Raw genomic sequence first — 144,179 nt, forward strand, 5'->3', positions numbered from 1 at the left:
TACAGTTTTACTATTTTTTATATCAATTTCGAATTTCATCTATTTTTCTACTATGATTGACATTTAGCTTCCCCCACCCCATCCTTTTAAAATAGACTTCACAGTCTGTAAAAAAAACTAAAAAAATTAAAAAATAGAAAACAATCAATTAAATAGCCAGTGTTTATTATGACCATATAAATATTTTTAAGGATGAGCCCAATAGTAATCCTTTATGAAATACTATCTTTGCATATCTTTTATTCTATCTGTTGTAACTCAATGAATTATGTTTTTATTTACTAATTTTTCTATATAAGTATTGGTAATTTTCTGAAGTTTTCTCAACAGATTTGTATAGTGCCTATTTATAAAATTTCCAAATGCTTTATTTTTGACAGACAAAATAATCACTTTCTGTATTTCCCTGGAGACCCTCCTATTGTCACTGTATTTTTTCCTGCTCCAGTACAAATAAGTGTCTCTGTAAGCCTAGTTTTTGCCTCTCACAGGGAACTTCCTCTGCCCAAATATTTCACAGAACTCTCGTTCTTGAACTCTTCACCTTTCCTTCTTCTAGATTAAAACTCCTTGTTTGATGAATCAAATCCTGAGAAAGGATACCAGGGAGGTAAAATTGTTGAAACTTAGTCATTTGATCAGTGGATTGGCTGAATAAAGAATTCTCATGTGAAATTGTTTCTCTTGGTTTTGAACACATTACTCAACAATCTCATAGTTTCTGTGATCATTGCTAAGATACCCCTGCAATTTTGATTTATGATTTGTATCCATGTGAGTTATTTTTCTTTTCAGAGCGTTTTTAGGATCTTTTTCTTGCTCTTGGCACTGTAAAGTTTCCTGGCTGTGTGACTTGACATGGACATGATTCATTTATGTACTGGACACTTTGGAGCCCTTTCTGCAGATAAAGGGGAAACTCTTGTATTAATATTTTTTGAGAATTGATTCTTCCAAAAGATCAACAAGATTAACAAACCTGCTTCCAAACTAACCAACGGAAAGAGAAGACCCAAATTAACAGTGTTAGAGAAGAAAAAGGAGATATCACCGTAGACACTTCTGAAATTCAGAGGATCCTTAGAAACTGTTTTGAAATTTTATACTCTGCTACTGCTGGACTTAGTGGTGCATTCCTGTAATCCCAGTGGCTTAGGAGGTTGAGACAGGAGAATTGCAAGTTTGAGGTCAGCCTCAGCAATTCAGCAAGGCCCTTAGGAACTTAGTAAGATCCTATCTCAAAATAAAAACTAAAAAAGAACTTGGTATGTAGCTCAGTTGTAAAGCACCCCCGGGTTAAATCCACAGAAAAAAAAAAAAAAAAAAAAAAAAAAAGAAAAAAAGAAAAAAGAACATTTTATACTCCAGCAAAATGGAAAATCTAGAAGATGTTAACACTTTCTAGATACTTATAACCTGCCCAAGTTGAATCAAGAAAATATAGAAAACATAAACAGACAACTATCAAGTAATGAAATTAAAACAGCAATTAAGGCCTTCCAATAAAGAAAACCCCAGGACCAGATGACTTTTTCAGCCATGTTCTAACAGATCTTTACAGAAGAACTAACACTAGTCTTTCTCGAATTATTCCAGGAAATTCAAAGAGAGGGAACACTCCCAAATACATTCTATAAGTCCAGTATTGCCCTGATACCAAAAACAAAGACACATCATAGAAAATAAGCTACAGACCAATATCCCTGATGAACATGGATGCAGAAATATTAGCAAACCACATTCAAAAGCATATCAAAAGGAGAAAAAATAGAAAAAAAAAATAGAAAAAATCAATTAAATAGCCAGTGTTTATTATGACCATATAAATATTTTTGAGGATGAGCCCAATAGTAATCCTTTATGAAATACTATCTTTGCATATCTTTTATTCTGTTGTAACTCAATGAATTATGTTTTTATTTACTAATTTTTCTACATAAGTATTGGTAATTATCAGTAATGATAATCATCATTATCAGGAGGGCGTCATCCAAGGAATGCAAGACAAGCTCAACAACCACAAATCAATAAATGTAATTCACTACATAAATAGAATTAAGGACAAGAATCATACTCAGAAAAGACCTTTGATATAAACCAGCACAAATTCATGTTCAAAACACTGGAGAAACTGGGGATAGAAGAAACTTTCCTGAACATTATAAAGGTTACATATGACAAACCCAACGCCAGCATCATCCTGAACCGAGAAAAACTGAAGGCATTTCCTCTAAAATCAGTAACAAAACAATTATATTCACTCTCACCATTGTTATTCTATGTAGTTCTTGAAATGAGCCAAAGCAACCAGAAAGTCAAAGGAAATTTAAAGAATACACATATGAAAAGAAGTCAAATTACATGTTTACCAATGACATGATCCTATATGCAGAAAACCTAAAACCTCCACAAGAAGTAACCTAGTGCTAATAAACAAATTCAGGAAAACAGGATATGAGACCAACATTTATAAATCAATATCTTTTCTCTATTCTAATAGTAATTCTGTTGAGAAAGGAATCAGGAAAATTTCTCAAAAGTATTTGGAAATTAATCTAACAAAGAAGTGAAAGACCTCTATAATGAAAACTATAAAATATTGAAGAAAATGAAGAAGACCTCTGCAATGGTTTGAATGTGAGGCGTCCCCAAAATACTCACATGTGAGACAATGCAAGAAAGTTCAGAGAAGAACTCATTGGGTTGTGAAGCCATAAACCAATCAGAGAATTAATCCCTTGATGGGATTAACTGAGGGTTAACTCAAGGGGGTGAGGATTTGGGGGTGTGACTTTTGGGTATATATTTATATATGGCAAGTGGAAACCTCTCTGTTTCCTGATCATCATGTGAGATGTTTCTCTGTCACACTCTTCCTCCTTGATGTCCTGCCTCACCTGGAGCCCCCAGGAATGGAACCTGCTGTCTATGAATTGTGACCTCTGAGTTGGTGAGCCCTAAATAAACCTTTCTTCCTCTACAGTTTTTCTGATCAGGTCTTTCAGTCACAGCAGCAAAAAAACTGACTAAAACAACCTTAGAAAATGGAAAGACTTCTCATGCTCTTGGATAGGCAGAATTAACTTTGTAAAAATTGTCATAGTACCAAAAAAGTACATACTACAAAAATATTCAAACTGTACTATAGTAATAAAAACAGCATAGTAGTGGCATCAAAATAGACATGAACAATAATGGAATAGAACAGAAGACATAGACACAAACCCACACAGTTCAAGTCATCCTATACTAGACAAAGTTGCTATATATATATACATATATGTATGTATATATATATATATATATATATGAGAAAACATGTTCTTTTTACCAAATGGTGCTGGGGAAACTGGATATTCATATATGGAAAAATGAAAACAGATCCCTATCTCTCACCCTCCGAAAAAAGTTAAATCAATGTAGATAAGAGAGTGAGGAATTAGACCAGAAACTTTGCAAGTGCTAGAAGAAAACTTAGGGTAACACACCATAATGTTGGCGAAGGCACTGACTTCCTTCATAAGATCCCTAAATCTCAAGAAATAAAATCAACAGTCAAAGTTGGATGCCATCAAATTAAAAAGTTTCTGAACAGCGAAGGAAAAGATTAAGAGAGAGAAGAAAGAGCCTACAGAATGGGAAAATCTCTGCCAGCTGCCCTTCTGCCAGGGGATTAATATCCAGAATATATAAAGCATTTATTCATTGTAAAACTAGAAATGGAATCAAGATATGGTTCAGATATTCTGCTCCTATGTATTTATTCCAAAGAACTAAAATCAGCATACTATAGTGATATAGCCACATCAATGTTTATAGCAGTGCAACTCACAATAGCCAAGTTATGAAACCAGTGTAGGTGCCCATAAATAGATGAATGGATTAAGAAAATGTGGCATATAGACATAAATGAACTTTATTCAACCATACATAGAATGAAATTATGCCTTTTGCTAGTAAAGGGGTAGAAATGCAAAACATTAGGCTAAGTGAGATAAGCCAGACTCAGTGAAACAAGAATTGAATGTTTTCTCTCATACATGGAAGTTAGAGCAAAGCAGGGAACAAAAAGAGGGTGGGGTTAGATATTAAAATATATAGGGAAGACCAGTGGAGCAGAACAAGGAGATTGAGGGGAAAGAAGGAGGGGTGGAAAAAGGGAGGAGATGCAAAATACATTTGACAAAATTACACTATATGCATGTATAAACATACACCACAGTGAATTCTATCTTTATTTCTGTAAAGCCCTAATTAAAATAAATTAAATAAATAAAACAAAGACCAGTAGAGTAGAAGAAGGGGTATAAGAGAGGGGAGGAGGTGAGAGATAGAGGAGGCACCAAGGACTGAAGCAGGGCAAATGATATTCCATTTACATATGATTAAGTCAGAAGGACACACTATTATGTGTAGTATAATGTGTTAATAAAAGCTTTAAAAAAGTAAAAATATTTTTTTTGATAATCTCTTCTGTGTCTTTTCTTTAACTTCTGTTAATTGGACAACAGGCATCTTGAATCAGTGCTCTGATTTTCTAAACATTTTCCTCTCAGTAGTAAATTTTATTCCTATTTATGGATGGTTTCTAAATTTTTATCTTCTAACACTTGATGAACTTTTATTTTTAGTATTAGCATTTTTATTTGTTCTTCTTAGGTATACAGTGGATATATAAATAGAGTGTGTTTTGACATATTATACATAGAGTATAGCTTATTTTAATTAGGATCCCATTCTTGTGGATATACATGATGTTGAGATTCACTGTGGCGTATTCATATATGAACATAGGAAAGTCATGTCTGATCCTTTCCACTGGATTTCCTATGCCTATCTTTCCTCCTTTCATTCTTTGTCTAATCCACTGCACTTCTATCCACCCCCACCCCATTTTGTGTTAGCATCCACATATCAAAGAGAGCATTCAACCTTTGGTTTTTTTGAGATTGGCTTATTTTACTTAGCATGATAGTTTTCAGATTCATCTATTTACCACCAAATATCATGAAGCCATTCTTTTTGTGATTGAGTAATATTCCATTGTGTATATACACCACATATTCTTTATCCATTCATCTGTTGAAGGGCACCTAGATGGGTTCCATAGCTTGGCCATTGTGAATGGAACTGTGTAACTGACGTATGCTTATTTTAAGTCCTTTGGGTATATAATCAGAAGTGGGATTACTGGGTCAAATGTTGGTTCTAGTCAAGTTTTCTGAGGACTCTCCATACTGCTTTTAGAGTGGTTGCATCCACTTTCATTCCCACCAGCATTATATGAGTTTTCTACCCCACCACACATTCTCTCCAACATTTATTGGTACTTGAATTCTTGATAATTGCCATTCTGATTGCATATTATATTAGGTTACTTATTTGGTGACTTTATTTTTTTTTAATAAACAAGCTCAATGCAATAAATTTTCCTCTTAAAATTGCATTCATAATATCCTAAGTGTCATATTCTCATTGACCTTTAAATATTTTTTATTTCATCTCAAATTTCTTCTGCTGTTGGTCATCAATAGCATATTGTTTAGTCTCCAGGTGTTAGAATAGCTTCTATTTTATTGTTTATTTTATTGTTATTTATAATTTCATTCCATTATGATCTGATAGAATGCAAGGTATTATCTCTGTTTTTTGTATTTACTAAGATTTGCTTTGTGGTCTAAAATGTGCACTATTTTAGAAAGTGATTCATGTGCTGCTGAGAAGAAAGTGTATTCTGTCATTGAGGGATGAAATATTATGCATATGTCTGTTAACTCTGAATTATTAATTATATTTTTTTTAGTTCTCTAGCTTCATCTTTTAAATTTTATTTTATTTTATTTTTAAAATTTGTTCTTTGTAGATATAAGTGACAGTAAAGTCCCTGAAACTCCATAGCTTATTTATTTAGTTTTTGTTTGGAAGATCTACTAATGATGAAGAAGAGGTATGTTAAAGTCACCCAGTATTACTGTGTTGTGGTCTATTTGATTTCTTTTTTTAACTGTTTCAAGGTTATTTTATTGAACATCTTCTGTTCAAGTTTTACTCTAACAAAACTATGAAGGGTCTACCAACATTAAGAACAAACACTATTTCTAAATTAATTCTATGTCATCATGCAACAAATCTGCATCAAATGCCTTCCATTTACTGGTTAAAAGATGATTCTAACAGTCTATGGTTTATAGATGCTGATATTAGCCCCAGAAAAGGAGTAAGAATGCTAAGAAGTCGGGGTGGAGCAACCATATGAAGCTATGGGTCTCAATGAACTCTATGAACATTTGTCCTCAAACAAGCAAACCAAAACCTGTGGTGAAGGTATCTGCAAGCTGGCACTTCAGGATGCAGGGCAGAAGTGGGTAAAGCCAAGGGGCTGGGTCATCCATGAGGTATTTGAGAAGTCTGGCTAAACCTAAGCATCAGCACCTGTGAGTTCACTCTGATCTTAGCTGGCTCCAAAGTTAAACGGTAGCTTTGCCTCTTCTCCTAGCTCTGGCACCTCCTGAAGTTAGTGCAGGGAGCTGGAGTCTATCCACCTTTCCCACAAAGGTGCAGATATTTGTGCAGATAAATATGTACAGTTGTTTGGGGGGAAACCCAAGGCTATCACCAATTGCTCCTCCATTATCTTCTCTTATTGGTTTAGGGTAGATATTTTCCTCCTGGAATGGAACTCCTTGGGCAGAGAGAGAGAACACCAATGTAGGAGACTTGACTCTGGACATCTTGTTTGGATACCTGCAGGTGTGGGAGAGGTGATGCCCATTCAGATTGTGCAGCAGCAAGTCTACACTTCAGTTGGTCAGCAGAGGCCTCTTTCAAGAGGACACTCCTTACCAAGGTACTGAAGTTAACATCAAAGACAAGGAAAGAGATGGACGTGTAACAAGGGAAGAGTAAGAAGGGAGGCAACCCTGAGGGCAGCCTGAATTCATAGAATCCGCCACCACCTCTTATCCCTCTTATCCTCCCGTTCCACGGGGGCACTTGGCAGAGGACCCAGGCTCAGATGAGGGTCAGCATGGAGGACTACCACCATGAAAAGGCAAGACAAAGACTGGAGCAGCACAGAAACAGAACTGCCAAAGGTAAGAAAGGGAGCCCTGACTAGGGCTGGCTCCCTCCCTGCTAAGTTATTAAAAATACATAAATGAAGCAAAGCAGCAAAACCTCCTCTTCCCACCTGCAGGGATTTGGCCTCAATGTCAAGGTCCACAGGCATTATACGTCCTATAGAAATGGATGAGTAAGTACGTCCATGTCAGGTTAACACGAAGTTTCTTATCAACTTCATAGCAGACACACTTCCGCAGCACTGACTCTTTTCCCTTCTGCTAAATGGAACAGTACTGCAGAGTCCGGGACCTAGTGCTGAGACCACTGCTTCTCAGCTGGATCCACAGCTGGCTGAGAGTTCTGCATTCTCTCCAAGTAGGTCTGAGACCCATGGTGGTTCCATCAGCCCCATTCTAGGTGCTCATGCAGTGGCGGGCACTGTTTCCGCCATGCTGCTTGACAAGGTCCCAGCTTGGGGAAGGGTTTGGCGAGGCCACCGTTCCAGGAAATTGCCGCTGTCATCTTTCCTAGGAATTGGGTGTTTTCTTTTAATTATCATACTTACAACTATGCAACAGCAAATCATATTCCCTGGATTGTTGTGATAAGAATTTAACCTCAATGAGTCTGAGGAGCTGAGGGGAGGATGAGGAATGCTTTTAAAAATGTACCAATGCCACACATAAGTCTGAAGGTACAGAGTCTGAAGAGTTCTTCAGAATACTACAGTTCCAGGAATTGCTTGATCCTATGCTGACCACACCTGCTCTAGTTAATGCTTTACCAGTAAATAGCTTGACAAACAGAACAGAGACTTGTTGTCCCCACAGTACTAGGACTGCCCTACTTACCTTACAAGATTGTGGGAGGTTTGTGATATCCACCTAGAGGGAAACAAGTGAATAAGTTTAAGGACCCACCTCCCACAGATCCACCTCTTCCCTAATGTACAATGAAAATGATGAATAAATAATTAATATTAATGGTAAATGGACAAATATCTAATATTTGTCCTTCCTTCAAAGGTTTGGATGTCAAGGGCCACCCTGAAAATGTATGACTAAAGAATAAAGAAACAGCATATGCAAACAACTAGAAAAATATTATCTTAAGACCAAATGCCCTCATTGCATGTTAACTGGTTTTGAATAGTTTACGCTGGCTTAGGTCTCACATATGTATTACAGTAGGTGGAGGATAAATCAATTAACATAAAGAATATTAGGATAAAAATTAAGCACTCACACTGATTGTTTCCCAGTAAATAACCTAACTTAGTCTTAACTGAGCTTGTTTAGGTAATAGAGTAGACCTTTAGGGATAAATCAAAAACATAATAATATGAGCTAAAGATTAAGTGCATGTTTTGCTTAGCAGTTCAGTAAAATTTTAAATTAAAACAAAATAGAGTTATTATGCTGACAATAGGTCTGACACCAAAGGATAAAAAAAGGCCAGTAGGATGAGAAGAGGAAAATATCTTTCCCTGTAATATGCTTATGTGAGTAACATTAAGTAAATATAGAGAGTTGACCTTAAGGTACCCACTGTGTTAGACACCTGCTGGAAAGTGTGGTTAATGACAAATCTTGTGGTAATTTCTCTATAACTTGTATCTTATTTAATCCTGCTCTACTTAATACTATAAAAGAAGAGCTAAAATAAGTCTGAGCAGCACTTGCTTCAAGTTGCTCCAGGGGTTGCTGCAGTTCCTCTGTACCGACTCCACCCATCCTTCAGGGAACCTACACATTGCTGGGGTTGGCTCCTGGCAATGCAGGTTCTGAAGAAGTCCACTCCTAGACCTGGGGTAAACAGGCCACCTCAGGGTCACAATCACATCACAGCCCCGAAAGCTCTGTCAGAGTCCTTGCCTGGGGTCCTCCTCGTCTGTGGGGGTCTGAGGCTAAGCTCACCTCTACAGCCCTGGTGGGAAGGTCCAGTGTTCATGCCAGGATGGGCATCATATAAACTCCTGCCTTCTTGTAAGCCCAAGGTGTAGTGGTTTGAAAACACTTCATGGTACATATTCCATTTTTTTAAAACAATCTTTTTTCTTTTCTTTTCCTTTTTTTTTTTTTTTAACTGTTAAAAGACACTTTGGTACAACAGAGACAGACATGAAGGGCAGCAGGAGGGCTGCATGCAGGGGCATGCATTGGCTGCTGCTGCTTTGTAACTTAATTGTTTTATTCCTCAATTGAACAGGACTGCTGCTGTTACTCAGCTCCTCCAGGGCCACTGATGGTGAAAGTTCAACTTCTAACTGGAATCTCCTAATGCTCCTGTGGCTGAAGCTCACTGCAGCACTGGCCCCTGAGCAGTGATAGTGGGCAGTGATATTGGACATTGAGTCACTTGCCATGGAGTTTCCAGACCTGGCTCTCTGACTGACTGGTGCAAGCAAACCCGTGATAAACTGGGTAAGATGGATGTAGGTGATACAAACTGTGTCCTCCACAATCACATGGACATGTGGGTTTAGGACGGTGGTATAGATAGGCTTGCTGTACTTGGGCAGGAGTTTGAAGTGAGGCCTGGGTCACAAATTTTCATGGTAGGCCTCAAAATCCCCATTGTTTGATGGCTTCCATCAGCTGTTCTGTGATCTTAATGATTTCCTGTTTTTGCACTTTGAGATCCTCCTCTTCTGTAGTGGTGTTACAGCTCCCTATGGAGCCCTTGATCATATCTGTAGCATTGTGCACCATGGTGATTTGTGGTTCCATGGCTGTCTGCTGGGGCATGGGTTCTTGGGTTGGACTTATGTGACTGTTTTTGTTGTTTCTCCACGGTTTGACACATATGTCCAACTTCTTGTTCAATAGGCTTTTGGCAACTGACAAGTTCCTGGAGATAAGCATGGTCATGAATATGAAACCCTTCAGTTTTCTCTGGGTTTTGAACCTGCACAAACACTCCATAGTCTCTTGGTGCATCTTAGAGGCTACCATGGATTGTTGGCAGACCCATGGGTGCTTCAGAGCCTGGTCAGGCATGATGCATTTTGCTGGGTTTATGGTCAGCATCTGGTTGATCAAGTTCTTGGCTTTAGGAGTCACTGTGTTCCATTCTGGTGATGAAAAACCAGGCACTTGTGGGACTTGTAAGGAGTAGGAATGCTTCTTTCTCACCATTACTGGAAGCCAAGGGCACTTAGCACAGAAAAGCCAAGGGCTGTGAAATAGGCTTACCATAGGTCCTGATATTCATAGATTTTCCATAGGGATATTTTCTCAAGACATCAGGGAACAAGTAACCTGGGGTGCCAGAAAGACCAAACCAAGCCTGCTTCTCTCCCTACACCTCAATGATGAGGCCAAAATTAGCAAGCTTGATGGAAGCACCCTTGCATTTACTTGCCAGCAGAAAGTTCTCAGGCTTCAGGTCCTTATGGACAATGTCATGCTGGTGGATGTGGTTAACATTCTCCAGAATCATATGCATATAGTAACTAGCATCTGCTTTACTGTAGTACTTTCTAGCCACTATGTCTTCAAACAGCGCCCCACCAGTGACCAGGTCAAACATGAAGTAGTAAAACTCTTCTTCAGAAATATTGTCATGGAAGGGCACAATATTTGCATGTTTCAGAAGTCATATCTCAGCCTCATGTTCTAGTTTCTGGTGATTTCAGGCAGAAAAATTCTTGTTGTTGATTTTTGCTGCATACTCCTGCATGGAGGTTTTCTTCACACACCTGTGGACCACAGAGAAAGCACCCTTGCTAAGTTCCTTGAAGAACTAGTAGTCATAGGTGTAGTGGATACAGGTGACATGGTGACCATGCTGGCAGCTGGTGGGCAGAGGTGGTGGGTGCAGACCTGCACCTATGTCAGTGAACAGTCACTGACATATAGCCATCTAGCTGAGGGAGGAGATAGGGCTTAGCCTGGCAGCACCTGGGAGACGACCAGGGAGCTATTTGAGTCTTGAAATTAAAAAGGGTTTATTTGGTATACTTAAATGCTCCATTGTTTGGGGCATAAATATTTATGATCGTTACATCTTGTTGATATATAGTTCCCTTAAGCAGTATGAAACATCCTTCTTTGTCCCTTCTGATTAACTTTTGTTTGAAGTCCACTTTATCTGATATAAGGATGGAAACCCCTGTTTGTTTATGAGATCCATGTGAATGATATGTTTTTTTCCCCATCCTTTTACCTTTAGTCTGTGGATCTTTTGCCTATGAGATGAGCCTCTTGGAGACAACATATTGTTGGGTCTTGTTTTTCAATCCAATCTGCCACTCTGTGACTTTTGATTGATGCGTTTAGGCCATTTACATTCAATGTTATTATTGAGAAATTATTTTTATTCTCTGTCATTTTGATTTATTTCTGGTTTTTAATTTGAATTGTTTTTCCTTTGACTATTCTTCTAATATAGTTTCTCCTTTTGCTGGTTTTAAATTTTATTTTTCCTTTCTTCTTCATGAAATATTTTATTGAGTATATTTTGAGGTACAGGTTTTCTAGTTGTGAATTCTTTTGACATTAGTTTATCATGGAAGGTTTTTATTTCACTATCAATTCTGAAGCTTAATTTTGCTGGGTATAATAGTCTTGGTTGGCATCCATTTTCTCTCAGAGCTTGGTATATATTATTCTAATACTTCCTAGCTTTAAGGGTCTGGGTTGAGAAATCAGCTAAGATACACATTGGTTTCCCTCCATATGTGCCTGTTTTTCTTCTGGCAGGCTTTACATTTCTATTCTTATTTTGTATGTTAGGTATTTTCATAATAATGTGCCTTTTTGTGGGTCCACTGTAATTAAGTGTGTTTGGGGTCCTGTAGGCCTTCTCTATTTTATTTTCAATTTCATCCTTATATTTTCTCTCTGATTTCACTCCTTACATTCTTCTTTACCTCAAAGTTTGGTTTAACTGTGAACTTTGTAAGCTCCTTCTCTGATATTCCTTCCACTGTTGTGTCAATGGATTCTATTACAGAAGAGTTTTGGCTTATGATTTATTCCATTACTTTTTCATGCTTTTATGTATCTACCCATCTAGCAGTAAGGATCTCAGGCAGTAGAGTTTCTGTCTTGTGGACTTATAGTGTCCCTGAATGTTTTCAGTACCTCACAGTTTAGAGGGAGTTAACATTATTTTTATTTTCAAGAGCCACCTTTTGCTCTTTGACAATTTGGGGGTTATCTTTTACTTGTTTTACGTATATTGTGTCTTATTTTATCTCTATGATGAAAGCAGATTTTTAAATTCTACACTAATTATCTACATTTCCTGTGACTTCAGTGTATTTTTGTTTTCCCCTTTATTTTTTCATTTTAATATCCAGTGATTTCAGTGTTAATGTACCTACTTAAGAATGAGAGAGTTGAAGGGTAATTAGAAAATTTCTCCATGTGGAGAGGTTTTGTGAGTGAGCTTCACAAACGTAGGGCCTGCACCAGAAGTCAACCTTTTCAGCCAGAGGTCCCCAGTTTTCCTTGGGGTGACTTAGGTTCCCAAAGCTCCTACCTAAAGGATATAATCTGGCTGCAGATGCTGTGGTATGAGGACACTGGAGGAAGTCCAGGTGCTGACTCCCAGTTAACCTGTTTTAGTCTAGTTCCTTAGCTCTGCTTGTTACTAATGTTTCCCTATTGAATGAATGTCACTGGGCAAGTTTCTCCAGACCATGAAACTCATTCTCCTTCTTTGTCTGGGTACTTATTTGATAGCTAACAAGGTCAGAAAGGAGTCCTGGGTATCTTGTTCTTAGGTTCTTGCCTTACCATGGGCCCTCACTAATAACTGGTGCCTTCTGAAACAGAAAGTTGACATCTTCCATCAGATGTTTCCTCCTCCCTGATTCTTTGTCTTCAGGGGTTTATACTTTGCTTTTCCTTTTATTTTCATTCCAGTGGGGTTTCTGGAGGGAGTAGAGAGACATTCACTCTTTAATGAGAGATGCAAGGGCAGGGCAACCTTTCTCTTTCTCAGGTTCCTCATCTGTGTGGCAGGAATTATAATGGTTCTGCCCTCTAGAAGTGTGAGAATTAAATGCAAGTGCTTAGGACAGTATTGCACATGGAAAGTTCTCAGTATTTACCAGTATTATTTATTAGAATGATTGTTCAGTGTGTCAAAAATTTCTTACTTGGCTCTGTATGTCAATTTATTTAAAAATTCAAAACATAAAAACCCAAATAAGACAACATACCTTGAATTGGAGCATTGGACAAGAAGTTACAACAATAAAGGGCACAGAGTAGGTTCTCAATAAATGTTTGCTGATTTTGAATCTCTGGTCTTATTTTCCTTCCCAATTAGTTCCCAAACCCCTCTGTACAACCCATGGATCTGATGAAAAGGTCATGCATACTTGCTGTGTCCTTAAGTATTTAGAATTGAATCAAAATGAATTTGTTTTGGAAGCTTTTCTGAGAAACAGAGATACATTACAAATCTTGCTTTAGATATCAATAAATCAAAATAAAAAATAGAATTTTTTGACCAAAATGTTAGTAATGCTGCTCCAAAATTAAAGTATTTTAGGGGATATTACTTTATTTCCACTCCGTGACTATTATAAAAGAATTCAGTTGATACAATGTTACATTGTGTATGCTGCAGTTCTTTGTATTTCATGCATTTCTTTGGATAGATTTGTTTCAGTGCTGGTTTCTCATCATAATGTTGAATTTTCTGACATTAATCTCTTTAGCAAATTCAAATCTGTGACGATGGTGAAATATTTACTTTTAAGCTTTCCTGATTTGGAGTATTATCATGATTTCTTCATTTGTTTAAAACCCAGATCCGTGCCCAAGAAGAATATTACTTTGTTATGATTGTTCAGCAGAGCAAATCTTGGAGATATGTACCTAGAAATCAGGACAGGTAGGTTGATGCATCTCAGGGTCAAGATGGATCCTACTTTGAAGATTCCCACTGGAAACTCTGTGATATAAGATCAGAAAACCTGTGAATATGGGCTTTGCAGTCTCAAGTTGCCACAATGGAAAAGAACCTATGACTATGTGCTGATGCACGTAGGGGTCTCCAGAGTGAAAACAGGAGAAGATCCTCAACTAACCTCTATTACTTTAACTGAACAACATGCTTGTATGCCTTCTGCTTCCTCTTCCTAATATATGCCAAACATTACCCAAGAAATAAAATTATATTCAGGTTCAAACATTTGGACAAGTTTGCAAACCTCTGCTCCCCATCCCATTTTCCTGTGGAACTATATTTGAAAGCTAATTTAAATTGCTTTTAGAAGTAATCCTCTTGTCTTGACTGCTTTTCATGACAAGTAAGGTTTAGGGCAGTTCAGCTGATGCTGCAGAGGTTTATATTTGGGAGTGAATTAAATAAGATTCATGAGGCTAAATTCTGCAATTTATTAAAACAGCCCAACCTAACCCTTTCCCCATGAGCATTTGAAAGTCTCACTAAACTATGTATGCCCTTTTCCACAGGGGATCTCTTTGTTTCTAGGATTAAACTTGTCTGGGCAAACTGTATGCAGGTAATTGAAGGCTATGATGTCCTAGAAACCTTTAGAATAACTATAACCTCATGTGAAGTTGCCTGTCTTCTACTTGAAGGGTATTTTTGGGGGGCTGAAGAAAATAAGCCTTGAAGTTATATATTTGGATCCTTTATTATGAGACTCTTTGATGGAACCAAGTCCATTTTGGTCTAATAAAACAACTTAGGCTGGTTTTCTGAAAGAGGAGCAAGATCCTTCCCATGAGTTCCTTGCTTTCACCTACTGTGAATAGTCAGACCCAGAAAACTTGTTTCCTTTTGAGTTTCAGGAACCAATCTGACTTCAGGACACGGTGATGGCATTGCAGAGTGCTGGAAAAGAGTGAGTGTGCTTGTGGTTTTCTGGATCTCTCCTTGTACTTGGTTGGCAGCTTGAAGAAGTACATGAAAAACTTGAGCACCAAGGCTAAAAGGATCTACTCACAAAGCTATAAATGTTGGTTTATAAGCATGGACAGTTAAGCAAAAACTTGGAACTTAGACTTGACTTACAACAGACATCAGATGTAAGGCCTAGGACTTCTCAAGCCAGCATTTCCATTAGACACTACCAACAGGGTCAAGATGGTGTAGGAGAAGAGATCTCTGGCTAGTATAATGTCAGCTGCACAAGTTGCTGAGCTTCTATGCTCAGCAAGAAGCTTGGCCTGCTTTTATTGTTGAGGTTAAAAAAAATTATGTTTGAATATAAATATTTAAAGGGACCTGAAGGAAGTGATGGACCTAGTCAGAGACAGAAAGTGACATCCTATAATTCCCATGAACAACGCAATCAAATATCCTTCATTTATTTTCTGACTTTACTCTCTCCAGAGATTAGATGTCTTCGAAATTATAAATTTCATTAATATTATTGGATATTCTTATATTTTCTTATGATCTAAAGGAATTGAACACTCTGTCTAGTACAAACTACTAAGAGCTGAGCAAGAAATATCAAAAAATACATCTAATGAAGCTTATCTATTGCTTTTCAGATTCAAATTGATGCCTCCACAATCAACTTAGAGGTCTGGAATGTTTCAGAATCCCTTTAAGTGCTAAGCAGTTTCTCAGTCTCTAGAATATTTGCAGTTTCATTTCTACCATATTTACAATAAGAAGTACTCCATTCTTCATGTTTCAAATGATCACTTATGGTTATGAAAAAAATACTTTCTATATAGATTCCTGTTGATGAGTTTATTCTGTAACTCAGGAAAAGTAAGCAACATCTTTCTTCCTTTGAAGAAATTTTTATCCTAAGATTCAAAAGTTATTCAGTGATTCCAACAGGTTCTCCAAGCACTAAAAGCATATGTGCATATACTCAATATCCCTAATCAATGTGACACTTGAATTAAGCTAATTTATTCTGTGCAAATATGACCTTGAATTATAGAGTAATATTTTAATGTTGTGCTAAAGAACTTTACCTACTAGGAAGAATTGTAATTAAAGTATTATGAGAAAAGGCGCTTAATTTGGGTCATTGACTTGTCATTGTTCAGAAAATAATTGGCACTCTTTGGAAGTCACATAGAGGGTTTCACATTAAAGAATCATTTGGACAAATGGATAAGCAGGTACACTTTGGAGTAGGAATAAGTGAGGGCTGAAGTCCCTAGTTCTCTTGCTCAACCATGGATGAAATTAAGTAATGCTGAAGATTTAAAAACACCCTCTCCTTGAAAATACATGTTTTGTAGAGATTTAAGATCTTTGTTTTTTTTTTTTAACTCTATCATCTTCCAGACATTCTTATGCAATAAACAACTATTTAAAAAGCAATCTGAGAGTTTGAGTTATTTTAGTCTCTTTATCAATGAAACAAATATTTATATAGGCCCCCCCAGAGTTTTATCTCGGTTTCAGTGTTTGTGGCACAGTGGTTAACAGCTGTATGTTTATCTCCCTTAAGTGATCATTCTACTGGGATAGACATAGAAACAAGTAAATAAGGTGTGTCACGCTTGGGGTAACAGGTAAGCCAGAGAGCTGTGATCATCTTAGCACATCCCAAATGGGGCAAAATTATCTATCCAAGGTCATAACAAGCATCTCATTAATTTTATCCTCTATAATTATAAACATTTGTTTTTATTATGAAATATAATGTAAATGTGAGAAATACCTTTGAGCAGTAGCATAAATGTAAATAACATATAAATTCAACTATCCATTTTAAACACCCTTTTTAGTCCTCAGACATTTTCTTTGATTTCCAGTCTAGAAGGAGGGGGAAAAAAACCCAAATGTTTTCAAAGGTCCTCATTTACAATATCATGGAAACCCTCCTTAAGACCTCTTGTTACTGAGACAATTTTACATTGGTCTGCAAGAGGCTATGATTAGCGTCAGTCCCCGACACTGTGTCATAAATGCTTAAGACAGGGACCTAGGCTCTTTTAAATTCACTTTTGCATGCAGAGTGGCTTATACAGTGCTTTTTGCACAGTAGATAATAAATATTTGTTGGATGAATAAAAGAAATTGAAAGTAGAGGTAGAAATTTCTCAGTTCCAGAAATCCAGGTTGTTTAGACTAACAGAATTAAAATCGGGTCTGCACAAAATAGGATGGATTTAAGAGACAAGAGAATATACAGGACTTAAATTTCGCTTAAATATGTGGAATGAGGGAGAAAAAGGCAACAAGGACAACGCTCAGATATCGGATCTGAGTAGCTTGAAGGTTGAGAGTGCCCTTGCTTGAGGCAGACTGATAATCTGTATCCTGCGACACCAAATGGACTTTCAGGTGTAATCCAAGAACAATGGTCAGTAACTAGTGAGGAGTGAGTGGATAATAAACTCAAAGAATCAGATATGTTCTAAAAGGTTCTGGAGAATTACTAGGAAATGTTGCCCCTTGATTTAGTGAGACACTTAGAAAATCCATTTGTATTTGCTTCCTGGGGCTGTTTCCAAAAATTATCATGCATTATGAACTTAAAAATAACAAATGTATTCTGCAGTTCTGGAGATTAGTGATGTAAAGCCAAGGTGTTGGCAGGGCCATGCTCACTCTGAAGACCTTCCCTCCCTCTTCCAGCTCCTGGTATTCCTTGGCTATGGCAGAATAATGCCAGTCCTGCCTTCATCTTTACATACATTCTTCTCCTCTGACTGTATCTTCATCTAACAAGGACATCGATTATCAGTTATTTAAAGGACTAATAAAATAGTTAAAATTCTGTCAAGATTGCTAAAAAGAAAAAAATGCAAAGATTTTAGAGTTCTGAAATTCACCAGAATTAGTATGAATATTTACAAAAATAGCTTGGAAATTTAGATGTGATTGATAATGTTGTAGAAACATTAGTATTTAAGTAGATTTAATGAAAATTGAAAGCCTAAATAGACAGCTGATAATTAAAGAAAATGAATACATTATCAAAATTTTCAGCCTTCTTCTTTTTAAATCCATAGTATCTGGATGGGATTTGGTTGATTTTCTCCAAATATCAAGTGAATATTTTTTTTCTCCAAGAAGATAGAAAAAAAATCAATTCTAACTTATTTACAAAGTAATAAAGTCACTAACAGTTTGATCGTCCTTCTGGGAATGTGGTAGGATTGTATTCCCTACCTTCTTGAAAGTAGGCTCGGGCATTAAATTTATTTTGGTCAATGGAAAGAGACTGGAAATAACAGGGTCTTCATTTAGACAGCATCTATTAAGAGATAATATTCATGAGTGAGAATTTATAAACCAACTGATTATTCTGAAAATTAAATTGGAATGTTAAAATGTAATTTTAATAAAACATGCAAAGGAATTAATTAACCTGAAACTAAATCAGCAAATATAGGAGAACAAATGTAAAAGTTTGAGAAAATGTTATAAGTCTTGCTAAAACAATTTAGATAGTAATTTGAGTATGGTGGCACATGCCTATAATTCCAGTGAACCAGGAGGCAGAGGCAGGAGGATTGCAAATTCAAAGCCAGTCTGGGCTATTTATGGAGACCTTGTTTCAACATAAAAATTAAAAAACAGCTGGGGGTGTAGTTCACCCCCAGGGTGGAACACTCCTGGGTTAAATGCTTAGTACTACAAATTAAAATAAAATAATTGAGTAAGACAGTGAGGTTTTTTTAAAGAAATTTATTTATTCTAATTAGTTGTGCATGATAATGGAATGCATTTATACTTTTTGATAAATCATACAAAAGTGGAGTATAATTTCTCATTTTTCTGATTGTACATATTGTAGGATCTCAATGGTCATGCAGTCATATATGTACATGAGGTAATGATGTAGGTTTCATTCTACTATCCTTCCTACCCCATACCCCTTCCCCTCCCTTCACTCCCCTCTACTTAAGATAAAGCAACTCTATTCTTCCCTAGTGCCACCTTCCCTTATTGTGAGACAGTGAGATTTTGATGCAAAAAGATAGAAGACTTTACTGAAATATATAACACAGAAAGAAATTCACCATAAATAAAAATTTGTTTTATGACATACCTCAACATTATAAACACTATGCATGACAAACCCAAAGCCAGTATCATACTGACCAGAGAAAAGCTGAAATCATTTTCTTTAACGTCAGAAATAGGACAATGACATCCACTCTTACCTCTCCTATGTAATATAGATCTTGAAATTCTAGTTAGAACAATTGAGCAAGAGAAGAAAATTAAAGGGACACAAATAGGAAAGAAGAAATCAAATTATCTGTTTGCTGATGACATGGGCTTATTTCTAGAAGACCCCAAAAACTCCACCAGAAGATTCTAGAGTGGATAAACTCAGCAAAGTAGCAGGACAAAAAGTCAACATATAAAAAACTAATAGCCACAGTCCCATTATGATTCTCATAAGAAAGAAATCAGGGAAACTATTCTATTCCCTGCACCCTCCCCCCCCCCCCAAAAAAAAAGCAAACAAATAAAAACACTTGGGAATAAATCCAGCCAAGGAAGTGAGGTGAAAGACTTCTACAATAAAAACTGAAGAAAGAATTGAAGAACGTGGAAGATGAAAACACTTCCATGTTTTTGGATAGACAATACTGTAAAAATGGTCATACTACCATAAGCAATCTACATGTTCAATGCAATTCCCATCAAAATATCCATGACATTCTTCACAGGACTAGAGAAAAACACTCCTAATATTTATTTGGATGAATAAATGACCTAGAATAGCCAAAAAAATACTTAGCAAGAGTGATGCTGAAACCAGATCCAATCACTATCTTTCACATTGCACAAAACCAACTCAAGTGAACCAAAGACCAAAATCCTAAGAATTAGACTAGAAACTTTGCAACTGCTACAAGAAAACATAGGGTTAACACTCCAACATGTTGGCACAGGCACCAACTTCCTTAACAAGATTCCTAAAGCTCAAGAAATAAAACCAAGATTCAGTTAAAGGGACCACATGGAGTTGAAAAGCTTTTCCACAGCAAAGGAAACAAGAGCATGAAGGGAAACCATACAGAATGGGAGAAGATGTTTTCTGTTTACTCCTCTAACAAAGAATTAACATTCAGAATATATAAAAAACTCAAAAATCTTACACACACACACACACACACACACACACACACCCTACAGATAACCCAAACAATAAATGGACAAAAGAACTGGACATTTCTCAAAAGAAGAAATAAAAATGTTCAACATTTCTAGCAATCAGGGAAATTCAAATCAGAACTACACTGTGATTTCATCTCATTCTAGTTAGAAGGACAATCGCCAAGAATACAAATAATAATATATGCTGGCAAGGATGTCGGGGAAAAGGTACACTCATACATTATTGGTGGGGCTGGAACCACTCTGAAAATTAGTATGGATAGTCCTCAAAAGATTATGAATGGGACAATCATATGACCCAGCTATCCCACTTCTTGGCATTTATCCAAAGGAACTGAAATCATTATAATATTATACTGTTGTGATACAGGCATATCAATTATCAATGTTATAGCAGTGCAGTTCACAATAGCCAAATTATAGAACCCATCCAGCTGTCTGAAAATGGATGGATAAAGAAAATGTGATATATGTATGTATATATAGACACACACACACACACACACACACACACACACACATATATAATGTTGTTTTACTTAGCCATTAAGACGAATGAAATAATGACTTTCATTGGTAAATGGATGGATCTAGAGAACATCATGCCAAGTGAAACAAGCCAGACTCAGAATGTCAAAGGTTGAATGTTTTCTCCCTTATGTGGACACTAGAGAGAAATAAGGAGATAAAGAGGATGAATTCCATGAAAATAGAAAGGTGATTCTTCCAGTAGAGGAATGAGATTGAGAAGAAGGGAGGAGAGATAGAGAAAAGGAGGACTGTGGAATAAAATTGATCTAATTATGCTATGTACTTATATAGATAGACCACAATGATTTTTGTCTTTATGTGTATTTCTAAAGTATCAATTAAAAATAAGTAAATAGAAGACCAGGATAGTGTGTGTGTGGGGAGGTGGCAAGGAGGGGAGTGAAGCTTAAGGAGGGGAGGATAATTGGATGTACTTGGAATTGTAATGGAGTAAATTGTATTCCATGCAGGTATGAGTATGTCAAAATGAACCCCACTACCATAATAATTATAGTGCACTAATTAAAAAATTTAAAATTGGGTGTATAACATAGTTTGCATTTAAAAAACAGTGGAAATAAAGTAGATGGCACAATAAATGGCCCTGGAAATATGGAAAGAAATAAACAAAATGGAGAGAAATAAAATTGGATTTCTACATCTTGCCTGTGTGTAAATGAATTCCAAATGAACTCTAAAGACATAACTGTAGAAGGTCAAACCTTAGTACTATTACTTATATAGGAAACTATGAATACAAGGAATACTTTCTTAATAAACAAATAGAACTATAAGTATATATATATGTTTATACATATATTTGTCATTTGGAAAATAAATGGACTATAACACTAAAATATTGATAAATCTGATAACGGTGGAGTTTGAATAAAGAAAATTAACCACAGATTTCAGAAGATATTTTTAATATGTGTAATCAAGTTTTTATATTTAGAATGTATGCACAATTCCTATGTGAAAGAATGCAAAATTACCAACAACCAAAAAGTGAATCAGGAAGAGGAAACACTGTTGTCTGATAAGTATATGGAAATTTAGTCTTATCAGTAACCATGGAAAGAAAAACAGTGAAGATATTTCATTGCTATTAAGCTTATAGACCAATACTAAAGGCTGAAATTACCAATTTGTACAAGTATATGGAGAAATGGGAGTTCTCATACTTTTCTGGTGGGAGTTTAAATATTTAGAACCACTTTTGAGAGTAATTTGGCAATAACTAGAAGTTAACAGAAGTGCATACTCTTCAACAAAGTAGTTCCTCTAGGACTACTTTTACATCAGAACCATCTGTGTATGTGTACATGAGCACTTGTATAAGGATATTTATTGCAGAATCATTTGTAGAAATAGAGTATTAGAAGCAGTTTAAGTGAATATTAGCACAAAAATGGAAAAACAAATTATGGTATCACTTATAAAAACTTGAGGAGATCACTGTGGAGCCACAGGTATGGGGCTTTAAGGGTAGATGTGAGAGATCTTCCTGAAGGGACCAGCAGGTGTTTGCAGACAAAGTACGTAAAGGGAGGGAGGAGAGGTCCCAATGATACTGGGATTTCAACGAATGAGTTAAAGGACAAGTTGCTCTTAACACATATAGAAAAGGGAGCATGAAAAGTTATTTTGGAGATAAAGATTGGTTAAGGATCTTTAACGATAATGGAAATGCTCCACATTTCCTTCCCACCCCATTCCAATCCAGCAGCGCAATAGAGTCCTAAGTCAACCTTTGCCAATGCTCTTTCTCTTCAAACAGAGCACATGATTTATGTCCAAAACACCTAGGTTTTAACCCTTGTCCTGCTATCATACTGCCAATCTCAGTTTACTCATCTGTCAAATGGGGATAAAATACTTAATTCACAGGGTTTTTGTGAAGATGAAGTGTGCTTTGTTCTAGGTTCATTATTCTGCCCAAAAATATGCACCAGCTTTAATCAGAAAGGAAGATGAATTGTTGCCAAAAACTCTAAAGTGAATGGGCTCCTAGTTGATTGCAGGTTTACAGAAAAATGATGAAAATTTCTGGCTTAGGCAGTAATGAAGAGGTTCAAAACAGCAATTCCTTTTTCACACAGAGTAGTAATTTAGTTTGAGCAAGTTAAAGCAGTGGTGAATAATTTATTACAAAATATGCAATATGATGTGCATAATTTAGTCAAATAAAAGTTCATAGAAATCAACTTCAGGAAGAGACATCTTAACTCAGACTATAGATGGTGTTTTTGCCTTAAAACATCCCTTGACACTTCCAAACAAAAGCAAACAGGAAACTTGCCAATCACCTATTTGAGGAAAAGAGTAAGTTTTGTGTGCTTTGAAAGTCTGTATCCTATAAAATTTAATACTCTAATATATTCTGTAAGTATTGACACAATATGTTCAAAATACTATATGTAGCAAGTACCTTATAGACAATAGGCCATATTTTTAAGTGTGTACATATATGTGTGTGCCTATATAGATAAAATGCTTACCTTATTGTAGAATTTAGTTGAAAACTATACAAGTAAAATCATTTTGTAGCTGGGCATGGTGGTGCACCCCTATAATCCCAGTGGTTCAGGAGGCTGAGACAGGAGGATTATAAGTTTAAAGCCAGACTCAGCAAAAGCAATGTGCTAAGAAACTTAGTAAGACCCTGTCTCTAAATAAAATGTAAAATAGGACTGGGGATGTTGCTCAGTGGTTGAGTGACCTTGAGTTCAATCCCTGGTACCAAAAAAAAAAAAAAAAAAAAAAAAAAGGATTTTGTACTAATGACCTTAAAATACTAGATCCCTCTGAACATTCATATCCTACGTACAGAAGATACCATACCTGCAAGAAAACAAATTAAAAAAAAGTAAAGAAGGTTCATATAGTAGAAAATTTTTAAAATGTCTCATATGAAAGAAGCAATGTACTTCTCTCCTTACTAATTTGTCAGGGTTAAAAATCTCCAGAGAAACCCACCTATGAACCATAAATATTCCATTTACACAGCCACATCAATGCTTACAACAGTTCAATTCACAAAAGCTAAGCTATGGAATCAATCTGGGTGCCCTTCAACAGATGAATGGATAAAGAAAATGTGGTATATTCACACAATGGAATATTACTCAGCCATAAAACATAAAATTATTTTATCTGCCGATAAATGGATGAAATTGGAGACTCTCGAGCTAAGTGAAATAAGCCAATCCCAAAAAAACCAAAGGCTGACAGTTCTCTCTGATATGTGGATGATAACCTATAACAAGGGAAGTTAGGGAGGGGAAGTATAGAAGTCATTGGATTAGACAAAGAGGAATGAAGGGAAGGGAGTGTGGTATGGGAATAGAAAAGACAGTGGAATGAATCAGACATAACTTTCCTGTGCTCATATATGAATATATGACCAGTTTAACTCCATATCATGTTCAACCACAAGAACGGGATCAAAATTGTAATGGGTTGCACCTCATGTATGTATAATATGTCAAAATACACCCTACTGTCATGTATACCTGAAAACAACAAATAAAAAAATGAGAAATTTTTACAATGTGAATCAATTCATACTAAAATCAAATCTTTATGTTTTCTAAAATATCTAAGCTCAGAACACAAGGTCTTCTCAGATTATTCAAAGGCATAAGTTATGCATGTTATAAAAATTCCTGGTTGTGCCAACATCCTTTAGGGATGACCTCATTTGTCCCTCGCCTAAACTCTGCTGCCTGGGCTCTAGATCCACGGTAAACACAGAGCTTGACTTTCCCATTGGTGGAAAGTGAATTGCAGAGCAGGGTTTTGCTGTTTCAGCTTTAATCTGAGAAACTGTGAATAAGAAGTCATTGAAAACCTGCCTGATGGATGAATATGCTGGCAGAGTAACATAGCTCTGAATAGCTGGAGCCTTCTGCCTGGGGTTTATACTGGTACACACGTGATAATATCTACTCTCTTTTCTAGACTTTAGATTGGTTTGGAAATCCAAATGATTTTGATTCTCATGAGTTCAAAGACAGTAACGATTGTCAGCAGTGACTTTCCCTATTTGTTTTTTTATTGACATTGGCTTAATGTCACTAACATTATTTATTTCAAATTGTTTCACTCCTCTGGAAACCTGGTTATTTGAATTTTCAGCACTCCAAATAGTGAATAATTATACATGTGTGTATTTGATAATTAGTAAGCACTTATTTCGCACAAGGCACAGTATTAGACATTGGGAATATGAAGATTAATACCATGAAGAAAGCATCTTCAAAAACAAAACAAAAAAAAATCACTTATGGAGAGGAAAGCAAATGCAGAACTAACCAGAATATTAATATGATGTCCATACTATTTATCTTGTAAGTAAAGAAACACTAAGGACCGTGAAGACCTGCCTGATGAACCCAAAGTATGGATAGAATTTTGATGAGTGAAGAAGGAGATTGGACATTCAAGGCAATCTACATAACCTATCCAGCAGGTTTGGGGTTGTATGACAACAGGCAAGGATAAATGGCAGAAGATGAGCCAGAAAGGGATGTAATAGATAGAAAACCTAGTGAATTTTTTCTGTGCATAGTGGTGAGACATGGATGACTTATGTGAAGGAGGATGACAGAAACAGGACTCTAGAGTCCCTGGTGCTGAGAGCATTCTGCCTCTCTAGGGCTGGACTGGACTTCAAAGACACCAAAAATTCAGGCAGACCTGCACAATTTCATCATTTGCATCAGTAGTTTCAAATAAGCAAAGCTATAGAAGGGTCTGCCTACAACCCTGACAGCTTCTATGAAACAGTGGACTCCTTGGAGGCTTGCAAAGTAATCACTTTGATGTTAATTGATGCCAAGTGGAGAGCATTTACAGTGATTTGAAAAATCAAAAGAAAGCACTTTAAATGTAATTTTCAAGATCAGATCACATGGCCCTTGTAAGGGGGGTAAAGAAGCCTGTGCCAGTGGACTCAGTACCAGTCACTCTCAGTTATTACTGCAGAGGTTTTCTGGCCACTGAGGTCATCTCCATCTGGGGACACTCAATCAGCAGGTCAATTCATCTCAACAGTCTGAGGGCACAGAGAATCCCAATGCCTGGAACCTCTTACAGGAAGTCAGAGGATCATAGAAGGCTAGTGCTAAAGAGCTCTCAGAACCCCCTTCCCCATCTGTCCCTGCTTTTGGCAGACAGGGGATCACTGCCACAGACTGCAAAGCAGAGAAGCTTTAGTCATGGAGCCCAGGTGCCAGTGATGCCAGCTGCCAGCTGCAAGGGACAGGCAATTTCAGCCAAGGGCTCTAAGCTCTGTCACCATATTTTCCAAATAAAAAAGCCAGGGTATGCACTCTGACAAAAAATGGATTCCAACTTGTGACTCATTTTCATGAAAAGACAAAGGAGAAAACATTTGCAGTGTGAACCATCCTGGAAAATTCACATGGAAAAAGATATAGGGAAAAACTGTAGGAGGACGGGAAACAGGTTGCAGCGGTTTGAGAGAAAGTTGTACCAAGTTGCAATTCCATGTTGAAGGACTAAAACTGCCAGCCACAGCAGAATGAGAGAGAGAGAGAGAGAGAGAGAGAGAGAGAGAGAGGCATAAAGAATGCATATCATAGAGTATGCACTCAATGAATATTTATTACTGAATAAGTGAATAAGTAATAGCAACAGACTGCACAAGGAAAATTGACAATATGAGGGGCAGATAAACAATGTTCCCACACTATAAAAAGAATTGCAGACATGTTCCCAGGCCTTCCCAGGCCTTCCCAGGCTTCCTGAGCATCACTGCACAGCAGCAATGGCATCGCCTGGAAGCTTGTTAAAATGCAGAAATGTGGGCCCTTGACCCTGACCCACTGAGTTAGACTCTGCATTTTAATAAGCTCTCCAGATGACCACATGATCTTTAAAGTCTAAGAAGCACTGCTCTGAGGGCTTGCCCAGTTACAGATAGTAAAATAAATGACAGATAGATTTGAACCCAGGGTGTTTGGCAGCCGTCAAGAGTATTGGTTTATGTGAGAGCTCAACAATCGTCATCTACAGGCTATGAGTACCGATGGTTAAAAATCACAGGTTTCCTGAGAGACAAACACACAGCATGAATAAGCGCAAACACACACAGGTTGAAAGTCACGATCATAGTAACAGGTTGTGTGAGGGACAAAACACATACATGAATGGATTAAATGAGAGCTGCCTAATGTAAGGGCATATATATAGCATATATATATTTATATATATGTGTGTATATACATATGAATTTTTAAATTTTTTCTGGTGTGGAAAAGAAATGAGAACTTTCTATCTTCCTTTCCTTTTAGTATTCCTTTGGAGAACTTGATATTTTTGACATTGTTGATGTTTTCCCTGTTTTTTTGAGATATATATATATACACACACACACACACACACATATTTTTTTTTAAGTTAAATAAACCTGATAATAGTTTTGCTCCCAGGGAAGTCTGTCCTGGGGGACTCAGGGAGTCCTGTCTTTGAAACACTAGCATCATAAAGGATGATTCCTTACCCCCATCTCTGTTGGAGATTAGCTAAGGCACCTGGCTCCAAGTTGTAACTATTTGTTTATTGCAAAATTAAAGATTTGTTTTTCCTTTGGATAAAGACAATCAACATGCATGTAATGGATCATATCTGCCTAGATAATCACTTTGGTGGATTGCCTATGATTCATTGCAGTGTGGTTTAATGCTTAATCAAACTCTTCTGTTCTTTTTCACATTTTGTGCAGATGATTCTTTTGGGTTGGCAGGAATTTTTATTTGTAATTATTTCCCCCTCATCAATAACAGGGTTGTGAAGGCCAATTGGTCAGTCTTTGCCACTGACTCTGTGCATAAAATGATACCCATTATGAATGAGGAAAAGGCAACAGAATGAAAGGTGGATTGTAATTTGATTTTATATGAGAGTTCATCATGCACGATAATGTGTTTTTCTACATACCTTAAAATGGAATTGAAACTTTGTGGCAGTGGAGAAATGGGTTACTTTATAGGTAGAACAGACAAAATTCTGAGTCTAAATCTCTTAGGATACTTTTCCTCAAGCTGGTAAGAACAATAGTCTGTCCAGTTCTAAAAGTCACAAAGGCAATGATGACAATGTGGGGTGTCAGTCTGAGCACTCTGTCCTTCCCATCACAGGAATCCTGCCTCAGAGGGCCTGGGTGGGGAGGCTCTGAGTCACTGATTTTGCATAGGAGGATTAAAGCCCAAAGCAGTGCAATTGTCTATGCAGTTGGAACATCTGTAGAAGACCTTCACAGTGTTGGTTGGTTTGCTTCATTCCTATGTTTACTCCCTCATTCCTTCAAAAAGTCGTTAAACATCCTAGGGTAACGGGCTCAGCACCAAGTGCTGAAGTCTAAGATGAATAAAACTCAGGTCTTACTCTCAAGTAGCTTATAGTTTTTGAGGAAGAAAAAACCTGTATGTGGTTACAGCAGAGGATGGTAAGTGCCGTCACGGGATCTGCACAACCACTGGTGAATATTCACAAGGGAACTCACAGCATGGGACAGGAGGAGGGAGTCTTCTGGAAGGTATTACAACTGAGCGCTGACTTGAAGCTGGGAGGCAAACTTCACCAGCTTTGTTTCCCCTCTTACCTTCCCTTTGGCCTGGCTAAATAATAAGACCTAGATTCTCCATCAAAACTATCCTTTATGAGAAAGGCTTCAATGGCCTTGTAAGGCCATTCATGCCCTCAAGTCCCTGCCTGCACCCTAGTACATGCAAGTTCCTTTAAGGTAAGGAAATTACCATATTCTCCTCTATATCTCCAGCACCTCGCATGGTGACAGGTACACAGGTAGTCCTTAATAAGTACTTAGGAAATGACTGTTAGGTGAAAAGCAGTTATTGTTGTGTGTGAGAGATGGGTTGGGAGGAGACAGAAGTTACTGCCACTCTCAATAGAGAGAACAGCATGAATATAGGAAGGTAAAAACCAGGTATTATGTGCAAGAAATGACAAATATTTTAGAGTTGCTAGAATATACATTGCAAGGGAGAGAGGGGCATGAGATAAAATTGGGAAACTACACAAAGACTGTGCTTCAGTTTCACAGTAAATGATCCATTGATCTGTTTCTCTTTGGCAGATTTTTGAGGATTGCCCATTGTTAAACAATGTGATCATGCTATAGACAATTCTGCCAAGATGTGATTCATAGAGATGAAATATTTTTATCAGTGAAATTCAGAAACAAATGTGATTCTTACTGCAGTCCATTATAAACCTCTAAAGGGCCTTCCCAGAAAGACAGTTATGCACCTCAGAGGATTCCTCATGCAAATTGGAATTGGGAATTGGGCACATCAGGTAACCAAACACATATTATTACACCTAATATGTTGCAGAGTGTTGGATAAGACCCTGCTTGACTTGTAGGAATTTTCAACATAAGTCCATTGTTGGGCTAGGTGTATGGTGGTGGAGAATACATGGGGGGGATTTATCCTAAGTTGCAAATCTATAACAATCTGACCTACTTTGAGACACAGTACAATGTAATCTTTACTCAGGCAAGTGCTGAGCTCGGAGATGATCTTGGGAGGAACTATGAAAATCAGACATATTGGCATATTGAAATAGATTTGGATAAATGTCAGAGAGCCCAAGTTCTGTTTCCTTTTCTGTCTCAAAGGTGTTTTGTGTTCACTGGCAGGTCATATACCTTCATGATCTACATTATCACAAAACAAGTTTTCACTGAGGTTTTTTTTTTTTTCCTGAGACTAATATGAGACTTGAAAGTAGAACTCTAAAATAATAAACATTGATAGCAACTGATTACTAATAAAAATCAATGCTGAAATCGATCAAGTAATCACTATGAGCACAGCCCAATAAAAGTTGGGGAAAAAGAGAAGCAAAACTTTCTATTCTATCTTCAAGGTTCTTTTTATTTTGACAGTACAGACAAAATCAACATGTATGCATACTAGAGAACACTTAAGCACTGACTTTTAATGCAATCCTAGTTCAGATAAGAGAGGAATCATTACGGGATGGTTGTTGAGGGAAGTTGCAAGCTGAATGGCACAGAAGGAGTTCTTTTTCTTTTTTCCTCTCCTTTTTAAAAATGTTTTACCTTTTCCTATTTCCATTTCCAGAAAAAAAAAAAAAAAACATGTAAGTCTCTATACCTATCACAAAAACTATCAGTAAACTAGGACTAGAGGAGTACTACTTTAATTTGTCAAACCTCATTTATGAAAAATCTAGCCAGTATCATGCTTAATGGTTAAATTCAAGGTTGTCTAATCTTATATGTGAATTTGACACTCTATTAGAGGTTCTAATAATGCAATGAGTCATGAAATTTAATAAATATTATTAAGTTTGGGGAAAAAGAATGACTGTCTCATTGCAAAAAACACGATTGTATTAAAAATGGTAAGTAGACTACAGAGCAACTAACTAATATAACTATTGAGTGATTTCATCAAAGTTTCAGAAGACAAGGTTAATATACAAAATTAAGTAGTTTTATAAACTAGCGGCAAACTTTAAAAAAATGAAATAAAAATATTTATACTGTCTTCAAAAGAGGAACATAGAACACTTCTGTATATATTTAACAAAATATGCTCCATACACTAAAAACTACTAAACATTGCCAAGAGAATTTAAGAGGATCTAACTAAAATCAAGACATAACCATGTTCAAAGATTGGAAGAATCAATAAACAATTATATTTAAATTACATAAAGCTTTCGAAACAACAACACTCTAGGAGTAGTAAATTGAGTAGGAATCAGCATAAGAAAATTTTCTGGAATTATGGAAATATTCTATGTATCAATAGGAATGTAAATCATGTAGGTACGTGTATTCATCAAAACTAATGAAATTTTGTATCTAAGAGTTTTATGTTGCATTGAATGTAAATTTTATCTAAGTAATATAAATCCTACAGAACTCTAGTTAGTAGGCTTGACTTTTACTGTGATGGCACAGAAATTCCAAAACTATTTTTTTGGTGCTATCAAGCTAGGGCAAATGAGTAAATGTGTTGAGGAATGAGGAACATGTTTCTCACTATTCTGAGCTATCTATCTACCTGTCTGTGTATGTTTCAAATACATATTCTAGATACGACCATTGAGAGGATCTAAGAGACATCACACGTCAGTAGCAATGAGCACACCATGAGCCCACACCTTGATTTTTAAGTATCATTTTCTATTAAAAAGAACCAAACTCTTTGAGGAAATGGATACCTCAGAAATGAGGCAGAGAAACTATGAGTTGATCCCCAAACATCTTACTGTGCCTCAAATGAAGGAATTATTCAAAGAATGATGAGAATATTATAGAGGGACACCAGATAGGTCCAAGCACCTCCCATTGGTCAGATTGGAAATAATTCAAGCATATTAAATAAATAAAGTATTTTAACCCATAAAATAAGAAGACTATATGAGTTTATTTCAATAAAAATGATTAATAAAAAATGAATAGGAGAAGAGGGAAAACTTTCAGTAGAACTGCAGGTAATGTACAGATAAGGAATGTTAGAGGTAGAAAAACAGCAGGTCTAAAGGTAGAAGCTCAATGTTTGATGTATAATAAGATATTCATGTAGTCTCAAATCATCTCCTCACACATTACCTGTTAGCCTATCAGTTACCAAGGAAAAACAGCACAGTTATATTGGAGAAATTTGATAAATGTTACCTAAATCCAGTAAAAAAGTATTAGTACAAACTGTGCCTCCTGTCAGGGAAATAACATCACTTTTCTAGTATGCCTTACAAAAAGCATAACTTAGTCCATCAGCAAACATGAGGTAAAATCAAATTAAGGAATATTTGATCAAATAATTTTTCTGTTCTCTTTAGAGCTCTCAAGGTTAAGAAAGGTAAAAATGATTCTAGATTAAAGGAGACTAGTGAAGAGACACAACACATAAATGTGCAATCCTGAATTGGATCCTGAAATGGGTGTGGCAGGCGGAACCCGGGGCCCAGGGTTACAGCACGTGCATCCGAAGATGGCAACTGGCAGAGAGCAAACGTCGGCGTTCTGCATATGCATGGGGAAAGTCAGAAGGCGTTTACAATTGACTGTATTATAATCAGTTCAGCTGCCTAGCACGTGGACAGATATACTTTACATGTATGCTCCAGCGAGTGATCACTTGACCTTTAACAGGATTGGATGGACGTATCTGGTTACAATTGCTTATGCATGAGACTGCTTATATATTGAGGGTGTTATTGGAATAAAGGGGAAGCTGCTTCATGAACTTCTAAAGAGTATGTGTCTTCTGTCCCGCTGGTCTGACGTAAGTGCGAGGAGCCGCGGTTTTCCGCAAACGGTTTTCGGTAAGCGAAAAGACGAAGAAGCCGTGGTTTCCCTTAAGAGAAGCTGCTGGGCGAGCCGCTTGAAGCAGCCCTGTGGACAAGCAGTGGCAGTTCAAGGTAATGGGTAAAAAAATCTTAAAGTATATTTCTGGGGCAGTTGATGACATTTAAAATGGATTGTAGATGAGAAAATCTGGCAATATTATATCTCTTGATTTTTAAAAAACCTATATGGGATTATGTAAGAATATCTTTGTTCTTAGGAAATATACATGGTTATTGTTTAAAAAAACACATTTAGAGGCAAATAAGAAAAAATCTCTCTGACTTATTTTCAAAAGGCTTATAAAGATACAGATAGACAAAACAAATGAGTAAAATGTAAATAAACAGTAAATCTGTGTAAAGGATACAGCAGACTTCCTTACACTATTCTTGCAATTTTTCTTCAAGTTTGAAATTATAACAAAATAAAAATGATCAAAATATTTTGCAGGATGATTAAAACAAAGATAAGCATAATGGTTTTATATTGAGCAAAAGATAAGGTAGGAAGATATTAGTGAGAGAGGGCACATAGAGACATACAGAAATATTTAAAGTACTTGGAAGTTTTATGTTTTTAATCTGGGTATTAAATACATGGTCTGGATTTAGAACTGCTTCTGTAGCTATGATTCATTTCAAAATATAACAATTAGAGATGCTGAAAGGATAGATTACTGTCCAAGATGATGCTACTTATTCTTGATGATGCCAGAGGTAAAGCCCCAATCTCTGGATTCCCAAAAGTCCATTTCTCTGCCAGGTGACAACATTGGGGATGATGATGAAGTTAATATATTGTTGGCTAGATAACTCAGAATCTTCAGCCATCCATCTCTATATTTGGACCTAAAGGGAAATTTGGACTAACAAAGCAAAATTTCATTATTGACTAAATCCTGCATGTTTAAATCCAATGTGATCTCTGGGGAGTAAGCTGGACCAAGAAGGGAACTTATATTTTCTAGGTGCAAATGACCAGGTCTGAGGAAGCGAATGATCTTCCCTGTCTTTTCTTCCTAAATATGCCTAAGTCTTGGATTGTAGCTATCCTTGATGATGACAAAAGTTATCATCTGAGCATCTCAGCTAGCAAAAGACCAAAAAGTATCTCTTTAAGTAGGCTTGTTCATATCCTGCTAAGTTTTGCCTTTTAAAAAAATAATAAAACCTACTTAATCAGGTCCTTGTGAATATATACTGGTCAAAAGGCAGCATTGTTTATTTTTTATTTATAGGCTATCCTGAGGGCTGACAATGAGACCCCCAAAGAAAGTATTTTACTGGAGACTCACAAGTCTTATGAATATATTAAAAACACATGGAGGAATTAGAGCCTGTGGCATCTTATGAACAAGACCAATCATAAGGTTTCTTTGTCTGCTTTCCTATTATGTGACTATAAAAAGCTGTCAACAATGCTCTTAAATTCTCCTGTAGAGAGGAAATATGCAGATTATAATGAACGTAAGAATATACTTATAACCATATGCTTGTTCACATAAAAAAAGTGCCAATATAAGAATCGTTCCATTTTGAAGTTTTGGGCACCATGTGGTGCTGGTGGGTTGAAACTTCCATGGTGGGTTCCTTTGGTTTTCTCCCCCTCATATTATATCTTTACATTTTTCAGTCTAAAGGTTTCTGTACTACCACCTCCTGTCTTACCTCCTTCTTGCTCCCCTACCTTGTTCCTTTGTATTAAGGTGAAGATTGAAAACACATTCTAAATAATCTCATATTCCATATACTTGGAGACAAAGAAAATGGTTGCTTAGTAACAAGGCCCTGGTAAAAAATTTGAGCATTCTTTTACTTTTACTTTCCATTTTTAGGGCAGTACTCAGGAAGGTGTTTTCAAAGAGATCCAGAACTAGGAGAAAAAAAATTTCAACAAGTTTATCTAAGACAGAAGGAGGAAAAATAGGAGGCAAAGGAATAGGAAGAGAAAGTGGTGGAAGAAGAAGGAGGAGGAACAGAAGGAGGAGTTAGATGAGATTCATTAAGGACTTGTCACAGTGCAAGTGATGTTCTCAATGCAGTGAGAATGGAGAGAAGAGATTGGAAAGACTCGACCTCAGGCGGGACAGAGAGCTTCATCTTTCCATTTTCCTGATGTTTTTCCTAGCTTCAGAACTTAACATGGGATTCCTATCAATTAGCTGAGAACTAAAGACATAAAGAAAAGGTGACCCATTACATCAATCTCTCAAAGCTTGCTTGCTTTGAGGGCAATAGGTACAGACTGGGAATGGCAGCAGTTGTCTATTACTAAGACTCCCTAAAATATTTCTCTGGACTAATGCTATATATTAATCCATTTTTTTTAAACTAGAAACATTTTTACATATTATTAAATATTTTATGAAAATATGATTGTTCAGAAGTTTATGATATCAGTATCACATGATTGATCATCCATCTCATATCATACATTTAGTTTATTCTGAGCAATTTGCTTATATTAATCTTTTCTATGAATTCATTATAAAATTTTTTATATCTCAGAAAATGTTCAAAGGATAAGCAGATAAAAGAATTAACAGTTCAGAACACCAGGGCCTGCCCTGAGGAGGAGGAGGAGGAGCGTGGCCGCTTGGATTTGGAGTGACTGCACCAGAGCTACAGGCGGTTGCCAGAGGAGAAGCTCCACAGCGAGCTGTTTGGACTCAGAACGACGCTTCTGAACCCCGGGACCTGCCCTGAGGACGAGGAGGAGGAAGAGGAGCGCGGCTGCTTGGATTCGGGGTGACTACACCAGAGCTACAGGCGATTGCCAGAGAAGGGGCTGCGTGGCGAGCTGTTTGGACTCAGACCACTTCTGAACACCGGGGCCTGCCCGGAGGAGTAGGAGGAGGAGGAGGAGGAGCGCGGCGGGTCCTTTGGACTCGCAGTGACTGCATTAGCACTCCAGGCGGCTGCTCAGAGGAGAAGGTGAGTGGTGAGTTGTTTGGACTTAAAGTGACAGCTCCTGAACACAGGGAGGCTGCCTGGAGGAGAAGCGTGGTGGGACACTTGGTCTTGAGTAGCCGCACCAGAGCTCCGGGCGGTTGACCAGAGGACCAGTGCTGCGGGTCACGTGGACTCAGAGCCACTCAGAGCGACCGCTCCTGAACACCCCGGGGGTTTTCTGGAGAAGGAGGAGGAACGGGGAGGGTCACTTCGACTCGGAGTGATTGATTGCCCAGGGCTACGGGTGGATGGTGGGAGGATGCACGAAGTGAGTTTCTTGGACTCCTAGTGACCCCACCGGAATACTGGGCGGCTGTCTGGAGGAAGAGGCCTGTGGCGGGTCTCTGGGACTCAGAGCGATTGTTCGGGGCCCCAGGTGGCTGCTCAGAGGAGGGGCCGCATAGCCAGGTGATTAGGTGCAGAGCAGGGTCCCAGGATCTAGGAGGCTTCTTGGTGGAAGAGACGCACAGAGACAGGCTTAGGGCGGAGCGAAGGTTCCACGCCTGCGGGCAGATTCTCTGAGGAGGGGCAGCCTAAGGAGATTCATCTGCGAAGGGTGAGGCTCCCAGGCCCAGGAGGTAGGGCCGGGCCCCTGGGAACTTTGCAGAGGAAGGCAGCCCAGCCCAGGCGGTAGCTGTAAATTGAGGGGAACCTCTAGGAGGGAACTGACCAGGGAGACCTCCCCACCGGGTGAGTCTTCCCTGCTGGGGGAGGTTTCCCCACAAGGATGGTAAAACCAGAGACTCAGGCCCAAACAGGCCTTGCCTCAGCCTGCAGCCTAGGTCCCCTTTGGATGACCATTGGAGGTGGAGGCACCTCTGCCCACTAGCAGGGATTATACCCCACCTGAAGGCCACCACTCCTAGAGAGGCAGCTTCCTTGTGGAACACCGCATTAACAACTTCCTCCAAGACTTCAGCCTACTGAAGGCTAAGGGGGGATATATATAGAAATCTTCAGGGACATTGTAAGTCAATAGAGGAAATCTGCAATATCTCAGCGGTCCACTGATACCTGAACAATATGAGAAAACAAGGAAAGAAAATGCTGCAAACAAATCTAGATGTTACATCAATAAAACCCAATGACAGCATGGCAGAAGAAATGACAGAAAAGGAGTTCAGAATGTACATAATTAAAATGATCAGAGAAGCAAACGATGAGATGAAAGAGCAAATGCAAGCATTGAATGATCGCACCAATCGACAGTTAAAAGAGCAAATACAGGAAGCAAAAGATCATTTCAATAAAGAGTTAGAGATATTGAAAAAAAACCAAACAGAAATCCTTGACATGAAGGAAACAATAAACCAAATTAAGAACTCCATAGAAAGCATATCCAATAGGATAGAACACCTGGAAGACAGAACCTCAGACACTGAAGACAAAATATTTAACCTTGAAAACAAAGTTGAACAAACAGAGAAGATGGTAAGAAATCATGAACAGAATCTACAAGAACTATGGGATATCATGAAAAGGCCAAATTTAAGAATTATTGGGATTGAGGAAGGCCTAGAGAAACAAGCCAAAGGAATGAACAACCTATTCAATGAAATAATATCAGAAAATTTCCCAAATCTGAAGAATGAAATGGAAAATCAAGTTCAAGAGGCTTATAGGACACCAAATACACAAAATTACAACAGACCCACACCAAGGCACATTATAATGAAAATACCGAACATACAAAATAAAGACAGAATTTTAAAGGCTGTGAGAGAAAAGAACCAAATTACATTCAGGGGGAAACCAATACGGATATCAGCAGATTTTTCAATCCAGACCCTAAAAGCTAGAAGGGCCTGGAACAACATTTTTCAAGCCCTGAAAGAAAATGGATGCCAACCAAGAATCTTATACCCAGCAAAACTTACCTTCAAATTTGACGATGAAATAAAATCCTTCCATGATAAACAAAAGCTAAAAGAATTTACAAAAAGAAAGCCAGCATTACAGAACATTCTCAGCAAAATATTCCATGAGGAAGAGATGAAAAACAAAGAAGCAAATCAGCAAAGGGAGGAATTATCCTAAAGGAATTGTCAAATAAAGGAGGAAACAAGTTGTGTCAAACAAATAAATAAATAAAATTTAAAAAATGAAGCAAATGACCGGGAAACCAGATCATATCTGTATAATAACCCTGAATGTTAATGGCCTGAATTCATCAATCAAAAGACATAGACTGGCAGATTGGATTAAAAAGAAAGATCCAACAATATGTTGCCTGCAAGAGACTCACCTCATAGAAAAAGATACCCATAGACTAAAGGTGAAAGGATGGGGAAAAACATACCATGCACATGGACTCAGCAAAAAAGCTGGAGTATCCATCCTCATTTCAGATAATGTGGACTTCAAGCCAAAGTTAGTCAGAAGGGATAAAGAAGGTCATTTCATACTGCCTAAGGGAAGCATAAATCAGCAAGATATAACAATCATAAACATCTATGCCCCAAACAGTGGCTCATCCATGTATGTCAAACAAATCCTTCTCAATTTCAGAAACCAAATAGACCATAACACAATAATACTAGGTGATTTTAACACGCCTCTCTCACCACTGGACAGATCTTCCAGACAAAAATTGAACAAAGAAACCATAGATCTCAATAACACAATCAATAATTTAGATTTAACGGACATTTATAGAATATACCATCCAACCAAGAGCGAATACACTTTCTTCTCAGCAGCACATGGATCCTTCTCTAAAATAGACCATATATTATGCCACAAAGCTAATGTTAGCAAATACAAGAAGATAGAGACACTACCATGTATTCTATCAGATCATAATGGATTGAAGTTAGAAATAAATGAAAGAGTAAAACACAGAAACTATTCCAACATCTGGAGATTAAACAATATGCTATTATATGATGAATGGATAACAGAAGATATTAGGAAGGAAATTAAAAAATTCTTAGAGGTAAATGAGAACAAAGAAACATCATATCAAAATCTCTGGGACACTATGAAAGCAGTACTTAGAGGGAAATTTATTTCATGGAGCGCATTTAATAAAAGAAGTAAAACTCAACAAATAAACGACCTAACACTACAGCTCAAAGCCCTAGAAAAAGAACAGACCACCACCAAAAGTAGTAGAAGACAGGAAATAGTTAAACTCAGAGCTGAAATCAATGAAATTGAAACAAAAGAAACAATACAAAAAATTGACAAAATAAATAGTTGGTTCTTCGAAAAAATAAACAAAATTGATAAACCTTTAGCTACACTAACAAAGAGAAGACGAGAGAAAACCCAAATCACTAAAATTCGGAATGAACAAGGAAATATCACAACAGACACGATTGAAATACAAAATATAATTAGAAGCTATTTTGAAAATCTATACTCCAACAAAATAGAAAATTTCGAAGACATCAACAGGTTTCTAGAAACATATGAATTGCCTAAACTCAATGAGGAGGACATACACAATTTATATAGACCAATTTCAAGTACTGAAATAGAAGAAGTCATCAAAAGCCTACCAACAAAGAAAAGTCCGGGACCAGATGGGTTCTCAGCCGAGTTCTACAAAACCTTTAAAGAAGAGCTCATTCAATACTTCTCAAAGTATTCCATAAAATAGAAGAAGAGGGAACCCTCCCAAACTCATCTATGAAGCCAATATCACACTCATACCTAAACCAGACAGAGACTCATCAAGGAAAGAAAATTTCAGACCAATATCCTTAATGAACATCGATGCAAAAATTCTCAACAAGATTTTAGCAAATTGCATACAAAAACATATTAAAAAGATAGTGCACCATGATCAAGTGGGCTTCATCCCAGGTATGCAAGGTTGGTTCAACATCAGGAAATCAATAAACGTAATTCACCATATCAATAGACTTAAAGTCAAGAATCACATGATTATTTCAATAGATGCAGAAAAAGCATTTGATAATATATAGCACGCCTTCATGCTCAAAACACTAGAAAAAATAGGGATAGTGGGAACATTCCTTAACATTGTAAAGGCCATTTATGCTAAGCCCATGGCTAATATCATTCTAAATGGTGAAAAACTGAAAGCATTCCCCCTAAAAACTGGAACAAGGCAGGGATGCCCTCTTTCACCACTTCTATTCAACATCGTTCTTGAGACTCTGGCCAGAGCAATTAGACAAACCAAAGAAATTAAAGGGATACGAATTGGAAAGGAAGAACTCAAACTATACCTGTTCACTGATGACATGATTATATATTTAGAGGAACCTGGAAATTCCACCAGAAACCTCTTAGAACTCATAGGAGAATTCAGTAAAGTAGCAGGTTACAAGATCAATGCCCATAAATCCAATGCATTTTTATATATAAGTGATGAATCTTCAGAAAGAGAAATTAGGAAAACTACCCCATTCAAAATAGCCTTGAAAAAAATAAAATACTTGGGAATCAATCTCACAAAAGAGGTGAAAGACCTCTACAATGAGAACTATACAACACTAAAGAAAGAAATTAAAGAACACCTTAGAAGATGGAAAGATCTTCCATGTTCTTGGATAGGAAGAATTAATATTGTCAAAATGGCCATACTACCTAAAGTGCTATACAAATTCAATGCAATTCCAATTAAAATCCCAATGACGTACCTTACAGAAATAGAGCAAGCAATTATGAAATTCATCTGGAAGAATAAGAAACCCAGAATAGCTAAAGCAGTCCTTAGCAGGAAGAGTGAAACAGGGGGTATTGCAATACCAGATCTTCAACTCTACTACAAAGCAATAGTAACAAAAACGGCATGGTATTGGTACCAAAATAGAAAGGTAGATCAATGGTACAGAATAGAGGACACAGACACAAACCCAAATAAATACAATTTTCTCATACTAGACAAAGGTGCCAAAAATATGCAATGGAGAAAAGATAGCCTCTTCAACAAATGGTGCTGGGAGAATTGGAAATCCATATGCAACAGAATGAAACTAAACTCATATCTCTCACCGTGCACGAAACTAAACTCAAAATGGATTAAGGACCTCGGAATCAGACCAGAGACCCTGCATCTTATAGAAGAAAAAGTAGGTCCAAATCTTCACCTTGTTGGTCTAGGATCAGACTTCCTTAACAGGACTCCCATAGCACAAGAAATAAAAGCTAGAATCAACCACTGGGATAGATTCAAACTAAAAAGCTTTCTCTCAGCAAAGGAAACTATCAGTAATGCGAAGAAAGAGCCTGCAGAATGGGAGAATATCTTTGCCAATCATACTTCAGATAGAGCACTAATCTCCAGAATCTATAAAGAACTCAAAAAACTCTACTCCAAGAATTCAAATAATCCAGTCGACAAATGGGCTAAGGAAATGAACAGACACTTCACAGAAGAAGATCTACAAGCAATCAACAAACATATGGAAAAATGCTCAACATCTCTAGTAATAAGAGAAATGCAAATCAAAAGCACCCTAAGATTCCAACTCACCCCAATTAGAATGACGATTATCAAGAATACAAGCAACAACAGGTGTTGGCGAGGATGTGGGGAGAAAGGTACACTCATACATTGCTGGTGGGGCTGCAAATTAGTGCAGCCACTCTGGAAAGCAGTGTGGAGATTCCTTAGAAAACTTGGAATGGATCCTCCATTTGACCCAGCTCTCCCACTCCTTGGCCTATACCCAAAGGACTTAAAATCAGCATACTACAGAGATACAGCCACGTCAATATTCATAGCTGCTCAATTCACAATAGCCAGACTGTGGAACCAACCTAGATGCCCTTCAATTGATGAGTGGATAAAGAAACTGTGGTATATATATACAATGGAATATTACTCAGCCATAAAGAATGATAAAATTATGGCATTTGCAGGCAAATGGATGAAATTGGAGAATATCATGCTAAGTGAGATAAGCCAATCTCAAAAAGCCAAAGGATGAATGATATCGCTAATAAGTGGAGGATGACACATAATGGAGGGGAGGGAAGGGTTAATGTTAGGGTTAGAGTTAGGGTTAGGGAGGGGGGAAAGTATGGAGGAAGGAAGTACTGTATAGAGGGTAAAGAGGGGTGGGAGGGGTGGGGGGAAGGGAAAAAATAACAGAATGAATCAAACAACATTACTCTATGTAAATTTATGATAACACAAATGGTATGCCTTTATGCCATGTACAAACAGAGAAACAACATGTATCCCATTTGTTTACAATAAAAAAAAAAGAATTAACAGTTCAAAATATCTTAAAATTTTGAAGTTTTAAAATATTATTGATATTCATAGAATAATTAGTTCCAGCAAACTTGCATTAATATACAAGCATATATTTTTCTGAGTTCATGAGTAATACATGATGATAATTTATAGCTATTATTTGGTTTCTAGTGAGGTTAGATTTTTTTTTTTTTACTATTGTCGTTATTGATAGTTCATTTCTAAGTGTCTCTTTCTGAAGTTCCTGTCATGCTATTGCCAATCAAGTGCTGTATTTTTTATTGATTTACAAGAGCTCTTTACAATCACACACATGCACTTACATACACATGTAACATTCTTTAAATAATAACAAATGAAAAAACATGGAGACACAAAAGGAATGACTAGTATAAAAAGTCTATATTTGTGGTTGTCTTGAAAAGATTTTTCCCAATTTATCATATGCATTTCACTTTATGAGTTTTATTCTATTTAATTTTTAATTTACAGGTTTTTTTTTTTTTTTTTAACTTTAGGAGCAGCCCAAAGAGCACAGTGATAAACAGAGGGTCTCATATCTGATTACCTGCAATTGACTCTTGCCCCTGACATCTCTAACATATGATTTTGTTAAAATTATTTTACCCTTTCTCTACCTTACTCCTCTTCTCTACACAGTAGACATTTAAATTACATCTAACTCCTTGGTGATGACATTTATTGGACTAATACATAAAGAGTATGGAGTGATGCTTGGCACTTACTAAGCTCTCAATAAGTCCAAGTAGCCAGTATTAGCAAATTTACTCTGTTGATACCATTCTTTTGTGATTTCTTCCTTGGATTTTAGGTGCAAAAAGTTTGCTCCATGGAAAAACTATGAAATATTCATTTATTTCTCATTTTATTTTCTTCATGATTTATTTATTCATTTAGGTAATTGGTTAAATTTCTTAATGTACCAGAATTTATTTTGGTATATGGGAAGAAGTGAGTTAACATAATTTTCTTCCCAAATGCAAAATGTTTTGTCAATTAACTTGCATCATTTCATTCATTTGTGTAATTCCTTAATCATTTAAAAGTTTTATATACACTTGTTTCTGTTTCTGGATTTTCTGTTCTATCCTGTTATTTTGTCTTTCATTTTTATCATAATACCATACTTAAAAATAAACATTATGAACTTAAATATATCTTAGGCAAATTTTGATATCATTTTCAAAGTTCTCTTAGCTATTTTTAACTGTAAAGTAGTCCAGGTAATTAATTGGACCATTTTAATATATTAAAAATACCATTGGGATTTTGACTAAGATTACATTGATCCTTAAATTGAATTAGGGAGAAGTGATGTTTTTAAAATATTTATTTTTTCTAAAAATCTCCTATAGACTTTCTTAGTGTTTTCATAAAGCATCTTATACATTTCTTGATATTATTAGCAGTTATTTTTATTTTCTATTTTTTTTTGCTAATTATAAAAATATTTTTGCCTCTCATATATTTAACTAGATGTAGGGGGGAACAAGTTATCATCCAAGTTCCTAACTCAAACTTTCTTCACTTACATGTCTTCATGTGTTCGTTTTGCAGGATGATTAGATTCTGACTCAGGGATTCCTTGCCAAACATAATTTAAACTTGAAACAGGGATACTCTGTTTCTAAAAAATTTTCTTTTACTAATTAAACACATTTTTATGTGTCCCATCAACATGTAAATCTGGCTGGTGGAGATAGAAATTGTACCTGCTACAGAGCTTACAGTAGAGATTGACTTAATGATAACTGTGAAATGACTTATGTAAAGACCATGGTATAATTTGAGGGCCAAACTTATACAGTGCCAGGGCAGAGAATCTCTAGAAAATGGCATTTGTGCTGAGGTGTGAGAATCAATAGGAATTAACTAGCAACTTTTGGATGTTTCCAAAAGAGGAGTGGGCCAGGACACTGGGTTCTCAAAGAGTTAAAACAGAGTCTATGTAGTTGTAATGCAGAAATGGGGGGGAGGAGAGATGTGGCACTAGGTGAAGTCAGTCATTGGGGGTAACATCATAGTAAGGTTCTTTATTTTTTATTTTAATATTAAAACTCATTTTTTAATTTGTTAGTTTAAAAGTTTTTAGTTGACCTGAAATAACTATAAATATCTATAGAGTACAGTGTGATAATATGTACATGTTTAGAGTATGTAATGATCATAGCCAGGTTTTTTATCCTTAAAGGGAAAACAAAAATTACCTTGAGAAAAGTAAAACAAGTCAGGCGTTATGATGCATGCCTATATAATTCCAGTGACTTGGGAGGCTGAGATGGGAGGATCCCAATTTTAGAGTCAGACTGGGTAACTTAGTGAGACCCCCATCTTAAAATAAAGTAATAAGAAGGGCAGTATGTGTAGCTCAGTGATAGAATGGCCCTGTGTTCCAGTATTGGAAAAGAGGAGTGGTAGAGGAGGGAGAAAAGTTAAAAATAGAAAAGCCACCAACATACCTAATACTACACACATATTTTTCCTGGAAAATTAGCGTAGTTCCCATGGTTATACTGCCGTAGTCCATGATGGAACAGTCTCATATTAGTTAATCTTCTTAAACCCACTGTGAGGAGGGGTTTAGAGCTCCCCAGAAATTACTTGATAGAATTTTTCACTGTAATCAAAGTCCATGAAGACCAGTATCTGCCTCAAGATAGGAAAGCATTGAAAGCATTATAGATGTTCCTTGACTTAGTGATGAGGTTACATCATAACGAACATATTGTAGTTTGAAAATGCATTTAATACCTAACCTAACATTACCAAATACTATAGCTTAGCCTCGCCTACCTCGGACAGGCTAAGAACACTTACATTAGCCTATGGTTAACAAAATCATCTAAGCCTAAGATCTTTCCATAATAAAGTATTGAATATGTCATGTACTTCATTGAATTATGGAGTAAAACACCACTGGCAACACAATGCGATGTAGAAACAGTTGCTTACTCTTGTTGTGGTATGATTGACTGGGAGTGTTGGCTTGCTGCTGCATCCAGCATAGCAAAAGATTATCATACCACATATGACCAACTTGGGAAAAGATCAAAAGTCAAACTGTGGTTTTTTACTGAATGCATATTGCTTTTGTGCCATTGCACAGTTAAAAAATTGCAAGCCAAATCATTGTGGGGTCTGCCTGCATTGGGTGGCAGTTCTGTTTTCTGTTCTTTTGTTAGTACTGTTGTGAGCAAATCACAGACAATTTCATAAAAGTAACTGTCTACAAATGGGCTAAGGAAATGAACAGACACTTCACAGAAGAAGATCTATAAGCAATCAACAGATATATGAAAAAATGTTCAACATCTCTAGTAATAAGAGAAATGTAAATCAAAACTACTCTAAGATTCCACCTCACCCCAATTAGGATGGCAATTATCAAGAACACAAGCAACAATAGTTGTTGGCGAGGATGTGGGGAAAAAGGTACACTCCTACATTGCTGGTGGGGTTGCAAATTAGTGCAGCCACTGTGAAAAGCAGTATGGAGATTCCTCAGAAAGCTTGGAATGGAACCACCATTTGACCCAGCTATCCCACTCCTTGGCCTATACCCAAAGGACTTAAAATCAGCATACTACAGAGATATAGCCACATCAATGTTCATAGGTGCTCAATTCACAATAGCCAGATTGTGGAAACAACCTAGATGTCCTTCAATTGATGAGTGGATAAGGAAACTGTGATATATATATATATATATATATATATATATATATATATATATATAATGGAATATTACTATATAATATATATATATATATCGTGGAATATTACTCAGCCATGAAGAAAGATAAAATTATGGCATTTGCAGGCAAATAGATGAAATTGGAGAATATCATGCTAAGTTAGATAAGCCAATGTCAAAAAAACCAAAGGACGAATGATCTTGCTGATAAGTGGATGATGACACATAATGGGAGGTGGGAGGGGGGCAAGAATGGAGGAAGGAAGGACTGTATAGAGGGAAAAGAGGGGTGGGAGGGGTGGGGGAAAGGGAAAAAATAACAGAATGAATCAAACCACATTATCCTGTATAAATTTATGATTACACAAATGGTATGCCTTTACTCCATGTACAGACAGAGAAACAACACGTATCCCATTTGTTTACAATAAAAAAAAAAAAACTGTCTATGAAAAAGATCACATAGTTCCCTCCATGAAATTCAAGGGTGATAAATGCCTTATGGACTGTTGAAATGCCTTGTGGAATGTCAAATCACTTTAGAACCTGAAGAACAACACATCTTCTAAGTGAAGCAAGAGTATTAGTTTCTTAACTTTGGTACCATGGACACTTTAGGCCAAATAATTTTTTATTGTGGAGGGTTGTCCTGTGCATTGTAGGATGTTTAACAACAACAGCCCTGGTCTTTATCCCCTAGATGCTAATAATGCCTAAGCTCAGTTAGGACAACCAAATGTCCTCTGGAGAGACCAAATCACCTCTGGCTGAGAAACACTGAGTTAAAGAGATTATGCTTTTTCTTTCTGATTAAAACTATTATATCCAGTTTTACTTTGCCATGAATTCACTGTCATAAGGTAATATTTAACAAATGAGATTTAAAATCATTAATAACTATTAACTCTTCTATAATGTATGGAGGTCACCATATACCTTTCATCTATTTATTTCAGGACTTATTTAGTACTTGCTTTATTATAGGCATTATACTTATTGCTAGAGCTACACTCAAATGAGAAAGCACTGCATATGGCCTAGACCCTGGGGGAAGATAAAAGTTGAGAGGTGAGAAGAGTAGTCAGAATTCCAGGTGAAGGATGCAGCTTCTAGGAAAAGAAAAGGAAACATGAGGCTCTGTAGAAACCTGAAGCATAGGCAATATTTTTCAGGCTGATAGATTCAAGGTGTGGTTGGTTGGGAAGCGTAAAGGCTTGCACAAATATTCTAGAATGTGCATTATGATCATTTCTGTTTCAATCATGAGAAAACTGAAGAGTTTACATTTAATTTAGGGTCACTTATTAGATGGTACAAAATGAACCAACCAATTTACTCCCTGAATTATTATTGTTCTTTGCCTTTTCCAATCAAATTTAGTAGAATTAGAGATACTTGGAATACTCTTGACATGAAAGAAAGAAAGAAAGAAAGAAAGAAAGAAAGAAAGAAAGAAAGAAAGAAAGAAAGAAAGAAAGAGAAAGAAGGAAAGAGAAAGTTTATACAACAATAAAAAATAATACTCCCTTATATTAGCATGTTTCACAGGTCACATTCACAGACCTTCTCTCTTGTGATTATTCCACCAACCCTCAGAGTTAGAGTATGCATTAGTCTCTGCTCCTTAAAGGGAGAGTAATCTCACAGAGTGTGTTTAAATATAGCGCTCACAAAGCATGCCTGTGCTCTCAGCATGGATATACAGTTCCCATAGGGCAAAGTAATGGTGCATTGTATTTTAGCTTGTCATTGTATTTTAGCACCAGGATGCTGCCATCATTTTGCTGTCCTTGAAAGCAGTTCAATTTCTGCACTTAGAGTTGAAATTATAGTGTCTCAAAGCTAAATTTAAAAGAGTAATTTACCGCTGTCCCCAGGCAGAAACAAAACCAATCAATGCAATAAAAAAATTTGGGATCATTCTGTACAGTTGCTATTGCAGTCGTGTGACTCACAGAGAGCAGAAAACTGCCTGTCATTATGGAATATTTAGAAAGCAGAACCATGCTTGGTCTGAGGTAGGTAGCTAAGAAATGTGTGTTAGATGGGTGGGTGGAAGAGTTAATGGAAGGATATGAAAGGTGGATGACAGGATGAGAAAGAGAGATGGTGATCTGTTTTTCCACATCATGATCCTACTTGTCTTCCTTCGTTTTCTGTTAAGAACAAGTTCTCTGTCACTGGTTTCAACTGGGATTTTAAATCCAGTACTTGTCTAAAAGACATAGAAGACAAGGTGAAAATTGTTGAAATCCACCTTTTAGTTTTGAAGTCTCCTTCCTAAGGGAGAGGGACTCAGGACTCACTATTTGTCACAAATACTATAATTATCAGACTCACACTTGACCCTCCTCCTTCCTTTCTATAAGAACTGTTAGTTGCTAAGTCCAATCTCACCTCACTAACATGTTCATTAAAGAGTATTTAGAAAGCAGAACCATGTTGGCCTGAGGTAGGTCATCAAGATATGTGCGTAAGATAGACAGATGGGTGGAGAAGTTAATGGTAGGATGGAAGCTGGATGGAAGGCTGGGTGCTCTTAAGAATGAGAGAAATTGTTCCTTGATTTTATCTCTATTTTTCTCACTTTTGCTCAGACTCCATCACCTTTTTTTTTGAGTTATTATACTACACTAGTGTCTCAACTGGTCTATTATCTTCATGATTTTCCATTATACCTTGAGCACAATATTCAAATTAAAATTCAAAAACTTATTTTGGTGCTTCTTCTGCCTCCCCAAACTTTCAATGGCTCTACATGATGTAGCACAGATTTCTTATTGTAGCCTGCAAGACCTCCCATAATTAGGCTGTTCATATTTATATGTGCATAAACCTTCTTGAACCTGAAAGGTAGTTTCATTTTACCCAGTATCTGTTTTACACACTATCTCATACCATTCATTCTTTTTTGTTTTTTGGTACTGGGGATTGAACTCAGGGGTACTTGGCCACTGAGTCACATCCTCAGCCCTATTTTGTATTTTATTTAGAGACAGTCTCACTGAGTTGCTTAGTGCCTCGATTTTTCTGAGACTGACTTTGAACTCACGATCCTCCTGTTTCAGCCTCTGGAGCCACTGAGATTACAGGTGTGCACCACTGCTCTGGGTTACACACTATTTATTCTTTTGTCCAATATTTACTGAGATCTTTCTGTATAGGCTGTATGCTAGACCATGAGTATCAGAAAAAAAATAAAATATGAAAAGATGAACTTCTGTCTTCAGGGAAGTGTTTCTAGGGATATGAAGACAAACTATTTTATCAGAGAGCAAATGTGCTGTAATAGGATAAAGACACTGGAGGGGCTCAACAGAGGGACAACCACCAGACTAAACTGTGTGCCTCTTTCCTTGGATCATCTGTTTAGCTCAATACTTCATATGTTATACTTTTTCATCTGCCCTGTTTTGCAAGTAGCCATTACCCCTGAAGTCAGAGATGGACTCTCTTTCATTTCTGGCTCTGGAAAGCCTACTTCAGTGTCAGATCAATCCTATCAATACATGCAGCACTGAGCAGTCACTGGTTGCTTGCTTAAGGAGAGGTGCCATCAAAGTGACTATAGTGATTTTCCCAGTTGATTTCCGCAATGGTGTCAGCATTATTAATGATGGGTAATATCTCTATTTTACATAGTGCTAGAAAATAACTTGACCAACAACTATTAAATGAAGTATCTAGGATTAGAACCTTGATCGACATGATGTCCAAACTCTTAATACTTCCTAAATATTAACATGCAAATAATTTAGTGATGAATGAATTAAAATTCCTCTTTCCATGTGGTTGTTTCCTCTACCCCTAGGACTTTATAAAGCCCTGAAAGAAATTAGACACATTCTAAAATTATTTTATTTTTCTTTAAAATGAAAGTCTTTCAAATTGAAATGATAAAAGTAGAATTAGTTATTCCAGAGAAACTACATTCCAGGCACACACAGGGAATCAGGACAGATACATGTGATGAGTACTGTACATAACGGCTGAAAGGACTGGCAACAGAGCACACAGTTATGCAGAGGGAATCACATTAGGTGTTCTGCTTTTTGTAACCTCTAAATACTGAGACCAGGGATGACAATCACAGGGAAAGGAGATGGCTGTTTTCTGAAGGGCTCCAACAAATTCCTTTCTTTCTTCCAGTCTATCAAGTTGCTTTGCTTTGTCCTCTGCCAAGAGAAGAGGTGAATTCTCCTTCTTCTCCAGATATAGGGCATCAAAGTGATGGAATTTTAAAAGAAAAAAAGCTTGCCTGTGCAGAGGGAAAAGGACCTGCACTGGGTTTGGCAGGATTTGGTAGCTGCTCTACGTTGGCCGCAGTGATAAGGTTAGAGTTACCAGGAGCTCTGGGAGAATTTGAAGCTCTTAGAGCCTCTTAAATCCTCTGATCATGCTGGCTTGGCTGAAGTAAGCCTTGAGCACACACTCTGGGTCAGAGTTGTTCAGAAGGAGGAACTAAAAGAGAGTGGAAAGAACATGGAATTTGACTACAGAAAAGTTCAAGTTCTGACTGCAGCTCGGCATCTTACCAGCTGTGTGAACGTTTTGAGGTTTGGCTTACTGTCTGAAAATGGAGATGAAGTACCTGCAAAAGGGTTTTAAGGATTAAGTACCATTTTACTTGTGAAAGAGTCTAAAACATGAAAGTGATTCCATGTTTTTTCTTGTCTCAATGCCCAAGGTGAAAGAATTCTTCTACCCTCACTCCCACCCAAGTTGATTTTAATAGAAACTGATCTTTGCAGACTGACAGAAATAGTTGATTAGGACAAACACTCAAAACCAAACAATTATGTAATAAGGGCCCTAATTATAAAAGTAAAAATTATCCCTAGTCTCCTTTCTTAAGTCCTAGGGAAATTATTGGCATTCCCTGCCCTTATGGGGTATGGTTAGTCAAATTCTCCTTTTTGGTCATAAGATCTCCTGGAATTAACCAAATAATTAATATTTTTTTTCTCTGTCTTTTGTAACTCTGTGACTGTTATCTATTATATTTATTTAATTTATTCTAAGAATTAAAATATTATCCAAAACTACTAAATGATGTATAGGTCATTAAGAGATGAGAATATGCAAAGATATTGAAATACTGTGAGAATTGTTGACCTTCTGTTTGAATAATGCAAGGGACATTTTCATAGAAGTTATCTCAAACCAGCCATGAGATTTGCCACCTTATTTTACCATTGTCCGTTATTTGTGTCCTAGAAGACAAAATCATACAAGACTGAACTAACCCAAAGGCATCTATGTACAGAGTACTCACTCTGGTAGAATGAGCTTAATGAGCAGAACATGGGCTTGATCTTTCTCAGGCCAATTCTTGTGTGAAACCTGGACCACTTTCCACTGACCCTGAAAGCTAAACAACTATTTTTGGTGGCTTTGATTAATCAGACTACAGTAACTTCTACCCCAGAAAACATTTGTCTGGTGGCATCTACAGGTTGAATGCAAATCCATATATATGTTCCTCAAATATCTGGTACATATGGGTCAAGGACTTCTACAATAATGAAGGAAAGCACTAATTGAAGTCTTAATAAAAATTTATTCAGTCCTATGATGTGCAACCATTGAAGTAAATTCTTTCAAAAATTGCTTCATTTGATCTCTAGTAAAACTGAATCCAGGAAGTTATCATTGTACTTATTGTATAGTGAAAAAATTGTGGCTCAGAGGTGGAATGAAATCACCCAGTAAACAAATATCAGAGACATATTTTGAATTGAAGTCTTCTGAATCCCCAGTTCTGCCCTCTCTTTATATTATTATGCTTCCTTAAAACATCCTAATTGTACGATATCAAATTCACTTTATTCTAAGATTCTCCTTGTGATACAAGTTGATAGGTAGATTATTACTCCAGGGTGAATGTATGGGAGATTAAGCCAATACCAAAGTCTATGAAGTGATTTTAATTTGTATGTCTTTTGAAATCATTTCTTGGTTGATTGTAAGTCACTAGTCAGTAAAGTAAACTGGTCAGAAAATATGAACATTGATCCATTTGGCCTACCAGCTTCTGTTAGGCAATGTACTCAAATAAGAAATCTATTCTCTTATTAGTTTAACCATTTGTTCTACACAAAATTATTTATTAAATATTTAAGTTGGCATCATTCAGAATTATGAAAGTAGGAAATGGGACTATAATAAAATATCTGTTTAAGTGGATAATATAATAATGGAAATAAGTATTATGATGCTCATGCTTTAAAGCTCTGCAAAATGATTTTCATTTCTAGAAGACCTCCAGGATTTTGCCAGGTACTCATCTTTTTCATTACCATGACACATCATGCTTTGTTAACATTTATCTGTACAATGTTGAATTAGTATTTTTTTAAATTTATTTGTTCTTATTGGTTATACATGACAGTAGAATGTATTTTGATGCATTATACATATATGGAGTATAACTTCTCATCCATAATGTAGAATTATACATAATGTATAATTACATAATGTAGAATTACTTTGATCATGTAATCATATATGCACAAAGGATAGTAACTCCTGATTCATTCTATCTTTCCTATTCTCATTCCTCCTCCTTTCCCTTCTTTCCACTTTGTTGAACCCCAAGTACTTCTATTCTTCCCTAATCCCTTCCCCCTTACTGTGAATTATTATTCGCATACCAGAGAAAACGTTCAGTCTTTGGTTTTTGGGAATTCAATTTGCAATAGTGAAACTATGGAACCAACCTGTGTGCCCTTCAATAGATGAATGAAGAAAGTAAATATGGTAGATATACATGATGGAATATTACTTAGCTACTGTGAATTGAATTGCAATAAACATTGATGTGGCTGTATCACTATAGTATGCTGATTTTAAGTCCTTTGGGTATAAACCTAGGAGTGGGATAACTGGGTCAAATGGTGGTTCCATTCAAGTTTTCTGAGGAATCTCCATACTGCTTTCCATAGTGGATGCACCATTTTGCAGTCCCACCAACATTGTATGCATGAACATTTTTCCCCACATCTTTGCCAATACTTACTATTACTTGTGTTCTTGATAATTGCCATTCTGAGTGGAGTGAGGTGAAATTTCAGGGTTGTTTGGATTTGCATTTCTCTAACTGCTAGAGATGCTGAACATTTTTTCATATACTTGTTGATCAGTTGTATTTCTTCTGTGAAGTGTCCGTTTAGTTCCTTATCCCTTTTATTGATTGGGATATTTATTTTTATAAAGTTAAGTTTTTAGAGTTCTTTATATATCCTGGAGATTAATGCTCTATCTGAGGTGCAGGTGGCAAAGATTTTCTCCCATTCTGTAGCTCTGTCTTCATGTTATTGATTGTTTCCTTCACTGAGAAGAAATTTTTAGTTTGATTCCATCCCATTTACTGATTCTTGATTTTACTTCTTGCACTTTAGGAGTCTTGTTAAAGAAATCAGTTTCTAAGCCCACATGGTAGAGATTTGGGCCTACTTTTTCTTCTATTTGGTGTAGGGTCTCTGTTCTAGTGCCTAACTCCTTAATCTACTTTGAGTTGAACATTGTGCCAGGTGAGAGATAGGGGTATTTTTAGTTTAATTTTTTCAAATTTGTTCTAATTAGTTATACATGACAGTAAAATGCATTTTGCATTTTGATAAATTATAATTAAATGGAGTATAATTTTTCATTTTTCTGATTGTGCATATTGTAGGATCACATCAGTCATGCAGTCATACATGTACATGAGGTAATAATGTCTGTTTCACTCTACTATCTTTCCTACCCCCATACCCCTAATTTTTTTTATTGATTTCTTAATTTTGAGGATTTCTGTTTGATTTCTTTTCAGAATCTCTATCTCTATATTGAAGTGGTCTTTCATCTCCTGAATTTTATCTCTGATTTCACTCCTTACACTGTCCTTTTCCTTGTGGATAAGTTTATGCACAGTTTAAACTCCTTCTCGGACATTTTTTTCCCTGTGGTGTTAATGGATTCTATTTTTGGTATATTTTGGTTTTTCTGGGATGAATTGTTCCCTGGTTTTTTCATGATGTTTGTATCTCTACCTATCTAGTAGTGTGGATCTGAGGCAGCACATTTTCCACTGTGTAGACATATAGTATCCTTGAAGGTACTAGTAACTTGTCATTAAGGGGGAGACAAACAATAACAGCAACCATTGCAAGTAATATACAGCCTTAGACCAAATAGCTCCTATTACTATGTCTACAGTTTTGACTCAATAAACAGAAAATGATGTGTTCGGTTATTGCCTACAGTAAAAAGAGTAAGTTAGCAAACGTGTTTACAATTTTGAAGGGTGGACAAAGAAAGAACAGAAGTGGTGTAGGATGTGATGTTTATGAGTAACGAGAAGAGAAGATGGAAATAAAAATTTTTAGAAAGGGCAAAAGAGGGAATAATAGAGGTTGGTGGTTAGCAGGAGAAAAGAGTGAAAGAGAATCAAGGGAAACAGATAAGTGAGAGGAAAAATAAAAATTAAAAAAACTAAAATAGAAAGAAACAATTAAAAATAAAAAACAAAACTGAAATATACATTTCAGACATCCCAGTCTTCAATAAACTGATGCATGAAAAGTAATTGGGTTCAAAAATGGTAGAAATATGAGGGAAAAAAGAAAAGAAAAAAATAATTTCAATGAAAAATTTAACAATTGTTTCCATTGCAGTTCAAAAGTTTCTCAGCTTCCCTTCTCAGCAATTAGGTGGGGTTGTCTCGAGTTTGGGACTTGCTCTCCCTCAGGGTGGGTGGGGTTGCTAGGGTGAGAGGATTGATCCTGGTGATAAAACTCCTGGAGATGGATTGTAGGATGTAGGCTAGTATTCTCCATCCTCTGTGCTGAAGGCCAATTGGTCAAGAGATTTTAAATCAATGCACCTCCAGGGCCCAGCATTTCCCAGTCCATGCAGGAAGACTGCACCCTAGGAATCTCCTTTGGGTTCAACTTCTGTGGTGTAGGAGCCATTTCTTAGTCCACTATGTTGCCTGTGGACTCCACAATTCCTGGTCTCTGATTCAGTCTCCAAACTCAATATCTCCCACTCCCCACCATTTCAAATTCCCAGTCAGGTGCTTCTCTTCCCACCCGTCTGGATCCCGGGAACTTAGGCCCACAAAAAAGCAAGTAATGGGCTGGGTTGGTAGCCACAGAGGAGTTGGGAAAATAGGGACTGAGGAGCTGGAGGACCCTGTTGGGTACTGGACTGATGCAGGACCTGGGGGACATAGGACTATTGGATGCCAGACTGGAGGGAGTGGGGACCAGGTTGGTGCTAGGATCTTGAGAGGGCAGGCCTGCATGGACTTCGGGGTGCATGGGTGCTGGATCAGCTGGCTGGGTGAGCTAAAGAGCAAAATGCCCTCACACCCTCTTCCAACTTTCTGACTGACCCAGTGTGGCCAGCCCCATCAGTCCCCATGAGCCTCAGGACTCACAGAGCTGGGGAGAACCTGGCTCTCTCCAGCTTCTCTAACCTGTGTTCCCCTGGGGGGAAATGCTCCCAGTTTCTGACTTTCCAGTTTTGCTAGGCTCAGACAGGCCCACACAGACCTAGTTGCAAACTCACAGATCTGGGTTTTTAGTTCTTGTAGGTTCTGCCACACTGTAGTCCCAAGATGGCTCCTGGATTGGCGCATAGGGGACAATGGATAAACTCTGGTGGAGAAGTTTTTTTAGAATATCAATAAAAATAAATAAACAAATAAATAAATAATTTTTAAAAATATTCAATTAATGAGTCAAACAGTCTCAGGTTCGGCAGTCTCAGGATTTTTTCACCCTGAGCCTCAGGGAGATGTGCTATTCTTGCTATTTGAGTTCTACATGATCAAGCTAAAATGCTGCCTCATGCTAATCCACCATCTTTGAGTCCTCTATTTTTTTTAGTCTACCAAATCGAAGGTGTGGCCCTCACAGGCAGGAACTTTCTCTTATTTTTATGCATTTCACACTTTACCCATGCCTGCCAGTATTTGTGACAATGGATATTTGGAAATTAGTTAGTATAATACTAAAACAAAATAGTGTGATGATTTTAATGGGAGAATATTGGGTTAAGATTTCCTTAAAGATCCGGAAAAAATTTTCAGGGGGTGGGAAAGGCTATTCAACAAATACTGTAAGGTAAAGTTGGAAAGAACTTTGAAGTAGGGAAAAAGGAGCTAGGACATGTTCTTAGAGTGCATAGCATGAAGGCTGTAGGTTAGATCTTAAATGCCCCTCAAAGTTGCATGTACTAAAGACTTAGTCCCCAGCTTGGTGTTATTGGAAAGTGGTAGAAACTAAAGAAGTGGGACCTAGTGGGAGGTCTTCAGGACATTGGGTATATTTTCAAGGGGGATAGAAGAACTGTGCCCCCTAGCTTTTCCTCCCCTTTTCTCTTCACAGCCATGAGGTGAATAATTTGCTCTGTCACATGCTTCACATCATGATATTCTCTACAGGCCCCAAAGCAATGGGTCTAACCAACCACTGGTTGGTTTGTGTGCCAAGACAAATCTTTTTCTTCATAAGTTGTTTATTTCAGGTATTTTGTTACAGTAACAGAGAGCTGACTAGAACAACTAGTAAAGACAACCATGGAGTCATCAATACTTATGGATATGCTAGTGATGATCTGAGAGTTAGGATTAAAGGGAAATTAAACTCCAACATAAAGGAGTTGATACTGTATATGTACATTGAAGACCTATAACTGTATAGTTTTTTTTTTAAATGAGGTTATATATACAATTAAAGTTTGAACCATATCATGTGGTAAATGAGGCACTATAGACGGTTTCTAGGAAGTGGACTGACAAGTAAGATAGGTATTTTTGAAAGATCACTTGGGTTCTAGTTAAATCCTTTAACATTAATTTTTCTTTACATTTTCTTAGAAGGATGCAGGAATGGCCCTAGGGAAGCTCACTTGCAAGGAGTATTCATTTTAGACATATTGAGAGATCACCATCTAGACTTATTCTTCTATTGCCTTAATTTATTTTGCAGATAATTATAAAAGAAAATCAGGCCTGATTATAAATATTGAGGGCAGGGTTTGAAACCCTATGTATCTCAATAATGTCTGCCAAAAAAGAAATCTATAGGTTTTTTAAATTATCAACATATTAGTTTATGGTTTTCTTTAAGAACTTCATGTAAACTCTGAGTTTTTAAGATAGCTGCTATGCTCCCCTAACTTCCCAAATAACTTTAGGAAAAATCATAATCAAATACAACTTATGAGTTTCATTTTCCTATAGGTTTGCTTGCTGTGTCTCATGTTGTCAAATCATTATAATTATTGGGTCATATCAAGTTCTTGGCATAATTGCATTATGAAAATAATGTGGGGTTAGCACATCCAAACAATATGCAGTTTTATAAAATCGGGCATATTTAACTGGAGTTAGCCATTGCCACCATGGGAACTTACCATTAGGTTCAGTAGGGTAGGGCAGCACAAGAAGTCTTAACTAAAATCAACAAGCTTTAACTAAAATCAGAGCTCCTGTGTTTGAGTTCCAGTGCTGTCAGTTCATCCATCAAATGGAAATTATGCTGTTTGTTTTTTATCTCTGTGTTTCTATGGTCATATGACCAGAAGAAAAGCTCTTTCAGATTGCAAGCAGAACATCAAGTTAGGCCTTAATGATTAAGTACATAGACATTGAACTTAAAAAAATGGGTTCCAATTCTGATTCTGGTACCTACTAAATGATCCCTGGTAAGTTCCTTAATGTTAGTGTGTATTACTTTTGATATCTGTCAAAATTATTCAACCCAGATCACAGAATTGTGGTGAGGATTCAATATAATAATTTATCATGGTTATAAAATGTGTCTGTGTGTTCTTTAACATACTCCTATTGAGATATAGGGTCCTTATTACCTTATCTTGAACCTGGATGGGTTAGGGGGTACAGAGAAAATGAAGCTAAGTGACTCATGAGGCCAGGTCATAAAAGTCCATGAAGCTTTCCCTTGACTCTCACATATTAGATTTAGGAAGATATTATCTGATATTTACCTTTATCAATAGATTAGTAAGAAAGAACATGATAAGATATTATCTGGTAATGGTTTTAAAATGGCATCATAAAAATTCTTCATAGAGCAATTAAGTACACATCTGAGACAAATTAAACTTGAAATTTGCTTAGAGTAAATCTTAAATATTCTTCACACATACACAAAGGTAACTACATGAAGTGACAGGAATGTTAATATATTAATTAACTTGAGTGTGATAAACATTTCACAATGTATACACATGTCAAAGCATTGTGCATGCAGCTTAAATATATGCAAATATTGTCAATTATACACCAATAAAGCTAAAAAAGGAAAAAGTAGAAAGTTTCAGTAAGGAAATAGAATATATAAAGACTAGCCAAATGGAAATTTTGGAACTGAAAAATATCTACACAGAAAATAATCTCAACAGCAGAATAGAGAAGGCAGAAGAAAATAGCAGTGGACTTAAACATAGAAATAGAAATTATCCACTTTAAAAAACAGACAATAAACTTAAAAAATATAAAATTTCAGAAAATTCAGGGGGTCATAATAATATTCTATTATTTAAATCTTCAGAATCACAAAAATAGAGAAAGATGATAAGGCTAAAATTGTCTTACAAACAATAATCACTGAAGAACCTGCAAATTTGGTTTAAGATACAAATTTAAAGATTTAAGAAGCTAATCTCTTAACAAGATTCAGAAATCTATGTCAAGGTACATCTTAATCAAACTCTAAAAGCTAAAAACAGAAAAATTATTGACAGCAATAAAAGTGAAATGACACTTATACTGAAAAATAATTCAAACTACAGCAGATTTCTTATCAGAAATAAAAGACTTGAAGGAAATGGCACAATGTTTATCCGGTGCTAAAAGAAACCAACTCTTAATCTAGAATTTTATATACAGCAAAAATATCCCTTAGAAATAAAGGAAAAAAAAAAAAAAAGAGATTCTCAGAAGAAGGAAACAATCTGTCACAAGTAGTCTTATTATAAGAGTGGCTTAAGGGAAGTTCTCCACATAGAGAAGAAATGATAAGAAAAGTAAGTTTAGACCATTAGAAAGGAAGAAAATACAATGGAAAGAGTGAAAATATATGGAAACGGTCTGTATTTGAAACAGACTTTTCTTATAGTTTCTAAAGTACAATTGAGAGTCAAAGCAAAAATCATAACACTGATGTGGTTATCAATATATTTAGAGACAAATATGTTAAGATGTTGAGGGTAATGTGGCATAAATGTAGGCAGTTTTGCTAGGTGCCATGGTGCACACCTATAATCCCAGTGACTCCAGAGGCTGAAGCAGGAAGATCCCAAGTTCCAGGCTAGCCTCAGCAATTCAGTGAGGCCCTAAGCAACTTAGCAAGAACCCTGTCTCAAAATAAAAACTAATCAGGGCTGGGTATGTGTCTCAGTGGTAAAGTGCTTCTGGGTTCACTCCCCAACGCACACACACACACACACACACACACAAAGGCAAGTTTTCCGTACTTCACTTGGGTTGATAAAATGTCAACATAGTACAGTGTGATAAATTATATGTGTATGAAGCCTAAAGTAACTACTAAAAGCTACATAAAGAGAGACACCCAAAAAATATGATAGATAAGTCTAAGGAGTCCTAGAAGATGTTATAATAACCTATAGAAAGGAGAAGAAAATAAATAGAAAATGAACAAGAAGAGTCAAATGGTTTAAATTATATAACATTCTTAAAATGACAAGTATTGAGAACAAATTAGTGGTTGCCAGGGTTTCAGGATGTGGGAGGGAGTAGCATGAGGGAAGTCTTGGTAATGAAGTAGTTCTAAACATTCACTTAAATGATAGATACATCATTTAAATAATGGTGCAGAACTAAACCCCACTGGAGGATATTCAATACATATTCCAAATAATATGTTTCAAATAAAAAGTTTAAAAATAGTAAATATTAGAACCCAAATAAGAAACTCAGACCAACTCCTCTTACAGTGTTACATAGCTGTTAAAACAGCCAATAGTAAAATGTTGATCATATGTGGGCAGCCATATACATCATAAATACTATTTTTAAAAAATATTTTTAGTTATAGATGGACACAATGCCTTTGTTTTATTTATTTTTATGTGGTACTGAGGATTGAACTCAGTGCATCACATGTGCTAGGGAAGTGCTCTACCACTGAGCCATGACCCCAGTCCTATGAATACTATTTTTTGATCACCTGATCTTTCTGTCAACACTCCTTTACCTGTTATATCTATAGTGTAACCAGAGCTTTTCTTGTTTCAATTTTTCTGTGACTGTTTTCCTGAGTCTATAGGCCCCACATGTACATTAATGACAGTGCCACGTAACATGATCATACACAGTTCAGTGCTTTTCACTGTATCATATTTGCTAGACTTAATCACCTAACCATTTTATAAGCTCCTTAAGGCCAGGTATAAGTGTTATTTTTTTTCTAGCTATACACCTGACTCAGAGATTTTGCCAAATCCCTTCCTTGTAAGTTGGAATGATGGTCAGGTGCATTCATTAGAAAGGCATTTACAAAATTTTGAAAAGTAAATCCTTTTCAATATTGACTTTAAGTCACTTCAGAGATACATTTCCCATGATATTCATATGATGACCTCAAGCAATATCTCTTTTCTACTGTGAAAATGTAAGCTGCTGGATTCAGCACAAATTTTATATTTCCAGAATAGAAAATTCAAATCTAATTGGATTAACCATTGACTAGAATTAACTGGTGGTGAATGTAGATAAGTAGGGTGTGGCTGGAGAAGAAGGGTGGTTATGGGAGTGCTTTTGGGATTTTTATTTTATTTTTGGTGAGGGGACCTTTTCTCTTTGCTGGTGTGATGTCCTGAGCTGCTTTCTTCCACTACAGTCTTTCATCATGATGTTCTGCCTCCAAGGCCCTAGAAATAGGGCTGGCTACTTACGTGCTGAAACCTCTAAAACTGTGAACTCCCCACAACCACCCAGGCAAACTTTTCCTCCTTTAAAAACAATCTAATTGGATTGAACAACAAAGGGGATTCCTTGATACATGTAACTAAAAGCTTATGGGACATTCAGTTACAGCTTGATCCAGGGACCAATGATATCAACAAGGATCAGACTTCCTGATCTCTGCAATGTTGGGTTCTGCCAACCAGTTCCATATGATCCCTGGTTGCTCCAGGCTGTCCCTTATTTATTGAAAAATATCTGCTTCAGTAGAGACTTGTACATTATAGATTCTGAAGGAAGAACATTTTCAAAGAAAAAAGAATTTTTTCTTTCTCAGCTTACCCAGCAAAATTTACTTTGCCTTTCTTTGACTCTTTCTGGTGCCTATGTTTATTACCAAAATCAGTTACTTAAGTCAGGAGGATTAAATACATAAGTCAGTTTTAACAAATCTTGATAAACTCTTAGATCTGATGGTGGGGATTAATAGCACCCAAATTAAGTAGCTGAAAACATGTGAGAATGATTCCCCCAGTGCAAACTTTGGACATTGCTGAGGGACAGAAAGCTGGAGAATATAATCAATAATGTCCTCTCAAAGGTTTTCGTGGAACTCAGAGACTACAACCTGGAAATACTACAAAATCCTTTTCCTTTGGAGCAGGGCCAAGAATTTACAGATGTGTTTTTCAGATCTGACTTTATCTTTTGTTAAATTGGTGAAATCAATTAATTTTCTGTTTTAGATTTTAAATTTTATTTAGATGTGGTTAATTCTACTTTAGTCAATGATAGGATCAAATAAAATAATGATTTAAGAAATGCTTTAAAGTCTGTATTTGGAGTTAAATAAAGATAAGATGATTTTGTATATCTTCCACATATATGTTTTGTTTGGAAACATATTTATAAATGTTTTTATTCAATAATTTGTTTTCTGTTTCTTAGAATTTGTTGTATTAAAATTCCTATCTAAGAAAAAAAAAACAAATAGTATTAGTGGAAAACCATTACAATTTTCTCTTCAGCTGTAAATTCAGAACAGTTTTAGTATTTGTCAGTTAAAAAAAAAAAAGGCGTTTGTAGGGAGGAGATACCTATGAGATGTTGTTATATGTGTTAGTTTGTTAAATTATCCTCCAAATCCCCTGAGGCATGTACTATTAACCCAACTGTACAGACCAGGAAATTTGAGTTTAATTCTCTTATAAGACAAATGGTAAACAGCAAATCTAGACTCAAGTCCAGGTTAGCCTGACACCAGGACTCTGCTCTTTCCACAACTGAATGTACTTTTTTATAAGAAAAACCTAAGTTCCCCCAGAGCTAAAGAATATTCAAGCTTTACAAATATCTCCTTGAAATACAAGGTTTCTAAAAGGGTACTTTCAGTGTCCGTAGTTGTTGGATAGATGTTCATATTTTAGTATTTAAGATTTCATAGTTTAGCCTAATCATCATGCCATCTGCTATGAAATGATGAGCCCATCTGTCATGATATTCAAGACAGTATCAAATTCCATTTTTTCTATGAGAAGACAATGACTTTTGAAATACCAAATTTGAATATGTCTGATTACAACATTGTGTTATGCTTAAGAAATTGTGAAGCTAGTTCCATATAGTTAAATGATAACTGAAGCCCTGGCATTGATTTGGAGATGACAAGGCAGCCAAATTGGAAAAATGCAGATCCCTAAAACTGATTTGGGACTTTGTCATATCTGGTGTGATGCCCCCTGTCTTAATGACTCTTTCATTATATTCAACCATACACATTTCTAGACGTTTTGGAAGTAATATTGTTATATTTACTTATATAGCATTTTATAAAGTGTTTTCAATTTTATTCCTCATATAATTCTCATTTAATGTAAGTATGCATTATTATTTTCATCCTTATTTTTTTCTCTTTATATTGGTCCATTTCACATATTTTATATTTATTTCTAGAAGTAAGCAAGCCATATTCTTAGTGTAGTTGACAGTCACATCCTTCTAAAAGGGAAATACATGAACTAAGGGAGTACCCTTTTTGGGGACCAAGCATGAGATTAAAGTGGATATCAGGTGATGCTGTTGCATTCTCTTTTTATCATTACTATAATCATTGTTGTTGTTGTTGTTATTATTATTATTATTATTTGGTCAAATGAGATTGAACAAAACGATCCTTCAGGTTTATTTTTCATTGTATGTATTTAATTTCTTGTACTTCAAGCTTTAGAGAGGGACTTTATTTGGGATTTAATATTTGGGCTTTCATTTCACTGAGAATTGAATAATTATAGGGAATTATGTGACATAACTTTGGGATAATCTTCATTGTTTTAGTTGGATTCATTGAATGACTTCTAGCAAGCTCTACTGGACCATGTGACTGGGCATGATTGGAGATGCAAAGTAGACTGATTCTTTGCTGTGTGGGAAAATTAACCCTGGAGGTAATAAATGTCCTTTTCTAACACAGAGAACTCTGGGGAAACAGCTGAGTGTCTCCAGAGACTCAGGAGAGGAAGTCTACAGTGATAGGTATCTGGAAGAGAGAGTGACCTCTTGTCCTGGACTGCCCAGGACTACAGAATTCCTGGGATATGAATTTTTCAGAGCTAAAATTGTGAAAGTCCCAGGCACATTTCAGGAAAATATGGCATTGTTCTACCCCAAGGCAGAAGCAGTTGGTTCTGATAGCTGACTGGGTTCCCCCCTGACTGGTGGTGAGCAGGAAGATGTGGAGGGAACAGCTCAGGCAATATCCTTCAGTTTTAACATGAGTTGATTCAGGAGTGTGTTTTAGGCAGGATTGGTAGACATTATCTTCCCTTCATGCAACCTGATTTTACTCAATCATGTAAGGTCATCTAGGTTTTAAAAATGTTTTACGATTCTCCAAACAACACTTCCTCAATTTTCAAGAAATATCCCATTCTCAACTAGGTATGAAACATTGCCTATCTGTCTCTTCCTCATTTCCCCTTTTTCTGCTCCATTTTAGCCTTGGGTTGTTCCATCATCTGTTTTATTTCTGCAGATACTGAATGGATATCCTACACTGCAACTGTTTCCTCTAAAGATCTAAGATTGTAAAGTACTTATACACACACTGTCCCAAACTTCCAGAGGACCAACAGCATGTACACACTTGTCACAGAGAAGCCCATATACACCTAATTTAAGAAATCACATTACTCTCAGAATCTTGGGAACAATCTAGGCACAAACTATTGTTACCAAGATAGACCCTTATTAAATCCATATATAGCAAAATGAAATTAAACCTCTATCTCTCATCCTGCACAAAAATCAACTCAAAGTGAATTAAAGACATAGGCACTAGAACAGAGACCCTGTGCTTATCAGAAGAAAAAGTGGGACAAAATCTCCACCATGTCAGTTTAGGAACTGACTTTCTTAACAAGACTCCTAAAGTGCAAGAAGTAAAATTGAGAATCAATAAATGGGATGGACTCAAAAAGCTTCTTCTCAGAAAGGGAAACAATCAATAACATGAAGGAAGAGAGTCTACAGAACAGGAGAAATCTTTAACATATACACTTCAGATACAGCACTAATCTCCAGGATACATAATGAACTCAAAAAACTTATCATCATAAAATCCCCAAATAATCCAATCAATAAATGGGCTAAGAAACTGAACAGACAATTCACAGAAGAAAAAATATAATTGATCAACAAACATATGAAAAATGTACATCTTTTCTAGCCATTAGAGAAATGCAAATCAAAACTACTCTAAGATTTCATCTCACTATAGTCAGAATGGCAATTATAAAGAATACAAGCAACAATTAGTGTTGGTGAGGATGTGGGGAAAAAGGTACATTCATAAATTGCTGGTGGGACTGAAAATTGTTACAACCACTCCAGAAAGTTCTTCAGAAAACTTGGAATGAAACCACCATTTGACAGTTATCCCACTCCTGGTTTATACTCAAAGGACTTAAAATCAGAATACTACAGTGACACAGCCACATCAATGTTTATACCAGCTCAGTTCATAATAGCTGAATTATGGAATCAACCTAGAAGTCCTCTAATAGATGGATGGATAAAGAAAATGTGGTATATATACACAATGGAATACTACTCAACCTTAAAAAAGAATGAAATTATGGCATTCACAGGTAAATGGATGGAGCTGGAGAATATCATGCTAAGTGAAATAAGCCAAACTCAAAAAAACAAAGGCCGAATGTTTTCTCTGGTAAGTGGATGCTGACCCATAATGCGGGGGAGGGAATTAAGGGACTTTGTGCAGAAGGGAGTGAGGGAAGGGGAGGAACTGTGGGGAAGGCAACAGCAGTAGAATGAGATGGACATTATTATCCTATATACATGTGTGATTACACTACTTGTGTGTCTGCATCATGTTCAGCCAGAGAAAGGAGAATTTGTGCTCCATTTGTGTACAATGTGTCTAAATGCATTCTAATGTCATGTATAACTAATTAGAACAAATTAAAAAATAAAAAAATTAATTAAAAACCATTTCAGTCTATTGAGTTCATGAATCAGGTACCTAAATTTCAAATGAAAGAAGTATCTTACAAGGGGTTACCTACACTGCTGCATATACATCTCTGTCCTTGATCTTGCAGGAGGCCAAGGTCATGCTGAATAAAGCCCATGATCTCACGACGTCACTGTTGGCACATTCTCTGGTGACTTTATGAGCCAGGTCTAAAAGACTGTTGGTTTAAAAGACTGTTGGACTCTTCTCTCTCTCTCTGGTCAATCTTTAGCAAAGAACAAGATTTAAATTTTATCATGTAGACACCTCCCCCTCACTTTTTAAAAAAAAACAACTTTTCTGAATCTCCTTTGTCCTTCCAGTGAAATGAGAAAACACTCTTGGCTGACACCTCTCATCCTTCAAATCTCAGAATACCAATCATCTTCTCTTTTTTTCTATCTCAGAATCTTCGTTGATTTCTTTCTAAAGTCATCAAGTAATTTTATTGAAATTATTTTACTCTTTAGATATCAGTGTCAAATATTTGTTGAATATGTCAAGTACAATTTCTTTCCAAGATTTCCCTAGCCTCTCTCTGAAGTCCTTACTAAACACCTAGTTGGAACCACCCCTCTGTTGCATACACAAACATGTAGCTTTTAATTGTTTTGACTGTTCCATCAGTTATTGAGATTCCTAAGTATAATTTCATGCATATTTATGCCTTAAAGGACTTGAAAAATACTAGGTTCTCAATAACTCTTGCTTTGAATAAAGTGAGTAAATGAATTCCACAAGTAAGTTTGATGTATATTGGAGGAATTTTGTATCTTGAGGCACCGAATATGTGTAAGTGTACAGGTTCTTGGTTGTAGTATTGGAACTTGGGCCAGTTACAGGGTTTAGTTTAACAAATATAGTTGTGTTATATTTACCTTTGTTATTCTTCTTTTTTTAAAAAAATGTTATTAACATGTATTAATTGTACTTATTGATGAGCGTCAGTGTGTTAGTTAAATATATGCATACAATGTGTAATGATCACATCCAGCTTCTCTTTATCTACCCTCTTGCCCTTTTTCCAATCTCTAGTAATCACTATTATACATTTAGGTCAATTTTTTAAAGTAACTTCCACATATGAGAGAAAAGATGTAGCTATGTTTACCCCTCTTCCACTCCCATCCCCAATTCTGCAAAAATTCTTTGGTCCAAGAAGCCCTCTTTCTTAGACTTCAGGTGCTGAGGGAAAATGTCCTTCTGAAAAACACCAAGCAGATTCACCATCATCCATAAGCCGAGGCAGACACTAGCATCCTGTGCTGTAGGCTTTAGACTTCCTCTTTCCTGTGTACTGTCTGAGTTTGGGTTATGGCAGGCCTTTCTTCTCTCTCTGGTATTTTAGTCAGTTATTGTTAAAGAAATAAACCTAATCTAAAGGTCTGCATTTGTATCAGGTGACCTCTATCTGTGGTAGAAATTATTGGATCTAAAGTAGAGACTGATTCAAGCAGAGCCAAATAGACTTACATCTACCTCCATTCTTCCTCCTCTTCCTCTTCTCTTTCTCATTTAAAATAATAGTATAAATTATTCCCTCACAGTTTTGGATACTAAGAAATAAATTATATTAGAGTCCAGGTGGTGAAAGGAGGAGAAAGTCTGAATTTAACACTTTTACCCTTGGAGGGAAGTACAGTCAGTCCTAGGGAGGCAAGTTTGTAGTAAGAACTTCTGGTTTCTGACAACTTTCTGAAGGCAGAATTCAGTATCCTGGACATGAGCTGTACCACTTTTAAACCCAGAGAATTGGGCTTCCTGTCCCCTGTTGACTTTTCCCTATTCTCTTTCATCTGTACTCAAGATGAATTGGGAAATGCTGAGGATTGAAAACAAATTACAATCAGCAAAACTGGTAGTGATGGTGGTGTTAGGGTATCAGGGGTTAGGTTGTGAGTTTGGAATCCTTCTAAAAGAAAATTTTATTCCACAGGACATCTTGTAGCAGAGAAGAAAAAAGCATAGACAAGAGAAGATGCCACTGTAAGAAGGAAGCAGCCCAAGTACTAGGTGCAAGGGACCTGGGTTCAGCACCCAGCACAAACCAGGGCTTGAGATCCTGTCCTCACCTGTTCAGCACCTGCTATTACAGTTGGCCCAGTGCTCTGCTTGGGGATCCTAGTTTGAGTCTGTGTATTGTGTCATCTTGGACAGAGTTTCTTGAGTTCTTGAATTTTCAGTTTCATTTCCTTTTAGATTCAGGTCATGTCTTTTTCATGACCAAACGATATCAATAGAAACAATGAAAGGAAATAACATTTCTTAGTTGGTAGAGCAATATAAACATCCACATTATCATTCTTAAGAAGGAAAACAGTCAACTAAGTGACAAAGGGGCTCTATATGAGGCTGAGTTCTAAAGAAACTTCTGTACCTGAGAACACAGGGAAGACTGACAGGTGAAAAGGTTAAACACACTCCCATGCTTTGCACCCTGAAACCTGGCAGAGGAGGTTAAGTCCCAGGAGTGATGACACTAAAATCCGGAGGCCCTGCTTCCTTCCTTACTGTCTAGAACTAGTTCCTCTTCTTGTTGCTCAGTCAAAAAGAAAGACCTGAGTAACAAAAAATATTATTTTATCTGAGTGAATTTATAGTAAATTAAAGTCTTTGGTTTTTTTATGCTTATATTTCTGATCCTTTTTGATGATGGTTCCTATTCAAAGAGAAAAAGTAAGAGGAAAAAGAGAGATAAAGATAGAAAGAAAGAAACCACCTAGTCTTATCTAAAATCTTAAATCTCCCTTATTCCGACAGTACCAGGTTCAAAGGGAGGCATTATTTTTTAAAGTTTAATGTCCTAAATTCTTTTCCTTTGAGTTCAAGTACTTTTTCACTGAATCACTTTCTAAAGGAGATGAACACTACTTCTGGATCTGATTTTAAAAACTAAGATTGCATTTTGGATTTTCTCAAATTTCATATTAAGGATAAGAATCTTGCCAACTGCACACAATTACATCCTTTTGTATTTCACAGTAAAAGAGCAATGTAGTTTGAAAAACTGTATGACTCATTTCTTTTTCTTTTTCTTTTTTTTTTTTTTTGTAACACTGGAGTTTGGAAAAAACTTTCTTCACTAATAAATTCTTCCTGTTAACCACATGCACTTCCAGCATCCAGATGATTTCACATCAGAACCGTACATTTATAGGGGATGTACCATGTGACACAAGTCTATGAAATATGACCCAATGTAAGCCTAAGGAAAACTTATGTTGTAGATATTTTCTCTATTTTATAGATGAGGCATCTAGAGATCTAGTTCAGAATTACACTGAAAATCTTAGGTACCAAATGACAGATTTAGAATTCAAGCCAAGGTATTTCTTCCTTTAAATCTCTTTATACTATAATATTTTTCCTTTACCTGATAATGAAAATAATAATCATATATATTCTAAGTGGAGACAAAGCTGGAAAAGAAAGTGCTGGGAGTCCAACGATATATACTTTACATTCTTTCCCTTTCCTTAGGCATTTATCATCTAGTAGTGGAGATAGAGGCAGATGTAGTCTGATTGCAAAATTCTGTGACAAAACAAGAATATCATGTAATACTTACTGAGTGTGTTCTGTTTGCAGAGCACTGTTATATGTACTTGTGGTGTCTGTTCCATTAAATGATAGGGGAATTCAAGAAGGGCGTAGTGAACACGGAAAGGGAAGCAGTCTTATTAGAGGGACTCATTATAAGAAGATGATACAGTGAAGCAAGCATCAAAAGGATAGGTAAGACTCCCCTGTAGGTTTGTTTGGGTGAGAATATTGTAAGCAAAGTGAACAAAATGTGCAAAGGCAAATATGTGTGGAAAAGCTTGGACATTCAATTTTGCCCAAGTAGAAGGGAGGATGTAGGAGGGTGGGATAGGTCAATATGGATAGATGGGCAGGACTTAGCTCCAGAAAGCCCATGAATGCCATGTTGTATTTTGATTTCATCCTGTTGGCAGTGGAAGGGTGGATGATATGGACATCAGCCCCCTGATCACAGTAAAGATGGACATTTCTTTTAACCATAAATGCTGGGGTCATGAGATAGAGTTAGAGCTATTGTTCCTTCCAGGTAATAGTACTGTAGCTATCATACTTGGCCTCCAATCCTCGGTCCTTGATTGTACCACTGCAGAGTTTGGTGCTTCCCTAGTCATATAGTTTAAAGGGCCCAACAACTAATGGTTATGGTCGATCTTCTAGAGGCTGATGATAGACCTGCTTGATCCCTGGGTGACCCAAAATGGTATGGGTCGCATAAAATCTGCACATTTAAAAAATCACCTATCTTCCAAATTTCCCCTAATAAATGGGAATAAAAGCTTGATATTCACTCTTGTTTGCCAGTTATACAAAAATTTGCACAAATACAGCTCTAGAAATATTGGTATTACTCCTCTGCTGCAAATTATGCATGACCTCACTTCTACTCATGATGGCCTAGGTGTTATTCCTTTTGAAGATAAGGGACCAAAAAAAAGACTTTTGATATTGCCTTCAGATCCTGTTTCGACAACAGGTCTCTCTCTATTCTGAGGACACTCATCACTTAATTCAAGGCAAAATTGTTTATCTGGCTCCAAATTACTCTTAACCATTTTTCCAATTTCAATCAGCAGTCTCTTCAGAGCTTGCAGGCTCAGGCAGATGTGAGATCCTGGTGTCACGCATAGAAGTAGCTTGATTATAATCACGTTCCTCTAATGATCTCATTCTAACTAGGCAGCAGCTTGATGCCCTTATTCCCTTCACAGATTTGCCTTGGGAGCTCAGTTCTACCTCCCTGACTAGATGTCTCTCCTTCTATTTCTGCTTCCTTGCTATTCAATAAAACTAATGTTTCCTAGTAATTTGGCATCCATTACTTGTGAAGCTCCTAACCCTTCAAGGGAGAAAGTGAGTCCATTTCTTTCTTCTAGGAGATATTAGTAAGTTAGTTGTTCTTGCTTCTGTATCAACTTGTTACCATGTTCTCTAGGGTCTAGCCCCTCTTATAAGGCCCCTTTTTTTGCTCCTTGTACCAATGACATTGAAAACCTGCCACCTTCATTTCTTCTGAAGCCCATCTTGTCTTATTATTCCTCCAACTTCATTTTCCAAGGCAATTATGATCCCATTATCTCTACTAACTTGCTATCTTATACACATGTAGATTGTTTATGATGAAGAGATTATGATCCTAATATTTAATTGCTTTTTATAATGCAGTATTTGTTTGGAAATGAAACTCTGATGGGGTAGCATTTCTCTATTATATACCATTCAATGGAAGTCAATTTAACTACAAAACAAAGCAAAGCAAAATCATAGTTGTGATTTCCAGAAGAAACGGTAATTTTGTCTAAACCCAGATTATGAATACTCAGCTGTTTAACATAAGGAGTAGAATAGGAACTCCTTAAAGAGAACCACTACCTCAGAAAACAGTCATCTTAGGAGTATTTAGTGGAATTGATGGGAAACCTCATTCTTCACCAGCACAGACATTCCAGATAGGTGGCTCAGAATTATACATTCAGGCCATTGATTGATCATCATTTATTCCATTCAAACGTAAATTGATTTACTTGTACAGTTTTCCTATTCAAATATATATTGAGCATCAATCTCATGCCAAGCACTGAAAGTTCAGGTTAAATGAAAGATAGCCAACCAAAACTTTCAGGGATCTCACATTGTAATAAAAGTGGCAGAAAAATGCAAAGGTGGCACTTCAGGAGAGGATATCCAAATTTGAGGAGGCCTGTGATCAGAGGAAGCTATGAACAGGTTGAATATTGAAGAACTAGCTGAAGCATATGAGATAAAGTGGAAGGGAATAGAGATACTACTAATGGATAAAGCGGCATGTACAGAAACATAGTCAAAGGTTACAGTCTGCCTGCAGTTGGAATGGTTCTTCAGAACAGCTCTGTTTAGTTCCAGTGTAGTGTTTTAAAACTGAAATTAAATGAACTTAAATGACATGCATAATTTTACTATTCCCTGCTACTACACATACAGTGTTATGTATGCTTATACTTGACTTCTAAATGTATTTGAGCTTTTGTACATTGGCATAGAGACAGCAAACGGAATGAGGCATTAGAGAAGCTTCAAGTAGCTCAGTATGGGCAGAAGAAGTTTGAATGCATAGAAAGGAAAGAAAGGAATCTGCAGAAGTGTATGATAATCTACACCTGAAGAGGCTTGCATGCAGTGATAAAGAATATGAATTTCATCCAGAAAATTAAAGGAAACAATTAAAGCAGCTCAAGCAGAAAACACCAGGGGAAGATTTGTCTTATAGAAAGATCAGGAGGCAGCATTGTACAGGGTCGATTGGAAGAGATAAAAAATAGCAACAAAGATAAATGTTAAAAGGTATTGAATTAAACCAGGATGAATATTATAAAGGCCCATCAGCAACCACCAAAATAAAGGGATGGAATATAACTCTCTCTGAGATTTAAAGAGTATGAAAAATAAAACTTGGCAAATGATTGAGTGTGGGATGACTTAGAGGAAAATGCAGAGGTTGAAATATATTTATATATGAATTTAAAATGCTTTGCCTTTGTCCTCACCTGTCATACCCTCATCTAGAGAAGAGTGTTCTGCTTAGGGCTATGTTCCCATACTTTCCAATATGGTATGAAGGAGACAGATCATGGTGTGTCAAAGAGTGTTAGACTTGCAATCAGAAGACTGGACATAGTGTTTACACTAAGTCTCAAGCATCTCACCTATAAAATGAAGATACCAAAATGTTTCTTCTTAACACAAGTCTTGTTTGAAGATAAAAACTGTGCTGAAAGAAGCAGATGCACTTTTGAGAAGTCCAAAGTGTAAAGAAACGTCTAAGTGGTTTATTAAGTCTCTTGGCACATTCGTGTCAGGCAAGTCAGCATTTACCCAGAGGACACCATAAGGGTAGATTAAAAAGCAATGAAAGAGTTCAATTCACAATAGCTAAACTATGGAACCAACCTAGGTTAGGTGCCCTTCAACAAATGAATGGATAAAAAAGTGTGATATATATATATATATATATATATATATATATACACACACACAAATGATGGAATATTACTCAGCCCAAAGAAGAATGAAACAGAATATCAGACATTATTATCTCATGTACATATATAACTATACGACCAGTGGTATTCTACATCATGTATAACCAGAAGAAAGAAAAATTACACTCCATTACATATGGTGTATCAAAGTGCATTCTACTGTCATGTATAACTAACTAAAACAAATGCAAAAAATTAAAAAGCAATGAGGGACATAACAAGACTGCTGTGGCAAAACCAGGAGCAAATGAAAGAAAATAAGCAAAATGTAAACCAGTGAGATGGAATGAAACTCTTAAAGTCTGGCCAGACTGACAGGGAAATAATCTCTGGGGTGTCAGGGAGGATGTCTTTGAGGAAGAAAGCCAACTGGCATTACGGCTCTTCCTCTGGACACAGAGGCTGAAGGTTCATGCTGCAGGTCTAGCTATGGGGTTCAAAATTCTTCCATATCCAGGATGTGCTATTTATGAGGAAGCTTGTGAGCCACACATGGTAATTCTGAACTGCCCTGGGTAATTCTCAGAGATGCTACCTTATATGGGTCTGGAAGTTCATTTGTGGGTGCTGAGGGTCTAATGTGGCAGTGGTCCCTACATTAGATTTTTCCACAACCCTCTTCTCAAGCAGATGTTAGTAGATTCCCAAATCAGGGTCCTTCAGAGGTTACCAAAAATAGGGTAGTTATATTATTTAGGGTACAGATTAGATGGCTATAACAAAAAGACTTCCCAAATCCAGCAGCATAAACAGGATAGAAGTTCATAATGATTTTCCCTCTAGAAGTTTCAGTAGGTAATCCAGGGCTGTGTTGGTGGCTAGACAGGATGAGAACTCAAGCTTCCTTTATCTTTAGGCTCCATCATTGTGCATATTTGAAATTGGCTGATGGTCACATTTTCTGAGCATACATTTTGGCCAGCAGAAAATGAAAAAGGGGAGGAGAAGGCACACCCTCACACCTTAAGGATAGAACCTAAAAGTTGTACATATTATTTATTTTAATTAGGCAGAACTTTATTATATATTCACATCTAGCTTTGAGAAAAGCTGAGGAGTGTGATCTTTAGCTGGTGATCCATGTGCCCATCTCGACATAAATGTTGCAGAAGCAAAACAAAGGATTAGGTACTGGTGGATAATTTGTTTTGTGCTGAAGTGATGAAAGCAGTTGGGACTGGGATTTTAGCCATAAAAATCATGTTCAAATTGGTTTTCATGGACATCTTTAAAACTAATTTTCAATATAAAGTGATAAAATGAAATACTAGTCTGATGAAAAATCTAATTATAGCTCCTGCTGTGCATTATTTAGCAAAGTATAATTTATATACAGTGTAATGCACAAATCTCAACTAAAAGAATTTTGACAAATAAATATACCAATCCAACCTACACCCTATGAAGAGAGTGAACATTTTCCTTATCCCAGGACATTTCTTCATGTCCCTTCTCAGTTAATTTCCCAACCCCAGGAAATCTTCAATCTGAGTACTTAGAAAAACCATAGAATAGTTTGCCATTGCAGAGGTGTAGGGAATGGACTTAGAGAGTATACACTACCTTGCTTATTTCACTCAAAAAAATTAGTTTTGAGATTCATTTCTGTTTTATTATTGCATTATGTAAGTGTTCCACAACTGTTTGTCCACTCTCCTACTGATAAATATTTGAGGTTGTTTTAAAGTATTAACTGCTATGAATAAAGTGACTATGAATGTACACGTTTGTATTTTTCTGGACTTTTTTTTTTTTTTTTTTTTTTTTTTCACTTCTTGAGAATAAACACCTAGGAGTGGAATTACTGGGTGGTGGATTGACATGTTCAAAAGGAATTGCAAGTTCTTCTACTGGCAATTTATGAGAGTTCCAGTTGTTTTAAATCCTCACCAATATATGCTATTGGCAAAGCTTTAAATGGGAACTGTTCTAATGGGCCTATTGGGTTTTGAAATGGCAAAGTAAAATTTGATCCTTGGCTCATATATTATGTTTTTAATAATTTCCCTTCATAGGGCAGTAAGTAAATACAGAAAATACGTATTGATGTATTTTGAAATACATCAATTTATTTTATACAGAAAAAAAATGATACTGTGACAAAATTTTAAATAAGAATTGCTCTGCAAGACCTTATAGTGTAATGGAATGCTTGGAGTTGGAAAAGCTGACTCTGGCCCTAACTTTTTCATCTACAAAGAGGAGATAGCAATAGTCTTTTCAAGGATTTTTGTGAGATTTAAATAAGGTAATGTACCTAACTCTAGCATGGTGCCTGACCAAGTAAAGGCACAGTATGTTTCGATAGAATCTAAGATGAGGTGATCATTCAAATAATCTTGACCACCATCATTATCACCACTATCATTATAGTCATCATCATCATCAATAAAATTTAATTGAAATCATGCTACACACCAGGAAGCACTGAGCACTTCTATATTCTAATTAAATTCTCAAAATAAGTGTCAACTTTAGCTTTGATATTTAAATTTTTCATGCAACCACTGACCTTTAGATTGAAGTTCTGGCTTGTACAAAATGATTATTACTGCTCCATGCTCTTTGCCTGATTGTGGAGCCACTGTTGTACCAAAAGCATGGGCAATCAGAGAAGCGCAACATACAGCAGACTAAAAAACATGGATAGAATATCAGCATGACATAGGTGCTCCATTTCCTTGGCACCTGCGGAGAAGGGACCCTTTCCTAGTTCACAGTTCCATGATGTGAGCTGTGGCTCATACCAAGTATGCTCTCTGCAGTATTCTAAGGGAATTTGGGGCTTGTGCATCTGTTCACTCTTCTGGCTACAAATTCTATCCTGTTCCAAAGAATACCCTAAGCATTTGTTTAAACACATTGCATGCACCATATAATAGATGATGAGTCTGACTCAGAAAGGGTACATGATTTGCTCAAGGTTGTAAAGTTAGCAAGCTGAAAAACAAAATTCAAATCCAGGCAGTGAAAAAAAGTCTTTATTCTCAAATGCTACAATAGATGGACTCTTAATTGAGTTTTATTTATCATTTAGTTTTAAACCCAATCATGTTTCTTTTTAGTTTACAATACAAAGCTTTTTCCATGTTATGTGCCCAAGGAGGTCAATGAAGAAATCAAAATCAGTCTGCCTATGCAGTGGCATGACAGCAGAAAATGACATGAATCCAATCATGGCCCTTGGGTATCTAAGTCATTTCAAGGAAAAACATCTCTAGAGCATCATTTTCTCTCAGAGATTGGAGAGAACACACATCTAAGTCAGAATTACAGTTCTTTCACTTGCTGGTCATATAACTTGAGACACCTTACATGATCTTTTAAGACTCAGTTTCTTTATGTGTGAAATAACAATACTGAGTCCAGAAGAAATTTAAATGATCTATTCTACAGCATAGTGACTACAGTTAATAGCAGTGTATTCTATCCTTTAAACTTACCAAGAAAATAAATTTTAAGAGTTCTCACATACATATAAAAAGTTAAATATCCATCATACTCATATGCATGAGAGAATTAGTTCATTAATTTGCTTCATGGAGGCATTCCACAATGTATTCTTTTCAAAATGAAATATTATACATGATATATATATATATATATATATATCACTCTCATTTGTCAAATAAAAAATGATATTATAACTTCCTCATAGGGTGATATAAAGATTAAACATAACTTAGCTGTCATATTTTGTTGATTCTAAGAAATTATTGATTATAAGCAGTATAGATTATTTTATTCTCAAGCCAAGAAAATTATCAATTAATTATAAGTTGTTTTTATAAGACACCAGAATTTCAAAATTGCTAAATGTGGAAAATGTATCTTAAACATTAGTAAAATCTGACTACTACATAAAATCCCACTAAATAATATTTGTAATTAGAACTGTTGCTATTATCACTATTATCATCACCATGAAAACTCATAAAGCTAGCACAGAGAAATGGTCCTGGAATAAAATGCCTCAAAATAGGGTAAGAAAATGATTCCTTGATGCTTTTTGGTACTTGTAATTCTATTCATTGTTATCTCAATCTCTACAATACCAGGACCTCATACATCAGTCATCTATCATTCCTGTTTTATTTTATTTTCATTTTTAACTATGCAAGCATTAAACCATGATTGATGAAAGAGTTTTCCAGAGGGAATTCTGAAAAGGACAGGAGAGGACATCTACCATTGTTAGAAACAAAACTGAGTGCCTTCCATATCTTGGTACATATGAATGTCATATTTGAAGTTGTTATATTTCTCCATTATCATAGATATAGATGGAGCAAAAATATATGGTACAAAAATATTCACTTTAAAAAAGTAGGGTATTGATGATGTTAGAGAGATCTTTTATATAAGCTTGCTTGTGTTCAAATTTGGAGATTTAGTATTTTAAATGTGTGATCTTGGGCAAGTCACTCATCTTCTCTGGGCCTCAGTGCTTTTAGCTGTGAAATGGCATAATACCAGTTGTGTGATTGAATTGTTTAAATAGCGTTCCCACATGCAACTTATTCTGTTCCTTGTCTTCCTGTTTTCCTTGTGGTAATCTCCAGTTACACTTCACTCCTTTGTTCAAGTGTCTCCTTCAGAGGAATTATAGAGAAGCCATGAGTAGTTCTCTGTTTAGGAACTCATGATTTTAATTTTAAAAATTGCTTTACAAAAATATGCTTAATGTTTTCTCCACCACTAGATAATGGGCTCTGTGATGTTAGAAACCATATGTACCTTTATTGTGTTCCAACTCTCCATGATAGCATGCATATTAGAATGGGCATGTCACCATTTCTCCAAATTGAATGAATGAATAAATTGGTGGATGAACAAATGAAGTAAAATTCTTAGTTTAACAAGACGCAAATGGTAACTACAGTAATTTCTCCAACAACTAAAGGCTATTTTTATGAAAATCTTTGGAAATTCTACTTCATCTTCTTGCTATATTGCTGTGCTGCAATGATTTCAGTTGTGTTAAGCTTGTCTGCTTGGGACTTAGCTCTGACTTCAGGGTTCTTTTGGACCCATATGGCTTAAGAAAGATTTCTGAACATATTTGTCACTGTGAGCTGGACTGCCACAATCTATATCTATTTGATTGAACTTTGGCAAAGATTTTTTTTTAAATTAAGGTATATCCTCCTGCTGTGACTGAGAGTAAGTCAATAGCTGCTGTAGAAATTCCAGCACCTACAGATACCTTCCAATTATCCATGAAGCCCAGGTGACAGGAAAGAGCAAGAGTCTTTGCTTGAGGATTTGCCTGGGGAAATGCACAACCATTTTCAAGTGCACTGAACAAGTGGCTTTGCAAGAAATAAATGAGAGTATCTTAATGGAACCACAGTCAGGCAGAGCACTTTCATCATGGTAATCTCTGCCAAGTCCAGTCATTAGTCTCAGGGTGCAAAGAGGCCTGTTTACACATGGCACAATATGTGTAGAATGAGCTGGGAAAACATTGCTAGATATTTCTAAGAAATAATGCATCCTGTTTCTCTGAATATGGAATGAACATGCAGAGACTCTTTTTTTATGTTTTTTTTTAATTTTTAAATTTATTTATTTATTTTTATTTTTTATTGTAAATAAATGGGGTACAACTTGTTTCTCTGTTTGTACATGAAGTAGAGGCATACCATTTGTGTAATCATACATTTACATAGGGTAATGGTGTTTGATTCATTCTGTTCTTTTTTCCTCCCCCCCAACCCTCCCATCCCTCTTTTCCCTTTATGCAGTCCCTCCTTCCTCCATTCTTGCCCCCCTCCCACTCCCCATTATGTATCATCATCTGCTTATCAGAGAGATCATTTGTCCTTTGGTTTTTTGAGATTGACTTATCTCACTTAGCATGATATTCTCCATTGTCATCCATTTGCCTGCAAATGCCATGATTTCATTATTCTTTATGGCTGAGTAATATTTCATTGTAATTATATACCACAGTTTCTTTATCCATTCTTCAATTGAGGGGCATCTAGGTTGGTTCCATAATCTGGCTATTGTGAATTGAGCAGCTATGAACATTGATGTGGCTGCATCACTATAGTATGCTGATTTTAAGTCCTTTGGGTATAGGCTGAGAAGTTGGATAGCTGGGTCAATGGTTGTTCCATTCCTAGTTTTCTAAGGAATCTCCACAATGCAGAGACTCTTGATCAAGGCTTTGATACCAATCTGGTCTGACATGGTGCTTTTAATACCTAGCTTGGATTATAAAGTCAAACTATGGGTTTAAATATCTGTTCCATCACTATTAGATGTGTCCAATGCTAGGTGCAATACCCATGTTATGAGTGCTTCTTATAACCATGTAGTGTAAGCCTACTTTATTTAGAGATTCCACAGGTAGCAATGCTCACAATGGAATTTTAAGTGAGGTATATCTGATTTGAAAGCCCATATTCATGTTCTGTCCACTATCCAACGATATTCTGTCAAACAGCACTATTAACTAAAGCACTTAAGTGTCATACATTACAAGCAAAATGGAAGAGAGATTTGTGACAGAGCTTTTACCGTCTAAATCCACAGTGTTTGGATTTTTAAAATAAGTGATCGAGTGCTCTAGGGACTGGAATCAGAGGCTAAGCCCTAATAAATAACCTTTATTTCTCCAGTGCCTATCTCCATGTGTGGTAGATCATGAGGATTGAGTATATGCTGTTAAAATGTTGTTGTTAGTGAAGGAAATGAGAAATTAGAAAGAAGAAGGAACTGGATGGGAAAATGGCCACCGGTCTTGATATCTTTTTCTGTTGTTATATTTGTGTATTTTCCAAGTCACTAGATATTTTGCTTGTCACTCTTCATGTGCACTGTTTTCTCAACATCACAGATGTGAACACACTTTCCAGGTGTTACATGCTAACTGACACATGATTGATGCTGCATGTAAAAGGATTCTGCTAGGTCATTATACTTTTCTTTTTTATTATTATTTTTATTTAGTTTTTAATTTTTTACAGACTGCATTTTGATTCATTGTACACAAATGGGGTACATAATTTCATTTCTATAGTTGTACACAATGCAGATTCATACCATTCGTGTAATCATACATGTACATAGGGCAATGATGTCTGTCTCATTCCACCATTTTTCATACCCCCCTCCCTCTCATTTTCTCCTACATATGCTAAAGTTCCCTCATTATTCTCTCATTCCCCACCCCCAACCCCATTATATATCATCCTCCACTTATCCGGGAAAACAGCCTTTGGTTTTTGGGCTTGGTTTATTTCACTTAGCATGGTTTCTCCAATTCCATCAATTTATTTGCAAATGCCTTAATATTATTCTTCTTTATGGCCAAAAAGTATTCCATTGTGTATATATACCAGAGTTTCTTTATCCATTCATCTGTCAAAGGGCATCTAGGTTGGTTCCACAATCTAGCTATTGTGAACTGAGCTGCTATGATACTTGTCTTAATTCAATATAAGACTGGTTTTTTGACAGCTGTCGTCATGTTTACCAGGTCAACTTTAAACTTATTGTTAACTGAAACCTGAGAATGTTTTCACTGAAACTCCAACATCCTACACAAGTAGAACTGATTTCTTTTAATTAAAACTCAGAATGTGACAGCTAGATTCTGTTGAGCTATTCAAAGATAGATGGTTTCTCAAAAATGGTTGAATTTTAAGAATTGTTTAGTTGATGATAGTGGGAGTTTGAACTTAAATGCAGAAAGAAAGTTCTTGTCTGGCAGAGAGTACCTCCTGGGATGGACAAAGAGTTCTGTAAGTAGCTTTAGGTCCAGAGGAAGGCAGGTTGCTTGCTGGAACACCCTGCAAGAGAAGTGGAAGGTCTTAGAGAAAATAAGTGCTGCTGTGAAAAATAGCTTTAAGGCCTGGTGAAGGCTGAGAAGAAATGAACTTTGGAGGAACTTGGAGTCTCTACATTATCCTATCTCCTTGAATTCCATTAGGGAGTATTTCCTATACTGTACCCAGAAACACCATACAGAGCCTACAGCAAGAGCTTTTCTGTGTCCAGTAAATTGGAATATCTGCCTCCACCAGTTAAAATAAGGATAAACTACCTTGAACAATGCAGGCATGATTCAAAGGCAGCATTTCTTCTATAAGTCCCATATATTGAGAATGTTTCATAATTACAGTGGACGCTAGAAATAGGAATCCCATTGTGGTACTACAGAGTATTTGAACATTCAATTATTGCCTTTTACATACTATGCCTAGTAAGTCTCAGCAGTTAATAGCTAACATAAAAAGCATAAAACCACTTGTCATATTTTTAAAATATTCCATTTCTTTCTGACTGCTTTGTAGTTTTCTACTCTAAAAGCCAAGATTTACCCTCGCCATCCTTTCATTCCCCTTCTTTTCATCCATTCTAAAGAACTAATTTTCTTAGTGCCCTGAATCATTCATCCTGACTTTCTTTCTGGAGGGAGTTTAACAAAGTATTTGTTTCATAGCCTTGAGATTTGGGTAGAGACACTGTGATAAGTGGATTAAAAGTAGGAGCCCAACTTAAAATGTGTTTAAAAGGAATGATTATTAAGCCCATCTGGCTGCAGTTATCACAAGTTGAAGCTGTTCTTGCTTTCAACTGCTTGGAATATTATTACTGAAAAAATTATAATAAAAACAAAGTATTTAGTGATTTCAGAAAGATTAAAGGAAATAGGGTTCCTACCATGCTGCCATTAACAGGTCTTCTGAGAATAAAATACTTTTATTAAAGCTGCCCTAGGAAACACAAAGGATTAAGGGATTTGGACCTGTTGGTCTCTGGAACAGGACAAGGGGAGTAGGATACTGATGCACTCACAAACTGCGACCCTGCAGGGGCTGCACAGAGCTTGCATTGACTGATTATAGTGCTGCCCTTAGGGTTATAGACTTTCCCCTCTGCTTCAAGGAGTCTACAATTCTCATCCCCAAGATAAGCAAAATATCTAGGGATACATATCGGAAACCATCCATAACTTACTCTTTTAACAACAGCAACAACAACAACAAAAGTGTGTGTATTGCTTTCTTCTTTCATGGTTCTATGCTTTTCCAGGACCCCTGTGCAACCACAGCAACCTTCTGGAATCATGTGTCACCGAGTGGGTTTTCAACTCTGCTTTCCCTTAAATAGATTTCTGGAACTAAGATCTCAGGAAGCTGAAAACTGGCCCAGATAAATCACTTGGTGGGTCTTTATCTGTGATGGAGAAAGTAGATTTAAACCTTATCATTGCCTCATTCAAGAGTATGACTGGACAACTGTAACATCAAGAGGACCTTGAGGCTGAATCCTGGGGTAACTGCACTATTCCAGCTAGAACCCTGTAGCTACAATTGAGCAACTGCTGGAAGGAGTAAGGTGTGGGGAAGAAGGCTGGTCCTCATCTGGTAATTGGAGAGGGCCTGTTTCTTGGTCCAGTTGGGAGGTTGTTCTCAGATGGAAGGACCTCCTGAGAATATTCAAAGGACAGGAGAAGAGCAGTGATGTTATACTTATACATGAGCTGTTCTTTCTGTATCTATGAGATTTTGAACATTGATGTCTACATCCGAGCATACATTTTTCACTACTAAAACCATAACTATAGAAGAGAAAGTTAAAAAGAGTAAGCTCCATAAATTACAAAGAATGAATGCTACATACAAATAAGGGAAAACTTTTCTCTACTATATCTCAGATTAGATCCAAAAGGAATAAATTTGCAAGTACACAAAGAAGTTTGGGTTAGATTTGGGAAATCAAGTGTCTTTTCTGGAATGATTACATGAAAAAAAATGTCAGGGGTTGTGGAATCTCTGGTAAAATGCCTATTCCTTGCCATTTATACTCCTGATTCTTCCCCTTGAACTTTCTTTGAAGGCAGTTTGAGCTAAAAAGGTAACTTGTTTTTTTGAAACTAAAGAATTAGACTTTGGTCAAGAAGAAAGAATTCCAGTTGGTTTATTCTTGAATTTACAGGTGATTAGAGAAAGCCATTTTATTTCTGCACTTTTTAAAACTCTTTTGTGATCTCTTTGCACATACTGCCTCTGCCTAAACAGGTGAATAAGGTAAAACTGCCATCAGGTCCACATTCTGTGGGAACTTCCCTTTTACTCATTAATTGAGGATTCATCAGTGGCTTTAGTGACATGCTAGCAGCAGGTCACACGTGAGATTGAGTGGCAAGATTGTAAAGATGAAGATGAGGACCTGACTGTCAAAGGGATCATGATTTTTTAAAACTTAATTAAAAACTTTTAGGGGAAGGGACAATGCTCAAATCAAGGAAGAGTGATTTCACTTTCATGGTGAAGGAAGAGGGGATATCAATAATTTTAGGGTCCAGTTCTAGAAATAAGATCTTACTACCAATCACTTCAAGGACACCTAGTAAGAGGTGCTTTATAACCAAGTACTTCATTATTGTGTTATCCTATTTTTAAGTGAGAATAAAATGTTAAGAAACAAACAAGGGAAACTTCCTGGTATCCTTGAGGATATGACTGTATGCTGAAACTATTTTAGTTTAATTAAATTTAATTTGGTCACATTCTTCATTCACATTCTCAACTTACACATGAATACTAGAAATGAGACAATTTAGCATTCTTTATATTCTTAAAATTTTTAATTTTAAGCTTATTTTTTAAAAAGTCTTCTTATATCCTGCTCCCTTTTTCTGTGAGAGAACTTCATTGTTAGGGAGAGCTGCTTACACAAATTTAAGAGTCACAAATCAGGATGACAACTTAGAAAGGTATTAATTTTCTCTTTATTTGGCAGAATTTCATTAGGTCAAATGCACAGGTAACACCTCCTCTTAGTTTATGTCCTAAGGTTGTATATGGGAGATGTTGTGTCAGTCTGACCTGATTCATTTAAGCAACTCGCAGGAACAATTTCTTGAGGTGTTGGCTTCATGCCTGATTCCCAAAGGGCTTGTGGAATCAGTATGCTCTAAAGTTGTTATGAAGGAGAGGTGCCGGCCTGCATTCCTTGTTTCTAGGTTGTAGGCCTTCGTGCTCATTCCCTCACTCACTCTCTTACTTCCTTTCCTTCCTTCTTTCTTCTCAAAGAAATGCAGATAATTGGATACTCACTAAATAAGAAAATATAGAATGAGTTCAGTATTGCTCATCTTCTATCTCCTGGGAACTACTGGAATGGAATAAGAGGAAACCAAACAGAGATTGACTCCCCTTCCTGTCCATCTTTCAGTCCAGATACACCAATCTTTTCAAGTCAGTCCATATCTGATACCTTTTCCAAACCTGCATATAGAAAATGTAGAGAAAATCTAGTTCTCAAACCTTCAATTCCACATTAAATTTTATCCTGTGACTCATGCCCATTATCCATTATTAGAACAATTGATTTCACCCTGAGGACCAATCTGAGGGCACATTTAAGGTGTTGCCAAGTACAGACAATCTTACATTAAAGCACTCATTGCAAGAGGCTGCATTCTTTCTATTAAATTTCTCTCCTTCCTTGCATATCATGGACTACTTGATGGAAGGGGACATGCCTTATGCATATTTATATGTGAAGTCACTAACAGAGTATCTAAACATGTAAACATGGTGGGTTCTTGTTACTTCCAAATAGATATTAAATGTATGGACAATTGCATGGACTGATGGATGGAAGGACAGATGGATGGATGGACAGATGGAAGGAAGGGCAGGAAGGGTGTGTGTCTGACTTCTCACTGCCCCAAACCTTAATATTTCAGAGAGAGAGAGAGAGAGAGAGAGAGAGAGAGAGAGAGAGAGAGAGAGAGAGAAAGGGGGAGGGGAGAAGGTGAGAAGGTATAGAAAGTATTCTGGGGGCTCTATGTCTCATTGGTTAGAGTTCATGCTCTAAAACATGCCTCAAGATTCTGGATTTTAATTTTTTTTTTCCCAGTCAGGATTCTCTATCCATACTGCCTAAAATAACTGGGGTTGGAAATCATCTTTGCTTTGTATCTTTCTATTTTTCCTTGGTTTTGCTCTTTTGTCTGTTTGGACTCCATCTAATTAAGTCACACTTCAGTTTCTCCCAGTCCCTATCCCAAAAAAGTCAGAAAATACCATCATCCTAGGAAATGCTGTAGTAGACCACATTATTGATTCATTGTCTTTCAAAGTCTCCAATGTGAGTAATGCTTTTATTTATCCATCTATTTATCTACTTATTCATCTTTTTCCATGTCTTTTTAAGTGAATGTTATATTCTAGATGCACCATGTATATTTGTGTGCTTAGGATACAAATATCATATATAAACTAAGTGCCTGATGTTAATATAAGTTTAGTATCTACTAGAAGTAGGCATGTAAATCAGTAAGTGTAATAATGTATTACAATTTGGATATTAAGATGGAAGTCTGTACAGAGCATGCAGGAAGAGGAGAAGAAAGAATAGTTAATACTGCCTAATGGGAAGGCAGGGAAGCTTTCACTGAGCTAATGAGGAACTGCAAGAGAAACATTATGATTGGAGACTAGAATTCTGGGGAAAGGAAATGAGCTGAGTCTGCTACTAGGTCCACATCACAGCTTGATCTTTCTTCAGTCCTCTCCTGCTTTTTTCTCCTTCTTTTAATCAGTGTTGACCTCAAAGGCTTTTCCTAATAAATATTTTGGATGCTCAACTCCATCACAGAGTCTGTTTCACTGAGAAGACAACTCCCACCTAGGGAGGCTTTCTGTAGGCAATAATGATAAACAAAACTGGAGAGTAACATGATGACAACTGTGCACTAGGAAGATCAATTTAGTAATAATTTGGAGGTGATCTTTAATAGATCAGTTATTAGGTTATTGCCATAGTCTCTGTAAGAGTTGATAAGTGCCTGAAGTTAGAAAAAATAAATGGAGAGAAAGGGAAAGAAGGAGGTACGATAGGGAGAGACAGATCATAGATCAAGGAGGGAAAAGACATTGGAAAAAAAGTTAGGGTCACTGAGATAGAGACCTCACAAAAAGTGAAATCTAGATGGACCATGTTGGGAGTGAATGTAGGATGTCTGTATGAAAATGGCCAGCACACACAGGTAGGTCTGGATCTCAGCAGGGCAGTCTGGGCTGGGAAAGGAAACATGGCCTTCCTCATCCTATGTGTGGAGGGAAATGGAGAGAAAGAGGAGAGCCCATTCAGGGAGATTATTTAGTGAGAAGAAAAGACAGCTGTGGACACTGGCAGAAGAGAAGTCAATAAAAGGGATTGAGGAGGAATTCTCAGAAGTATAGGAGAAGAACAACAGAAATTTGCAGAATGGTGTTAGTGACCAAATAAGAAAAGGACAGAAAGGTACTTATATTTGACATAGGTAATTAACCATTTATTCATCATTTATTTTTTCAAGGTAAAGAATATTTAAGACAGAATAATGCTAGTTGCTACTTCACAACAACTGCAGTCTGCTAAGGGGAAAATACACATAAACAGACACTTTCTATGCAGTCTGATAAGAGCTTTGATGAAAGTGCTCACACAATGCTAAGGGAAATCTGGGTTAGGAATGGGGGTTGGGGGTACTGCTGAACCAACCTAGTTTTCTTAGAATGAACTAGTAGATGAAAAAGACCTTGGGAGATGAATAGGCTTTTACCAGGAGAAAAGATAAGAAGCATTCAGGGAAGTATCAGAGTTAGGAAAAGGCCTAATTCAAAATCAATGGCTCATTATTTCCTTTGAAAGAATGGCATTGAGTATTTAAAGCACATTCTAAAGTTTCAGCAAACTAGACAACTTTCTGCAGCTTCTGTTCACTCTTCACTGCAGGATAACCTTCAGTACCATTTTCTCTAAACTCAAATCACACACGTCATGTCTCATCCAGAAAGGTCCAAGGAGTAAAGGAGTCTTCAGAGTTCATTGACTGAAGTTGCTACTTGCTCTAGGGCCTAAATAAAAAAAAAATCTGTTTCTAACAAATGTAGCCTTTATTTTTCTACAGCCCAGGAACTAAAAATTTGAGCTTAGAAAATAGTGCTTCTTCCCAAATCATATTTTTAATGCTACTTGCTCACCTTCTTCAAAAAAGAAACAGCATTTTATTTCTAAGTTTGTAGTCATGCCTTTTGCTTTCATATATGATTTTACTATCATATATAATCATATATATAGGGAAGATATTATGGCATAAATATAGGGAAAAAAATTAAAAAAACACCTGAACCCAGAACCAGAACCCAGAAATTAGTAATTTTAACAATTTGAAGATTTTTTTCATTATATATTTTAAGGGTATATTCCGTCATAGTGAATAAACAAGGATAGTTAATAGGTCCCAATTAAGGCTTTTCAAATGTAAAGATCACTCCATGAAAATGAAAATGTAAACAGTCCGGTGAAGCTTTGGTCTCAGAGCAGAGGGAAAATGGAAATGGGGGAAGACACAAATGGAGATTACAGGAAAGTTCAAACTCAAAAGGTAAAGGGGCACAGCCAGTTAGAAGGCCTCAGGTCCAGCCAGTAGCCTGGGTACTTTTCTACTACCTGTTTAACATGGATTTTTGACCAAGAGCCTTGTTACTTTTTCAATACCCATTTAACATGGACTTTGACAAATAGGCTTGGCACTTTTTTGGCTATAATACTTGTGTAGTACAAATTTTGATCCATGCCCCTACTCAGAAGCTATATAAGCCCCTAGACCAGTACATTTAAGTGGGAAACTGCTATCGGGTCCCTTCTCAGCTGCTGAGAGCTCTACTTCTTTTTATCACTTCAAATAAAACATCTCCTTTCCCTCTTGCCTGCCATTGCTGTCTGTGGATTTCATTCTTTGAATTAGCAAGATAAGAACCTGGAAAAAAATGACTATGAGCTGCCAGGATCTGGACACTGGAGGGTATAGTCTGCCATTAAGTGCTGAAACAGGGGCCCCTCAGCCCCCCCCCCACACACTTCAGACAGACAACAAGGACACCGCACCCATCCTTGCTGGGGCTCCCCAGCTTCTTTGGAGGCTGGTGCAGGCATTTTGAATTATTCCTGAGGGTGTGGCCACCATCATTGGAAGGGCAGCTCCCTTCCTGAGACACCTACAGGAGACTGGAGGCCCTTTGACAGGTACCTCTATTTACTCACTTACATAGTACACCCTTCCCCATCCTCTTCGTTCACCACCAGAAATTCTGTAAATAATAATTGAACTCATCCTGTTTATTAAAATAATGTTAAAGTCTTTATAGGGCTATCTGGTTCAGGGATTCATTTTCTTTGTATTGGGTGCTGCTAATGTTGATCTCCCCTTCAGAGGAGAGGTACTGGAAAACTGCAGGGTCACAATAAACTTGCAGAGGGGAAACTTCAGTACCTCAGATCTTAACTGCTAGAGGGGAATATACAGAAACAATATGAAAAAACAGGGAAAGAAAGTTTCCCTAACAAACCAAGATGCTATTTTGATAGAATCCAATAACAGCATGGCAGTAGAAATGATAGACAAAGAGTTTAGAGTCTGCATAATTAAAATGATCCATGAAGCAAAAGATGAGGTAGGAGAGCAAATGCAGCAATGCATGTTCATTCCAATAAATAGTTAAAAGAGCAAATGCAGGAAAAAAAGAACACTTCAATAAAGAGATTCTGAAAAGAAATAAAAAAACAGAAATACTTGAAATGAAAGAAACAATAAACCAAATTAAAAACTCAATAGAAAGCATTACTAACAGAATAGATCTCATGGAAGACAGAATCTCAGACAATGAAGACAAAATATTTAATCTTGAAAATAAAGTTGTACAAACTGAGAAGATGTTAAGAAATCATGACTGGAACCTCCAAGAATTATGGGATATCATGAAAAGACCAAATTTAAGGATTATTGGGATTGAGGAAGACACAGAGATACAAACCAATGGAATGAACAACATATGAACCAAAGATATAATATCAGAAAATTTCCCAAACCTGAAAAGTAAAATGGAAAATCAAATACAAAAGGCTTACAGAATACCAAATGCACAAAATTGAAACAGATCCACAACAAGGCACATTATAATGAAAATGCCTCACATACAACAAAAAGATAAGGTTTTTAAAGGCTGCAAGAGAAAAGTGTCAGATTACATATAAGGGGAAAACAATACGGATATCAGCAGATTTCTCAGACCAGACCCTAAAAGCAAGAAGGGCCTGGAAACAATATATTTCAAACTCTGAAAGAACATGGATGCCAACCACAAATCCTATATTCAGCAAAACTAACCTCCAGATTTGATGGTGAAATAAAATCTTTCCATGATAAACAAAAGTTAAAAGAATTTACAAATAGAAAACCTACACTACAGAACATTCTCAGCAAAATGTTTCATGAGGAGGAAGTGAAAAACAATACAAGTCAGCAAAGGGAGGAACTACTCTAAAGGAAAAACCAATCAAAGTAGAAACCAAATCAAGTTAAAAAACAAAAATAAGCCAAAATGGCCAGGCAGGAATACAAATCATATCACAATAATAACCATGAATGTTAACAGCCTAAACTCAATAATCAAAAGACAGACTGGCAGATTGAATTAAAAAGAAAGACAATATGCTGCCTTCAAGAGACTCATCTCATAGAAAAAGACATCCACAGACTAAAGGTGAAAGGATGGGAAAAAACATACCATGTACACGGACCAGTAAAAAAGCAGGGATCTCCATTCTCATATCAAATAAAGTGGACTTCAAACCTGAGTTAGAAGCAATAAAGAAGGACATTTCATACTGCTTCAGGGAAGCTTAAATCAGCAAGACATAACAATTTTAGATATTTATGCCCCAAACAAAGGAATATTTGTTTTGTACATCAAACAAACCCTTCTCAAATTTAAGAATCAAATAGACCAAAACACAATAATAGTAGGGAATTTTAACACACCACTCTCATCACTGGATAGATCTCCAAACAAAACTTAACAAAAAGAATCTATTGAACTGAATAATACAATCAATGATATAGACTTACTGGACATTTACAGAGTATTTCATCCATCATTGAGTGAATATACTTTCTTCTGAGCAGCTCATGGATCTTTTCCAAAATAGACCATATGCTATGTAACAAAGAAGCCATTAGTAAATTCAAAAAAATAGAGATACTACCTTGTATCCTATCAGACCATAATGGAATACAATTAGAAATCAATGATAAAATAAAAACAAAAACTACTCCTACACTTGGAGACTAAATAATATGCTATTGAATGATGCAATGATAACAAAAGACATCAGGGAAGAAATTAAAAACTTCTTAGAGGTAAATGAGAGAAATGACAAAACATATCAAAATCTCTGGGGCACTCTGAAAGCAGTACTGAGAGGAAAGTTCATTGCATTGAGCTCATACATTAAAAAAATAAAAAGTCGACAAGTAAATGACCTAACATTACATCTCAAAGCCCTAGAAAAAGAACAGTTCAACACCCCAAATAGTAGAAGATAGCAAATACTTGAAATCAGAGCTGAAATCAATGAAATTGAAACAAGAGAAACAATTCAAAAAATTGACCAAACAAAAAGAGCTGAAACATGCCACACCTTTGTAGTGGAGAAGAACCTGGCCTAGCCAGCTGCAACCCTTGGAACTGATACTGGCAGGTGTCTAATGCTGTGATTAGCTGCTAACACATAAAGGGGATTTCTGGGCTGCAGAGGCCTGCAACCTATTCAGACCTCACGCTCCAGCAGAAGCAGAGAATCTAGTTTCATCTCAAACTCTGGTTTCAATATTGAAATTGTACGTACAGTTTGTATTTTACTTTTTTCTTTATAGAAATGTTCTCCTATGATATGATCTTCTCATTTCTGAATGATCAACTTTATTTTTCCATTAAGTGATACCCCTCCATGTCAGTATTCATCTTTTACCTTTCCTTACAAAATTTTTATAAAAGCCCATCCTTCCCAGTATGATTGAAGTTTGTGATCTTGTGCCCTTCTCTATATTTTTCACTGGTTCTTTCCATAGACCCTAGAGATAGAACATATGTTTGTTGGTTAGGTGGTCTTGGACAAGCTCCATGTCTTTTTCATTTTTCTCCCCCATAAATTAGCCTGACAAATGCTGGACTTGTATTATTTACCTGTTGACTTAATAATGACTCTAGTGACATAAACTATATCATCCTTTATAAGCCTAAGTGGCAGGTCTTGTTCCAGGATTTTTACCCATTTTACTGGTTTTAAACCTCACAGTCTTCAGTTTTGTAGCTAAGCATTATTATCCCTTTTTTCAGATGAGGAACCCAATGTTTAATTTAGACTCTAAGTTATAGACATTTTTAATTAAGGAGAGTTACCTCAACAGGTGATTAACTTCGGTGAGACCAAAAACTTACTTTCCTCACATAATTAGAAGGTCAATGCCAGTTTCCACGGGAGCTATAAAACTGAACAAAATATGAAGATTGTGTTCAAAAAGTGAGCAACAGGACAGGTGAAAAAGGCCTAACTGTACAATGACGATTAAGAAGGCAGAAAAGGGAATTTTCTCCTGTGTGGGGAGGTCAATTTTATCACTGACATCATTCAAAATTACTAGAATATAGTAATAATAAAAAAAGTAGATAGTCTTTAGTTGGTTTGTTAGCTTTAAATTATCTGCAGGTAATACATCTAATAATTGTGTGTACCTGTGCAGATGGCTCTGATTCCTTAGTATGCTCCACATACATCAAAATATCATTGATGATAGTCATATTTGGCAACTATCAAGAAAGTACAGTGAGAGTGAATAACATCTCATATTTTAATCAAACATCACAATTTACATCTTTTGTTCCACTGTTTGAACATTTTATCTTTGGGCCAAAGATAATGAGAAGAGGCTGGTTCTGCAAAGAGGGCACAGCAGTAGGTAATTCTAGGATTAATTTAGGATAGTGACTTTTACAATCAGATAACCGGAAATATGCACACATCCTGGGGCAGTGTCCTGATTATCTCTCAGCTGCGCCCTCTTATAGGCATTCAGGGCCCTCCAATAACATGTCATTATATATTTGAATTTTGTCCTCAAATACCCTGACCATATTTAATCCAGAAGAATAATAGATACAATTTATTAACTATTCACTGTAAGATAGACATTAATTTGTGTAGATTATCTGACTTATACTAAAAGAAAACCTCTGGGAAATTAAAATAATTTCTACATAATAACTACTAAGTAGCAGGCAAACCCATTTACTGCTCAAATCTTTGTATCTGAACTTTAGGGATTTAATGCCCACATCTTTGCTCTTTCCTTTTTGCCAGGCCTCTTCTTACTCCTGAAATCTTGCTTGGGGTGAGCATTAGTCTTGTTAAGCATCTATTATCATTTATTCAACTAAAAGCAACTGATTTTTCTACCCAGTAACTGTATCTTTACCATTAGATACATTTACAGTGAGTCTGTCAATCAAAATTCATCATATCCCACACCCTGTCCCCATTTTGATATAGAGGTGGTCAAAATGAGGTCAATCAATAGCTCTCAATTTAGATTTTGTAAACTTTGAGAATAATAGTACGGGATCTAGTCACTGACAGAATTTATTAATCTCTGTAATGAAGCCCTAAGGAGGCTTTTCTTTAGTTTCTGCAATCTAAATCTCTGAGTTGTCTTTCTTCTGGTCTTTTCCGAACCTTGTGTTTCAGATTTTTATTGAACCTCAGTGACCTTTGCGAAGATTTCTAATAAATTAATTTTTGGCATAAATTAACCAGAGTTGATTGTTGGATATCTGTTGCCTGTAATCAAAACATATGAACAATATGTTCAGTGGTAGAAACCTTGAATAGAATATGAGGCCTTGCGTTCAATTCCTAGCACAAAAAAAAAAAAAAAACCCTAAAAAACGAACAACAACAAAAACAAAACAAAAATGGTAACCAACATGGTCATGTTCTATGTTTTGTTTATTTAAAGCAAAATAAATACAACTAAACATCATAAAAGCAATATATGACAAATCCAAGTCAACATCATACTAAGTGGAGGAAAACTAAAAGTTTTTCTTCTAAAATCAGGAATAAGTCAAGAATGTTCACTCTCATCATTCTTATGCAAAGTACAGTTCTTGAAAGTCTAGTCAGAGCAATCAGGTAAGAAAGGGAAATTAAAGGCATGTAAATAGGAAAAAAAAATCAAATTATCTCTGCTGATGACATGACTCTTCACTTAGAAGACCCAGAAAACTCTACCGGAAGACTTCTAGAGCTGATGAACAAATTCAGGAAAGTAGCATGATATAAGATCAAAATACAAAATTTAGACGCTTTCCTATACATTGAAAATGAATTTGCTGGGATAGAAATTAGGTAAAAAATCTATTTATAACAGTCTCAAAAAAAAAAAAAAGAGAAGAAGAAAGTTGTAAATGAATGTAACCAAGGAGGTGAATGATCTCTACAATGAAAACTATAGAATATTGAAAAAAGAAATTGAAGAAGACTTTAGAAGATGAAAAGACCTCTCATGTTTTTGGAAAGGAATAATTAATATTGTCAAAAAGGCCATATTACCAACAGTAATCTACAGATTTAATGTTATCGCCATCAAAATACCAACAATATTCACAAAAATGGATGAAAAAGTCCTAAAATCCATATGGAAAAATAAAAGACCCGGAATAGCCAAAGCAATCTGAGCAAGAAGAATGACAGTAGAGCCTGTCCTGCTACCTCTGCGCATCACTTCCACCCTTCCACCCCCCAAGCTGACCTCCCATGGTCCACAGGGAACATGAATGTGGGGCTCTCCTGGGAAACTGCAGCCAGGGCCATAGCCCCTTCAAAGTGGTAGCCTCCACTGTGGGACACCAGACAGGACCTGGAGGCAGCAATCTACCATAACACTGCCTACCACAGTGCTGTGACCCTGAACAGACTGCCCAACACCACCACACGATCTGCTCTTAATGCCCCATCTTCGAAAGTGACTGCCTTCATTTTGGGTTACCTCCACTGCAACCATCATCATCTTTAGTTGGGGCAGTTTCCATCTCGGGACATTGGCCGGGGCCTGGAAGTCCAACACCAAAGTACCTACAGATTTGCTGCTGCCACTGCCACTGCTGCCACTCACCAGGGATGCACCTGCTTCCATTTTGGGGCAAAAGCCAGGACCTGGAAGACCATCACCAAGGTCTCTGCTGGCTTGGTTACACCTGAGGTCTCCTTGCTAGGTGTGCTAATAACCACCACCTTGCCGCACAGGGAGGATAAAGCCTTGCACGGGCTTGGTAGTTTGGAAGAAGGTGTGAGGGCATCTTGAAATTGGCTCACCCAGCCAATCAACCCAGCATCTGCCAATTCCCAGGTTCCCAGGGCCAATTTGGGTGGCACTTGCTATGACCCAGCACCAGCCTAGTCCCTGACTCCCTCCCTAATCTCTGATGCACTGACAACCTGGTTGCATAGGTTTGGCAATCAATAGGGCCCTCTAGCTTCCTGATCCAGTGTCCCAACACCAACCAGGCCCAGGGCTTGCAACTACGTGACCAACCTGGAGCTCTCAATGTCTCGTCCTGATCTGCCCAATATAGAACAGCTTTCCATGACAGGCACACAGGTCCCAGAATCCAGCCCTCAGGACTTCTGGGGAGAGAGGTTCCTGATAGGGAAGTTGAAAAGGTGGGAACCAGAGAGATAACAGTTTAAAGACTAAAATAGATACCTGGAATTGAGGGGTCCACCAGCTATGTAAGGGGCTAAGATCAGGTTCCTACATCACATGAATGGACTCCAAAAGAGATTACTGTGGTGCAGTCTTCCACTGGGACTGGCAATTGCTGTACCCCACCTCCATGAGTTCTGCCTCCCAGACTAAACCTCCCTCTCTAGTAGTAACCTTTACCATCCTGAGGGTGGAAATACCAGCAAACTCCAGACAACCCCACCTATCAGATGAGAAGGAAATCAGAAAAGATATTGAATTCCAACAGAAACAATTGTTCAATTTTCCTTTGAGATTTCTTTTCTTTCTTTTCCCACATTCATATCTCCAGCATTTTTGAAACAAAGTACTTTTCATGCATCAGGCTACTGAGGACTATGGTGTCTGAATAGTATATTTCAGTTTTGTTGTATATTCTTTATTTTTACATTTATTTGTCTCTTTCTTTTTATTTTTAATTTAATTTTTTTATTCTCTATAGTTTCCTCTCACATATCTGTTTTCCCAGAGTCTCTTTCTCTTTTATCCTGCTAACAGCCAACTTCTTTTGATTCCTCTTTCACTCTTCCTATGATTTAATACCTCTATATTTTCATCTTTTATCTTACAAATATCACATCCTACCCCATCCCCAGTTGTCTTTTTGTCCACCATTGGAAATTGTAGACCCTTTGCAAACCTACTGTTTATACTATAGATAATAATTTCTGTTTATTGCAACAAAACTGTAAATGTCTCTGTAGGAGCTATTTGGTTTAAGAACTCATATTGTTTGCACTGGATGCTGTTAATATCGATCTCCTCTTGAAGGCAAGAGATTGGAAACCTGTAGGGACTATAAGTCTATAGGGTAGAAGATATAACATCTCAGATCTGCACTGCTAGAGGGGAAGACACATGAACAACATGAAAATACAAGGGAAGAAAGCATCCCAAACAAAACAAGATGCAACAATAATAGAATCCATTGACAGCACAGTAAAAGAAATGACAGAGAAATTCAGAATGTACGTACTTAAAATGATCTGTGAGGTAAAGGATGATATAAGAAAGCAAATGCAGGCAGCAAAAGATCACTTCAATAAAGAAATACAGATTCTGAAAAAAAAAAAAAAAGCCAACAGAAATCCTTGAAATGAAGGAAACAATAAGCCAAATTAAAAATTCAATAGAAAGCATCCCCAACAGAGAAATCACTTGGAAGACAGGACCTCAGGCAATAAAGACAAAATATATAATCTTGAAATAAAAAAGTTGACCACATAGTGAAAATGGTAGGAAACCATGAATTCTGAGAAAATGTGAAAAGGCCAAATTTAAGATTTATCAGGGTAGAGGAAGGCACAGAGATATAAACCAAAGGAATTCACAAACTTTTCAATGAAATAACATCAGAAAATTTCCCATACCTGAAGAATGAAATGCAAAATCAAATATAAAACGCTTCCAGGATGTCAAATGTAAAAAATTACAACAGATCCATACCAAGGCACATTATAATGAAAATGCCTAGCATACAAAATAAAGATAGAATTTTAAAGGCAGCAAGAGAAATGTATCAGATTACATATAGGGATACCAATTTGGATCTCAGCAGATTTCTCAACCCAGACTATCAAAGCTGGGAGGTCCTGGAACAGCAAATACCAAGAAGCTCTGAAAGAAAAAGGATGCCAACCAAGAATCACATTCAGAAAAACTAAGCTTCAGATTTGATGACAAAATTAAAACCTTCCCTCATAAGCAAAAGTTAAATGAATTACAACTAGAAAGGCTGTACTATAGAATATTCTCAGCAAAATATTCCATAAGGAGGAAATGAAAAACAGTAATGAAAGCTAGCAAAGGGAGGAACTACACTAAATGAAAACCCAATCAAAAGAGAAACCAAGTAAAGTTTAAAGTCAAAAATAAACCAAAATGACTAGGAATACAAATCATATCTCAGTAATAACCCTGAATGTTAATGCCCTAAACTTATCAATCAAAAGACATAGACTGGCAGATTGGATTTAAAAAATAGACCCAACTATATGCTGACTTTAAGAGACTGGTCTTATAGGAAAGACATCCACAGAAGGTGAAAGGATGGGGAAAAACATATCAATCACATGGACTGCATAAACAGGCAGGTTTTCCATCCTCATATTAGATAAGGTGGACTTCAAACCAGTTAGTCAGCAGGGTTAAAGAAGGATATTTCATACTGCTTAAGGGAATCAAATATCAACAAGACAGAACAATCATAAATATTTGTGCCCCAAACAATGAAGCATTTATATATGTCAAACAAACTCTCTCAATTTTAAGAATCAAATAGACCACAACACAACTGGGAGACATTAACACCCCTCTCTCACTACTGGATAGAGCTTCCAAACAAAACAAAGAAACTACAGAACGCAATAATACAATCAATAATTTAGACTTAACAGACGTATATGGAATATTTCCTCCATCAATGAGTGAGTACACTTTTTTCTCAGCAGCACATGAATCCTTCTCTAAAATAGACCATATATTATGCCACAAAGCAACTCTTAGCAAATACAAAAAGAAAAAATAGGGCTACTACTCTGCATTCTATCAGATCATAATGGAATGAAATTAGAAATCAATCATGAAATAAAAAAAATAGAAATTACTCCAACACCTTGAGACTAAATAATATGCTATTAAATGATGAATGGATAGCAGAAGACATCAGGGAGGATATAAAAAAAAATTCTTAGAGGTAAATGAGAACACCAATACAACATATCAGAAACTCTGGGAAACTATGAAGCAGTGCTAAGAGGAAAGTTTATTGCATGGAGCTCATTCATTAAAAGAACAGAAAGTCAACAAATAAATGACCTAACATTACACCTCAAAGTCCTAGAAAAAGAAGAACAAATCAATACCAAAAGTAGTAGAAGACAGGAAATGATTAAAATCAGAGCTAAAATCAATGAAATCAAAACAAAAGAAACTTCAAAAAATTGACAAAACAAAAATTTGGTTCTTTGAAAAAAAAAATTAATAGACCCTTGGCCACACTAACAAAGAGAAGAGAGAAAACACAAATTACTAAAATTTATGATGAAAAAGAAAATATCATGACTGACACTATTGAAATACAGAAGATAATTAGACTATTTTGAAAATTTATACTCCAATAAAATAGAAAATCTTAAAGACATTGACAAATTTCTAGAGTCATAAGATCTACCCAACCTGAATCAGAAAGTCATACACAATTTAAACACATCAATTTCAAGCAATGAAATAGAAGATGCCATCAAAAGTCTACCAAACAAGTAAAGCTCAGGATTAGATGGAGTCTTAGCTGAGTTCTACAAGATCTTCCAAGAAGAATTAACACCAATACTCTTCAAATTATTCAATGAAATACAAAAGAAGGAAACCCTTCCAAACACATTCTATGAGACTAATATCATCCTGATACCAAAACCACACAAAGACACATCAAGGATTGAAAACTTCAGACCAATATTGATGATGAACATAGATGCAAAAGTTCTCGAATAAAATTCTGGAAAATTGCATACAAAAAATAAAAAAGATAGTGCACCATGATCAAGTGGGGTTCATCCCAGGGATGCAAAGTTGGTTCAATATACAAAAATCAATAAACGTAATTCCTCATATCAATAGACTCTAGGATCATCTCAATAAATGCAGAAAGAAAGCATTTGATAAAATACTGAATGCCTTCATCTTCAAAACACTAGAAAAAATAGGGAGAGTGGGAACATACTTCAACATTGTAAAGGCTATTTATGCTAAGCCCATGGCCAACATTATTCCATAGGAAAAAAAATTGAAAGCATTCCCTCTAAAAACTGGAACAAGACAAGGGACGCCCTCTTTCACCACTTCTATTCAACATAGTCCTGGAAACTTTATACAGAGGAATTAGACAGATGAAAGAAATTAAAGGGATATGAATAAGAAAAGAACAACTCAAACTATGGCTATTTGCTGATGACATGATTTTATGTTTAGAGGAGACAAAAATTCCTCCAGAAAACTTCTAGAACTAACAAATGAATTCAGCAAAGTATCAGGTTATAAAATCAATACCCATAAATCAAATGCATTTCTATACATCGGTGATGAATCCTCTGAAAGAGAAGTTAGGAAACTACCCCATTCACAATAGACTCAACAAAAATAAACTACTTGGGAATAATCTACAAAAGAGTCAAAAGACCTCTACAATGAAAACTACTGAACACTAAAGAAAGAAATTAAAGAAGACATTAGAAGATGGAAAGATCTCCCATGTTCTTGGATAGGCAGAATTAATATTGTCAAAATGGCCATATTGTCAAAAACATTACACACATTTAATGTGATTCCCATTAAAATCCAATGGCATTCTTCATAGAATGAGAAAAAGCAATCTTGAAATTCACTTGGAAAAATAAGAGGTCCAGAATAGCCAAAACAATCCTCAGCAAGAAGAGTGAAGCAGGAGGAATCACAATACCAGACTTAAACTATACCACAGAGCAGTAGTAACAAAAATGGCATGGTAATGACACCAAATTAGACACGTATACCAATGGTACAGAACAGAAGACACAGAGATAAACTAACAAATTCAGTTATTGCATACTAGACAAAGGTGTCAAAAACACATATTGGAGAAAAGATAGCCTGTGCAACAAATGATGCTGGGAAAACTGGAAATCCATATGCAGCAAAATAAAATTAAACCTGTATCTCTCACCCTGCAATCAACTCAAAGTGGATCAAGGACATAGGTTTTAAACCAGACATTCTGTGCCTAATAGAAGAAAATGTAGGCCCAAATCTTCATCATGTTGGTTTAGGACCTGATTTCCTTAACAAGACTCCTAAAGCACAATAAATAAAATCAAGAATCAATAAATGGAATGAAGTCAAACTAAAAATCTTCTTCTTAGCAAAGGAAACCACAATGTGAAGAGAGCCTACAGAGTGGCAGAAAATGTTTACCACATACACATCAGATAGAGCACCAATCTCCAGGATAAATAAAGAACTCAAAAAGTTTAAAAGCAAAAAAACCTCCAAAAACCCAATCAATAAATGGGCTAAGGAATTGATTAAACAATTCAGAGAAGAAGATATACAAGCAATCAACAAATACATGAAAAAATGTTCAATATCTCTAGCCATTAGAGAAATGCAAATCAAAACTACTCTAAGATTTCATCTCACTCCACTCAGAATGGCAAACATCAAGAATACAAGCAATAGTAAGTGTTGGTGAGGATGTGGGGGAAAAGGTACACTCATATATTGCTGGTGGGACTGCAAATGTTGCAACCACTCTGGAAAGCAGTACAGAGATTCCTTAGAAAACTTTGAATGGAACCACCATTTGACCCAGCTATCCCACTCCTTGGTCTATACCCAAAGAACTTAAAATTAGTATACTATAGTGATGCAGCCACATCAATGTTCATAACTGCTCAATTCACAATAGTTGAACTGTGGAACCAATCTAAATAGATGAATGGATAAATAAAATGTGGTATATATACAAAATGGAATATTACTCAGCCTTAAAGAATGAAATTATGGCATTTGCACATAAATGAATGGTTTTGGAGGCTATCATGCTAAGTGAAATAAGTCAATCCCCTAAAACCAAAGGTCAAACGTTTTCTCTGATATGTGGATGCTGACCCATCCACATATGGGGTCAAGGAAAGAATGGAGGAACTCTGGATTGGGCAGAGGGGAATAAGGGGAAGAGAGGGGAAATTGGGGTGGAAAAGATGGTGGAATGAGAAGTGCATTATTACCCTACATATGTGTATGATTGCACTAACAGTGTGACTCTGCATCATGTACAGTCAGAGAAATGAGAATCTGTGCTCCAATTGTGTACAATAAGTCAAAATGCATTCCTCTGTCATGTATAACTAATTATAATGAATTTAAAAATTAAACAAATAAGAAATAAAGCTAGAGGTGTCACAATACCTGATTTCAATTTATACTACAGAGCTATACTAACAAAAACAGTATGGTACTGGCATCAAATCAGACATGAAGTTCAATGTAATAGAATAGAAGATGCAGAGACAAACCCATGTAGTTACAGTCATCTGATACTATAATGTGCCAAAAATGTACAGTGGAAAAAGGAGAGCCTTTTTAAAAATGATACTGTGGAAATTGGATATCTATATGTAGAAGAATGAAGCTAGATTTCTCTCACCCTGTATAAAACTCAACTCAAAGAAGATCAACAACCTAGGAATTAGACCAAAAACTTTGTGACTATTTTTTAAATATATATTTTACTTGTAGATAGACACAATGCCTTTATTTTATTTATTTATTTTTTTATGTGGTGCTGAGGATCGAACCCAGCACCTCACATGTACTAGGCAAGAGCTCCACCACTGAACCACAACCCTGGCCCCTTTGTAACTATTATAGGAAACCATGGTCAACACTCCAACATATTGGCACAGGATTTGATTTCCTTAACAAGACCCTTAAAGTTCAATAAATAAAATTGAGAATGAACAAATGGGATGACATGAAATTAAAAAGCTTCTCCATAGCAAAGAAAACAAGAGAACGAACACAGAGACTACAGAATGGGAGAAAATATTTGCCAACTCTCTTCTGACAGTGAATTAATATCCAGAATTTATAAAGAACTCAAAAAAAACCTTACACACACACACACACACACACACACACAGTACAAATAGCCCAGTCAATAATGGGCAAAGGATCTAAGCAAACATTTCTCAAAATAAGAAATATAAATGACCAACAAATATTTTTTAAAAGTTCAATATTCTTAGCAATCATGGAAATGCATATTGAAAGTACACTGAGATTTCATCTCACTCCATTTCTCATGGCAATCGTCAAGCATACAAATAACACAATTGCTGTTTAGGATATAGGGAAAATGGTACACTTATACATTACTGGTAAGACTGAAAATTAGCAAAAACACTTTGGAAGACAGTATGGAGATTCATCAAAAGGCTATCAATGAACAACCATATGACCCAGCTCCTTGTTATTTATCCCAAAGAAATGAAATCTTCATACTATAGTGTTTACATACATACCAGTGTTTACAGCAGTGCAATTCAAAATAGTCCATTTGTGGAATTACCCTAGTGTCCAACAACAGATGGATGGCTAAAGAAAACATGCTATGTATATACAATGGAGTTTTACCTAGCTATAAAGAAGAATAAAATGATGCCATTTTCTGCTAAATGGATCGACCTGGAGAAAGGCATGCTAAGCCAGTATCAGAAAGTCAAGGATTGAATGTTTTCTCTGATACATGACATGAAAACTAGAGTAGGGGATGGGGTAAGGGAATTAAATAAAGGGTGAAGGAACCTTATAAAAATAGAAGGGAGATCAATGGAATAGAGGAGGGAACTTGAGGGGGAGGGGGAAGGTATGGGAAAGCACTGGGGAGTGAAATCTACCAAATTACTCTATATCCATGTACAATTATACAAATCCTCCTTTTATATGTAATTTTAATGCACCAATTAAAATATTAACAGTCAAAATAGAAGGGAGATCAGTAAAGTAGAGCAAGTAGATCAGAGGGAAGAAAGAAGGGAAGGAAAGGGAATATACAGAGGAATGTTATCAAGTAGGTATAGGCATATACAAATAGGACCTAATGAATTTCATTATTGTGTGAAATCATAATACACCTATAAAAACACTGAAAAAAAACATAGAAAAAAAGTACCTAATTCTTATAGAAACACTTATTTTGTTTTATGCTGTACCCTTGTTCTGATCTCTTCTTGTCTTGGAACAAATCTCTGGTGAGGCTTGGGGGCTTCGTGGCTACCATGATATTAAGAGGACAAAGGGTCCAGAGGACTCTGAGGTATATTGCAGGTTTACAGAAGCCCATTGTATAGATGGGCTAGGAAACTAACGAGAAAAAAGGATGCTGTCAGTCTTTCAGGGTGAGTTAATTGTCAACTTTGAACCGTCTGCCAACCACTGTGATACATATGTATGCTTTGACCACATAACTGCATCACTTTAAATGTCTCTTTAGAATATGAAGAATTCCAATTTTTAACCAAAGTTTGCTTTTCTTCTCCCAGCAACTTATTTTCCACAAAATGAGATTGATCAAGTTATGTTATATGCATATATCAATCTAGCATAATGAATAATTGTGTGTAATTATAATGCACCAATAATTTCTTTTAAAAAATCTTGTTTAAAAATCAATTCATAAAACCAGTATGGTAGACTTTTGTTGTTTTAGGAACTAAATGGACTTCTTTGGTTGTGAAATTACAGAACATAGAGGGCTGGGCTAGGAGGGGTTCTCTATTTGAAGATACCATGAGCATTAAATGACCTATATGCCTGGTGCTAAGGATCAACTAGGATTCTAATCCATGTGCTAAAGGTGATTTTACCTTTGACCAGAGTCCCAAAATTTGTTATCAATCTATTATATTGGGAGTATTTTACTTACTACTTTATAGAAATAAATTAAAAATAAAACATGACAGAGAACAAATAATAATTCATTTGTGTTCACTCATTATTACATGTGTATATTCATTCATTCAGGACATAACTATTGAGTGTTTTGAAAGATGTGTGAAAGATGAGAAAAATAAATGACATTTATCCTTCGCCTCGAGGAGCCATCATCAAGGGAACACCATGAAATCATTCATTTCCTAAAGTGGTATATGCTGCCTGCAGTTAAAAAAGATAAAAATCCCTACCTTGGACAATATAGCTCCACCTATGTATCCTGACCTATTATATTTAATGTACTCTCTACCATTTGGAATTATACATTATGCCTATTTAATTATCATCTTTTTATATGAGTTACACTAAATTGTAAGATAAATGAGGGCAAGAACTTTGTCTGGCTTATCCGTATTCCCAGCAGCAAAAACCCTGCTTGGCACAAGGATGGTACTTAATAAAAAGAATGAGCAATGGATCTTATCTAGAAACTATTGAGGTTTCAAGACAAAGAGGTGATTGAACTGCATCTTAAAACATAGGTTTAAATTTAAGAGTAATATGGGTAGGAGTAGAAGGACATTCCAGACAGCAGCATATTTCGGAGAACACCGTAGTAGAAGCATGACCAGGGAGTTGGGGAGAGACAGAGACAGAGACAGAATAAGGGAGAGAGAAGAAGGGAGGGAGAGAATGCAAATAGTTGAAGAAACACTGAATAAGTTCATGTTAGCAGAAACTTGTAGTATGTAGAGTTGAATAACAGCTAATGAGACATGAAAAGTTTCTTGGGACTGATTAATGAAATTTCTATTTTAATTTATTAAAACCAGGAAATCCATGAAAGGTTTTATGAAAAGAAAGTGACAGGATTGGATGCTACTACAATAGCATGGGCAGGAGATCATGAAGATTTGGCTCATGGCCCTACTGAAAGTGAGGAAGAGAAAATGGAAATTAACAACTCTGCTTTCAGTGGAGCTTAGTTTACATGGGCCACCTCATATGCAGCACTTTATCCACTGAAGGCATTAAATGCTACTAGGCACACCTGCTTCTTAACTTGAGCATCACTCGAGTATAGAACTCAAGCCAAGTAAAATGCAATTTTCTCGGTATGGAACTTCAGGTAAAAACAAGTGAGCACAGCAGTTCCTAATTGCTAGACTGGTGACTTTTTACCAAGGTGGGGAGATCAATTTGAAATAACAACAACAAAATAGGATGTATTCTGTGGCAGACATCTCTCCAAAGGCAATGTGACTAAGGGGAGGTCTGAAAAATCCAAACTGGCTGTAAATAGGAAGCTGCTTTAAAAAAATTAAAGCAAAACAACAACAACAACACTTCCACGTCCTTAGGAACAGAACAAGAACTCACCATGTAAATGACCTTGCATTTCTAATTTAAAAATGTATAATTAGAAAAATGAGAAATTACACTCCATTTATGTATGATCTATCAAAATTTATAAATGCATTCTACTATCATGTACAATTATTTAAAGAAAAAAATGTAAAATAATTTCCAATTTTGGAATGGGATGAAGGGGTAATTGCTGCCTTTTACCATAACCCACAAGGATATACTGACCATGTGACTCTATTACTAGAGACAATTCTCAATCATAAACCCCACAGAGAGAGAGTTCAGCTGTGATGTTGGGATATAAGTTTGGGAGATGAGCAACAGGAAGAGATGCCAAAGTTATGCCTAGAATAAGACCACGCCACACAGTGGCATCACCACGCTGTCTTCATGGTAAAGGAAGGGGCCAGAGTGCCTTGTCATTGGGGTTTTGTATCCTCCTCACTATGCTCCTGAGAAGAAGGTGTAACGTGATGACTGCTGTTCAAAATAAAGGTTAACGGTCGCTGATAAAAAGAAGATACCCCTTTAACGATATTCAAAATTTTCAGCACCTGGCCCAACTTTGCCTTCCTTCTCCACCATCACTCTGGTCTTAATCCCAATTTTCAGATGGCATTTGCCATTCCTGGAACACTGCATTCTTGTCCTTTTTCTTCTTTCTGTAATGTCTTCCCTCTTCCTCTCCCCTCCCGTGTCTCCAAAGTACTTTCTGACTCAGCATCTGGCAGCAATACTGCATGCTCATACACCTCTAATCACAACACCTACCTTGGTTTTCAATATTTACAAGGTATCTCCCTAGAAAGACTGCCAGCCCCCAGGGCAACCATTGTAAATACTCCTGACACACAGCAGTGCTCCATCAATGTTTGGGGAATGTTTAGTAAACACTGAAGAAGTCACACCAGGAAGTATTACATTTGGGATAATTTGCTATGTCAAACACCTAATGAAAATCTGAAAACATCTATTCTGTCATGTTTCTTTCTTCTGCTAGAAAGATAATTACCTCACATCTATCTTATATTGAGTAAATATTTATTAAATATTTCCAAGGCTAAATTTTTTGATGTCTTGATCAAAGGTTAATGAAACATTGTCCTTATCCTCAAGTTGCTCACAAGATAATGAGACATGCTCTTAACCTTTGCTTACTGCAGAATAGACATGTGTGTACATAACTACAAATAAAAATGAATTGAAGCACGATTACAATATATTAGGCTGGGTTAAAAGGGGGGCATGGGTCAACACTGTGCTCATAGAGCCGAGCTGAGGAAAGTAGAAATTAATTCTGATACTAATTAGAATTGGAGATTGAGACTGGGGTTTTCGAATTCAGGTAGAGAGTGACTTAAATTCACTTTTTTGAGTCATAGCCTATTATGGAATTCAAAGAACCCTGGCTGAGTTCTATAAGAAAGAGAAAACGGAAGTCCTTGATCCTGCAGACAGCCTTCTCTGCCCTTTCCAATTAAGTTGAAACACTTGACAGCCCAGCCACTAGGAGACTGCTTGCAGGGCTGCATGTTCTCATCCTGAGTCTAAAGCTCAATATTTGGGATGTAATCAGCAGTAGAAGATGGGCTCTTAAGTAAGTGAATGAACATTGTCTAATAATGACTCTGTGGAAGTGGAATGCATTATGGAAAGAAGGGAAAATAAATGGCACTAAGAAGAGCATCACTGAGAGTGCCAAAGCCTTGGTATGAGATGCTCGTCCTAATTGAAGCTAGTTTCCAGACGTCCTAACCTGGGTGGCAAAGGGAGATTTGTGTCTGGTGATGGCACAACAAGAGATCCGATTTCTAAATGTTGGCTTGCAACACAGGCAGAAAATGTGAGTATATTAATCAGGAGATTTCAAATATACAGACTTCTGAGGGATTTTTTTTAGCCTTGGTCAACCTCAGAAGACTTACATGAATTCAACATGAAAGTCTTCTAGAACAATGGAAAAAGCATTGACTTTGGAGTCTGAACACTGGGTTGGTTTCTAATTATACCATGATGTTCCTTTGGACAAGTCACTTAACTTCCCTGAAGCTCAATTTTCCCATCTAGAAGATGAATATAATAGTAATCTGCCATGATTTTGTATGAATATTACTTATCCTAAACATAATAAATTATGATTAGTGTTATTAATATCTGAAAATTGGGATTAAGTCCAAGCTCTGAACAGATGTGTTCAGGCCCAAATATCAGTCTCTATCATTTAAAAGATTTTTAATTTTGTAGAAGTTATTTAACCTCTTTGTGGCTCAATTTCTTAATTTGAAAATCAAAGTGTGATAATAATTATAAGAATACCAGTCTTACAGGTTTTTGTTGACAATTAAATGAGATGATAGTCTTAACTATCTCAGTGTAATGCTTGCTACTTGGTAACTTTAATAAAGGTCAGCTATTATCACCACCACCACCATCATCATCACCACCATCATTACCATCATCATCACCACCATCATCACCATCACCATCACCACCATCATCACCATCATCACCATCTTGAACTCCAGTTCTTGTACGTTGATGGTTGTCATAATCCATGAAGCCTAGGTTCCTTTCTATTCAGGATGTCATTTAGTTATATTGACCTTCCAAAGGTTATTGACCTACCGAGCACTGCCATTTGTGTGTCAGATTAACCTGTCTTTTTCCCCAAGTCTAACACTACATATAACCAATACCACCATATTCCCTGAGTGACATCTTGTACGGATAAAGTTCTTTCACAAAAATCATGGTAAATTGTTGACTCTAAATCTCTAAGTTTCTGTATTACTTAGTGTAGCGAGGGAGTTAACTCAGGCATAGATCAAGTTCATGTATCAGCAGGCTCACCCTAATGACTGTCATCATTTAGAAACCAGTATCTATGTGCAAGGTACTGTGTACTAAATATGATACTTTTAATCTGCACTCTTGTGCAGGAATGAAAGAAGCTGAAAAAATGGCACTGAGTTCTGGAAATTGAAGAAAGTCTTGATCTTGTTCTTAGAATATACCCTGATTATTCTCAGTTCTATGGTTTAGTAAAAGGTTTCTTCTCTAAGGAATTCCTTCTTTACCTGGAAATCTCCCACCGTGCTTCAAAACCCCATTGAAGAGCACCTTATCCATGTTATGGGTCTATAACCACACTCAGTGAATTAGCTATCAGTTCCCTGCACTCCCCAGCACCTACTCCTGACATAGTCCTGACATAGTCATAGAAATTATCCACCTGTATTAAATTGTTCATTCAGTTACTTACCTCTCCCATGAGCCATATGTTTATGAGGGGGAAGAATATCTTATTCACCTTTGTATCCCTATATCCAGCACAGTTTTGGCATAAAAGTAAATGCAAAGCATAAGCTAATTTTTGAAGTAGACAAGTTTTCCTTTGAAATACTTTTGCCAACTATGTCGGTGTTCTTTCCCCTTTCTGCAGAAATGCGTGAGTATCTCCTTGTACCTCTTGCTTGAGTCCCACTTGCAAGGAGTTAATTAATTAATTAATTTATTTATTTATTTATTTATTTCATACTGGGAATTGAATCCAGGGACACTTCACCATTGAGCCACATTCCCAGACCTTTCTACTTTTTATTTTGAGAAAAGGTTTCACTAAGTTGCTTAGGGTCTTGCTAACTTGCTGGGGCAACCTCGTGATCCTCCTGCCCTGACCTTTCAAATTGCTGGGATTACAGGCATGTGCCTCCGCACTCAGTTTCAAAATTTTATGCTGCAAAATTTCTTCCTTTGCATGTAAACAAATGGTAAGAACTGCTGAAGTTCATAAAATAGCACATTATTGAAATATTATTTAAATAATAATAGGACATGTAATGAATGGACTTGATCTGTGAATGAGAATGAAGCCTGGTGCCTTGTGATCCTCTTATCCAAAAATGTTTTCTATGTGAAGCCAAACTCATCTCAGTGCCCCTTAGATTCAAATGCCCAGCTAGAGAAAACCAGCACAGATTTCTCCTGAGGAGATGCCTTTGGGGGCTGGAGAAAAGTTCATTTTTCTCATAATAAACTGACAGTTTCTTCACCCTTCTCTTTTTTCTGGTGCCTTTCTCAAATCTGGCTGTTCCCTGTTTGACTAGGTCTAAGTTGGTAATGTCAGGAAAAGGAACTGGGAAGAAGATCAAAAAGGCATCTCAATTCCAAGATACCCTCCTTGCTGTGGCCTTCCTTTCCCCATATGGTCAAAAGAAACCAAACAGAATTACATCTAAATGAAGGGTTCCACTGCAAACAGAGGTGCATTCTACCTCCTGAGCATTGCAGTAGGACAGAAGAGGCAAGGAATGAGCGGAATCCTGAAGGCTGCTCCTTTAGGCTGTCACCTTCAGAAAATCTTCCAAATGCTACAGGGAGCTCAGCAAGACCTGCTGTACAATCCCAGGCATTTAGAGCTTATCATCAGGCAACAAGACAGCCAGAGGGCTTTGGTTTATTAAGCAATTACTACATGAGTGTTTATAATTCTTTATCTCATTAATCCTGACAACTCAGGGAGATAAGCACCGTCATAACGGCTTCACACATGTGTATAGAATTATGCCTGTCTCTTACATGGCCTAGTCTTGAGTTCCCCAGGCTCTGCAACCTCACAGAGCAGCAAAATCTTACAACAAAATTTGAGGATATTAATTTTAATAAAAATCAATTTTTAAAAATTCAGTAATTATGATCTATAAAAGCAGTATCATTTACATTAAAAAATCACTTGTCATCAAAAAGAATACCAGCTAAGAATAAAATGGAGTCCTTTAAGTGACTCTGTTTATCTACATGGAAAACTTGTAAGCTCTACTGAAAGCAGACTCTACCATCCAGCAATTCTACCTCCAGGTTTTTATTTGAGAATTGGCTTTTATTCATGTACATCAGGGGATGTATACGAAAGTGTTCACAGCACCCCTGTTCATATTAGAACTGGAACACAATCCAAATGGCCATCTACTAGAAAAGATGTAAATATATGAATGTTACATTATGAAATAATATTTAGCAGTTAGGATGAGTAAATGATATTGAACATGAATATGAATCTTAAAGATTGGTAAAATTTTGGAAATTGTTATGCACAACAAAATACAACATTCACCAAATTAAAACTTTATGATATGTCTTTTAGGAAAATCTATATGATATCTATGTATATATGAGTATGTGTGTGTAGAACTTTTTAAAAGATGAGAATAACACAAAATTTAGGATAAGAAATATCTCAAATGTGGAAAATGTTAGAATAAGATGAAGAGGGAAGTATATACACACACACAGAAGGTGTGATTTAAATTATGGTCAATACTTAAGTTTCTGTGTTCAGAAGGATACGTACCTCTATTTTTGCATTCTATTATTTCCAACAAACAAGAGTCATGCATGGGCTGAGGATGAAACTCTACCATGATCTAAAAATCATTATTAATTCTTTTTTTTTTTAATTTAAGATCCAAATGCAAACAAGAAATAACAAAACAAGTAAACAAATTCCTAAACATATTTTCCCCTCTATTTTCTCAAGAATCAGTTTTAAATTCTATTATGAATAGCACCAGGCAATGTGTGGATCCATGGTTTAAAGCAGTAATTGAGACCAAAGAGCTCATTTTTCCATCAGGTTAAGAATTGTAAAACCAGCCTTAGAACTTAGGATGGTTCTAAAACCTCTTCTAATTAATTTGGAAAAAAGAGAAAGAAAATATCAGCTAAATGATCAAAGGATATGGAGCCAATAATTGGGTTGAAAAAGGTAGTTGAGTGTATAGAAGTCAACCAGAGACACTAGATAGGAAATAGAACCATTTATGTAAAATGCTGTAACTAGAATTGCTTATTAATTCACATCTCCTTGTCTGAAATAAGAGGAAATTTACTCTGATGTAGAAGAGAGACTTAAGGGGGAGCTATAGCTATCATGGATTTCTCTTTCGCTCTATGGTATGGAAAGAATCCTTTTGTTCTGCTGACTAGCAGGATTGTATGGAAAGATCTAAAGTAGTTATAATCCAGTTTACAAAATGGTACAGTGACTAACCTAACTCAACAGACTGTTCAATGTCTAATCTCTACCCCTGTGTCACTTCCCATAGATTTTTAAGACAAAGTTTAAGCTTCTTACAGGACATCCTATGACTCAGTCTTGCCAGTCTGTTCACACATCAAGCACACCTTTCTCACAGACTTCCTGATTTGGTTGCTATTTCTTGACTGTGTCATGCACTCTCCACCTTCACAGGTTGCTCTGTCTGGCAATCCATTTTCTCTTTCATAATATTAAGTAATCTCTTTCAATCCTTCAGTACTCATCTTAGGCATCCTATCTTCCCTGATTAACCAGGTATATATAGGTTCTCCCTTTGTGCACCTGTATCATGACACTATTATAATTACTAGTTCACATTTGGTTCTCTATTCCATATTGAGAGTGCTTTGAAGGAGAGGGTTATATTGTTCAGTTCTATAGGGTTCAAATACTTTATGGAATGAGGCAAAGCACATATGAGCATATGGTCATTTTTATATCCCCATTAATAGGAGCCAATGTGCATAGTGTTCAATAAATATTTCTGAATAGATTCAACGTCATAGGTAATACTACAAGAAAAAGTAATGCTCAAGAAGTAAAGAAGGTTCATTTAACTCTGAACAGTAGCAGAATCAGTCAGCAGATGGGTTCAGAGAAAGCCTCACTATTTGTCTGTCAGGGAGGCTGTGGAAGGAATTCAAGCATAGTATTTAATGGAGGGTTGTATTTTGCCATGTGCTCTGTAACTATCTTATGATTCATAGTTTCTAGGACCTTTCAGCCATAGTTTCTATTACTCAGCTCTGAGCCACATTGGCAAAGTGTTCAAAACATGTACTTGGACCCTGGAGCACAATACATCCACTGAAGCTCAGTTTCTGAAGTCACTGAGCCAGCTTGCCAAAATTTCATTCCACTTGAATCTTTCAGGTGCAAAGGGACTCATCATCAGATAAGTGATATGTTTTTAATATATAGCAGTTTTAAGCATCCTCTTTGAGTTTCTTCTGGAACAGTTGCAACAGTGCCTTTAAAATGCCAGTGACTCATCTCTCTAAGTAGAGCCTAAAATTATATGATGAAACCATCTGTATGGCACTGGGAAAATATCACATGGCATAATTAATTCATTGGATATGATGATTACATTGAATAATAGAAATACAATATTGAAAGGGCTCTCATGAGGCCTCGTTGAAAATTCCCAGACTCCTCCATGGACTGTACTTAAACTCACCTGTAACATAATTACTCCACTGTTTGGATTACCTCATGACAGCTTAAATATTTGCTACCAATGAGTTTGTGAAATTGGACAAGTAGTTTAATCTCATCTGGCTTTGATGTTCATATTTTTAAGCCCAGGGGCCTGAAATACATGATATTTTTCAATCTCTAGCTCTGTGGTTATTGAGATCTATACAGAGCCACTTCAGGATTCCTAGGAAATTGAGGGGTGCCTAGAGTAGATGGCATTCCATTCCTATATTTTTTTTTAAATAAAGCAATCTGCCCACTTTCAAATGTTTCCCGCCTCTGATTTTACAAGAAAGAAAAATTTGAAATTAAACAAAAGGTCATGATTTCTAGACAGTGTCCAGTTTACCTACTTACTTTACCAATTAATGAATTTACCAGCTTCATTGAGAAGTGATCCAGTGAAGAGAATTCGGGATTGTGAGTCAGAAGATATTAAGATGATGGCTCAGACCATCACCACCTATGAGACTCCTGGATAATCACTGGATTATTGAGCATCTGACTGCAGATCTAATGGCAGCTTTCTCACTGAGCACTCAACCTGAGCTCCCCAGAAAACAGCCTGAAACAGAAGCTTAGTAGGATCGCTTTACAGGGGAGTGTGATTCTAGCAGGAGTCACAAGAAACAAGGGAATGAAACATGAAAGGAGTGAGAACCACGCAGAAATGAATTATTGGTTTGTTGGGTGATTCAAAAACATTGTCTGAGAAGAGTATAATATGTCTCAGTACTAGCAGGGGGACAAAGGAGGAAGTGTTTGTCTTTTGGCTTCTGTTTCCCATAGGTCCACTCTGCATGTGTAGATTAACTGCTTCCTGTTTCTGATTTGTGCCCCTATAGGCATCAGGTGACTCCCAAGTGACTATATCCTGGCTTCAAAAGAGAAATCATAAGAGACAAGAGTTGAGCAGACCAAGCCTGACAGTTCCTGCACAAAGTAGGTTGGAACCTGTGCCAAACTGGTTGAGGCAACCATAGCTGGCATAAGAAGCGCAGCTGAGAAAAATCTCTCACAGTGCCCATGAGACGTTTGCTGTACTTCATCGCTCACAGCACTCTGTTGACTTGTACTCTCATTAAGGTCCAATCAGTTATAGAGGGCCCTCCTGGGTGATAGACAGCCACAGTCTCTGCAAAGACAATCTGAGAAGATTACAGAAAATAAAGTAAGCTCTAATCCCCATGACTGCGACAGCTTGATAACTACAACTGGTATTCATCACTCCTTCCTCTATCACCATTCTGAATATTATTCACCTTTAGTCAGCACTTCAGTTGGTCTTGGTTGGCCTAGATCTGTATTCCCCAGTGGTCTGAGCCCTTCATTGCTTTGCCTTTGTCAGGACTTGTTTGCAACAACTGCTCATTTATCACTGGACGAAGAAAATAAATAGGCATCTTATAACCTCCTTGGACTCCAGACATACTTAGTTCTACCCCCTTTCCATTTCATGACAACAGCTCCAGCTAATCATAGTAATTAGTGCCCGTTATCCTTAACGTACGTACTTTCTTTGTGTGCTGGTTCATGGATGTTAAATCAGTGTGGCCGAATTGTAGTCATAGCTCAAAATTCAAAGCAATCCATTCTAGAAGCAATCACCTAATGCCTCTAAGGTAGTAAACCTAAGATGTGGGTGACAAAAAACAAAATTCTGCAAGGGGATCTCTTGGAGTTATGGCGAAGTCAATACCACTTTTATCTTTTGATTCCTGTAAACATGCATCTTGGCTCTTGGGGACAAAAACACCATGGCCATGGGTTTATTGTATGTGCTACATCCTATTGTTTGATCTCTAACCCTGTTTTGACACTTTAACAGAATTAATCAGGTACTTTCACTCTTCTGTTAGGCTGCCTGTTTGTTGGTTAGTCTACATGATAAAATGAATGGATGCTATGGTCCTATACCAATTGTCTCGCCTTCTTTACTGACCATGATAGCAAGTGAAATTCTCCTGGTAATTATGAGTTATTGTGGGCAAGAAAAGAAAATACATATCCAGAGATCTCCATATTAAGGATAAATCACTTACAAGGTTTCACATATACTCAATCTCCCATTTGACTTTCTGGGCCCCCTCAATACTTTCTTCATAACGAAGGCTTAGTCTTAGCCTCTACCTGGAAAGTTTATCATTTCCTAGTGTCAGTAGTGGCAGTAGCTAAGTAAGTCTTCTCCCTAGTGATAGTGATTCAGGAATACATTTGTCAGATGAACAGCCACAGTGAGTTAGAACTGTGCAAGAATTCCAGCTGATCAAATCACTGCTGTCACAGAACTTCTTGGATTTCCAGAATTTCTATATGTTACTCTCCCTACATACCTGACTCTGTCAACTAGAAAAGCTGGGAGACTGATAACTTCCTGGATCAAATAGTCTGAAATTAAATGTATGATTCTACCTATTCTGCATATCATCTGCCTACATCTTAAAAATGTCTTTAGGAATTAATGAACACTTGTTTTTAGATGCCTACCCACGAAGAGTAATATTTACTCACATTTTTTTACATTAACCATTAACATATATGATTCTCATTTAAGTAATAAATTAATATAATAAACTTCTAATTTAGTATTTATTTCCTCTTCAATATCTGTCTTAGAGTGTTAGAAGGAGAAACTAATGATCTGGAGCTTTTTGACAACTGTTATAGTTTGCGCTGCAGTTGATAGACGCACAAATGGTCTTTAAAACTAAAAATCACAATCATATGATAGGAGGAAAAAATTATTTTCCTCACTCATTGCTGGATTCGTGACTGAGGCACCTTTAATTAAAGACAGAGTAACAAGAGGAAAGCATACAGATTCACTTTACATAAATTCTTATGACACAGGATCCTTTGGAAATGAAGACCCAAAGAAATATAAAAACATGTTCATTTTATGCTCTTATTTGATGAGGAATGAACAATTGTGGAGAAGTTATGATTGGACAAAGGGGATTTGACTTAGAGGTAATAAACTAAGAGAAGTTAGCAAGGCCTGTTTGTTCAGATTATTGCTGGCCTTTCTGTGTCTGTAACCACTTTCCCCTGGTACAGGCAGGGAACATCTCAGATGAGAGTCATTACCTACTAATGGGGAAGGTCAGAAAACCCTTTGATTTTGGGGGAAAGGAGAAAGAGGAAGGTAAGAGTGACCTTCCTGCTTCTGCTGCTTTCTAAAGTGCCAAAGTATCACATTTTGGGGCAGTGTGTCCTGAAACTCAGTAAGCTGGCTATGGTTGTTGAGTATAGGTCTTGGGTAATCAAAGGATTTCTGGCCTTGGGACAATCACCCCATTCTAAGTGTTTCTTTACCTTTCCCTATATAATCACCATAATAATTGCCATTTACATAGCAAATTATAACTAACAAAAAGCTTATATGCCTTATCACATTGATCTTCTCTACAAAACTGCTATGAAGATTGTTGGCATTCAAAACTGCTATGAAGATTGTTGATATTCAAAGCTGGTACTTCTCCTCTGCTCACAAAGCCATTTAGGGCCATCTGACAAACCTATATCTCCCTCCTCCATCTCCAACTGTTCTTATGCCTTCCCATACCATCTGTCTTGAACTCTTATGGTGGAGGAACAGTAGTATAACAAATAAGAATAACATCAAGAGTCAGGAAAGTCACTTAACTGCATGGAGTTTCTGTGAGAAACAATTGAGAAAATGTCTGGGTTTTTAATTTTTCTATTGAAGTGGTATTAAATAGTCAAGTGAAGGTGGCTATGAAGGTGAAGATGGACTATTTGAATTAATATTAATGATATTTCTAGTTTGTAATTCCAAGTTCCTAGCATCATGAAATAGTCAAGATGACATACAGATACCATATTAAATCTGTTTTAGCATTTAAAAATATTTATGAAATGAATATATAAATGATTTCATTTTTCTATAATGTTAGAAATTTCCAACTTCAAATTATATTTAGCTGACATTAAGAAATACAACTCTCTCAAACTAATTTCATAAATGCTTATTAAATATTATTTATGTACCTGACATTATGGTGAAGAAAAAAGCTTATGAATACTGTCTTTATGAATCTAACTGTTCAATAATAAAGACAATTATCGAATCATCATAAGGCAAATATAAATTTCCAACTATAGAAATGCTATGAAAAATATATACATGGTGATATTAGGATTTAAAATAAAACTTCAACCTAATCATTGAGTCAAATAGAGCATTAAAAAATTAAAAACCAGGGCTGGGGATATCACTCAGATCATAGAGTGTGCACGCACAAAGCCCTGGGTTCACTTCCCAGCACTGTAACAACAAGAACAACAAAAAAATCAAAGACCAGAAGACTTTATATGTGAAGGATAGAACTGGGCCTACCTAAATGAAGAAGGAATAGCCTTCTCTAGGGCCAACAGAGGATCATTGCAGGTGTCCTTTTGCAGAATTCAGCATTGTAAGAATGAAAGGCTGAAAGATAGATGATTAATTCAAGGTGAGTGTAAGAGAATTAAAATTTGAAAAGGATGCCACAGGTGGTATTGTTCATATCTTACCAGGTCTCATCGTAGATGGCAAGTAAATGAGTTTTGCTTTTACTGAGGACAATAGCTGATAAATGGAGTTTTTTAAGGAGGGTAGGGAATAAATTGATTGAATTTTTGTTTTAATCAGATTAATTTGGCTACAATTTTGATGGACCAGATAAGAGCAGATTTGGGTAGTTCAATGAGAGATGAGGCAAATGAGGCTGGTAGCAGGGATGGAGAGGAGTGAGACAAAACTGAGAGGAGTAAGCAGAACTCTATCTTGCATCAGAAGTTCACGTCATTCACCAAAGGAGGGAACTCTCCAAGAAGACCATGTTTTGCAGGGAAGATCATTAATGTGACTTTGAAAGTATTGTTCAGAGTGAATATACTTGATCCTTAAGATCACAGGGGAGAGCTGTGATAAACATACAAATTTCAAAATCCTCTTCACAAAAACAACAATTGGAATCTTACACTAAATTGCTTATGAAGAGTATATATGTAATGTGAGGGGAGAGGATCTTGAACTGAACCTTAGAAAATTCAAATATTTAATCACAAAGAGAAGGGATTATGCTGTGAAGAACACTGACAAAAGCAGATTGAGTGCAAAATGATTGGAAAAGAGACTTAACTGTGGAGCCTTAAATTCCAAAAAAATGGGAATGATAGAATTGAAAAGAGAAATAGATAATGCAACGTAGTTGCCACAGTCAATACCCTAATCTGTATAATTGATAAAATAGCTAGTTATAAAATCAGCAAAGGCATAGAAGACTTGGAAAGCCCTAAGAACTGACTATATATAATTGATCATTTAATGAACAACTCATTCAAGAAAGAAAGCAGAATATGCATTCTTTTTAAGAACAGGGGGAACATTTTCCAGTGCAGCTCATATAGTAGGAGGCCATTGATAAGCCCCAATAAGTTTTAGAAGACTGAAAACATATGATGTTGGAACAGATTAAAATTAGACTTAACAAATGAGAAATTTGAAAACTCTCCAAATATTTGGAAATTAATCAATGCATAAAGCCTCATGAGTCAAAAAAAATGACAAGGGAAATTAGAAAATAGTTTGAACTGAAGGAACAAAAATACAAATATCAAAATTCATGGTATGTTATTATTATAGGAAAATGTATAGCTTTAAATATGCATATTAGAAAAGAAAAAATGTCTTAAAACAATAATGTAATCTTATGCATGAAGAAACTAGAAAAAAAAATCAAATTAAAACGAGGTAGGCAAAAGTCAGGATATAATAAAGACTAGACTTGTAATGAATAAATTAGAAAATTTTTAAAAACAAAATTGACAAACTGTTAGCTAGAATGGCAAAAATAGATAAGACAAGTTAATAAATAAATGAAAGAAGAAAATCACTATTAAAAGTAAAGAAGTTAAAAGGATTATAAGGGAATAATATGAGCAACTTTAAGCCAACAAACTGGATAATTTAGACAAAGTACAAATATTCTTAGAAAGATATACATTAGCAAAACTTACTCGAGAATAAACAGTAAATTTGAGTATATTAACAATAGGAAATTGAATTTACTTAAAAATCTTCTTACAAAGAAAAACCCAGGCTTAAGTGACTTTTCTTGTGAAATCTATCATATATTTAAAGAATATACAATGTAAATAACTTACAAACTCTGTGAGAAGATAAAGGTGGAAGGAATATTTCCCAGCTCAATCTAGGATGTCAGTGTACTTCGATTCTAAAACTATAAAAATATATTTTTAAAAGTGAATTCAGCAACATATAAAGATTATTATGCACCATGACCTAGTGGGATTATCTCAGGAGGATATGATTGGCTTCATTCTTCAAAATTATTTAATGTAATTTAGCATATTAAGAAAAAATAAACCTCACCATGGCATTTTTTCAATAGATGTGGAAAGCATTAAAAAATTCAACATCAATTTGTAATATCAATTATCAATGGACCAAAATAGAAAGAACTTCAAACTAATAAAGGGCATTTATGAGAAACTTAGAGCTATATATGTAATAAGGAAATAGTGCTTTCTTACTCTAGTCAGGGAGACTTCCAGTCAACATCATGCTCTATATTCCATCTGATAAGTCTTTTCCCAATGAAAATGAGGAAGGAAGGAAAGAGGAAAAATGAATGATGGAAGGAAAGATGAAAATAAGGAGAGTGGGAGAGAAAGAGGAAGCAATGGTTGTTTGCTAGGAAAATGAAGAATGTAGATGTACTCTACTGAACACAGCTAATTCCATTTCTGGTGGAATGAAGAATTGAATGCAGAAAGAAAAAAAAATTCCCGCTCTAAACCAAAACCAAACAACCAAACAAAAAAGCATGAAACCACAAAAATGGAAGGAATTTGGGTGAAAATTTGTGTCATGATGGAGAGGAGAGAATTTGAAGACTGAAATAGGGAAAGATTTCTTAAAGGAAAAAGTGAAATAAAGTTCTCTAGTTAACAATAAAAGCTATTATTTAAAAATTCTAAATAAATATAAAAAGTAAGAGGCTACTCACTTTCTTTCTCCTCCTTGCTTTTCACACTCTTTCTTGCATGCGCCCTTTCTCTTTCCCTTTCTTTTCCTCTCATTTTCTCTCTTACCCAGCAGGGAGACACTCTGTTTGCTTAATAAACCCTCTTATGTGAAAAAAAAAAAAAAAGTAAGAAGCTAATAAAATATTTGCTAAAAAAATGAGAGATAAAAGCTTGCTATGAGCACCTAAAATCAACTGGAATATAGCCCAGAACCTGCCACTCCAACAAAAAGGAAAATATATGAACAAACAGCAGCACAAGAAATATTAAACAAACAATCCAAGATGAGTAAAAACAGTAATCAATGCAATGCTAATTCAAATTTAATTTGTTTTTTATTGTGAAATTGGCTGAAATTCAGGTTCTCTTAATGATAAAATATTGAGATTGTCCAAAAAGAAGTTAAAAAAAAAAAAACAAACTAATATTATTTGAGAAACAATTTGGCAACACTTGAAAAAAGCTTTAAAAAAGGTTTGCATTTTTAAGCAGATATTCTTTTCATGAATACTGTATAAAGGAAAGATACATGTACCAAATTTCACGCCACTCCTCTTGGCCAAAGGACCATAATCTCTTTTTAATAAAAATTCTTCCTTCCTGACTCCTGAGACCCCCAATCTCTTGTTCATTTCACAGTTCTAGTGATGTTTCTACATTGCTAATTTCATCATGCCATTCCCCATCTTAAAACCCTTTTATGGCCTATTCACATAGTCCACATATCTACTGTTGCTGTGTAACAGATTACCTAAAAATTTAGTTGCCTAGAACAAAAATATTTTACTGAATTTCACCATTTTGTGGACTAGGAATTTAGGCAGAGTTTGCCTGGACATTTCCATAGTGTCCAGGGACATCAATGGCATCACTAGAGGTGACTCACTGGTATTTTGCTAGGAAATGATCAGGTCTGGAAACCCCATGATATCTCCTCCTTATGTCTGGTATCTTGGCTGGAATGCCTGGAAACCTGGGCTCAGCTGTCAATTGGAGCACCCACTTGAGGCTTCTGAAGCATGGTTAGAACCACCTCAATGCAAAGCATTGACAGAAGCAGGCATTTCTAACAGAAAGGGAGAAGCAGGGCTAGGAGGAACTTTGTGTGAAATAGGGCATGTGTGTGGGTGATGGTGTGACATAATTGTGATAGTTTAATAAGCAGTTTTATTTTCTTTTTCTCCGTCATCAGCTGATGCTTAGAAAGAGCCTTTGGAGAAGATTTTCAGTGCCTTTAGTGGTCTGCTTAAGCCTAGAAATGAACCAAAGTTTGGAGTTTGTGGAAGGATAAGAAGACTATCATTTGGTTAAGCAAATCAGTAATGAAAAAAGAAAGTCAATCATCTTACACTATGCAAAAATTAACTCAAAAAGGATTATTGTTCTGATATTAAAATCTAAAACTATAATACTTCAGAAGAAAATATAATAGAAAATCTGAGTTACAGTGGAGTAAGCAAGCTTCTTTAGGACAAAGCATGGCTCATGAAAGAAAAAAGAAAGGAAAAGATAAATGCAATTCACCAAGACTTACAACTAACTGGTTCTTTGAAAGACACAGTGAAAAAATTAAAACAAGCCACAATATTTTTATATACAAAACACACATACATACACATACAATCATAGAAACATATATAAATATCACATGAAATGACATTTTAAACATTTCTTTGTTCTTCATCATTTTCATGTTAGAAGTTAATATCTATTTCATCTTGTCAAAGTGGTTAAATACTCAGATATCTTGATAGATACCATGCATTAATTTATTTGAAGAAGTATTTATTGAACTCTCTCAACATTCAGAATTGCATCAGTGATTAGAGAAGAAAGATACGCACGCACACACACCCTTTAAGAGATTTATTTACACAAGGGATAGGCTAGTCTGAAACCTGAAAAGTAGGCAGATAGGCTGGGAGACCCAGGGAAGAATTAATTTTTGCAGCTCAAGTCCAAACTCATTCTGGAGACAGAATCCCTTCTTCCTTGGGATTCTCAGACTTTTTTTCTTAAAACTTTCATATGATTGGATGGGGCCTACCCACATAATAAAGGGTAATTTGCTTTACCCAAAATCTATTGATTTATCACTTACCAGTTTGTACTTTGCTCTTTTTTACCTTTTTAATTCTTTCTACTTGGTTAATAACTCTTTACATTGAATTTTCTCTGTTAAAAGAATTAGTAAGATTTATATCTTGACTGGCTCCTGACTGATACAGAACTACCTTTGCCCATGGAATATTTGCAGATCCAGTGGAGATAGCTAGATAGAAGTGTTGTGCTTTTGCAGTCATTCAGAACGAAAGCGTAGTTCTTTTAAAGTTTAGAAGCCTGGTTAAATAAACCCTCAGAGCTGGAACTTATGAGTGTCCTATAAATAAATCACTCTTTGTAGTGGTCATGTGTGTGGTTTGGGAAATTTCGAAACTTCATCTTTGTTTGAGGTGGTTCTGGACTTCTAGCTTCTAATACAGATGGCAGAGGAAAATTTGAACTTTCTCCAGAGAGACAATCACATCCTACATGTCAAATTATTCCTACATTTTTTCCAAATAAATATACAGTACACAGTTGAAGATAGACATACAAAAGGAGACAAAATTTCTTAAGTGTCAACAGAAACAATAGACAATAGAAAGGGACCTAGAGGTACTTCTAGTATTTGAGTTGTCACTCCTAGTGTGCAAAACATCTCTACTTACATGTTCAAGGAGATAAAAACTGATTGTGAAATTTTAGCAGGGGATTAACAATCATTCAAAGTAATGTAACTTTCAAAACTAGCAAAACTTTCAAGACTATTGAAAGTAATGCAAGCTTTAGTTATTCTTTAACTAAAAAGAATATAGTAGAATTGTAGAACTGAAATACATATAAATATGTATGTAAATACCTATACATAATAAGCTAAATTAAGAATTCAATGAATGAGTTTTAGTAGAATAAATCAGTAATAGAGAAGTTTAATGAATTACAAAATAGTTAACGGAATGAGTTAAGCATGAGGTAAGAAGAAAAATGCACAGAAAATACGTGACAAAAATCCAACATACATTTTAGTAAATCCTCAGAAAGACATAAGAGAAAAAATGGAATAGAGGCAATGTTTGATCAGATATTGGTAGAGAATATTTTAAAACTGATAAGCAAACAAGCAGGCCCAAATCCCATCAATCCAGAGGTCCTAGAGTCCAAAGGATCCAAAGTACAATAAATCAAAGAAATACATAGTTTGAAAACCCAAAAACAAAAAAGAAAATTCTTTAAATCTGTCAGACAAATTACCTTTGGATGGGCTTCACCTAAACTGAGCTCTGACTTCTCAAATGTAACATAAAATAGAAAGTAGTGTAAAACTGCCTTCAGTATATTTAAAGGAAGTAAATGTCGACCTACAAACTTATACCCAAAGCACGTATCTTTCAGTAATGAAGGTGCATGTGCACAAATACACACATATGCATTTTAACTTAACAAAACATGAGGGAGTTCATCTTTTGGTAGATTAATCTAAAAATTTCAAAATATATAGATGAGTAGTAAGAAAATTATATTAGGAGGGAGCCAGAAATATAAGAAAGAAAATAAACAGAGAAACATTGAAATGGTAGATAAATGCAAATAAAAATGAGTATAGCATATTGATAATTTTATGGAATATGTATCTACATACATAAGTAAGTATTCTAAACATGCATCTTTAACATATTCTTTGTTCCACACATAAATAATTAAAATACATGACAACAGGGAGAGGGGTGGAACAAGATGATAAGTAGGAGACTCTGTTCACAGTCTTCTATAGAAATATCAATTTGAACAACTATTCATGCATGAAAATATCTTAATAAGAGCTCAGGGAACTATGTAGGAGATCACAGTACCTGGACATCACATAGAAATAAGAAAAAACATTTTGAAGAGGACAGGAAGGACAGTTTTGCATTATCTTCATCAGTCTCCTTGTAACCCCAGACTCCCCGCCCCCCCCCCAAAAAAGTGGAAATTGTTAGAATGGGCTATTATCAAAAAAGATAAAAGATAAAAAGTATTAGTAAAAATGTATAGAACATTACACACTGATGGTAGGAATTTAGATTAGTACAGCCTTTGTAAGAAACAATATGGAGTTTTCTCATAAAATTAGAAATAGAATTACCATATGATCCAGCAATTCAACTACTGGGAATATATCCAAAGAAATGGAGACAGTATGTTAAAGAGATATCTGTACTCCCATGCTTACTGGAGCATTAGTCACATTAACCAAGAAATGTAATTAATCTAAATGTCCATAACAGAACAATGAATAAATAAATGTGATACATGATACAATGGAATATTATTCAGCTAGAAAAAGAAAGAAACCTGACATTTGAAACAACATGGATGCTTGGAGGGCATTAAGTGAAATAAGTCAGGAACAAAGGCAAATATCACATAATCTTACTCCAATGTGGAAAAAAGTGGAGCTCATAGATATATCACAGAACCATAGTTATCAGGGGCCAGGAAAGTGATAGGAAAAGAATTGGGAGATGATGGTCAAAGGTTACAAAATTTCAATTCTACAGAATCAATCAGTACAAGAGATCTATTGTATAACATGTGATTATAATTAATAGCAATATATTGTATTCTTGAAAATGCTATGAGCATAGATTTTAACAGATAACAGCATAGATTTTAATCTCATCACTATATCTAATGAGATTAATTTTTACTTGATTTAACTTTGTTTAACCATTCCACAATGTGTATACATTTCAAAATGTCACAAAGTACATGATAAATATATGCAATATTATAAATCAATTTAAAATATAAAACATAAGGTAAAATCCATTGCATACATCATTATATATAAATATATTACATATAATGTATGTATCAAAAGGAATAGTAAATCATAGTGTTCCATGTTCTTCATATGGAGGAAAAAAACAAAGATATCAATCACTATTATATTTTAATAAGTTAAAGATGCAAGTTAAAAGATAATCATGAAAATAATAGAAAAAACATGCTGTCTCTAAACTGATGTAGAGGAAAGAATTGAAATTGTCAAGAGTAATCAGTTCAATATAAAGCAAGAGAAAAAAAAAAAAGGAATAGAGAATTGACCTGACAGACAGCACATGAGATAATAGGTTTAAACTCACATATAAAAGTATGTTCATTTAATATAAATGAAGTAAATTATCTCATTTAAAGAGAACCTCAGTCCTATGTTATTCACCAAAGCCACATATAAGGATACAGAATAAGTAAGGATGTAAAAGCTTTGCCAAGAAATTCTGAGAAAATATGGCACCACTACTGTTTTGTTCAGACTGCAAAAGAATCTACACACTCAATTTTGGGTGTAAAAGAGTTTCAGATGTGATAGACACTAAGCATTTCCTTGATCCTGGGCCAGCGTTGCAGTCTGGGGTTCTGCCAAGTCGTGCTTCCAGCAACACAGGACAAGTCATGGTCTCTGACTCCTGCTTACCACCACTTTGTGAAAACTGAGGAAGAATTGGGACAAACTTGGATTTAGGCTAAATTAAGTCATCCACTCACATGAGAACAACAGAAAAATCTCAAGTCATCCTGGGCAACCCTTCCATTTTCAGAAGTTCAAAGACTATAGTTTTGTTTTTAAATGAATAATCAGAGGAAGCAAAAATTACCTATAATGAAGGTTCTGGGGGAAAGAAAAAGTTTCAAGAAGGTAAATGGTTTATTTCCAAAACTAGTTTTGCTTTCCTGTCTTTTTATCCTCAATTTTCATGTTTTCCACTTAACAATTCTGAGGACTTAGAGTTTAGAAAGTAAAATGACTTTGATTATACTGTTGATAGTTTCGTTCTCTGAAGCTCTTTCTTACTTTATAACCCTGATACACATTAGATTTCTCCAATTTACACATCTTTTTTGTATTTAAAAGTAATAAAATAAACTCAGATGTTAATTGGAATTGCCATCCGAATAAGCTACTTTTAAAATTTTATCTTTCAATTTTTTATCAACTTCTCAGTTTCAAACACATAAGAAAATAGTTTTTCATCAATACTTCAAACTTTCTGAAAAATTGAGATTGTCCATTATTGTCTATTGTAATTTGGAAATATCCCAAGGTATTTCCTACTGTATTTTCTACTATTATAAATTAGTTTCCATTTTCTAGAATTTTTATTTAATAAAATTATACAGTATGCACTATCTTTGACTTTTTGTACTCAACATAACAATTTTGAGTTTCACATTGTGTACAAGAATAATCCCTATTATTTTATATTACTCAAAATATTACATAAATGGTGTCATATAGCAAAAAGAAAGAAAGAAAATAGACTTTATATTTTAAGTAGTTAGCAATCAGAAAACTGAAGAAAATGTGGTCCTGACAGTCAGGATTTTTTTTTTCAATAATTGTGTAAAAGCAAATTCTTTTCACTGCAGTAAGGGTAAAGTTCTATTAGCACGTATGGAAATGCTAAGTAAAGTCTATTCACTAATCTCCTATGTAAATAGAAGATGGATGCAGTGGCGCCTGCCTATAATCCCAATGCCTCAGGAGGCTATAGTAGGATTGTGAATTCCAGGACAGCCTGGGGCAGCTTAGTCAGACACTGTCTCAAAATAAAATTTAAAAAAGATCCAGGGATATAGCTTAGTGTAGAGTGCATGCTAAGCATGTGCCAGGCCCTGGGTTTATTCCCCACTAGAGGGGTAGGAGGGAGAGAAAAAAGAAATCTAAGTAGAATCATATACCTACCTGCTTAAAAATTTCAAAAGTACAGCATTGAATAGAGAAAGAAGGCCAAATCTATGAATATAATATACTTGAACATTTGGTCTCTTCTCACATGGTCTTCCATCCTTTCTATGTCTATTTTCAAGAGCCCCATTATATGTATTTCTTTACAGTGCAAAGTCCTCATTTTGGAATGCTACCTCATTTCCCACTTTTCTATAGAATCTTTTAGGGGCTGCTGGTCTCACTTCCACTGTGAAAAATTGTTTTTTCTATTCTCTGTTTCTTAATATAGTAATTTCCTTATTTTGGCTTCCTTAATCAAGCCTATATTTTACTATTTTTATTGCTTTTTAAATTTCAGCGGAAGAGAAAAGGCACCAAGGTCATATTTATCAATTTATTTAAAGAATTCGAACACATTCTCTAAATAAATATTACTTTAATTTTACACCTAAGTAGTTAAGAGTCATAAAGATGTAAGAAATTTGGTCTCTCATGTGTGAGACTAGATAGAATTTTAGGAGAAATTGAAATGTGTACGATTTCAAAGAATAGCTTCTTCAGGTAGCAATTATAATGGGCCATCTGAGTTCCTGTTATTTATTTCACTTACAAAATGAATACATTCTGTATCTTTGTAGAAATTCAGATCAAACTGGGTTCAATGTTCCTTGTTAGAGATCATACTATGAGCCTGAAGGTTGTTAAAGAATTTCAAGTTATTTAAGATACTGTTCACAACAAAAAGGAAAACTCAGCCTTTAGAAGTTAAAATCTCAACTTTACCACCACTAAACTTGAGCAAACAACTTCATCTCTCATTCGTAAAATGAAGAGGGTTGACCTGATCGGTTTCATCCAAATTAACAACAACAACAACAAAAAAAGTTGCACTGCCTTATTTTTCTAAATACAGAAACTTGCCTATCATCCTTACAGTGAACTTTCTGATATGCCCTTACCAACCTTACCCTTGTCCTCTATCACAGATGATTAAATCACTTCCAAAATCCCATTGAACACTGGGTGAAGACCAATTTATCTCACTTAAATAAGCTTTAAAAGGATGTGAAAATTTAGGTAATAGAGAGAAGGGAACAAAATCTCAGTGTTTATGGATGAAGAAAGTATTTAACTTTGTTGGAACAATACTCTGTAACTGGGCCTTTGTATGGAGTTTTCCCAGGCAAGAAAAGCACAGCCCTGACAGCAGGAGCAGGCTGTTAACTGGTCTCGTCAGCCGCTTGTTGGTCTTTGGGGGCCCCAGGTTTCTCATCATGCATCTTCCACTCAACTGATCAACAGAATGGACTATTTGCCTTTTGTGCAAAATGCTGAAGACGAAATCCTCATGTCAGTAATTGTACGTTGCCTGGAAACAATTCTTGTTTTTCCACTGTGAAGGAATATAGGTCAGCAATGGATTAATCCTGTACAAGGTAGAGAAATACAGTCATTCATGGTTTCTAATTGTCCCATGGAAGATAGGAACTATAAAATTGATCTGCACCCACCTTTCTTTAACCACAAATGAGGACAAGTTGAAAGCAACATTCCAAAGAAATTCTCTGAAAGTGAGCAATTTCATTTTATGACAAGAAATTCCTGCTTTTATCAAAAAGATCTTAGGCTTCTTACAACCTACAGCCAAATAGTACTTTTTCCACCTCACATTAATAGCATGTAGCAGTAGGGAATAAAATGAATTATGTCTCTGTGTAGTATCTTCATTCAAAGAGAATGTAGAAGGCATTTCATATTTTTCAGTTTGACGAGAACCGTAGAAATAACCATCTGAAAAACGTTACAGGAATTTATATCAAGTGCTATATTTTGATAGGTGATAAAGAGGAAGAGATTCCCAAACTATGCTCATATTCTAAATTTAGGTAACATAATATGTGAAAGGAGTACTGTGCCAGTTCCAGGTGAAATCCACTTGGCATGTTCAAAGCTAAGATCACTCTTCCTCCCTTTTCAGAAGACAGGTAACTAATAGAGAGGATATAGGGGAGAAAAGTCAGAAATAGAGCCCTTCATCAGCCCTAACCCAGAAAATGGAGGTATATACATACATGTTTGTGCATACCACATCAACACAGACTTACACACACATGAGAAAAAGGTGTGAGTGTGTGGGAGAGAGAGAGAGAGAGAGAGAGAGAGAGAGAGAGAGAGAGAGAGAGAGATCCTTTAGGTTCTGTCTTTCTGAAGAACCCTGAATAATAGATAGGAAGTGTTATATTCTAAATATGTGGGAAGCTTGCTAAAAACAGATTTGAGAATGTACCTTATCATCTCTGGAATGAGAGTTAAGAATCTATATTTGTCATAAGTACCCCTTCCAGGTGGTTCTAATATGTGGCAAAACTTGGAAATCACTATGCTAATAGCACGCACATGAAGCATTAGTTTTATTGTTGTTTGTAATCTTACACAATCCTTACATGAACTTTATAAGGTAAGCAGTATTAATATACCCATAAACCAGATGAAGATACTAGGGTCAGATGGGTAGAGTGATTAGCACCTGACCTAGTTAGGATTTTCCTGTGGCTTCAATCACGAGTATCTGCATAATACTAGATGACAGCAGTTCCAAGAATAGTTAGGAAGTCTACAAGTTGGTGTGCATGTTTGTGTGTGTGTGTGTGTGTGTGTGTGTGTGTGCACATGCACTAGACCTTAAGGAGCATGTGCTCAACTGTTATGGGCCAGGCCATATGGGCAATGACCAAACAGACTCCATTTTACCCTGAGACTCCATGTCATGTAGGAAATGTTCCTCCTGTGTGAACACCCTGACTCTGTACCCATCGACAGTTGCTTAGCATAGCATGTTTGGTGACATAAAATGGCAATTATTATACAATGTGAAATTGTTCTTTTTTTAGTTCCTATTTTTCTTGGACAATGTACCCTGTCAAAGAACAATTGTCTAGATATAACCATTCTTTAACTTGTTCTCAACTAGGGTTGTTTTGACCCACTTCCCCTTCTGCTTAAGATTTTACATCTCATGATATTTGTAGTTTTGAATCATAGCAATGACCACTTATGATTAATGTACTGACATGCTTTACTTATGGTAAAAAAGGTGAACTCTAACCCCTGGAGGGGGTTGAAGGGTGTAGACTTGCCCCCTGTCCCTCCATTCCACCAGCTAGTGAATAAAGATGGTTCTGTCTCCTGCTTTAAGATCTACTTGGTGATTGATTGCAATCTCACCATAACACTACCACTAACCTACACCTCTCATTCCCTACAAAATGATAATATTTGTGGAAATTTTAAAGAACTTACTTAAAAGTTTTATCTAGTCAGATCTGAGTCCACTCCAGAAAGACTTCTGAAAGCCTTATGTATTTCTATTTCCCAATGTAAGTGATCATTTTCAATGTATTCACTGTACCATTCTATTTGTCAAAGTTAGAAGGAATCAAGTGAAGCAACTACTAAGCTTTATGGTTTAAAGGAAGAGGCTCAGGGAGGTTAAAATGGCTTTAAAACATTAAGGCAAGTGCCTCCATCCGGTCCAGCATCTGCGTGCAACTCCAGCGCCACACCCCGGAACAGCGCCCACAGTCTCCACCCACACTGTGGCTGACCATCTACCAACAGGTGGGGTCACCTCTGTCCACTATCATGGATTATCCATGACCTATAGGCCACCATCCCTAGTGGCCCTAGTGGGGCAATTACCTTCTTGGGACACTGCATTACAAAGTTTCTCTCAGGCATCAGGCTACTGAAGACTAGGAGGTTTGAATAGTATGGTACAGTTTTATTGTAGAATTTTTTTACTAGTAGTATTATTATGATTATTCCTATTATACCTACTATTATTGCTAAATTTCTTTTTTATTATTTTTCTCACTCTATTTTTCTCTTTTCTATCGGCTTCCTTGGAGACTCTTTCTCCTTTTATCTCATGCTAAAAATCAATATATTTTAATTCCGTTTTCACTACTCCTATGACCTAGTACCTCTATAGACTGATTTCTTATCTCATTAACTTTACATCCTACACACCTCCACATCCTCTTTGTCCACCGTTAAAAATTGTGGTCATTATTGCAAACCTATTGTTTATGCTGTAGATAATAATTGAACTCATTATTTCTGTTTATTAAGACAATACTGTTAATATCTTAACAACCTGTTAATAGACTATTTTGGTTAAGACTGCATATTGATTATATTGTGTGCTACTAATTTTGATCTCCCACTTTAAGGTGAGGTACCGCAAATCTGCAGGGACACTATAGGTCTAGAGGGGGGAAACTGCAATACCTCATATTCACACTGCTATAGGGGAAGATACATGAACAATATGAAAAAACAAGGGAAGAAAGTGTCCCAAACAAATCTGGATGTTATATCAATAGAAGTCAATGACAGCATGATAGAAGAAATGTCAGAAAGGGAGTTCAAAATGTACATCATTAAAATGATACAAGAAGCAAAGGATGAGATAAGGGAGAAATTTCAGGCAATGAATGATTAAAATAACAATAAATAGTTAAAAGAGCAAATGCAGGAAGCAAAAGATCATTTCAATTAAGAGATAGAGATTCTGAAAAAAAAAAAAAAACAGAAATCTTTGAAATGAAAGAAATAATGAACCAAATTAAAAATGTAACAGAAAGCATCACCACCAGAAAGATCACTTGGAAGACAAAACATCAGACAATGAAGTCAAAATATTTAAGCTTGAAAATTAAGTTGACCACACAGAGAAGATAGTAAGAAATCATGAACAAAACCTCCATGAACTATGAATATCATGAAAAGACCAAATTTAATATTATTGAGATTGAGGAAGGCACAGAGACACAAACCAAAAGAATGAACAACCTGTTCAATGAAATAATATCAGAGAATTTCCCAAATCTGAAGAATGAAATGGAAAATCAAATACAAAAGGCTTACAGAACACCAATTGAACAAAATTATAGTACATCTATACCAAGGCACATTATAATGAAAATACCTAACATACAAAATAAAGATATAATTTTAAAGAGTGTGAGAGAAAAGCATTGGATTACCTATAGAGGAAAACCATTACAGATATCAGCAGATTTCTCAACCCAGACCCTAGAAGCTAGAAGGGCCTGACGCAACATATTTTAAGCTCTGAGAGAAAATGGATGCCAACCAAGAATCTTATACCCAGCAAAACTTACCTTCAGATTTGACGATGAAATAAAATCATTCCATGATGAACAAATGCTAAACGAATTTACAAAAAGAAAGCCTGCACTAACAAACATTCTCAGCAAAACATTCCATGAAGAAGAAATGAAAAACAACAATGTAATTCAGCAAAGGGGGGAACTACCCTAAAGGAAATTAAATGAGAAATCTAGTCAAGTTAAAAACCAAAAAGAAGCCAAAATGACCAGGAATACAAATCATATCTCAGTAATAACCCTGAATGTTAATGGCCTAAACTCATCAATCAAAAGACATAGACTGGCAGATTGGATTAAAAAGAAAGACCCAACAATATGCTGCCTTGAACAGACTCATCTCATAGAAAGAGATACCCACAAACTAAAGGTGAAAGGATGGGAAAAAATATACCATGCACATGAATTCAGTAAAAAGGCGGGGGTTTCAATCCTCATATCAGATAAAGTGGACTTCAAGCCAAATATAGTCAGAAGGGATAAAGAAGGACATTTCACACTGCTTTGGGAAAGCACAAATAAGCAAGAGATAACAATCATAAATATTTATGCCCCAAAGAATGGCTCATTCATTTACAACAAATAAATTCTTCTTAATTCCAGGAACCAAATAGACCACGGCACAATAATAATAGGTGACTTTAACACACAGCTGTGACCATTGGACAGATCTTTCAAACAAAAATTGAACAAACAAACCATTGAACTCAATAACACAATCAATAATTTATACTTAACAGACATCCATAGAATATTCCATCCATCAAAGAGTTAATAAACTTTCCTTTTAGCAGCACATGAATCCTTCTCTAAAATAGACCATATTTATGCCATAAAACTACTTTTAGCAAATACAAAAACACAGAGATACTACCTTGTATTCTATCAGATCATAATGGAATGAAAGTAGAAACCAATGATAAAATAAAAAGCAGAAACTACCTGAACACCTGGAGACTAATAATATGCTATTGAATGATGCATGGATAACAGAAGACATCAAGAGGGAGAAAAAAAATTTTTTAGAGGTAAACGAGAACAAGGATAAAACATCAAAATTTCTGGGATGCTGTGAAAGCAGTACTAAGAGGAAAATTCATTGCATGGAGCACATTCAAGAAAGAAGAAAAAGTCAACAACTAAATGACCTAACATTACAGCTCAAAGCCCTAGAAAAAGAAGAACACATCAACACCAAAAGTAGTAGAAGACAGGAAATAGTTAAAATCAGAGCTGAAATCAATGAAATTGAAAAAAAAATAGAAAAAATTGACAAAATAAATAATTGGTTCTTTGAAAAAATAAACAAAATTGATAAACCCTTAGCCACACTAAGGAAGAAAAGGAGAGCGAAACTCAAATTATTAAAATTCAAGATGATAAAGGAAATATCATGACAGACACTATTAAAACACAAAATATAATTAGATGCTATTTTGAAAATCTATACTCCAACAAAACAGAAAATCTTGAAGAGAGGGACAGGTTTCTAGAGACATATGATCTACCCAAACTGAATCTGGAGGACATACACAATTTAAGTAGATCAATTTCAAGCAATGTAAAAGAAGTTATCAAAAGCCTATCAACCAAGAAAAGTCCAGGACCAGATGGATTCTCAGCCAAGTTCTATAAGAACTTCAAAGAAAAGCTCATTCCCATACTCCTCAAAGTATTCCATGAAATAGAAAAGGACAGAACCCTTCCAAACTCATTCTATGAAGTTAATTATCACCCTGATACCAAAAACAGACAAAGACACATCCAGGAAAGAAAACTTCAGACCAATATCCCTAATGAACATTGATGCAAAATATCTTAACAAAATGTTAGCAAATTGCATACAAAAGCATATTTACAAGATAGTGTACCACGATCAAGTGGGTTTCATCTCAGGGATGCAAGGTTGGTTCAATGTCTGGAAATCAATAAATGTAATTCACCACATCAACAGACTTAATGTTCAGAGTCATATGATTATTTCGATAGATGCAGAAAAAGCTTTTGATAAAACACAGCATCCTTTCATGCTCAAAATACTAGAAAAATTAGGAATAGTAGGAATATTCCTCAACATTGTAAAGGCTATCTATGCTAAGCCCATGGCCAACATCATTCTAAATGGAGAAAAACTGAAAGCATTCCCCCTAAAAACTGGAACAAAAGAGGGCAGGGATGCCCTCTTTCACCAATTCTGCTCAACATTGTCTTGAAACTCTAGCCAGAGCACTTAGACAGACCAAGTAAATTGAAGGGATATGAATAGGAAAAGAAGAAATCAAACTATCCCTATTTGCCAAAGACATGATTCTATAGTTAGAGGATCCGAAAAAATTCCACCAGAAAACATCTAGAACCCATAAATGAATTTCGTAAAGTAGCAGGATATAAAATCAACACTCATAAATCTAAAGTATTTTTATTCACAAGTGATGAATCTTCTGAAAGAGAAATTAGGAAAACCATCCCATTCAAAATAGCCTTAAAAAAATACTTGGGAATCATTCTAACAAAATAGGTGAAAGACCTCTACAATGAGAGCTACAGAACACTAAGGAAATAAAGAAAACCTTAGAAGATGGAAATATCTCCCTCGTTCTTGGATAAGCAGAATTAATATTATCAAAATGGTGTAGAGGGAAATTAGAGGGAGGAGGGAGCAGGGGTATGAAAGATAGTGGAGTGAGACAGACATCATTACCCTATGTACATGTATGATTACACAAATGGTATGAATCTACAACTTGCACAACCATAGAAAACACAAGTTGTACCCCATTTGCATACGATGAATCAAAATGCAGTCAGGAAAAATTTTTTAAAAAACACAGTACTACCAAAAGCACTATATAAATTCAATGCAATTCCAATTAAAATTCCAATGATGTATCTCATAGAAATAGGGAAAGAAATCATGAAATTCATTTGGAAGAATGAGAAACCCAGAATAGCTAAAGCAATCCTTAGTAGGAAGAGTGAAGCAGGGTGTATCACATACTAGAGCTTCAACCTCACCACAGAGCAATAGTAACAAAACCAGCATGGTATAGGCACCAAAACAGACAGGACAGGTAAACCAATGATACAGAATAGAAGACAAAGAAAAAACCCACATAAATACAGTTATCTCTACTGGACAAAGGTGCCACAAACATACAATGGAGAAAAGATAGCCTGTTCAACAAATGGTGATGGGAAAACTGAAAATCCATATGTAGCAAACTGAAACTAAATCCCTATGTCTCATCCTGCACAAAACTCAACTCAAAATGAATCAAGGACCTAGGGATTATGTGGTGGGCGAGACCCGGGGCCCAGGGTTATGCCACGTGCATATAAAGATGGTGACTGGCAGAGAGCAAACGACGTCCTGATTATGCCTGGAGAAAGGAAGGAAGCATTTACAATTGGCTGTATGATAATCAGTTCTGCCGCCTAGCGCGTGGACAGATATACTTTACATGTATGCTTGAGCGAGTGATCGCTTGACCTGTAACAGGATTGGATGGACATATCTTGTTACAATTGCTTATGCATGAGACTGCTTATATATTGAAGGTGTTATTTGAATAAATGGGAAGCTGCTTCATGAACCTCTGAAGAGTACATGTCTTTTGTCCTGCTGGTCGGGCCGAAAGAGCAAGCAGCAGCTCCGAGCTGCTTGGAGCAACCCAGGCAAGGAGCAACGGCTTTCCGTAAGTGGTGACCCAGACCGTGATCAGACGAGGATTGGACTGGGAATGGGTGAGCGCTCACATAAATAAAAGACAGTTTCACTAGCGTTAATTAACGAGAAGGTTTCCCTATTTGAGGAAACGGTTGCCTTAAGGTTTTAACGGAAGCATCCCCTAGAGAGGGAGCATAACCGAAGATTCTCCTAGAGAGAGAATATATTGAAAGGCTGTCCCAAGAGACAGCGAAGGACGTCCCATAACAAATATGTGTAAGTTATTTGTGTTACCTTTCCTTGTTTGGTTTCTGTTTGTTGTTGTTGTTGTTGTTGTTGTTGTTGTTGTGACATTAGTTCCTTTCTGTCTGACTTCCAAAAAACCAAAATTTCAAAAACAGTTAAGAGAAGGGGAAAAGATATTAGAAACTGTAGAAAAAGAACAATCAAGTCAAGCTTCTGAAAGAGAAAGTAGATGTTCAGACCTCTGTGCCTCTGCCAGAGCAGTATTAACTCCAGAGATGGGAGTACAGCCAATACCAACTTTGGTTGTCAGCCCATTACATAAAGGAACAGTGGGACTAGTTCTGGGGAAGAGTTCTTCTGCTTTAAAAGAATTAAATATTGTCCCTGGAGTTATAGACCCTGATTTTACAGGAGAAATAAAAATCCTTGCTTCTTCACAAAGAGGTGTAGCAATAATAGCTCAGGGTGATCGCATAGCACAATTGTTGGCCTTACCCAGCTGCCATGATCAATATCCATCAAAAAATATTATTAGGGGAAATAAAGGGTTAGGTTCTACTGGCCAAAATATGATCATGTTTACATGGGGTTTAAAAGATAGGCCTATGACAAAGTTAGTGATAGAAGGCAAAAGTTTTGAGGGCTTATTAGATACTGGGGCTGACCAAAGTATTATCAAAATTACAGAATGGCCCAAAGCCTGGCCACTTCAGCAGGCAGATCAGACTTTAAGGGGATTGGGTATGGCTTCCAATCCTAACAAAAGTGCAACCATATTAAAATGGAAGGTGGCTAACCAGGAGTTATGTTCTGATACTGCCCAACATAATGCAGTTGCGGGCAGTCCTCAATGGAATCTAAACATGCTGACAGGCCAAGGACTGTATGAAGGGCAAGGTAATCAGATTAATTTCCACCCCGGTGTGTATCAACAAATTAACCCTCAACTTTTAATCTATCTTTATATGGATGATATTTTGCTAGCTCATAAGGAAAAACCTGTCTTAGAGCAATGTTATAATTCCTTACTAAAGTCACTTGAAAGATGGGGCTTACATATTGCCATTAATAAAGTACAAATCACAGACACCAAAAACTTCCTGGGATCTATCATAAATCAAACTATGGTTAAACCCATAAAAATTACCGTTCAGGTGAACGAGCTTAGAACTTTAAATGATTTTCAAAAACTTTTGGGTGATATTAATTGGATTAGACCTTACCTTCATTTACCCACCTCAAGTTTGGGCCCCATGTTTGATATTCTTAAAGGTGATTCTGACCCTCTTTCTAAGTGAGTGCTTACCCTTAAGGCTCGAACAGCTCTCAAGCTTGTTGAAACAGCTATGGAAAAGGCTCATCTTGATTGTATTGACCTAACTAAGCCTTTATCATTCATTGTCTTGGCCACAAATAAGTTACCCACAGGAGTGTTTTGGCAAAAGGGTTCTTATTCTATGGGTTCACATGAATTATGCCCCTAACAAGGTCTTAGCCTTGTTTACTGAATCTGTGGCAGAATTAATCCTTAAGGCATTAAAAGTATCCCTTTCCACCTTTGGATCACATCCCTCAACTATCACTACTCCATATACTACCAATCAGATACAATATCTTATTAATAATTCAAATTCATGGGCTATAGTCTTTACTAGTACTTCTGCTGTGTTTGACAATCATTTGTCATTTGATCCGCTTCTCCAATTTTGGAGTCAACATTCCATAATTTTTCCTAAAGTCACCCGAAAAGAACCTATTACAGGAGCTACTCTTATATGTACCGATGTATCAAAAAATGGTATGGGTGCTATTACTACAGATAATGTTACAGAAACATTGTTGTTTAATGCTCTATCTGCATCACAAATGGAACTATTAGTAGCTATAGAAGTATTCAAAACCCACCATGAGCTTTTAACCTATTCTCTGATAGCAAATATGTTGTTAATGCTGTTCAAAATTTATAATTACCTGGTATGATTTCCCTCACCTCCACTATTACTAACTATTTGCAAAGTTTACAAAAACTTGTTTGGGACAGAAAAAATCCTTTTTTTATTGGGCATGTTTGGGCTCATACTGGCCTTCCAGGTCCTTTAAGTTTACACAGTGATTTAACAAACATGGCCACCAGAGACCCAAACATCTTTAATACGCTTGAAAATGCAAAAACTTTTCATACCAAATTACACCTAAATGCTTCCACTCTGTGCATACACTATAAAATTACTAAGGCAACAGCTCGGGACATAGTCAAGTCTTGTGCTAAATGTGTTACACTTATTCCTATCCCCTCGTTCGCAGTAAATCCAAAAGGGCCTCAGCCCAATCATATTTGGCAAATAGATGTAACTCATTATTCAGAATTTGGAAAACTACAATTCATTCATGTGTCTATTGATACTTTTTCAGGATTTATTATGGCCTCTGCTCTTACTGGAGAAAAAAACAAAGATGTAATAACACACTGTTTACACTCTTCCTCCATCTTAGGAGTTCCCAAAAAATTAAAACAGATAATGGTCCTGGATATATGTCCCAGGCCTTTAAACAATTTTGTTCCACCTTTGGTATTCAATGTGTCACAGGAATTCCCTATAATCCTACTGGACAAAGCATTGTCGAGTGTGCCCATTTAATGCTTAAAAACATGCTTTATAAACAAAAAGGGGGAATAGCGGTATCATACAGATCCCCAAAAGACAAATTGTCTGTTGTCTTGTTCATTTTAAATTTTTTAAATCTTGATTCTGAGGGCTGATCAGCTGATGACCGTCATTCTACCTCAAGTGCTCTGGAAGGAATTCTGTCAGGACAATGGAAAGGCCCAGATCCGAGGGTCTGTTTGTGTTTTCCCACAGGACACACAATCGCCAATTTGGGTGGGGGAGAGACCCCAAAACATGAAGAAGATGAGGAGGCTTCTCCCGCTGATGGTGCTGGCGAATTCTCGCCAAGTTAATGGAGGAGACTCGCATGAACTATGGGGGATAGTGAAGATGTGGCCCTATCCTGTACCCCTTACCAACTCCTCTATTCTACATCCTCCTATTTTTACAATATTTGGCCACATTTCTGCAGTCCGCTGTTCTATGGGGAAAAGAATGGTTTGGGTTTTTGTCCAGGGGAGGTCTCTTGTGTGTTGTATCTATCCTTTGCATATACAAAATGCATATACATCCACACAGAAAAACAGCCATTATTCGCTAAGCTCTCATCGCAACTGATGCTGGCCCATCCCCCCAAGTCTGGTTAAATATGCTGAACTGGTAGCCAATGACAGGTAAGATTCATGGGGAGCTCATACCAACCTAAGACAGGAAATGAGGGCTACAGCCTCATTGTCCAATGATGGGTAAGGATGTTGCTCTTCCATGGACAACCTAAGACAGGCACAGTCCCTTTTATAAACAGGAAGGGGGAGTTGTGGTGGGCGAGACCCGGGGCCCAGGGTTACGCCACATGCATATGAAAATGGCGACTGGCAGAGAGCAAACGGTGTCCTGATTATGCCTGGACAGAGGCATGAAGCATTTACAATTGGCTGTATGATAATCAGTTCAGCTGCCTAGCGCGTGGACAGATATACTTTACATGTATGCTTGAGCGAGTGATCACTTGACCTTTAACAGGATTGGATGGACATATCTTGTTACAATTGCTTATGCATGAGACTGCTTACATATTGAAGGTGTTATTTGAATAAACAGGAAGCTGCTTCATGAACCTCTGAAGAGTACGTGTCTTTTGTCCTGCTGGTCTGGCCGAAAGAGCAAGCAGCGGCGCCGAGTCACTTGGAGCAACCTGGGCAAGAAGCTGCAGTTTTCCATAGGATTAGACCAGAGACTCTGCACCTAATAGAAGAAAAAGTAAGTCCAAATCTTCATCATGTTGACTTAGGTTCAGACTTCCTTAAAATGACTCCGAAAGCATAAGAAATAAAAGCAGAAATCAATAATTGTGATAGATTCAAACTAAAAAGCTTTTTCTCAGTAAAGAATCAACCATGTGAAGAGAGAGCATATAGAGTGGGAGAAAAATCTTTGCCCCACACACTTCAGATAGACCACTAATCTTCAGAATCTATAAAAAACTCAAAAAACTTTACACCAATAATACAAATAACCCAATTAATAAAAGGGCTAAAAAAATGAGCAGACACTTCACAGAAGAAGATGTACAAGCAATCGACAGGAAAAATGAAGCAGGGGGTATCGCAATACCCGAACTTCAACTTTATTACAAAGCAATAGTAACAAAGATGGCAGGGTATTGGTACCAAAATAGATAGGTAGATCAATGGTACAGAATAGAGGACATGGACACAGACCCAAATAAATACAACTTTCTAATACTAGACAAAGGGGCCAAAAATATGCAATGGAGAAAAGATAGCCTCTTCAACAAATGGTGCTGGGAGAATTGGAAATCCATATGCAACAGAATGAAACTAAACCCATATCTCTCACCCTGCACTAACCTCAACTCAAAATAGATTAAGGACCTTGGAATCAGACCAGAGACCCTGCAGATTATAGAAGAAAAAGTAGGTCCAGATCTTCAACATGTCGGCCTAGGACCAGACTTCCTCAACAGGACTCCCATAGCACAAGAAATAAAAGCAAGAATCAATAACTGCGATAGATTCAAACTAAAAAGCTTTCTCTCAGCAAAGGAAACTATCAGCAACGCGAAGAAAGAGCCTACAGAGTGGGAGAATATCTTTGCCAATCATACTTCAGATAGAGCACTAATCTCCAGAATCTATAAAGAACTCAAAAAACTCTACACCAAGAATACAAATAATCCAATCGACAAATGGGCTAAGGAAATGAACAGACACTTCACAGAAGAAGATGTACAAGCAATCAACAAACATATGAAAAAATGTTCAACATCTCTAGTAATAAGAGAAATGCAAATCAAAACCACCTTAAGATTCCATCTCACCCCAATTAGAATGGCGATTATCAAAAATACAAGCAAGAGGGGCTGGGGAGATAGCTCAGTTGGTAAGAGTGCTTATCTTGTAAGCACAAGTCTCTGGGTTCGATCCCCAGCACCCCCCCCAAAAAAAAAAAAATACAAGCAACAGGTGTTGGCGAGGATGTGGGGAGAAAGGTACACTCATCCATTGCTGGTGGGGCTTCAAATTAGTGCAGCCAGTCTTGAAAGCAGTGTGGAGATTCCTTAGAAAACGTGGAATGGAACCACCATTTGACCCAGCTATCCCACTCCTTGGTCTATACCCAAAGGACTTAAAATCAGCATACTACAGAGATACAGCCACATCAATGTTCATAGCTCCTCAATTCACCATAGCCAGATTGTGGAACCAATCTAGATGTCCTTCAATTGATGAGTGGATAAATAAACTGTGGTATATATATACAATGGAATATTACTCTGCCATAAAGAACGATAAAATTATGGCATTTGCAGAAATGGATGAAATTGGAGACCATCATGCTAAGTGAGATAAGCCAGTCTCAAAAAACTAAAGGACGAATGATCTCACTGATAAGTGGATGATGACACATAAGGGGGAGGGCGGGAGGAGTTAGTGTTAGGGTTAATGTTAGGGAGGGGGGCAAGAATGGAGGAAGAAAGGACTGTTTAGAGGGAAAAGAAGGGTGGGAGGAGGGGGGGAAGGGAAAAATAATAGAATGAATCAAACAACATTACTATATGTAAATTTATGATTATACAAATGGTATGCCTTTAACCCATGTACAGAGAAACAACATTTATCCCATTTCACTTATTTGTTGAAATATTGATAAAATGATTTCAACGTCACTTCTTTTTAGTATACTGACATGTCTAATACTAGTAGATCACAGGTAGTGAATGTGTTGTGAAATTTGGGCTACACTTCAATTCTTTGTGATCTTAAATCTTGTTCTCTTACTACTGTGTAATAGCTATTCCAATTTAATTTTTATTTTTTGAGTATGGTGTTAACTGAGATTCAGATGGAAATAGGCTTAAACTGATGATGTTTGCCAGTATGTCAATTTCTGCTTCTAAACCTTAATAAATAATGGGAACTTAGTGTAAAGAAACGCTTTAAAAGTGGATTCAGATTTTCCCAAGGCAGAAAAATGCAATCCAATATTATTTTAAAGAAAAAATAAAGGCTGGCCTTCTTTTAGGAGCAACTCAGATATTCTACGTGCTTCAACTCTGAAGAAACTTCTGCAGTGTTTCATAATGCTGTGATAATCACAGTGTTACATCTCATTCCACACAAGAGGAAATCATTATAAAATAATTGATCATCTCAAATGCAGCAAAGACAAAATGATTAACTATTAATCAAGAATCTTAGTGATTAGATGGGCTCAAAGGAACGAAGTGATTGCAACATCCATTTGAAGCTGTTAGAACTGACTTTAGAAAATTCACAGCATCCTAAGATTGGTTCTAAAAGCACCCTTTGGGCAAAGTTGGCCTTCGATAAAACCAGGATGCTTTTTTTTCTTCCAGACTGTTTCTCAAACTTTGGTGTGCATCAGAATTACCTGGAGTTCTTGTTGAACTGTAAATGGGTGAGAGATCAATCTTCAGAGTTTCTTATTCATTAGGTCTGGGAAAAAGCTTATAATTTGCATTTCTAACAAATTTCTAGCTGGTGATGCTCCTGTTCGTCTGGAAACCACAATTTGAAAATGACTGCCCTAGTGAAAATGGTGCTCTAGTAAAATATACGTAATTCTTAAGTATCTAAAACTAGTCTTCCATGTTTTAAAATACGTGAATGAACACCTCATAATAATGAACACCAGTGAGGTTTGCTTAGCTTTGGCCTGGCTCCATGCAATAAGCCATATATTTCTCTCTAGCATCCTCCTAGAGAAGCATTTTTATTACCTGCATTTTAGAGATGAGACAACCAAACATAAGAGTGGCTAAGTAAATATCTTGAAGTCACACATGTCGTAAAGGCTGGTATTTTGATCTGGAGTCTTATTTCAGAATACAGTGTTGGCCTTTCATCTATGAGCTATCTTAGGCAGGGGATACAGCTGAGGATCAGTAAGCACACAAAAATCTCCATGTATACCTCCCTTAAGAAGAAATAGTTACTTAGTAGCAAGAGAACAAATTTTAAAGACAGATAGAATTTCAGTGTAACCCAAACTTCACAACATATTTACTAACTACTAGTGCCAGACCTATCAGTGTCTTAACTTTATCATCATTATAAGTGAAATAAGATTAAGGACACCTATCTTTGAAGGAATGTTAGAAAATAAAATCAAATAACGCATGTAAAAATCTTTGCTAAAGTTCTAGTATGGATGGATAATCACCAAATTACAGTCATCATTTGCTTATATTAACTGTAACTCCAAATGCTTTAAGAATTAACCTCCCAGCTATACTGAGAATCCATCTCACTCTAGTTAGAAAACCAATTATCAAGAATACAAGTAACAGTAAATGTTGGCAAAATGTGGGAAAAATTTCGTTCATATGTTGCTGGTGGGACTGCAAATTGGTATAACCACTATGGAAAGCATTGTGGATATTCCTCAGAAAACTTGGAATGGAACTACCCTTTGACCCAGTAATCCCACTCCTGAGTATATACCCAAAGGACTTAAAATCAGCATACTCCAGTGACACAGCCACATCAATGTTTATAGCAGCTCAATTCACAATAGCAAAGCTATGGAACCAACATACATGCCCTTCAAGAGATGCATGGATAATGAAAACAGGATAAATATATCAGGTCAAATGTTTTCTCTAATATGAGATGCTAACATACATTAAGGAGAATAAGGAGGGGGGAGGGAAAAACAGAAGGTCAATGGATTGGATAAAGGGGAGTGAAAGTAAGGGAGGGGGAATAGGAATAGGAAAGACAGTAGAGTGAACTAGATATAACTTTCCTACGTTCGTATATGAACACATGACAAGTGAAAGTCCACATCATGTACAACCACAAGAATGGGATTCTAATTAGAATAAGTTATACTCCATTTATGTATACTATGTCAAAATATACTCTCATGTATATCTAAAAAGAACAAATAAAAAAATCTAAAAAAGAAAACATGAAAATTGAATTGAATTGTTAGGCACTAACAATTGTTGGTATCTAGAGAATCTTGGACCCCTTTAGCCATGAGAGACCTTCAGGTCAGAAGTTCATCTCTACTGTGAGAGTGGCCAATACTGTCTAAAACTATCAAGGTCATGAAAAACAAGGAAAGACTGAGAAATTGTCACCTAAGATGTTAATACTAGGGGAAGCAGACTGAAGGGGATACTAGAACTTTAAATCTCTTTGCAGATCATATGTAAATCTAAAATTATTCAAAATGAAAGTTGCTTTAATCAAAATTAAACAGATGAAACTGAGTTTACATCATTATTTCCAGTTTAAAGTAACAATTGCATATTTTTATTCATTAGATAATAGACAACACGACAAGTTACTAGATAAAAGAAATTATTATTTTTAATGTGTGATTTTGCTATTTCAGTTATTTTACCCAAAATGAATTCTTATTGTTTGGAGATAAATACTGAAATAGTTATGAATGTGTTATTGATATCTGGGACTTGCTTTAAAATGAGGCAAGGGATGAGGAGTTAGAATACAAGTAAAGTAAGATTGGCCCAGAGTTGTTCATTGTTGGAGCAGGATAATGGATACATGAGGCTCTGTACTTCTATGTTTGAAGTTTTCAACACTATACAGGTTTTTTAATGAGGGAAAAATTACAGGGTTTCTATTTAACTTTTTAAACTTTGTATTTCTAAATGATACGCTCTAAAACTCTTGGCTCCTTGTCACATTAAATACTTACTTGATTCATCTGATTACTTTAAATATATAATAAAAGCAATGAAAAGAAAAAAAAAAGAATCAACTATTCTGCATTCATCCATCAATGGTCCTATGTTCCATAATTATTTGAAATAAACATTGAGACATCTTCCAAGAGGTAAAGGAAAAAAGATGATCTATAAACTAGTAGCATTGTGTAGCAATAATGATGAAGTTGACCGAGATGATGGCCAGACAATTCAGATGGGAGGAGACTACGTTTGCCAATTCAGGCTTGAGGAGTCCTATGGGAGCTATATCCAGGCAGACTCTGTCTACCCATTCCAAAGCCAGCTCAGCACCTGTGTACTCAGCTTTTAGAACAAATGCCTTTTTGAATTAGTAAAGAGCAGGCAGTGTAGCCTAGTGAACAGTTGCTCCAACCTTTGAAGTGCTGAATCCATCTGTGGGTTTTCTGTGCCTCCTTTGGCTGCAGTAAATTTTCCATATGGTGCACTGCAGCTGTAGTGCTACCAAGTGTGTGATTCACGTCTGCAGATAGTATGGGGAGATTTCCATAGCAACAGGCTACCAAAAAAAAAAAAAAAAAGAGAGAGAAAATGAAAAGTCCATGTTATATAACAAGATTTTTTAAAAATTTTCTTTTGCTCTTTTGCTGAGAGGGCAACTGGTTTGTATCTGTAGATTTTAAGGAGGTAATACATTTAATTTGGTGATTGCATTAATAATAAATTTTCCCTGTGGGTCATATCACTACAAAGGAGCACAAACACCCAAAAGAACCTGAACTTTCAATCATCAATTCATCAAATTTTAAATTAGAATTTCATTATTTTGTCCTGATTTTAAGGATTGTAATGTTTTTCCAAAATAACCAATAAAGAAAATAAAAATGTGATTTGACAGTCTACTAATATTACTAATATTCATTTATTCAATATACTTATGGAGTCCCTATTATAAGCCAGGCACCAAAATGAAAAGCATTCTTGTCTTTCAGAAGCTTTGAGGCATAGTAGGGAAGAAAGAAACAAAAATAAATATACCCAATGCATTATGATTGACAGAAACTATGTAATGAACAGCAGCAGGACTGCTTTTATTGGTTGACAACATAGAAGGCCAATTTCATGGAACAACACCCGCTGCTAAAACACCCTGAAAATCTTGGATAGGATATTAAAAATAAATCTGAAGAATTAATGAGCCCTCAGGAAAGTAAGAAATTCTCAGGTCACCAATAAAGATGGACAATTCAAAGAGCTAAAGAACTAAGTAGAGCTCTATAGCTGGCATTCACAGGACAACTATCAAACTGCATAGATCTGAGTATAGGTTTTCATGAACTCATGTAGTCAAAAAGACAAAGAGCAAAATCAAATGCCTGTCCAACGCTAAGGAGCTTTCCCTACCCACGCTAGGGCCTTAGGAATGTGAGGATTTATTTCATCTTAAGATGATTTGGAGTCAAAATGAAAATCAACTGAAATTTCTTAGTGTAATGAATGATCAAATGTCTAGGAATAATAATGAAACACAGTTTAAGAGAAAAATGACAGCATAGGAGTTAAGAAGCATAATGTTGTCTTTACCCAGGTTCCCAATCCATAAACTCATCCTCTTATTTACAACACAGGCAAAAACAAACAAACAAACATAAAACCCAGCCACATACTTAAGTCAGCATGGTTCGGTATTGACAGCACTTGGCAAAGACAAATCCCCTCTGTAAAAAACACTCACCTTTATTCCAGGTCTCAAATAATTCTTACAAATAAAACTCTAAGGAAAATAAGCTTAAGAAAATAAATTCACAAGGGGCTAAGGCATGATAATAAAAATCACCAGATATGGAAACAATCTTATAAAATCATCGCATAATAATATAATTAGAAACGTTATAAAATGATATAAAAGGCAAGGATGAAATGCATTGCCTGAATAAGCCATTAGAATCAATTATCAGACTGAAAATAGTTTAAATAGCATTGGTGGGTGTTGCAATAATTAGAGAGGAAAAAATTGAAAATTAGTAAAGTAGAATATGAGTCTAAAGAAATTATCTGGAACTAGCCTGAAGAGATGAAGTGAAATCTATAAAAACAAAAAGAAGCAAAGAAACATAGATATTGGAGTAAGAAAATCATTAGAATTCCCAGGGGAGAAAAGGGAAGAAAAGAAGCATTAGGAAAGGGAGATAATTAAAGGACCAGAAGCAATATCTGAATGAATTTGAGCTGAGAATTTTCCAGTACAAATAAAAGAC

At 36.3% G+C, this 144,179-nt stretch overlaps 1 pseudogene across 1 annotated transcript; it reads right to left on the bottom strand.

Moving 5' to 3' along the window:
• Positions 1-7,483: 7,483 nt before the first annotated feature.
• LOC306639888 (calcium/calmodulin-dependent protein kinase type II subunit gamma-like) lies at positions 7,484-92,446 on the bottom strand (annotated as a pseudogene). Its single transcript has 3 exons — positions 92,204-92,446; positions 9,183-10,806; positions 7,484-7,589 (listed from the first exon to the last, which is right to left on the bottom strand). The product of its transcript is annotated as a calcium/calmodulin-dependent protein kinase type II subunit gamma-like (transcript).
• Between the last annotated feature and the right edge of the window lie 51,733 nt (positions 92,447-144,179).

Source organism: Sciurus vulgaris (genome assembly GCF_902686455.1).
Source record: "Sciurus vulgaris genome assembly, chromosome: 11".
NCBI lineage: Eukaryota > Metazoa > Chordata > Mammalia > Rodentia > Sciuridae > Sciurus > Sciurus vulgaris.